Below are 144,179 nucleotides of genomic sequence, written 5' to 3'. Positions count from 1 at the left end.
TTTTATTAATATGGTGTGTAAATAAGACTAAGTTAAGCACTAGGACTTTATGGAAATATTTTACACCCTGTGATCTTTGTCACTCGGTTGGATTGACAAAGCTGTCAGTGAGCAAAACATTTCCACAGTAAATGTCCTAGTTCAGCACCTGTCTTGTTTACATATATCAGTATTTGATACCATCTGTGGCATCTAAAGTAATCTTATAAATTTCAGATATTTTTAATACATTCTTTAATATTTGTACAGTGGACCCTCGCCTAACGATATTAATCCATTCCTGAGAGCTCAACATTAGGCGAATTTATCGTCAGCCGAATTAATTTTCCCTATAAGAAATAATGGAAATCAAATTAATCCATTCCTGACACCCCAAAGTATGAAAAAAAAAATTTTACCACATGAAATATTAATTTTAATACACACAAACTGAAGAAGACATGTACACTTACCTTTATTGAAGATCTGGTGATGATTGATGGGATGGGAGGGGAGAGAATGGATGGTGTTAATGTTTAGAAGGGGAATCCCCTTCCATTAGGACTTGAGATGTCAAGTCCTTTTCCGGGGTTACTTCTCTTCTTCTTGTAATGCCATTAGGACCAGCTTGAGTCACTGGACCTCTGTTGCACAACATATCTGTCCATAGAGGCCTGTGCCTCCCATTCCTTTATGACATTCCTAAAGTGTTTCACAACATTGTCAGTGTAATAGTCACCAGCATGGCTTGCAATAGCTGTGTGAGGGTGATTTTCATCAAAAAAGGTTTGCACTTTAAGTCACATTGCACACATTTCCTTACTCTTTGAAGTTGGCAACTTCCTCAATTTCTCTATCCCCTCCTCTGGAGCAGTTTCCTCAGGTCTGGCCTCTTGCTGTTGAAGATGACCTTGCAGCTCATCAGTGGTTAGTTCATCATTGTCCTCCTCCACCAACTCTTCCACATCCTCCCCACTAACCTCCAACCCCAAGGACTTCCCCAATGCCACAATTGATTCCACAACTGGCATAGGCTTCTCAGGGTTAGCCTCAAATCCTTCAAAATCCCTTTTGTCTACACATTCTGGCCATAGTTTCTTCCAAGCAGAGTTCAAGGTCCTCTTAGTCACTTCCTCCCAAGCCTTACCTATAATGTTTACACATTCGAGGATGCTAAAGTGATCTCTCCAAAACTCTCTTAAGAGTCAATTGAGTTTCTGTGGTCACTACATAGCACCTTTCAAACATAGCTTTTGTGTAGAGTTTTTTGAAGTTTGCAATGACCTGCTAGTCCATGGGCTGCAGGAGAGGAGTGGTATTAGGAGGCAAAAACATGACCTTAATGAAGCTCATGTCCCCAGAAAGTCACGCTGTCACGTCTGAAAGATGACCAGGAGCATTGTCTAATACCAGGAGGCACTTAAGGTCCAATTTATTTTCCAGAAGGTAATTTTTCACAGTGGGGGCAAATGCATGGTGTAACCAGTCATAGAAAAGGTCTCTAGTGACCCATGCCTTACTGTTTGCCCTCCACAGCACACACAAATTAGCCTCGAGGACATTGTTTTTCCTGAACACTGGGAGTTTGAGTGATACACCAATAAAGGCTTCACTTTGCAATCACCACTAGCATTAGCACACATCAACAGAGTAAGCCTGTCTTTCATAGGCTTATGTCCTGGGAGTGCCTTTTCCTCCTGAGTAATGTAGGTCCTGGTTGGCATTTTCTTCCAAAACAGGCCTGTTTCATCACAATTAAACACTTGTTCAGGTTTCAATTCTTCACTGTCTATGTACTCCTTGAATTCCTTCACATATTTTTCAGCTGCTTTTTGGTCCGAACTGGCAGCCTCACCATGCCTTATCACACTATGTATGCAACTGTATGAGAATGTATGAGAGTATAGCTTTACCAACGCTCTTATATGGGTGTGAAGCATGGGTGATGAATGTTGCAGCGAGGAGAAGGCTGGAGGCAGTGGAGATGTCATGTCTGAGAGCAATGTGTGGCGTGAATATAATGCAGAGAATTCATAGTTTGGAAGTTAGGAGGAGGTGCGGGATTACCAAAACTGTTGTCCAGAGGGCTGAGGAAGGGTTGTTGAGATGGTTCGGACATGTGGAGAGAATGGAGCGAAACAGAATAACTTCAAGAGTGTATCAGTCTGTAGTGGAAGGAAGGCGGGGTAGGGGTCGGCCTAGGAAAGGTTGGAGGGAGGGGGTAAAGGAGGTTTTGTGTGCGAGGGGCTTGGACTTCCAGCTGGCATGTGTGAGCGTGTTTGATAGGAGTGAATGGAGACAAATGGTTTTTAATACTTGACGTGCTGTTGGAGTGTGAGCAAAGTAACATTTATGAAGGGGTTCAGGGAAACCGGCAGGCCGGACTTGAGTCCTGGAGGTGGGAAGTACAGTGCCTGCACTCTGAAGGAGGGGTGTTAATGTTGCAGTTTAAAAACTGTAGTGTAAAGCACCCTTCTGGCAAGACAGTGATGGAGTGAATGATGGTGAAAGTTTTTCTTTTTCGGGCCACCCTGCCTTGGTGGGAATCGGCCAGTGTGATAATAAAAAATAAGTATGCAACTGTGATTTTTAAATTTCTCAAACCAACCTTTGCTGGCCTTAAATTCACTTACATCACCACTAGTTGCAGGCATTTTTCTAATTAAATCGTTATGCAACTTCCTAGCCTTTTCACATATGATCGCTTGAGAGATGCAATCTCCTGCTGTCTGTTTTTCATTTATCCACACCAATAGCAGTCTCTCAACATCTTCTATCACTTGCGATCTCTGTTTCGTAAACAAAGTTGCACCTTTGGCAAGAACAGCTTCTTTGATTGCCATTTTCTTGGCCACAATAGTAGCGATGGTTGATTGGGGTTTTGTGTACAACCTGGCCAGCTCGGAGACACGCTCTCCACTTCCATACTTAGCAATGATCTCTTTCTTCATATCCATAGTAATTCTCACCCTTTTTGCTGTAGGGTTGGCACTAGAAGCTTTCTTGGGACCCATGGTGACTTACTTTGCAGGTGCAATCACTAAAAACGCTGTGATATGAAATGTTCCGATTGTATGTTTGGATGCGACCATGGTGACTGGCTTGTAAACACTGGCACCCACGGGACAAGTGAGGCGCGCTCAGGCCGCAAGAGGACGCGTCTCGAACGGAACGAATCGCGTTGGGCGAGTTTTTTAGCGCTAGCCGAGGCAAAATTTTTGCGTTAAACTGTATCGCTAGCCGGATTTAATGTTATGCGATGCGTTCGTTAGGTGAGGGTCCACTGTATTTAGATTTATCACAAAAGCATGTAAAAGCATGCATAATGAGTAGATAGGTATGGCAAGAAATGGTAGAATGAATAATGGTGCATTTTCTTCTTTGGTTCACCTTTGCCATGGTAGGCAATAGCTTATGTTAAAAACAAAAACTTCAGTGGGTTTAGTACAGTGGTATCTTAAGTTACAGTGAGCTTGAGTTATGATAATTTTGAGTTAGAATTTACCCTCATAGAGGGATTTAGTTTAGTTATGATGAAAAATTTGAATACTAAATTAGAATTTTGTGTAATGGTTACTGAAACATTTTGTGCACAAGTATAATTTAAATTCCATTTTGCAGCATTGGTGGCAAACGCTATTTTGATGCTCCAATGAAGTATGGAGGTTTCACCCGGCCAGCATGTTGTGAAGTAGGAGACTTTCCTGAATTAAGTTATGAAGATGATGAGATGTAAACTAATTTTCTAGCCTAATTTTTATTGATAATCACTTTATATTTTCACACTGAAGATGCTTTTCCACTCGTCATACATAATGGAAAATTTGTTGTAATTGCATCGTGTTGTGACAGATAAGATTTGATGCAGAAGAATAAACAGGATACTGGGTGTAGTTTTGAAGCTCTTGTGATAACACTGATATGAGAAAACTTAATATATTTAAAATGCATCTTATATAGTGAATTGTCATAAATGTTTATTAATAATAGTGCAGCTGAGGAAAAGGTTAGCCTTCTTTTCAGCAGTGTTAAAAAAAATATATTCGAATGCCTTTTCAATTTGAAATAATTTTTTTGTGGAGTCTGGTTTAGGAATTTTCTGATGTTTGGTCATATATTTTTGTATTTAACAGTGCATTTTTTACTAACACAACATAATGAAAATTTCATTTAGCATGGCAAGAAAATTTTCTTGTGTAAAGTAGTAAATACAATATATGTCATTGTAAGAAAGTTTGTAAATGTTGTACCCTGAATAATTTTTTCAAAGATGATGGGGTTGAGAGTATTTTTAATTTTAATGTATGTAAAGTCATTCCACATGTCATTTCATTCCATATGTCAATTGGTCTGTGTTAAGTAGCCATTCCACACTGATTAGTGGTGACTATCGAAGAACAAATGAGCAAAATATACTGGGTAAATTGTACTTTTAATTCCTTTATTTTCAATGCTTATTCTAATATAACTGTAAATTGTGTACTGTACTATATTAGGTATACATTAAAGCACCTAATTTTTCTAGACATTCTGATTGAACAATCCCCCATATTAGTCCTTGATATCGAGAGTTTACTTCACCATAATGATTTGCCTTAGTGTTTGACAAGCCATTTTCATTCAAAGTGAACTATGTTAACCACAGTGACTGCTTGTGAAGGAAGGCATACATGATGTACTCAGATTTACTATAATTTTTTTTATTAATCAACTTTAACTGTGGGTGCAGTATTAGTCTGACATTATACAGGTATTTCATTATGGCCAAATAAATAGCTTTAATAAAATATGTTGATCAAGTGCAGTATAATTACAGGATTCCAAATATCATAAATCTAATTTAAATAAATACATAGGAAGACAGCCATGAGAAGAAAACCCCAGAATTACAGGATATATACTGTATACAACTTACAAAGACAAGCATCTGCAAGAGGGAGTAGTTAGAGCTAGTTGTTCTCTTCTGTATTTTCAAACTAAGAAACTAAATTCTTAACAAAAAGTGAGTTTAAATTGATATTTTTTTCTTAATTATTCAGTACTAATCACCTCTTCAAGGGGGGCTCCTTGGCGTGGTGAAGAGGCTCTTGGTCTGAGGAATTAGCCCTGTCGGTCTTCTTCCTCAGACCGAACCTAATTACCCCCCATTCTCCCCTCCCCTATCCCATCCTCCCCATCCTCCCCTTTTTCCATTCCTCCTCCTCCTCCTCACCCCTCCCTTTTGCCCTTCCTCTTTTTAGCCTTCGTGATTTCTCCCACAGGCGCGCTAGTTCCTAGGTAGGGGAAAGGACACCGGGGTCGATCCCATTCCGTTGAGGTTTCTTGGCGGTGGCGTAGTTTGCCGTGGAATCTGGATTGCCTAGGGATGTCCCGATCCCTCTCCGGTATCCCGGAGTAGCTTTGGGTGTCTTTTGGGCGACGGGTGTATCTCTGGAAGCCACCTTTCGGATTCCGGGGGTGGTGGCTGAAGGAGGTATGCTTTGTGGCGGATATCCGGCCGCCCTCTCTTTTGTCCACCGAGGTAGCTCGGCAGATGTGAGGTTGCTATCCCGGATTGCTGGTTTACTGGCATGAAGGGTAGGGTATGGCACGGGTTCCATGCTGCATCTGCGCTACTAGCGGTGTCGAGTCCTCTTGGGCGCGGAGGGAGATTTCCGGCCCTTTCATTCCTCCTGGGAACTATTCCTCCCCGCTCCCCCCTTTTTTTATTCTTTTTTTTGTTTTTATTTTCTTTTCTTCTTTCTTTTTTTTTCTTAAAAACAAAAAGCAAAGGAGTAACCTAACCATGGCAGCCCTAGTCCATGAAACCACTACCCCCGGGCCCCTTCTTGATACCGCACCCCATTCTGACCCTGCCTTGTGTTTAGACCACTCTTCGGACACTCCTGATGCCCCTGTACCTCTTGCTGGTGCTGTTTCCTCACCCGCTTCAGGTACCGGGGCTTCGACTGACTCCTTCGATTTGTCTGAACTCCGCTCTCCTTTGACTATGCTTCCGGCTTCTCCCTCTACGGTACGGCAATTTTCGAATCGCCCACCCATTTCATGCCGGACCAACTCCGGTCCTACTCCTAAACGCCAACGTCAATCTCCTGATGATGCTCCGTCGTTACCTTCCCATTCTACTCGGAAACGACCGACACGTCAAGCACTCCCTCTCCACGCTCAGTTTCGGACCACACAATGGACTAAATTCTTTACTTTAAGACCAACTTCTTCTTCTGCCTACCTTTCTGACCATAGTATTGCCAAAGCGCTCCTGCGTCATGTTGGCAGAGATATTTCATTTCACGCTCTCAAGAGCGGTACGCGCATCGTCACTGTCCAGAATGCTACCCAAGCTCATGATCTTTCTCTCCTTTCGAATATCGATACTACTCCTATCACTATTGAAAAACATCTTTCTCTCAATTCTTGTAGTGGTACTGTCATTCTGCCCCATACCATAGTCCAACAGAATTTCCAGTCATGTGGCAATGACATTTTTGAACAGCTGGAACTCCAGGATCTCCCAATCCTCAAAGTAGACACTTATGTCCTTCCTGCCCGGGGGCGGAGACGTTACCCTTGCAATGTGGCTCGTTTAACTTTTGACAGCCGAGAACTCCCGTCCTCTGTATATGTCGCGGGACATCGGTTACAAGTTCGAAAGGTGATACCTACACCGCAACAATGTAGAAATTGCTGGCGTTTTGGTCACCCAGCAAAATATTGCAGATCTATGGCCGAATGCCCAGTCTGTGGTGCCGACAACCATTCTAATACATCTTGCAGTCAACCTCCATCTTGCCTTAATTGTAATGAAGCTCACCCTTCGTACTCCCGCCGTTGCCAGGTCTACTTAAATGAACGTGAAATCCGTTGCCTCAAAGAGGCAGAAGGTCTCCCTTATGCTATGGCAGTTACTCATCTCCGCCTCCAAGGGAGACTACCCCGTGTTTCTTATTCTCGTGTTTCCAAACATCCCCCCACTTCTGGGGTCCCATCTTCTGCAGCCTCCTCTGTTGTTACCCCTCCCATAGCCATTACGGCATCTAATCCTTTTGCTGTCCTTGGCTCTGACGTCCCGACTACAACTCAGTCTGTTCTCACATCTTCGCGTCCTTCCTCACAAGCCCCAGTATCGACAAGACCTCGTACGACACCTAATACCAATCGCCCCTCTACTCAGAAGTCCAAAAAATCCACATTGCTCAAATCTTCTTTGCCCCTTCCTTCCCTTCTTCCACCTCCACACGTTACCTTTCCAGTCTCTGTACCTAGTTCTTCCCCTCTCTCTGGCTCTATTACAAGTGTGGAGATTCACCCTCCTCCTCGTACTATGCCTTCCACCCCCGTCCCCTCCCAAGTTTCTCCCTCTTCTGTCACCTCCCAGGTTTCTACCTCTTCTGTCCCCCCCCACACTTCATCTCCAGTCCCTTACACTTTTCCCTCCCCCTCTACTTTGGTACAGTCCATTACTGTCCCAATCTTTACTCACCCTCCTCCTCCTATCTCCAATATGGTTTCCCATACATCTTTGAATTCAGAAACACTTGAAGCCATTTCAGAATATATTGCAGAGACTAAACCTTCAATGGACACTGATTCACTTCCTGTTCCTTCTCTTCCCTCTCCTCCATCTTCACAACCCCATTCTTCGCAACGCTCCGTTCCTTCGCTACTTGAACATCTTCCAATGCCACCACACGTTGACTTTTCTAACCCCTCTAGTCCGTAGGTGCCTTTACCTACAGATTCCTGATATTTTCTTCATCGCCAATCATGGCCTATTTACAGTGGAATATCCGCGGCCTCAGGGGTAATCGGGGTGAGCTTCAGATGTTGCTTTCCAGGTTTTCCCCTGTTGGTGCTTGCTTACAAGAACCAAAATTACACTCGGCTGTTTTCCAACCTATCTCAGGCTATAATTTATTGTATTCTTCGGATCCTTTCTCAGATGGGACCTTTAATGAAAGTGCCCTTCTTCTACGCAATGATATTCCGTACTGTCAACTATTTGTCCATACCTCGCTGCATTACACTGCAGCCCGTATCCACTTGAATAAGTGGTTTACAATATGTTCTTTATATCTCTCTCCTTCTCGAGCATTTTCTATCCCAGACTTTGCCTTTCTTGTTTCATCCTTACCACCACCACTTCTGTTACTTGGTGATTTTAATGCCCACCATTTCCTCTGGGGGGGGTCTCATTGTGACTCACGTGGCATTCAGTTGGAGGCTTTTCTTGCCTCTCACCCCCTCCATGTTTTAAATACGGGTACTCCCACCCATTTTGATCCTCGTACTCATACTCTCTCTTGCATCGATCTATCAGTCTGCTCTTCCTCCACTGCACTAGACTTCACCTGGTCTGTTCTACCAGACTTACATGACAGCGATCATTTTCCGATCATTCTTACTTCTCCTTCCTATTCACCACCTTTCCGTAGCCCTCGCTGGCAATTTGATCGGGCAAATTGGGATCTTTACTCACACCTCACTGCTTTTAGTGAGGTTCCTTCTTCATCCTCCATTGATGAGCTCCTACACATCTTCTCGACATCAGTTTATACCGCAGCTTCTCATTCTATACCCCAAACCTCAGGCAGGCATTCTCAGAAGTGCGTGCCTTGGTGGTCTCCTGCTTGTGCTCGTGCAGTACGTTTGAAACGTGCTGCATGGGGCAGGTACCGGTACAATAGAACCGCTGAGAGACTTGTTGATTTTAAGCAGAAGCGTGCGATCGCTCGCCGTGTCATCCGTGAAGCTAAACGCACTTGTTGGCGAGACTATGTTTCCACCATCACCTCTGCTTCTTCTATGAGTGCAGTCTGGAAAAAAGTGAGGAAATTGAGTGGTAAATACTCTCCTGACCCGGCTCCTGTTCTACGGGTCACTGGTGTTGATATAGCAAACCCTCTTGACGTTGCCATTGAACTTGGCACACATCTGGTCCGTATTTCCCGAGGGCTCCATCTATGCCCCTCGTTTCTTTCCTCAAAGTCTGCCAGAGAGTTAGTACCCTTGGACTTTTCTTCTCTCGGAGAAGAACAGTATAATGTGCCTTTTACACTTCAAGAACTGGAGGCAACGCTCTCAGCTTGCCGATCATCGGCAGCTGGGCCTGATGACATTCATATTCGTATGTTACAACATTTACATCGGTCAGCCCTTGTAGTCCTCTTACACCTCTTCAATCTTATTTGGGCACAAGGAGTTCTTCCCCAGCTGTGGAAATCTGCCATTGTTCTCCCTTTCCGCAAACCGGGTACTACAGGACATGATGCCTCCCACTATCGCCCCATCGCTCTTACAAGTGCAGTTTGCAAAGTGATGGAACGCCTCGTAAATCGACGTTTAATGTGGTATTTAGAGACTCACAACAGTCTCTCCGCTAGTCAATATGGCTTTCGTAAGGGTCGTTCTACCATAGACCCCTTACTACGCTTGGATACGTATGTTCGTAATGCCTTTGCGAATAATCACTCAGTTATTGCCATATTTTTTGACCTTGAGAAGGCATATGACACAACTTGGAGGTATAATATTTTGGCCCAGGCCCATTCCTTAGGCCTCCGAGGCAATCTACCATCCTTCCTTAAGAACTTTTTAACTGACAGACATTTCCGTGTTCGAGTCAATAATGTTCTTTCCCCGGACTTCGTCCAAGCTGAAGGTGTCCCTCAGGGATGTGTTCTAAGCACAACACTTTTTCTCCTTGCTATAAATGATTTGGCCTCTGTTCTTCCACCCAATATTTGGTCATCACTCTATGTTGATGACTTCGCTATTGCTTGTGCAGGCGCTGACTGTCACCTTATTGCAGTTTCTCTCCAGCATGCGGTCGACCGTGTTTCCACTTGGGCCACCACACATGGGTTTAAATTTTCAAGTACCAAAACTCACCAAATTACTTTCACTAGACGCTCTGTTATCTCCGATCATCCTTTGTATCTCTATGGCTCCCGTATCCCCGAACGTGATACAGTCAGGTTTCTAGGCCTTCTCTTTGACCGTCGGTTAACCTGGAAACCTCACATTACCTCTCTGAAGGCAACTTGTCACAGCCGGCTAAACCTTCTTAAAACCCTTGCTCATCTTTCCTGGGGAGCTGATCGTCGAACTCTGCTTCGCCTACATTCAGCCCTCGTTTTATCGAAACTCGATTATGGTGACCAGATTTATTCCGCGGCCTCTCCTGCTACTCTCTCTAGCCTTAACTCTATCCATCACCAAGGCTTACGTTTGTGCCTTGGTGCTTTTCGCTCTTCCCCTGTTGAGAGCCTCTATACAGAAGCAAATGTTCCATCCTTGTCTGATCGCCGTGATGCCCATTGCCTTCGTTACTATGTACGCTCTCACGATCTACACAATCCTTCCATTTATAGAATGGTCACCGATATTAGTAGACATTCTTTATTCGTTCGCCGCCCCTGTTTGCTCCGTCCCTTTTCTCTTCGCCTACATTCACTCTTGTCTTCCCTTCAGTTACCACCTTTATATGTTCATGTAGCATCTCACTTTTCCCTACCCCCCTGGGAAGTTCCAGCTGTTCGGGTCTGTTCTTTCTCACTCCCTTGCTCGAAAGCTCAACTGCCTACGGTGGCTTCCCGCTCTCTTTTTCTTGATCACTTCCACTCCCATTCTCATGCCACCGCTGTGTACACAGATGGCTCTAAGTCTTCAGACGGCGTCGGATTCGCAGCAGTGTTTCCGGACAGCGTCGTACGAGGGCATTTACTATCTTCAGCTAGCATTTTTACTGCTGAACTGTATGCCATTCTTGCAGCACTTATTCGTATCGCATCTATGCCTGTGTCATCATTTGTAGTAGTCTCAGACTCCCTTAGTGCTCTACAGGCTATACGAAAATTTGATACATCTCATCCCCTAGTTCTCCGTATCCAACTTTGGCTACGCCGTATCTCTACCAAACATAAAGATATTGTTTTTTGTTGGGTCCCTGGTCATGTCGACGTACAGGGCAATGAACAGGCAGACACTGCTGCGCGGTCAGCAGTATATGACCTACCAATTTCCTATCGAGGTGTTCCATTTCTGGACTATTTTGCTGCAATAGCTACCCACCTTCGCACCCGTTGGCAACAACGTTGGTCAACTCTGCTCGGTAACAAACTTCATTCTATTAAACCAAGCATAGGTTACTGGCCGTCTTCTTGTCATCAGTGCCGAAGTTGGGAGACCACTCTCTCCCGCCTTCGCATTGGCCACACTCGTCTTACTCATGGGTATCTCATGGAGAGGCACCCTGTTCCTCTCTGTGAGCAGTGTCAAGTTCCAGTATCGATTAGCCACATTCTGTTAGACTGCCCTCTCTATCAACGAGCACGCAGAATTTACCTCCAACGTCGTCTTCGTTCTCCTACTCTCTCTTTACCTTCCCTTCTTGCTGATGGACCCTCCTTTAATCCTGACTCTCTCATTGACTTCTTGACAACGACTGATTTACTCCACAAACTCTGATGATACTTTTCGCACTCCCCTCAGCCCTTTCTGGTTCAGTCTCTTGCTGCCCTTTACCCTTTCACCATCCACTGCCCCGCTGTTATCCGTAACCTGTTGCTCATCCATCTCCCTTTTGCCACCTGATGCCCTCGCTTCCTTCCTGCCCTGCAGCGCTGTATAGTCCTTGTGGCTTAGCGCTTCTTTTTGATTATAATAATAATAATCTCTCTCTCTCTCTCTCTCTCTCTCTTTCTTCTCTCTCTCTTCTCTCTCTCTCTCTCTCTCTCTTTTTCTCTTTTTCTCTTTTTCTTTCTCTCTCTCTCTCTCTCTTCTCTTCTCTCTCTCTTCTCCTCTCTCTCTCTTTCTCTCTTCTCTCTCTTCTCTCTCTTCTCTTCTCTCTCTCTTCTCTTCTCTCTCTCTTCTCTTCTCTCTCTCTTCTCTTCTCTCTCTCTTCTCTTCTCTCTCTCTTCTCTTCTCTCTCTCTTCTCTTCTCTCTCTCTCTCTCTTCTCTCTCTCTCTCTCTTCTCTCTCTCTCTCTTCTCTCTCTCTCTCTTCTCTCTCTCTCTCTCTCTTCTCTCTCTCTCTCTCTTCTCTCTCTCTTTCTCTTCTCTCTCTCTTTCTCTTCTCTCTCTCTTTCTCTCCTCTCTCTCTTTCTCTCCTCTCTCTCTTTTCTCTCCTCTCTCTCTTTTCTCTCTCTTCTCTTCTCCTCTTCTTCTCTTCTTTTCTTCTCTTCTCCTCTTCTTCTCTTCTCCTCTTCTCCTCTTCTCTCTTCTCCTCTTCTCTCTTCTCCTCTTCTCTCTTCTCCTCTTCTCTCTTCTTCTTCTCTCAAAACAAGTCGGTTGTCTCCCTGATGCTTAATCCTAATAAATATTGCAATTAATTTGTTGGTGCTTTTGGGGCAGTGTTTCTTGGCCAACATGCCAGATGATTCACTAGTTGTATAGGGTTTACCTTGTTCATAGGTCACAAAATCAATTTAACACGATTGCAAACAAACCACTGTACAGGTAGGACTTGAACTTGCAGCAAGTCGTAAAATTCCAGGCCCGTGCGTAAGCCTCTGGGCCAGCTGGCTACAGTAAGATTCGCCCAACTAAGTATATATTTATACACCATAGGGAGGTTAGCATGGGTCCCACTGTGACCACAAATGCAAGTTTTTACAGATGAATCTCCTGTCAGTGTAGCTATGATGAACTCTGGCTCAAGTCTCCTCCAAGCCATCATCATGAGGGGCTGGCCAAGTAGCTTACGCACTGGCCTGGAGTTTTACAACTCTTTTGCCGAGGGTTCAAGCCCCACCCATACAGTGGCTTGTTCATAGCCCCTGTGGAGGCTGCAGTCCACAGTTTAAGGGATGACGGTTAACATCTGTACTAAATACTCAAGTCACTGGTGTAAATAAGCTGTTTTAATATTACCAAACAGGAATTCCTATTTCACATCAGAACAAACTGCCAAGTAGCATCATTGATACTGATAGGCATCTTTAAGGTGGGTGTAAATGTTTGATTGAGAGTTGAACCTGGCGCTGTATAATCCCTACAGGTTTAGCGCTTCTCCATGATTATAATAATACGAGTTGGACCTACTTAGCCTGGGCCAGTAGGCTTACTGCAATTGTCCCCTAGTTTTGTTTGTATATAGGAGAGGTATAGCTTAGAGGTATAGGAGATGGTTGTGCCTGTTTTTATCCAAACACTAGTCAGTTGCACCAATAAAGTCACATGAAGAAAATAAAACAGAAGATATGAAGAGTACTGAGGATTTCAGCCTACCAAAAGTTTTGTGATAGTCAAGCGGAATACATGGATAAGATCTGCCTACATAGCCAGTAGAAATATTGCAGTGCTCTTTTCTCCTTATCCCTCCAGCACTGTAGGGCCCTTTCAGGTTTAGCACTTGCTTTGATTATAATAATGATAATCCTTTATCCTTGTATTCTTTAATGTAGGGGTTATGTTTGGAGTTTTTAACTCCACAAAATATTACCAGTGAATAAATAAACTACTATTTTGCCAAATTTTTGCTTAGAGCCTCAACCTATACTGGAAAATATATGGTACTGGTATATCTTACTAGGTTGCTCATTAGACACAGTGGTTCTCCTTTATAAAGTACTTGTTGGTCACAGGTTCTGGTCTTTCTGACCTCAGATGATATGGCTTTTCTTTATTAGACGATTTAGCATCCCTGGACAATATGATTTTCTGTTGTGTTGACAAGGATAAACATGCTAACCTTAGTCCTAATGTTTTATATTTTCATATTCTAGTGTCATTCTTAGAGTGCAACATACAGTAATCATTTGATAATAATGCTCAATTTCCACAACAGGTCTGAGCATTTTAGTGCATAAAAACTTTTATGGGGCATCACTGAGCTCACTTCTATGGTTGTCAGAAACACTTTGTCAATCACTGAATAAAAAAAATTCTGGGAATGGTCTTATTTAAACTGTCATTACTGTATGAAATGCATTGACAGAAGTATCAAAATCATGTAAAACCTGCCTGCATGCATATGACTTGTAAACTGTTTGAAGCACATTAGCTCGTCTCTTTTTAATGTTATATTTTCAACCTCTTTTGAAAGGTTGGACTCAATTTAACTAGAGATGTGTTGTGAAAGCATGATCAAAAAGTCTAAGAATTATCAGAGATTTATAGATACTTATCTATTTCATTCTCAGAAAGTGAGGCTCTCAGAAATTTCAATTAAATGTTTATTGGTCAAATGTATACAAATACCTCCTTGATCTGTGTCATGGTTTAGGTAACCTCAAATTACATATATTTTTGCTGAAAAGTTAGCTGTAAAAAAAAAAAAAAAAATGGTTTCTCCTCACCAGTTCAGAGGGTTATTTGAATTGACACAATCAGCAGCTATCATAGATGAATTTCGTTCTTTAGTCAGAATCTGTTATTTATCTTAGTAGCTATTTTATTTATTTATTATCACACTGGCCGATTCCCACTAAGGCAGGGTGGCCCGAAAAAGAAAAACTTTCACCATCATTCACTCCATCACTGTCTTGCCAGAAGGGTGCTTTACACTACAGTTTTTAAACTGGAACATTAACACCCCTCCTTCAGAGTGCAGGCACTGTACTTCCCATCTCCAGGACTCAAGTCCGGCCTGCCGGTTTCCTTGAACCCTTCATAAATGTTACTTTGCTCACACTCCAACAGCACGTCAAGTATTAAAAACCATTTGTCTCCATTCACTCCTACCAAACACGCTCACGCATGCCTGCTGGAAGTCCAAGCCCCTCGCACACAAAACCTCCTTTACCCCCTCCCTCCAACCTTTCCTAGGCCGACCCCTACCCCGCCTTCCTTCCACTACAGACTGATACACTCTTGAAGTTATTCTGTTTCGCTCCATTCTCTCCACATGTCCGAACCACCTCAACAACCCTTCCTCAGCCCTCTGGACAACAGTTTTGGTAATCCCGCACCTCCTCCTAACTTCCAAACTACGAATTCTTAGTAGCTAATCATTAGTTATTTCCATCGATGGAAGTTCCCAAGGAATATCAAGCAATGATGACAGTTCATTTAATCAAAGAACTAAAAGTACCTGTAATGTAGTGTTTTTTCTTAATAGGCTGGCAGAATTAATATAGGATGGCCACAAAGTGTGGAGACTTAGGGCAAGAAAATAATCTTTACTCAGTATTGTTGTTGCAGCATTTGTTCAAAATGTGAACAACAAACCTTTATGCATTGGTTAATGTGTGCTTGGAAGTTCGTATGAACCTGTTGTAATAAATTATCTATTAACCAGCACATGCATTTTAGTTATGTAATGTCTCAATTATGTCTTGCATTAGATGATCAGTGTCTCTGATATTCACTTCACACACTTTCGACTGGGGATCTAGCAGACCACTCCACAATACCATGTTAGCTAATCTAGTTAAGAAAATTGTTATCCTATCAGGAACACACCATTCTTGCATAGGAGCTCATAAGCATGCATTAATCATTTCATAAATATTTGTGTAAAAAATACGTATTATAGAATATAGATCCCTTTCAGTTATAAATATTTGTATTATTTTTTACTTTAGTTTACAAAAGGATTCATTTCATTCTTGATCACATTGTCATAATCTGTAGTCAGTTCATTAGAAATGTGCTGTATGTGTTTTGTATTTTAAATCTGGGAAGGAGGGGGGAGGAGGAGGGCTCTTGGGGTTAGCGTGGATTAGAAAAATAATGTTAATTAAGTTTTAACTAAACTGTTGTTGATGTAGCCTCATGTTTCACGCCTTACTGCATATGCATTATGTTCAGCAAATGTATAGTGTATATATATGTTAGTTATATTCTGTGGAACTGACATAAGCGATAGGGCCCATGTCAAGTTATGCAGGCATGAGTTGGCATGCTGATTTTGCAGTTTTTTTTTTTTTTCAACAAGTCGGCCGTCTCCCACTGAGGCAGGGTGACTCAAAAAGATAGAAAATCCCCAAAAAGAAAATACTTTCATCATCATTCAACACTTTCACTTTACTCATACATAATCACTGTCTTTGCAGAGGTGCCCAGATACAACAGTTTAGAAGCATATATAAAGATATATAACATATCCCTCCAAACTTGTAGTTATGTAGTGCAAAAATGATAAAACTTGTACTTGTACATGACATTGGACACATGGTTTACCATAGTGACGGAATAAGAAATATACCTTTTAGTTACAATTGTGATGGCAATATAATGTACATAATAGGAAGTCTGTCTTTATCAAAGTTAAACTTTTAATAAAATTGGTTATTGATAATTTTTTAATAAATTTGTTTGGATTGCATTCATTATTAATTTTCAATGTGCATTTTGTGAAATACTGTGTACAGCATTTCACAATTAAGAGTTCGGCAAAATTTTAATTGGCATAAATTCACAATTTAGAGAGGATGGAGCAAAACAGGATAACTTGGAGGGTGTATAAATCTCTAATGGAGAGGAGGAGGGGAAGAGGTCATCCTATGAAAGGATGGAGGGAGGGGGTAAAAGAGGTTGTGTGCAAGGGGCTTGGACCTACAGCAGACTGTTTTTGTGTGTGTTTGTGTTTGTTTTAGATAGGAGTGAATGGAGACGAATGATTTTTGGGACCTGACAAGCTGTTTGGAGTGTGAGCAGGGTAATATTTCGTGAAGGGATTCAGGGGAAACTGGTTAACTGGATTTGAGTCCTGGAGGTGGGAAGTACAATGCCTGCACTTTAAAGGAGGAGTTTGAGATATTGGCTGTTTAGAGGGGCATCTAAACTGTTGTATCTGAGCACCTCTGCAAAGACAGTTATTATGTTTGAATGATGGTGAAAGTGTTGAACAAAGATGAAAGTTTTTTTTTTCCTTTCTTTTTGGGCCATCTTGCCTCAGTGGGAAATGACCGACGTGTTAAAAAAAAATATATGTACTGTTACTGTATAGTTGTTATCATTATACAGTACTCTAGTTATAATACATTTTATTTATTGTAAAGTTCAAGCATGTGAGAGATTAAATATTGTTGCCAGTTTCACCTTGTATTGTTAATAATACAAGTTTTATCTTTAAATTTTTTGTTCAGCAATTTTACATATTTCTTATTAGGAAATATAAATTAGGTGATTATATTGTAAGAGGTGAGACTATTATGGAAATGACTTTTTTCTTAATATAAGCTGGTCATAGAGAGTATCAAATACGGGCATGTAAATAAGACAGATGCAGTACTAGATCATTATATAAACAATTCACTCATTGAATTGTTAGTCAGTGTGAGTGAAATGTTTCCAAAATAAGTGTCCTAGCCCTGCACTTGTCTTATTGACACATTTACACAAGCTCTTACATAATTGGCAGCTCTTCTTCACAATACAATGTACAGTATTTTTTATTGTGAAAGGCAGTTTTGTCTTGATGCAGTTTACCATAAATGCTGCTTGTATTGACCAGATTCATTAGGTTTCCAATTCAGTGTCTTTCACTGCACATAATTTGTGTTTTTAAGGAAACAACATTTAGATAGCTTTGCTTTCAGACTAGCATCAGATAATTCTTCCAATATGTATACATTCAAGTTTTACGATATGTGTGGACACATCCTGACACATCACAATAAGGTGATCTAGGTAAAGCATGAGGGTGTTACTATAATTTTGTTTGTTCATAAGTTAAGGCATTGACTGCTCATTTACTCGTAAATATACATATTGTATACTAGAGCATAGAACTGATGGTAAAAAGGTGGCCTGTGATTTAAGTGTTTGATGAAGGTTCTACCTCTAAGCACTACAGAGAAGCAAGTTAACAGAGATGGGCACAACAATAATACTGAATTTAACATTAGCTATTGATCTTACTGATTACTTGGCTGTCAAGTGTATAAATTTTTTAAATTATAAAAACTGTCACAACAGACACTGATAATTTAATTAGACTATAGTTTTTATATTGCAGTATTTAGTCTTGTAATGGGTTGAACTGAATCTGATTGAAAAACATGCAGGAAAGCTGGGATCCAATTGTTGGGGTGGTACGAGTTCTCAAAGACTCATTGGTTACTGGAGTTATAATTGAAATTCATTGTTGTAAATACTGTAGATATGGAATTAACCTTGGGTATATGCTTAACTTGCAGGCATCTCAGCAGTTAGTTTAGGTCAACTTTGTCAGGAAACTGGACAAGTGTTTCTTGATGCAGGTCATAGTTTTATGATGACCCATTTCTGGAGCTTTTGGTCATCTGACAGAGGCCTTTTGCTGGCTTACCAGTCCACTCCTTTAAAAATTAAAATGAATTATGTGATTTTTCTCCTTTTTGTGTTTTGAGAGGAGTAGATAGACCTAAACACATACATTGAACAAGTAAATTTGAAAATTAAGATGAAAGTTAATCTTGCAATGGAGGATAATTATCATAATTAGAAATGACTTTACACTTAGATTTTTGCCATATACACCAATCTCAACCCTAATGAGGTGGTTTGTGCTTCACTTAATTCTGTTGATGCTACATTAGTTGTTCCTTTTCTATCCTATCACTTGAAATGGTAGTCAACTGCCATGCTAAATAACCAAGCCATGTGTAATCATTATCTGTGTTAGACACATTAGCTAGGTTTCTCCAAATTAATAAAATACAGTTTATGTAATGTAATATATTATTTAAAATTATATTCTCTGAGAAGAACAGATGAATTCACCAGTGAACAGAAAGTGTGTAGTATGCAAAAATTACATTTTCTATAAAAAATTTATCAGTCTTTACAGTGTGACCAGTTTGATCAAAATTGTATGGTTAGTTATCAAGATATTGTTGCAAAAGAGCTCATCAGTTTTCTTTGTTTCAAAGGATGCAGGCAGTTGTCACAAAAGTGACATTTGGCTAGTGCATTGTTTTTCTAGGTGCCTCATATAATATTGTATGTTAGAAGCAACTTGGTTTTGCATTGTAAGTAGATTGTTTGACAGTGATAAATCATGAGACAATTGGTGTAAAGTAAATAAATATGGACAATCACATTTTATGAGAAAGTTCTGTAATGTGAAGATGACTTTCAGGATGAAAGGCATTTTGAATATGGTATCTTGCATTAATTTGCTATTATACTATTCAGAGATGAGTCTCATGGAAACATAGTAATGTATATCAGGCAAGACATATTTTCCAGTACATACACTATAAATATTAATGTAAATTTAATACAAATATTTGGTTACATTGTAGTACAGCAAAAGTATCTCATATAATTTTTAAGTACTGTACATGTAGTATATACATTTTACATCGAAGTATAATGCACCGAAATTGCAAAATTGAAGTTATTTCATGCATGATATGATGTTATAAAAGTGTATTGAGTGTTTCACTAATGGATGCTCTTTTTTTTTTTATTTTATAATAATGAAAATACATTATAAATCAAACTTGTAGTTTTAATGCCATATTTGATATGTGAATAACAATGATTAATAAAAATACTGGAGGACTATGGGACATTTAACAATTCATAAACTGATTTTTGATATTAGAAAATTTTAAAATTCATTCCTTGAGGAGGCACAGAGCTTCTAAGAGCAAACAGAGGACTCATGGTCTTTGTTGAGGCTTTGGGCACAACTGGTTAGCAGCTTTCCATGCCACCATGGTATGGGAAGCTCCTAGTTAGTACTGTACTAAGAGTCTAAACCTTCTGCAAAACAATGATACGCATTACTCTTCTGCATCTTTCCAACTTTATTTTTGCTCCTGACTCCCACGTTAAGAGAAGACAATAAGTGTCAGGGGCCCAAGACTGTTCAACTGCCTCCCAGCATACATAAGGGGGATTACCAATAGACCCCTGGCTGTCTTCAAGCAGGCACTGGACAAGCACCTAAAGTCGGTACCTGTCCAGCCGGGCTGTGGCTCGTACGTTGGATTGCGTGCAGCCAGCAGTAACAGCCTGGTTGATCAGGCTCTGATCTACCATGAGGCCTGGTCACAGACCGGGCCGCAGGGGCGTTGACCCCCGGAACCATCTCCAGGTAAACATAATATATGACAGTTCACTTCGTAGTACTGCATGACTTATGGGTTTATCAATTTTATTTCCTTCAACGGGTACCCCACCTCAAGGTGGGGCTCGATGCAGCGAAGAGGCTTTTGGTTTGAGGAATTACACCTTTCGGTCGTCTTCCTTCTGCCGAACCAAATACCCCCCATTCCTCCCTTATGTACCCCATCCTTCTCATCCCTCCTTTCCCATCCCTTCCCTCTCCTTCCTTTTCTGCTTTTGGCTTTCAGGGTCCTTCCCTCCGAAATTCTAGCTCCTAGATTGGGGAGAGGGTATCACTGTCCGTCCTATTCCATTGAGGTCCTTGGTGCTGGTAGTATTTGCCGTGGAATCTGGCTCATCTAGGGATGTCCCATTTTCCCTCTGGAGTCCCAGGGGACAGTTTAGGGTATCCTTCAGGTAACTGGTGTATCTTTGGAGGCTGCCTATCAGTTCCGGGATGTGGCCAGAGGTATGCCTTGGGGCAGGCTTCTGATCGCCCCCTCTCTTGTCCATTGAGATGGTTTGGTAGATATAAAGTTGCTATCCTGGATCACCAGTTTGCCTGCATGAAGGATAGGGTAGGGCACGGGTTGCACGCTCCACCTACACTGCTGGCCGCACTGAGGGCCCTCTTGGGCATGGAGGGGGATATACTATCTCTTTAATTCCTAGAAGTTACCCCTCCACATACCCCATGGAGTCCCATGGCCATGAAATTCCTCTTAAGACCCCTTTCTCCTGTGGTGCCCTCTCACGACCCTGCCTCGTTATTAGACCTCTCTCAGACCTCAGTACTTTCTGCAGGTAACATTTGTTGCCTGCCTCTGGTACTGGGGTTCCACTTGACACTCTTGATACATCTGACCTCCACATGTTTTTGATCATGCTACTGGCTTCTCCCCATACAGTGCAACAATTTTTAGATCACTCGCACATCTCAGGACAAACCACCTCCAGTCTCACACCTAAAGAACCACGACCTTCAACAGATGACGCCCTTCCCAGAAAAGAACGACAATACTTACTTCCCTTACACTACATTTCAAGGCACACAATGAACTAAGTTTTTCACTCTACAACTGACATCTCCACTGACTGCCTTTCTGATCATAGTATCAGCAAGGCACTCCTATGCCATGTTGATCAAAATATTTCATTTCATTTAAGAATGGTGCACGCATCATCACAGTAGGAAATGCTGGCCAGGCTCACAATTTCTCCCTTTTTACCTCCACTGACAACACTGGTCACAATTCATAAATACATCTCTCAATTCGTGCAGTGGAACTGTGGTTCTTCCACATAGGATTGTTCAATGTGATTTTCGTACATGCAATGCTGACATTTTGGAATAACTTGAGCTCCAAAACCTCCCAGTTCTTAAAGTGAACACTTATGAGGCCTGGTCTCAGACCGGGCTGCAGGGGCGCTGACCCCCGAAACCCTCTCCGGGTAAACCTGCCCGTGGGCGTTAGTCTAGTTTATTATCTTCATTATTCACCCAATACCCATCCTGTGGGCGGTAGCCAAAAGATTACAGAGTTAATGGGTCCAGGGACTGGGCCCCAAAGTTTTGATAGCTGAATAAGGTACAAAGGTAATGAATCATCTACAGGTCTATGCATGGTTACAATCATGAACAATTTATAAAGTAATGAGCAATTCACACGCCCACACCCGGTCACAGCTGTAAGACGCTTTCCGTGCAATATAACTCGGTTATCTTTTGACTGCCATGAACTTCCATCCTCATTACATATTTACGGGACTGTTTACAGGTACAGGAATTCCTATACCTCGGTGTAAAAATTGCTGGCACTTTGGTCACCCAGCGAAATATTGCAATGCCCCCCCACGAATGTAATAATAATAAATGAAGTAGAAAAGGAGCCAGGAAAGGTTAAGTCATGGGTGTTCTGAAGTTTAGAGCATTTGATAATGTATTGGGAAAGGTAGGCATCTACTGAAACAGCCAGAACCAAAATTCATTATATTAGACCTTAGTGCAATTGCAAGTGAGAGTCTTGTTCTATTTTAAATTTGTATTTTTATATTACTAGTTTATACCTAGTTGTACTTGAGTTCATTCCAGCACAACACATAGACAACATCAACTTCATTATGTGTAGTAGTGACTATACTCTATATGACCAAAATACTCTAGCTATATACTTATCCAAACTTCCCACCACTACAGATATCAGTACTAGAACTCAACACATAACTCAGGATATAAATAACCATAATTTAAACCTAGAAGATGATTGATTACGTTGACCCTGATCTATTATTATTATAATCAAGGGGAAGCGCTAAACCCGGAGGATTATACAGCGCCTGGGGGGGGGGGGGATGTGGAAGGCATTCAGGCTTAATTCGGGGAACTGGAGCACAGATCCAATTCCCTAAATCAAGAGCCCCTCACCAACATCAAGGAACCTTCCTTGAGGGGGACCCTGATCTAAACCTCCATAATCTGACACCCAATCAAAACCTATTGGAAAGTAACTGCCTTTATTACACAGCAACACAAGCCAGCACTATCCTAAACAATGCTAAAAGCCTATCAGTACTTAACTACAACATCAGGTCCTTAAGCAAACACTATGATGACCTCCTGGCACTCCTTGAATCACTAAAGACACCCTTCTCCTGCATTATTCTTACTGAGACCTGGCTTAAGCAGGACACAATAGATATCTACCCTCTACCAGGATACACAGCAATTCACAACTGCAGACCAAACCAAGTTGGGGTGGTATTGCAATCTATTGCTCTAACCAATTATCTTGTATTAGTACCACTTGCTTTAGTGATGAATATGGGGAATACATTTTTGCTAATTTTACTGTAAAAAACCTTAAGGCACCTATAACAATCGGTGCCATTTACCGGATACCTCACACAAACATCCCAAATTTCAGTGAGAAATTAGTCACTAATAACAAACAGACAAATGAATAAGCACCACCTTCTCTTAGCTGGAGACTTCAACATCAACCTTGGCTTACTAGATGATCAGCCTGTAACTGATTTCATCAACAATATGAACAACACACTTCTCATACCAACAATAACTAAACCAACCAGGCTCACTGAGACAAGTGCAACCATAATAGACCACATATGGACCAATATACTAGCCCCCCTTAAATCAGGGATAATCACAGATAGCACTACAGACCACTACCCTACCTTCCTCTTGACAAACATTAGTAAACCACCACTTGAATACAACAAAGTTTCATTTAGACTCCATGATGAGGCCTCAATAAGGAAGTTCACAGCTGACCTAGAGACTGTTGACTGGCCTACAGAATTCTCCAAGGCCAATGGTATTGATGACTGGACAGACATTTTTCTTAATAAATTACTTAGACTATACAACAAACATTGTCCTATAAAAACGAAACAGATCACAAACAAACGGCTTGGTTGCCCATGGCTAACCAGTACCATTCTGAAATCCATTGACAAGAAACACCAATATGAAAAGCAATATAGACAGGGCTTAATACACAAAGATATTCTTAAACACTATTCATCAGTTCTCACCAAAGTAATAACGAAAGCCAAACAACTATACTACTCCAGTAGATTCACAGACACTAGAGGAGACATAAAAAAGACCTGGAAAACACTCTCTCAGATTCTAGGGACCCACAAACTGAAAAAAAACAAGAATATTGTCCTAACTAAACCTAATGAAACACCACTACATCCCACTGACACAGCTAACAAGATAAACGACTTCTTCTCAACCATAGGATCTAATCTCGCCAATAAAATCCCACATACCAATGCCCATGCCGGGGACTACCTAGATGGGAATTTCCCAAATTCCTTCTATCTTGCACCAACTGAGCCCTCGGAAGTCACCGAGATTATAAAGTCACTTAAAAACAACTCAGGGAATCTGTCTAATGTCCCACCATTACTGTACAAGCGAGCGGCCCATATCCTTTCACATGCTATTTCATTACTTTTTAACAAGTCACTAGAAACTAGCACCTTCCCGAAACTACTCAAGATGGCAAGGGTTACACCAATACATAAAGGTGGTGACCCTACAGACTTAAACAACTATAGGCCAATATCAAACTTACCATTGCTATCCAAAATCTTTGAGAAACTCGTGCACAGGAGACTATATTCATTTATAACAACACAAAACATACTCAACCCCTGCCAATTTGGATTCAGGAAAAATAAAAGCACTAATGATGCAATCATAAAAATGCTAGATCTGCTTTGCACAGCATTGGAAAATAAGGAATATCCACTAGGAATTTTTATTGACCTAAGAAAAGCTTTTGACACAGTAGACCACGGCATCCTACTCCACAAACTTGACCATTACGGTATAAGAGGCCATGCGCTTGCTTATTTCAAATCTTACCTTACTAATAAGTATCAGTATGTCACCATTAAAGACACAGCATCAACAACACAGCCACTTGATACTGGAGTTCCGCAGGGAAGTGTCCTTGGTCCCCTGCTCTTCCTCATATACATCAGTGATCTTCCAAACGCATCCCAACACCTGAAACCCATTCTCTTTGCTGACGACACGACTTATGTCATCTCTCACCCTAATCTTGCCACCCTCAACACCATTGTTAACGAGGAACTGATCAAAATATCGACTTGGATGACAGCCAATAAACTTACGCTTAACACTGACAAAACCTACTATATTATGTTAGGTAAGACACATATGCAACAGTTAGACAATGTTGTTAGGTAAGACACATATGCAACATAGTCAGGAACTATCTGTTCCTGACTATGGAACTGAACTTCTCCAGGCCGAGGGACTGACAACCTCAAATTCTACGACTTCAAGGGTGATGGACTGATTACATCGTCTTCACATCTCTACTGTTCCTGCCTACTTTCTGTATTCGACTGAAGAAGCCTACTGTGTAGGCGAAACGTTTCGGAATAAAGTTGTCTAACTGTTGCATATGTGTCTTACCTAACAACCTGTCGGTATTGTATACCATTTTGATGTTCATCTACTATATTATGTTTGGTAGCAGAGCAGGAGATGCACAAATTAACATTAAGATCGACAACACTCTAGTTACCAGACATAATGAGGGCAAATTCCTAGGCCTATACCTTGACAACAACCTGAATTTCAGCACCCATATCCAACCCATAACCAAAAAAGTATCCAAAACGGTTGGGATCCTCTCCAAGATACGATACTACGTGCCGCAAACTGCCCTTATCACACTATACCATTCACTTATATATCCATACCTCACCTATGCTATTTGTGCTTGGGGATCAACTGCAGCAACACACCTAAAGCCAATAATAACCCAACAAAAAGCTGCAGTAAGAATAATCACTAAATCCCATCCCTGGCACCACCCCCCTCCACTCTTCATAGATCTAAACTTACTCCTTGTTCAGTACATCCACACTTACTACTGTGCAATCTACATCTACAGGACCTTAAACTCCAATATCAACCTTGACCTAAAACGCTTTCTTGATAGTTGTGACAGAACCCACAGGCATAACACCAGACACAAACATCTCTACGACATTCCCCGTGTCCGACTAAACCTTTACAAAAATTCAATGTATGTCAAAGGCCCTAAAATCTGGAACACCCTATCTGAGAACTCTAGAACTGCAGACACATTCATCACCTTCAAAACTACAATTAGAAAACATCTTATCTCCCTGATACACCCCATCAACTAACTATACGAATACCACCTGGTGGTTCACACTTACACTCACTCACCCATTTGACCATAAACAGAAATATTAATCTTAATCTTAAAATAATGAATCCTATGACACTCCAATACTGAAACTATGTACTGTGCCAAAACAAAAGCATTCACATTGCTAAACTCACAAACTAGTATTTAGTCACTTAGCCGTAATACCAACTTACCTCATAATTTGTAATATTTTAAAATAAAGAATTGTTAGGTAAGACACATATGCAACAGTTAGGTATCTTTATTTTGAAACGTTTCGCCTACACAGTAGGCTTCTTCAGTCGAGTACAGAAAAGTTGATAGAAGCAGAAGATACTTGAAGACGATGTAATCAGTCCATCACCCTTAAAGTTTTGAGGTGGTCAGTCCCTCAGTCTGGAGAAGAGCATTGTTCCGTTGTCTGAAACAATATTGTTTCATATTGTTTCAGACAACGGAACAATGCTCTTCTCCAGACTGAGGGACTGACCACCTCAAAACTTTAAGGGTGATGGACTGATTACATCGTCTTCAAGTATCTTCTGCTTCTATCAACTTTTCTGTACTCGACTGAAGAAGCCTACTGTGTAGGCGAAACGTTTCAAAATAAAGATACCTAACTGTTGCATATGTGTCTTACCTAACAATCTGTCGGTATTTTATACCATTTTAATGTTCAAAATAAAGAATTAAACTAAGTCTGCCCGAAATGCCTAGCCATGCTAGGCGTTCTAGTGGTACACTCTGTAATCATTATTTAACTACATGTAAACCACACAACAACCAAATTCTGTAAATTCAACATTGTAATCTTTATAGAGAATAAACTTTGAATTTGAATTTGAATTTGAATTATATGAGCTGCTTCAATAAGACATCATTTTTGTAAGGCTAGACATGAACAGAGCATTGTTAGTGTTGCCAAGACGAGCACATTAGCCAGAAAGAGACTGACCAGTTCAAAGTATTGGAGAGGACAGAAGAGCATTGGTGTAGACACCAGAAGCATCAGTGATTGGAGAAATATGAAAAAGATTTATACGAAGGGTAACAAAAAAAAAAGTTTGACAGCTACAGCAGAGGGTGTTAAGGTTTTGAAGAGTGGAAATATAGGGAAAGCAAAGAATAAGGACTTCACAGGAGAGATATGTTTGGATTATTATAATCATGGGGAGCGCTAAACCCGTAGGGATTATACAGCGTATGTAGGGGATGACAGAAGACATTCAGGATCGATTCAGAGAACTGGAGCACAGATCCAATTGCCTAGATCAGGAACCCTCACCAGCGTCAATGAACCTTCTTAAAGGCTGCCACAAAACTTCGACATCCTGTGTAAGCCTTACCTCATAAAAAAAAGTGCAATGCGCATAAAGGGCCCCAAGATCTGGAATTCAGTACCTGAACCAATAAAAGGTCTCCTGTCTGCCAATCAGTTTAGAGCTATGATCCAAAAACCTAGCAGAGTTTACTGCCAGAGGGGAATCATAGGCCTGTGTTCCGTGTGCAAAATAATAATAATAGAACTTTTCTTTGTCAGAGGAAAGAAAGTCTCCCTGATAACATTGTGTATAGTGTATACTACAGTGGCTCCCTAGTATATAGATGATAAAGGCTAAAGTGTCATTTGAAAACAGGTGAATTTGTAAATGAAGTGATAAGCCTATAGAGGCAGGTGCCAGAAGTCGCCAGAATCTTACCACAGTGGTCAGCTGTTTTAATAATCTTCCTGGCCTGCTAGTGTACTCGCATATAATCTAGTGATACCAGTGAATAGCAGAATACAGTGTTGTAGTAGCAACTAACCAGTATTATAATGGTACTTAGTGGAGTGGAGTGACTTTCATTAGTTTCTTTTTTCTTGAAATACCAGACGTATACTGTGAATTTCATATAACCTGTAGTTACCAGCGGTCGCAATATACACAACGAGAAGCAAATATTACTACAGAAAAAGCGTCCTTCCTCCAAAATTTCCACCAGTCAGCTATAGTGATAATATAGCATTTATTGTGGTGGAGACGAAAAAAAAAAAACTAGAAAAGCTAGATACAACGATTGATAAACAAGGGTTGAGGCTCGACCGTTCGTCATTGTAGGAGCTGCCAGAAATCACCGGTTCTTCAACACGCAAGTTATACTTTTGTATCAATCAAATCACATATTACTCGGGTAGATAATTTCCAGTAGATCCTTCATGTGTTAGCCCAAATCACCGACCAGTATGTTTTAAATAAGTGACCCACTGATCAGACAGACTGGTCCGAACCCTTGACTGGTCCGAACCCTTGACTGGTCCGAACCCTTGACTGGTTTCAAACGGATTCGTTGGACAATAAAGCAGACTGTAAACGGATGGGGTTGTAGGCGCCCTTATCAAACACAAACAATAAATATAAATCAGGAACGTACACGGTAAGCTGTCCAATATACAAGGACAGTTAGAAATAGAAATACAAATAGCTAGAGCTTCATTTAAAAAGGTTATTAATAGAGTATTCAAGAGGTTGCTAGTAGAATTACAGTAAATCAACCATTCAAATCATTATGAAGCTCTGTGTAGTCTGCGGTCAATCAAACAAACGGGCTTCCACATGGATAAATTGTCATTTTTGTGGAAATTGGTGTCACGCCCCTTGTGCAGATATCCAAGAACTAGCTACAAGCAGTATTAAAACAGGGAAGTGTTTTTGGGTATACCCAAATGAGGAAAATCTGTGGACTAAAATCACAAGGGTATTAAAAGAGGATAACATCAAAGGTGCTTTCATAGACAACCTGGAAGCTTTCTACAACGGATGGGAACATAAAAAGTCTGGGATGAATGGTACTGCCCTTGATACTGGCCATGTAGTCAGAAACTGTAAGGCTGGAGGTGATGTCCTGGTAGTCAGTAAATGTGGGGCTGATAGTGCTGTCCTGGGAGACAGTAATGGTGAAGCTGGAGGTGCTGTCCTGGGAGACAGTAATGGTGAAGCTGGAGGTGCTGTCCTGGGAGACAGTAATGGTGAAGCTGGAGGTGCTGTCCTGGGAGACAGTAATGGTGAAGCTGGAGGTGCTGTCCTGGGAGACAGTAATGGTGAAGCTGGAGGTGCTGTCCTGGGAGACAGTAATGGTGAAGCTGGAGATTTTGTCCAGGTAGTCGGGAATTATACGCAGGAAGGAATACATATAAATGACCTCACAGGGGACAGGAGCCATAGTGGGGAAACAAGTGTAGTCAAAGATAAGATAAAACCAATATTGCAAACTAGAAATACCACAGGAAATAGCAAACAAGAGGACTCCACTAGCAATAGTGAGGATATATTACCAAAAACAACTGGTGGGAGCTCCATTGTTGGTGCTAGGGAGGATAGGAATAAGACAGGGAAACATGCACCAACAGGGAATACAGTCACAGAAACCCAAGGCAAACGGAAACCAAGCCTGTGCACATACTATGCACTTGGTATCTGCAGACATGGGAAATCTGGAAAAACAGATGGGACGTGCAACTATGACCACCCTAGAAAATGCCATGCCCATATGACAACAGGAAAATGCAAACTCCCTTCCTGTAAGCTTTTTCACCCTGAAATGTGTACCTCTTCAGTACAGGAAAGACTGTGCTATAACTTAAATTGCCAGGCACACCATCTAAAGGGGAAAAAAGATACAAAACATCCAGGCCATGGGAAAACCTGGGTAGCCACAGCCACTCAAGAGGGAGAGGTTTTTTAGTACCAGGAAGGAAAAAAAACTGGCAGGAAATGGCAGAAATCGTACACCAAATCCAGTCATTCCTGGAGTGGAACCACAGTCGATGGCCTCCACTCCAAACCAACAGATACAGATACTAATGCTGGAAAAAAAATATCTCCCCCAGTACCAACAATACCACCAGTCCGATAACATTCTTCTTTGCAAATATACAGGGTCTAAAGCTAGCAACAAACAACAAAATACCTTTCATCCGTGGACTGCTTGCAGAGGCAAAGGCAATGTTCGCGGCTTTCACTGAGACCCACGTAAAGGATCACTTGGACAACGAAATATGGACCCCAGGTTACATCCTATACAGATGTGACAGAGTGAACAGGCAAAAGGGGGGGGGGTTGGCCTGTACATTGCTGAGTCACTTGTTTGCAAAGAACTGCTAAATTCCTCAAATGATGTAGTGGAAGTTTTAGCAGTAAAGGTCGAGAACCAAAACCTAGTCATTGTGGTAGTCTACAAGCCTCCGGATGCAACATCCCAGCAATTCCAGGAAAAGCTGTTAAAAATTGACCACTGTCTGGAAAATCTTCCAGCTCCTGCACCCAACATCTTGCTCCTGGGGGATTTCAACTTAAGGCACCTAAAATGGAGGAATATAGCAAATAATATTGTTGCAGTAATAACACCAGGAGGCAGCTCTGATGAAAACTCACAGTCACACGAGCTTTTAAATCTCTGCACAAAATTCAATTTAAACCAACAAATAATAGAGCCTACTAGACTGGAGAATACACTAGACCTCATCTTCACTAACAATGATGATCTGATAAGAAATGTCACCATATCAAAAACAATATACTCAGATCACAACATAATTGAGGTTCAGACATGTATGCGTGGAGCCCCAGACCGACATAATGAGACTAGTCACGAGGGAGCATTCACCAAATTCAACTTCAATAACAAAAACATAAAGTGGGACCAAGTAAACCAAGTCCTAACCGATATAAACTGGGAAGATATACTAAGCAACACAGACCCCAACTTATGCCTAGAACAGATTAACTTGGTGGCACTCGATGTATGCACAAGGCTTATTCCTCTAAGAAAAAGGAGGAGTAGATGTAAAATAGAAAGAGACAGGCGCTCCCTTTACAGGCGACGGAAAAGAATAACAGAGCGGCTAAAAGAGGTCAATATATCTGAAATGCGTAGGGAGACACTGGTCAGAGAAATAGCAAGCATCGAACTCAAGCTAAAGGAATCTTATAGGAGTCAGGAATCGCAGGAAGAACTAAAAGCCATAAATGAAATCGAAAGAAACCCAAAGTATTTCTTCTCCTATGCCAAATCAAAGTCGAGAACAACGTCCAGTATTGGGCCCCTACTTAAACAAGATGGGTCCTACACAGATGACAGCAAGGAAATGAGTGAGCTACTCAAGTCCCAATATGACTCAGTTTTTAGCAAGCCGCTAACCAGACTGAGAGTCGAAGATCAAAATGAATTTTTTATGAGAGAGCCACAAAATTTGGTTGACACATGCCTATCCGATGTTATCCTGACGCCAAATGACTTCGAACAGGCGATAAATGACATGCCCATGCACTCTGCCCCAGGGCCAGACTCATGGAACTCCGTGTTCATCAAGAACTGCAAGAAGCCCCTATCACGAGCCTTTTCCATCCTATGGAGAGGGAGCATGGACACGGGGGTCGTCCCACAGTTACTAAAAACAACAGACATAGCCCCACTCCACAAAGGCAGGTGAAATTGCTGACCTAGAAAATGTACAGAGAACCTTCAAGGCGCGCATAACGGAGATAAAACACCTCAATTACTGGGAGCGCTTGAGGTTCGTAAAACTGTATTCCCTGGAATGCAGGCGGGAGAGAGACATGATTATATACACCTGGAAAATCCTAGAGGGACTAGTACCGAACTTGCACACGAAAATCACTCACTACGAAAGCAAAAGACTTGGCAGACGATGCAACATCCCCCCAATGAAAAGCAGGGGTGTCACTAGCACGTTAAGAGACCATACAATAAGTGTCAGGGGCCCGAGACTGTTCAACTGCCTCCCAGCATACATAAGGGGGATTACCAACAGACCCCTGGCAGTCTTCAATCTGGCACTGGACAAGCACCTAAAGTCGGTTCCTGACCAGCCGGGCTGTGGCTCGTACGTTGGTTTGCGTGCAGCCAGCAGTAACAGCCTGGTTGACCAGGCTCTGATCCACCAGGAGGCCTGGTCACAGACCGGGCCGCAGGGGCGTTGACCCCCAGAACTCTCTCCAGGTAAACTCCAGGTCATCTCCCCAACAACTACACCAATACTTTGCTGTACCAAACAAGACCACCTCATCCAACTACTTCCTGTTTCTTAACTATCTCTTATAATTTTTCCATAGTCTGAAATCATAGAGCTAGTTTAAAATTGCTTAATAAAGCCCAATCAACCTAAGATCACTAAATGAGTTTAAAGTATTAATACACACTTAAAACTGTACTATTGTCGATTGTACTAATTGTAATATTTTTTGGTACCTCTTTATAATACTACAAAATTAAAATTTACCGCTCAATAACCTATGTTTAATCTTAAGTAGTGTGTACTAAGCATTAGTATTATTCTGACAGAAATGCTTTCTTTGTGTCTAACAATATTATACAGGTAAACAGCGTGTTTCAAAATTATGGACCCGATCGTTCAATATACTGCTGTGAAATTGGGTCCATCACTTTGAAACACCCTGTATTAGATGTAAACTTCACTTTGTATACTACACAAAGAAATGAAGATGTTTGTTTTGTTTTTATATAAACGCTATAATAATTTGTCAGACAAAATAATTACAAAAATGTCATAATCATAAAGCAGATTGTTAATGTCATAGATGGCAAACTGCAACATTTTTATAAGCCAATTTTGTTAAATAATCATCCAGTAGTGTATTTATAAGTTAATTTTATTTGTCTAGAAAAATAATACATTTTCGTCTGATAAAAAAAATCGAGTTTCATGCAATTAATCGGATGTCACTACTTACAGGCATTGAACTGTGACGTCATAACTGTCCGAATATTTCTATTATTATAAACGAAACATCGTAATGTCAACTAAACCAAAGTGTAACTCGACAAGAATAATTAATTTTATATTAAATCCCATCATAAATGACATACAAATACAAGAAGCAGTTTGAAGCGATAGGTATTTCAAAGTTGATCACGAGAGAAATCATTTTGAGAGAAGTTTCGAAGGCGTTGTAGCAGACGACTCGAGTCCGGATAATCGATGAGTAGTTTGTGTGTAGGTGGGATTGGTGTTGATTTTTGCTCTCTCACTTGCTGTGTTTATCTTCGTATTACATCTTCCCGGGTAAAACTATCAGGCTGTTATCTTAGTTTGATGTTGTATCTGGTGCGCCAATAGTTCTCTGTGATAACTGCGTCTGTGATCCTGATAATGATCTTGGCTGACGATAAATCTTATCTTGGTCATGGACCACAGGCGAGAAATTTATTATCTGATAAGAGCTCTTATGGTACCTTGAAGGGGGGTTCCTTGATGCCGGTGAGGGGATTTTGATCCAGGGATCTGGAACAACCCTTTCTGCGGATCAAACCCGATAATCTTCCATTCTCTAAGACAAGATTTGCCTTGATAATCTAATAAAGTCAGTGCGTCATCGAGGACTTCGTCTTTTTTCCATTTGAGTCTTTAATTTTTGTCCCCCAGGATGCCACCCACACCAGTCAACTAACACCCAGGTACTCACTGCTAGGTGAATAGGGGCAACAGGTGTATACCTGGAGAGGGTTTCGGGGGTCAACGCCCCCGCGGCTCAGTCTGTGACCAGGCCTTGTGGTGGATCAGGGTCTGATCAACCAGGCTGTTACTGCTGGCCGCACGTAAACCAACGTAAGAATTACAGCCCAGCTGATCAGGTACTAACTTTAGTGTAAGTAAGTACTGTAAGTTTATGCAGGTATACACAAATACAGTTACATAGATTATCATACATAGCAGCATATGTGTAGAGAACCTACGATAACCCAAAAAAGTCAGACAGAGTGACTTATTTCCTCTCCAGTGCCTTCTCGAAGACAGCCAGGGGTCTATTGGTAATCCCCCTTATGTATGCTGGGAGGCAGTTGAACAATCTTGGGCCCCTGACACTTCTTGTGTTATTTCTTAGTGTAGTCGTGGCACCCCTGCTTTTCATTGGGGGGATGTTGCATCTCCTGCTGAGTCTTACTTTCATAGGGAGTGATTTTCGTGTGCAAGTTTGCTATTAATCCCTCTAGGATTTTCCAAGTGTATATTATCGTGTATCTCTTGCCTGTGTTCCAGGGAATACAAATCAAGGGACTTTACCATTCCCAGTAATTTAGATGCTTTATCATACTTATGTGTGCTGTGAAAGTGTAAGGAAACATGCCCAGTGTCTCCACCCATGCTGGGGATCAATCCCCAGACACATGGCTTATGAAGTAAGTGTTGCCAATCGAGCCAAGGGACACCGTAAGAGCTTTGCGCTTCTCTGCAAGTACTTCAGTACTTGACCTTTGAGACTAATTAATCTATAAACCTTATTACAGTACCTGCTTAGTATTGATTATAATAATTACAATACCCCATGTTTAGTGCAATGTACCTACTGCGGTCGTGCAATTAATTTGTGCTATTAGTTGCATCTTAGAATTAACTATTTTATGCTTCACAACCTGCATACAGATTTCTAGGTGCAGGCCATCCTATTCCCATTTTAGTGTTTATCAGTTCATCATGCATCATCTTGCCTTGTACTTAACATTGTAGTCATTGTATATTTACCATTTTGTCATTGTATATTTGCTATTGTATCCTATTGCTGTTTTGTACTATTTACTGGCTCATTGTGTATTGTCCTACCTTGTACTTAATTAGCATTGCAGTCATTGTTTACTATTTTATCACTGTATGTTTACTATTTTGTCTAATTTACTTGGACACTGTTCATTGATGCCAACTTTATCCAATCTTTCTTTTATTATAAATAATACTATTACCACTGACTACTCCATTTACAGTTCATTATTTACAGTAGACCATTATATTACACGGTTTTATTTGGCACATTTTGGTTATTGCACTGTTGAAAAATTGCGGCACAATTTTATACAACACTTTGTAAAATTAACTTAACACTGTTCGAATTGTGGGAGGTGAAAAATTTGGAGTCTCGCCCCCAGGATACTTTCCCAACACAGCTAGGAGCTAGCATAATAATAAACACAGCTAGGAGCTAGCTGTGTTTATTATGTTTGTGGATTGAGTTTAGATATTTTAATTGCCATATCTTGTATCTGCCAAGCAATCATGGCATGCAGTAGGCATACAAGTGTTGCTGAAAGTAACAAGAAAAGGTTTAAGTGTTTAAATCTAGGAGTTACAAAGAAAACAGAGATATTAGACAGGCTTAAGAGTGGCTCATGTGTGGTGGATATAGTGAGGGCCTATGGCCTTAATGAAGCATCAGTTCATACAATTAAAAAGAGTGAAATAAATATACAAAGTTGTGTAATGAATAACCCAGGATATCATCTCATGAAAAGAATATGTAGATCACAACAAGTATAAATAAAGCTGAAAACTTGTTGCTTGAATGGATCGAACAAAAAACAAAGGTGCACCACGTAATTTCATCTTAATTAGGGAAAAGGCCTTACAGTTGTTTAAAGCAGCATGAGATAAGGAGGACCTGAAAAAGAGTGTATGTTTAGCGCAGGCTGGTTGCATAATAAGTTGCATAATATTAAGTTTTCTGGTGAAAGTGCTTCAGCTGATCATACAACAGCAAGTAATTTCCCTTCTGAATTGCAGGAAATTATTTCTGAGGGTGACTATGAGCCACATCAAATGTTTAATGCTAATGAATCAAGTGAATCAAGTGTTTTTTCGAAGAAAATACCAACAAGAACTTATATCTGTCAGCAAGAGAAAAGTGCACTGGGCTTCAAGACAGCAAAGGATTGCTTCACCTTGCTCCTTTGCTGTAATGCATCAGGTGATTTCAAGTGTAAGCCCATGGTTATGTACCTTTCTAAGAATCCTCGTGCTTTGAAAAGTGTAAATAAAAACACCTTACCAGTAATTTGGAGGTCAAGCCAGTCACTGGTTTTCCCTTGCTTGAGAGTCAGGTTCAGGGAATTGTTCAGCTGGCAAAGAGATTACCAGGTTATAGTTTTGAAGATATGAATGAAGATGTGAATGAGCTCTTAGAAGACGATGATGATGTCGTCGATGACGACGACGACTGGAGTCCAGAGGAAATATTGGCAGAGCTCAGTGCACAGATACATGGGAGCCACATAACAGAAGATGAAGAAGAACCTGAAGAAAAACAGTTAACATTACAGCAGTTACGTGAGCAGTTCTGTGTTGCTGCAGAACTAGCAGACTTTTTCACTGAAGAGGACCCTGACAAATCTAGAAGCAGTGCTTTGAAACAGGGTCTAAACCAGCTGATGATGTCTTACCATCAGCTGTATAATGTACTGCAGGGTAAAAGAGCCCAGAGATCCATTACAGAATTTATGCACACTCAGGGCAACATGGGTTTACAGCAGGTCACTCCTGTCTGTCCCAACTACTGGATCACTACAACAAGGTCCTAGATGCACTAGAAGACAAAAAGAAAGCAGATGTAATATACACAGACTTTGCGAAAGCCTTCGACAAGTGTGACCATGGCGTAATAGCACACAAAGTGCGTGCTAAAGGAATAACAGGAAAAATTGGTAGATGGATCTATAATTTCCTCACAAACAGAACACAAATAGTAGTAGTCAACAGAGTAAAGTCTGACGCGGCTATGGTGAAAAGCTCTGTTCCGCAAGGCACAGTACTAGCTCTCATCTTGTTTCTCATCCTCATATCTGACATAGACAAGGATGTCAGCCACAGCACCATGTCTTCCTTTGCAGATGACACCCGAATCTGCATGACAGTGTCTTCCGTTGCAGACACTGCAAGGTTCCAGGCGGACATCAATCAAATCTTTCAGTGGGTTGCAGAAAACAATATGAAGTTCAATGATGAGAAATTTCAATTACTCCGATATGGTAAACATGAGGAAATTAAAACTTCATCAGAGTAGAAAACAAATTCCAGCCACAAAATAGAGCAAAAAACTAACGTCAAAGACCTGGGAGTGATCATGTCGGAGGATCTCTCCTTCAAGGACCATAACATTGTATCAATCGCATCTGCTAGAAAAATGACAGGATGGGTTAATGAGAACCTTCAAAACTAGGGATGCCAAGCCCATGATGACACTCTTCAGGTCGCTTGTTCTATCTAGGCTGGAATATTGCTGCACACTAACAGCACCTTTCAAGGCAGGTGAAATTGCTGACCTAGAAAATGTAAAGAGAACCTTCACGGCACACATAACGGAGATAAAACACCTCAATTACTGGGAGCGCTTGAAGTTCCTGAACCTGTACTCCCTGGAATGCAGGTGAGGGAGAGATACATGATTATATACAGCTGGAAAATCCTAGAGGGACTAGTACCGAACTTGCACATGAAAATCACTCGCTACAAAAGCAAAAGACTTGGCAGATGATGCAACATCCCCCCAGTGTAAAGCAGGGGTGTCACTAGCACGTTAAGAGACAACACAGTAAGTGTAAGGGGCCCAAGACTGTTCAACTACCTCCCAGCATATGTAAGGGGGATTACCAGTAGACCCCTGGCTGTCTTCAAGCAGCCACTGGACAAGCACCTAAAGTAAGTACCTGACCAGCAGGGCTGTGGCTCGTACATTGGATTGCATGCAGCCAGCAGTAACAGCCTGGTTGATCAGGCTCTGATCCACCATGAGGCCTGGTCACAGACTGGGCTGCGGGGGTGTTGACCCCCAGAACTCTCTCCAGGTAAACTCCAATACAACCATCGACTTTAGCACCAGAACCTCTACCATCCACTTCTGCCAACAACCATCCAAGTCAGCCCAGTAGGGGCAAACCATGCATCTCCACTGTCTTCACAATTATCCACAAACACCAGTACCCACAATTTAAGGTAAGAATTACTATTATTTTTGTTACAGTTGAAGTCTTAAGCATTAAAAAAATCATATATCACGACAGTGAACTACAATTACGTATTAACTATTATTTTTGTAAGATATGTTGGTTTGAAAACAAGTTGTTTGGCTTTTTGGGGCTCCCAGGAACAGTTTATCTAATACGATTTTACCTAACACGGCGTTTTTCAGGAATGTAAGTATCGTGTAATATAATGGTCTACTTTAATAATATTTACCAGTTAACTGTATAATCCCACCTAGCCATTGTTACCCTGAATGCTGACATTGACCCTGACTTAACTCTTTCTTCTTTCTTTCAATGCACTGGCCGTATCCCACTGAGGCGGGGTGGCCCAAAAGAAAAAATGAAAGTTTCTCCTTTTACATTTAGTAATACAGCCTCTCCTCACTTAGCGATGTACTTGTTTACCGAACGATGGGCTCTATGATGCAGTATTCATACCTAAATAATGTGTATTAGAGCTGATTTCCTCTATACTCTTTATTTCAGTATACAGTACACTACTGTATAAACATTTAAAAATATACCAGAAATGTTATAAATAGTGCAAAGATGACATTAAAACAATATCAAAGATGGTTAACACAATCTCTCTAGCATTATAGTATGCTCCTCGCTTAGCGACAATTTCGTTTAACAGTGTAGTCTCAGGAACGGAATTCTGTCGTTAAGTGAGGAGAGGCTGTATATACGGGAGAAGGGGTTACTAGCCATTTGCTTCTGGCATTTTAGTTGGCTTACGGAGGAAGTATTTTGTTCCACTTCCCCATGGAGATAAGTGGAAATAAACAAGAACAAGACCTAGTAAGAAAAATTGAAGAAAACCCAGAAGGGTGTGTATATATATGTTTGTACAGGCATGTATAGTGTGGTCTTATTGTAAGTAGAAGTAGAAAAACATACCTGAAATCTTGCATGTTTATGAGACAGAAAAAAAGACACCAGCAATCCTACCATCATGTAAAACAATTACAGGCTTTTGTTTTACACTCACTTGGCAGGACAGTAGTACCTCCCTGGGTGGTTGCTGTCAACCAACCTACTACTATCTATATAACCTAAATCTTAATACTTAACTGAGAGCAACTGTCTTTACTCTGCAGCATCCCAAGCCAAAACTATCTTTAATAATGCCAGGAATATAACTTTTAACCATAATATTAGATACCTGAGTAAGCACTACGATCTCTGGGCACTCCTGGATTCCTTAAATACAACTCTCTCTTGTAACATTCTTATTGAAACATGGCTTAAGCAAGACACAACAGATATTTACACACTACCAGGATACACAGCAATTCACAACTGCAGGATAGACCAAATGGGGGAGGGGGGAAGGTATTGCCATCTACTTGAGGGCCTTGTTCCAAATCTGTACACTTCCATAACATACTTAATTGAGGGAGATGGGAGAAACCTAGTGAAAAGCAGCGGTACAGTATACCTGGAGAGGGTTTTGGGGGTCAACACCCCCCACTGTCCAGTCTGAGACCAGGCCACAATAAGAACTCTGTATCAATGTTCGTGGCCTCTTACTATTCAACATCTTGCCTGAAGATATTAACCACTGCCGGGATAATTGTAGAAGTCTTCAAGAGGAAATTAGGCAAATATCTTCACCAGGTGCCATATCAAACAGGCTGTGATGGATATGTGGGTCAGTGAGCCACCAGCAGCAACAGCCTGGTTTTTCAGGCAAGCACCAGACAAGCCTGGCCCTTAGCCAGGCTTGGTAGTAGAAAAACACTCGTAACTCGTTAAAGGTAATGTAAAGGTATATCTGGGGGGAGGGCTGTGCCTGCCTTCTCCTTTGGGGGGGATGGCTGTGCCCGTCTTCCCGTGTTTTGTTTTTCACCTCATGAAGCTCATTTACAGTTCATCCACTTTTGTTTTCCTGTTATCAAATTAATTGTATTACCTATTAAACTTCATAATCTAGTATGTATTCTGACAAATTTTCTAAGATTGCTGCACTCTCTTAAGGTGATTCATCTCTTGTACACCTATGAGTAATAAATCTCATATATTTGGCAACTCACTGTGCTAGCAGGTGTTCTTGAGTGTCCTTTTCGAGCAGGTGTTACCCACCTGTCCCTGCTGTTTACTTATCCAGTGTGCTACGTGATTGAACACTTTCCATTTATTTGTAGTTTAATATGGAATTTTTTTAATTCAATATTTCCTAGGTGTTTTGTATATGTAAAGTGTTTTGTATTCTTTATATTTAGTATTATAGGCAGCTATTGATTGCCTGGTGAAAGAATATTCATGTACATTATGTAGTGATATCACTGTATTTAACAAGTGTCTTATTTGGCAGCACTGCTGACCTGGTGGCTCTGACTATGCTCAGGGGATTGGTAGTTCAGTGACTGGCACCACTCGACTTGCAAGCTGCAGGTCTGTTAACTTGGCTGGTTCTTATGGTGGTGAGAATTAAAGCATTTTTATATAAAAGATAAAGATTTTATTTCTTTGTAAAGGTTACAATGTGTAATTACAATTTTGGATTGCTAAGTACAAAGAAAGCCACTATCATGCCAGGGCATTTTGGGCAGATTTTATAAAAAAAAAAAATGGGTTCAAGATACTGTACTTTACTTAAGAGTTTTAGATTGGAAAAAAAGTTCTAGGTGTATCACATTCAAGTATAAATGTTAGAGTAACTTTTTTTGCAGTAATCTTTTATCATGTGCTTAATCTTTAATGTCCCAGTGAATTTTAAATGTAAAACTATCAGTGCACATGCTGTAATATGTAAACTTTATTCCCTGTACTAAAGTAGTTTTTTGTACAAATGTAGTACAGTACATTGGGCTTCACAAGAACTGCTATTAACCCTTTCAGGGTCGACAGGCCCTCTCAGAGACTTGTTCTCAGGGTCGGCCAAATTTCAAAAAAAAAAAAAATTATTTTTTCTTATGAAAAGATAGAGAATCTTTTCCCGATCATAATGACACCAAAAGTATGAAATTTGATGGAAAAACTTACAGAATTATGCTCTCACGAAGTTAGCAGTCTCGACGATGTTTATGCATCAGCATTTTTTGCCCACTTTGAGCCCTATTTTCGGCCAATTCCAGTATACTTGTCGACAAAAATCATAACTATTGCGCTAGAACTCCATTTTTTCTATCGAATGAGTACAAGAAACCACCCATTTACCGATTTCAACTATCCAACACAGTGGTCAGAATTTAGCAATTTTACCAATTTCACACAAATTTCAAAAGATGCCAATTTCCGAATAGGGTCCAGAATAAACAAGAAAGACATTCCTGGCACTAAAATAACATTTCCTTTGTTCATTAGTCACGTCCTCATGCCCCTCTTACATTCTTTTGCTTTCCACTTTGAATTTTTATTCTCACAAAAAAAATAGAGGATTTACTGTTATGCAGACTACTGTATTGGTGTAGAAATGGTATAAATAATATCAGCGCACTTGTGAAAGAATATTAGACTCGCTAGTTGACGTGTATTGGATGCATAGCATGATTTGTTTACTTTTGAACTTTGGTAAAAATCGAACATTTCTGCTACTTTGAGCTCAATTTCAAGGTACTTTTCTTTGTAAAACCAATCAAAATCATCTCAATTTCTGTAATATGTCTTCCATTCTATAAAATGAAACCAGGAAAACTAGAATACAGTGGACCCCCGCATAGCGACCTTAATCCGTGCAAGAGGGCTGGCTGTTATGCGAAATGTTCGCTATGTGAATGAATTTTCCCCATAAGAAATAATGGAAATCAAATTAATCCGTGCAAGACACCCAAAAGTTTGAAAAAAAAAATTTTACCACTTGAAATATACATTTTCCTACACACAAAGAGAAGGATACATGCACAATAGTAGAGTAGTACATGCACAATATATATTGTGCATGTACTACTCTACTAAATGAAGAATAAATGACACTTACCTTTATTGAAGATGCAGCAATGACTGATGAGACACTGTGTCCTGGGAGTGCCTTTTCCTCCTGAGTACTGTAGGTCCTGTTTGGTATTTTCTTCCAGAACAGGCCTTATCACACTGTGTATGTCACTACGATTCTTAAATCTCTCAAACCAACCTTTGCTGGCTCTAAATTCACCAATATGAGCACTAGTTCCAGGCATTTTCCCTGTTCACCTGGGTGTTAGTCGACTGGTGTGGGTTGCATCCTGGGAGACAAGATTAAGGACCCCAATGGAAATAAGTTAGACAGTCTTCGATGACACTGACTTTTTTGGGCTATCCTGGGTGGCAAATCCTCTGGGGTTAATTGTTTCTTGGTATTCTCAATAAGCCACACCAACAACGGTGCTACAGCAGCAGCAGCAGCAGCTGACGATGTTACAGCAGCAGCAGACGATGCTACAGCAGCAGCAGCAGCAGACGATGCTGCAGCAGCAGCAGACGATGCTACAGCAGCAACAGACGATGCTACAGCAGCAGCAGACGATGCTACAGCAGCAACTGACGATGTTACAGCAGCAGCAGACGATGCTACAGCAGCAGCAGCAGCAGACGATGCTACAGCAGCAGCAGCAGCTGACGGTGGTACAGCAGCAACAGACGATGCTACAGCAGCAACAGACGATGCTACAGCAGCAGCAGACGATGCTACAGCAGCAGCAGATGATGCTACAGCAGCAGCAGACGGTACTACAGCAGCAGGAGCAGCTGACGGTGGTACAGCAGCAGCAGCTGACAGTGCAGCAGCAGCTGACGGTGATACAGCAGCAGCAGCAGCTGTACCACCAATAGTAGCGATGGTTGATTGGGGTTTATTATACAACCTGGCCAGCTCGGAGACACGCACTCCACTTTCATACTTATCAATGATCTTTTTCTTCATCTCCATAGTAATTCTCACCCTTATTGCTGTAGGGTTGGCACTAGAAGCTTTCTTGGGGTCCATGGTCACTTATTTTCCAGAAAAAAAATCACCAAAAACACTGTAATAATACAAAATGTTCCGATTGTATGCTTGGATGTTACCGCGGAGGCTGGCTGGTAAACAATGCCACCCGCGGAACATGTGAGCGTGGCTCAGGCCGCACATTGGACGCGTCTCGGACGAAGGCCGCTGAGCGGGTTTTTGGGCGCTATGCGGGGCAAAATTTTAGCGATCAAAGCGTCCGCTATGCGGATTGTCCGCTATGCAAGGCGTCCGTTATGCGGGGGTCCACTGTACAACAATAAATACCATACGAAAATATAGTGCAAAGTCGCTGTTTTAATCCAAAAACACGGTCAAAGTTTTTTTTTTCTCATTTCGCACTGTCTGCTGCAGGATTTTTTTTTATACTGCGCACACTGGCCACATAGACCCATTCTTTCATATGTAGGCCTACCAGCTTTCTCTCACTAGATTTGAGGGCGCTAGAATTTAGGCGTACTAGTACGTCAAAAACCCTGGCTCGTAAGCCGTACTAGTACGGCCGAAACCCTGAAAGGGTTAAAAACTGCAGTTTCACCATGTTTATACAGTACCTGATCTGCTTTATATTTAATCTCAAATTTTGTGAACATTAGTTTATACTGTATGCAAGACATTTCAAGGCCAAAGTATTTGTGTATGGGTATACAGTATAATGAATGATGCTGAGAAGCATGAGCCTAAATACCATTGTTACATATACAGTAGTTTATATGCTGGTTCAAATATTTGTCATCATTGACTATAAATTGATGCAAAGTTCATACAGTGGTACCTTGACTTGCAAGTGACCCAGCTTACAAGTTTTCCAAGTTATGACCTGTTGCTCGTTCAATTTTTTGCTTTGAGTCGCGAGCCAAAATCTGAGTTATGAGCAAGCTTCAGATAGGCTACCACTCACAGGAGATTTTTTTTTTTTTTTCAACAAGTCGGCCGTCTCCCACTGAGGCAGGGTGACCCAAAAAGAAAGAAAATCCCCAAAAAGAAAATACTTTCATCATCATTCAACACTTTCACCTCGCTCACACATAATCACTGTTTTTGTAGAGGTGCTCAGAACACAACAGTTTAGAAGCATATACATATAAAGATACACAACATATCCCTCCAGACCGCTAATATCCCGAACCCCTCATTTAGAGTGCAGGCACTGTACTTCCCATTTCCAGGACTCAAGTCTGGCTATATGAAAATAACCGGTTTTCCTGAATCTCTTCACTAAATATTACCCTGCTCACACTCCAACAGATTGTCAGGTCCCAAATATCATTTGTCTCCATTCACTCCTATCGAACACGCTCATGCACGCCTGCAGGAGATACCAAGGAAATGTAAAAAACCTCGATAATAACCAATGTGTAACATCCTTTCAATTTTGATACCACTGGTAATGTCATCCTGCCAGAATGTTCTATAACGTATGCCCTAAATAAAGAGAAACAATTCTGGAACATTTTTAATACATGTTCAGCAGGCCAGCTGGTTCGGTGGCTGGCTGTCTGACCGGCAGCTGGCTGGCTGGCTGATTTGCATTGGCTATCTATATTTCCTTCTGTCTGTCTGTATCTGTCTGTGTGTGTCTATCTCTGTCTGTCTATCATTGTCTCTATCTCACAGGTACATATAAATAGTTTTTTTTTTTTTTAACACATCGACCGATTCCCACCAAGGGAGGGTGGCCTGAAAAAGTAAAGCTTTCATCATCATTCACTCCATCACTGTCTTACCAGAGGGGCACTTTACACTACAGTTATAAAACTGCAACATTAACACCCCTCTTTCAGAGTGCAGACACTGTACTTCCCATCTCCAGGACTCAAGTCCAGCCTGCCAGTTTCCTTGAATCCCTTCATAAATGTTACTTTGCTCACACTCCAACAGCGCTTCACGTATTAAAAACCACTTGCCTCCATTCACTCCTATCAAATATGCTCACGCATGCTTGCTGGAAGTCCAAGCCCCTCACACACAAAACCTTTACCCCCTCCCTCCAACTCTTCCTAGGCCGACCCCTACCCCACCTTCCCTCCACTACAGATTTATACACTCTCGAAGTCATTCTGTTTTGTTCCATTCTCTCTGCATGTCTGAACCACCTCAACAACCCCTCCTCAGCCCTCTGGATAATAGTTTTTGTAATCCCACACCTTCTCCTAATTTCCAAACTACGAATTCTCTGCATTATATTCACACCACATATTGCCCTCAGACATGACATCTCCACTGCCTCCAGCCTCCTCCTCATTGCAACATTCATCACCCATGCTTCACACCCATACAAGAGTGTTATTACAACTATACTCTCATACATTTCCCTCTTTGCTTTCATGGACAAAGTTCTTTGTCTCCACAGACTCCTAAGTGCACCACTCACCCCTTTTCCCGTCATCAATTCTATGATTCATCTCATCCTTCATAAACCCATCTGCTGACACGTCCACTCCTAAATATGTGAATACATTCACCTCCTACATACTCTCTCCCTCCAATCTGGTACCCAGTCTTTCGTCACCTAATCTTTTTGTCATCCTCATCACCTTACTCTTTCCTGTATTCACTTTTAATTTTCTTCTTTTACATACCCTACCAAATTCATCCACCAACCTCTGCAACTTCTCTTCAGAATCTCCCAAAAGCACAGTGTCATCAGCAAAGAGCAACTGTGACAACTCCCACTTAGTGTTTGATTCTTTATCTTTTAACTCTACTCCTCTTGCCAAGACCCTCGCATTCACTTCTCTTACAACCCCATCTATAAATATAATGAACAACCATGGTGACATCACACATCCTTGTCGAAGGCGTACTTTTACTGGGAAATAATCTCCCTCTTTCCTACATACTCTAACCTGAGCCTCACTATTCTCATAAAAACTCTTCACTGCTTTCAGTAACCTACCTCTTATACCATACACCTGCAACATCTGCCACATTGCCCCCCTATCCAACCTGTCATGCCTTTTCTAAATCCATAAATGCCACGAAAACCTCTTTTTCCCTTATCTAAATACTGTTCACCTATATGTTTCACTGTAAACACTTGGTTTACACACCCTGTACCTTTCCTAAAGCCTCCTTGTTCATCTGCTATCCTACAGTTATACATAGTGTAAATTACCTAGGATAACCCAAAAAATCCAGACAAAGTGCTATGCTATGCTTGTAGATATAAGGCAAAATAAGCATGACTGACAAGTAATACACATTTTCACTTGTTCCGGAATCAGACGTGACGACGACTCATCGTGTGTAATACCTGTAGAGACAGAAAGAAACACAGGCAGACAGAAAGACAGATAAACAGAGATAAATATAGAGCTAGATAGACAAATAGACAGAAGCAAACACATAGACATGTTTGTGTAACAGTGAAAAATAAAGCCAAGGCAGTGCATGATCATCAAATGTCACTCCACTGCTGCACAGTCAGCAGTGGAGTGGCACTCATCTTACACCATGCTTCAAGGAGTTTCATATATACTCCAGCATTTCTAAAACATTGCTGGGACCTGGCAAAAAAGGCAAAAATTATTTCTTATTTATAAATACATTTTTCTTATTATTTAAAAACCTATAATAAAAAAAAATTGGGGTGGTTTTTTGGGGGGCTGGAACAGATTAATGGCATTTCAGTTAATTTCAATAAGGAAAATTTATTTGCTATATGAGCAAATTTTATAGGTAGTAGGTTGGTAGACAGCAACCACCCAGGGAGGTACTACCGTCCTACCAAGTGAGTGTAAAACGAAAGCCTGTAATTGTTTTACATGATGGTAGGATTGCTGGTGTCTTTTGTCTGTCTCATAAAAATGCAAGATTACAGGCATGTCTTGCTACTTCTACTTACACTTAGGTCACACTACACATACATGTACACGTTTATTTATACACACTCATCTGAGTTTTCTTTGATTTTATCTTAATAGTTCTTGGTCTTATTACTTTTCCTTTTATATCCATGGGGAAGTGGAATAAGAATCTTTCCTCCGTGAGCCATGCGTGTTGTAAAAGTAAACTAAAATGCCGGGAACAATGGGCTAGTAACCCCTTTTCCTGTAAAGATTACTAAAAAGAATAAGAATAAGAAAATTGTCAAAGTGGGAAGTCTGAATGTGCGTGGATGTTGTGCAAATGATAAGAAAGAGATGATTATGGATGTTATGAATGAGAAGAAACTGGATGTCCTGGCTTTAAGTGAAACAAAGCTGAAGGGGGTGGGAGAGTTTCAATGGAGAGGAATAAATGGGATTAGGTCAGGGGTTTCAAATAGAGTTAGAGCTAAAGAAGGAGTAGCAATAATGTTGAAGGATAAGCTATGGCAGGAAAAGAGGGACTATAAATGTATAAATTCAAGGATTATGTGGAGTAAAATAAAGACTGGATGTGAAAAGTGGGTTATAGTAAGTGTGTATGCACCTGGAGAAGAGAGAAGTGTAGAGGAGAGAGAGAGATTCTGGGAAATGTTGAGTGAATGCATGGGGAGTTTTGAATCAAGTGTGAGAGTAATGGTGGTTGGGGATTTCAATGCTAAAGTGGGTAAAAATGATATGGAGGGAGTAGTAGGTAAATTTGGGGTGCCAGGGGTAAATGTAAATGGGGAGCCTTTAATTGAGCTATGTGTAGAAAGAAATTTGATAATAAGTAATGCATATTTTATGAAAAAGAGGATAAATATACAAGGTATGATGTAGCACGTAATGAAAGTAGTTTGTTAGATTATGTATTGGTGGATAAAAGGTTGATGGGTAGGCTCCAGGATGTACATGTTTATAGAGGGGCAACTGATATATCGGATCATTATTTAGTTGTAGCTACAGTTAGAGTAAGAGGTAGATGGGAAAAGAGGAAGGTGGCAACAACAAGTAAGAGGGAGGTGAAAGTGTATAAACTAAGGGAGGAGGAAGTTCGGGTGAGATATAAGCGACTATTGGCAGAAAGGTGGGCTAGTGCAAAGATGAGTAGTGGGGGGGTTGAAGAGGTTTGGAATAGTTTTAAAAATGCAGTATTAGAATGTGGGGCAGAAGTTTGTGGTTATAGGAGGGTGGGGGCAGGAGGAAAGAGGAGTGACTGGTGGAATGATGAAGTAAAGGGTGTGATAAAAAAGAAAAAGGTAGCTTATGAGAGGTTTTTACAAAGCAGAAGTGTTATAAGAAGAGCAGAGTATATGGAGAGTAAAAGAAAGGTGAAGAGAGTGGTGAGAGAGTGCAAAAGGAGAGCAGATGATAGAGTGGGAGAGGCACTGTCAAGAAATTTTAATGAAAATAAGAAAAAATTTTGGAGTGAGTTAAACAAGTTAAGAAAGCCTAGGGAAAGTATGGATTTGTCAGTTAAAAACAGAGTAGGGGAATTAGTAGATGGGGAAAGGGAGGTATTAGGTAGATGGCGAGAATATTTTGAGGAACTTTTAAATGTTGAGGAAGAAAGGGAGGCGGTAATTTCATGCACTGGCCAGGGAGGTATACCATCTTTTAGGAGTGAAGAAGAGCAGAATGTAAGTGTGGTGGAGGTACGTGAGGCATTACGTAGAATGAAAGGGGGTAAAGCAGCTGGAACTGATGGGATCATGACAGAAATGTTAAAAGCAGGGGGGGATATAGTGTTGGAGTGGTTGGTACTTTTGTTTAATAAATGTATGAAAGAGGGGAAGGTACCTAGGGATTGGTGGAGAGCATGTATAGTCCCTTTATATAAAGGGAAAGGGGACAAAAGAGATTATAAAAATTATAGAGGAATAAGTTTATTGAGTATACCAGGAAAAGTATACGGTAGGGTTATAATTGAAAGAATTAGAGGTAAGACAAAATGTAGGATTGCGGATGAGCAGGGAGGCTTCAGAGTGGGTAGGGGATGTGTAGATCAAGTGTTTACATTGAAGCATATATGTGAACAGTATTTAGATAAAGGTAGGGAAGTTTTTATTGCATTTATGGATTTAGAAAAGGCATATGATAGAGTGGATAGAGGAGCAATGTGGCAGATGTTGCAAGTATATGGAATAGGTGGTAAGTTACTAAATGCTGTAAAGAGCTTTTATGAGGATAGTGAGGCTCAGGTTAGGGTGTGTAGAAGAGAGGGAGATTACTTCCCGGTAAAAGTAGGTCTTAGACAGGGATGTGTAATGTCACCATGGTTGTTTAATATATTTATAGATGGGGTTGTAAAAGAAGTAAATGCTAGGGTGTTCGGGAGAGGGGTGGGGTTAAATTATGGGGAATCAAATTCAAAATGGGAATTGACACAGTTACTTTTTGCTGATGATACTGTGCTTATGGGAGATTCTAAAGAAAAATTGCAAAGGTTAGTGGATGAGTTTGAGAATGTGTGTAAAGGTAGAAAGTTGAAAGTGAACATAGAAAAGAGTAAGGTGATGAGGGTATCAAAAGATTTAGATAAAGAAAAATTGGATATCAAATTGGGGAGGAGGAGTATGGAAGAAGTGAATGTTTTCAGATACAGTGGTCCCTCGTTGTTCGTAATTAATCCGTTCCTGGAACCGTTACTATAAACGAAATTTACGATTTACGAATCAATTTTCCCCATAAGAAATAATGTAAATACAATTAATCCGTTCCTGACACCCAGAAGTATTAAAAAAAAAAAAAATTTAACATGAAATATACATGTAGTACATAAACAATACAATGGGAAATGATGAATGAAACATTAACAGCATAACACTTACCTTTATTGGAGATTCTTCTTAGTGTATGGGAGACTGGAGGAGGAGAGAGAGTGGATTGTTTATAGTTTGGAAGGGGAATCCCCTTCCATCAACACCTCAGGTACCATTTGCTTTTCTGGGGTTGCTTCTCTTCTCTGTTTCTTAATGCCACTAGGACCACCTTGAGAGTCACTGGAGTCCTGTCTCACAAAATAACTGTGGAGAGAGCTCTGTTTCTGGCGTCTCTTTAACACTTCCCTAAAATGGCCCAAGACTTTGTCACTGTACATGTTGCCAACCTGGCTTGCAACAACCTTGTTAGGGTGATGTTTCTCCATAAAGCTTTCCATCTTACTCCACATAGTAAAAATCTCTTTAATTTCTGAAGAAGGCACCTTCTTCCATCTCTCTTCCTCCTCCTCTGCAGCAAGATTCTGAGCTGCGATGTGTTGCTCTTCCTGCTGAAGCTCTTGCAGCTCCTCAGTGGTGAGCTCTTCATTGTGGTCTTCCACCAATTCTTCCACATCCTCCAAACTCACATCCAACCCCATGGAACTCCCCAGTGCCATAATTGATTTTACAACAGACATAAGCTCATTAGGGTCAGTCCCAAATTCTTCAAAATCCCTCTTGTCAACACAATCTGGCCACAATTTTCTCCAGGCAGAGTTCCAAGTCCTGGTAGTCACTCCCTCCCAAGCCATACCTATAAGGGTTATGCAGTGGAGGATGCTGAAGTGTTCTCTCTAAAATTCCCTTAGGGTCAAGTGAGTGTCTGTGGTCAGTCAGGCACCTGTGAAACATTGCTTTTGTGTAGAGTTTTTTAAAGTTTGCAATAACCTGCTGGTCCATGGATTGGAGGAGAGGAGTGGTATTCGGGGGCAAGAACTTTACTGTGATGAACCCAAACTCCTCGAAAATTAGGTCATCCAAGTTTGGAGGATGAGCAGGTGCATTGTCCATTACTAGCAGGCACTTGAGATCCAATTTCTTTTCCAGGAGATACTCCTTCACACTAGGGCCAAACACTTCATTGAACCACTCGACGAAAATTTCCCTCGTGACCCATGCCTTACTATTAGATTTCCAAAACACACACAATTTACTCTTCATAACATTGTTTTTCCTGAACACTCTGGGATTTTCAGAATGGTACACTAGTTATGGTTTCACTTTGAAATCCCCACTAGCATTAGCACAGAACATTAGTGTCAGCCTGTCTTTCACAGGCTTGTGTCCTGGCATTGCCTTTTCCTCTTGTGTAATGAAGGTCCTCTTTGGCATTTTCTTCCAAAAGAGGGCTGTTTGTCACAATTGAACACTTGTACAGGTTTCAGTCCTTCAGCCTCTATGTACTCCTGGAATTCATGCACATATTTTTCAGCCGCCTTGTGGTCCGAACTGGCAGCCTCACCATGCCTTACCACACTGTGTATGCCAGTACGGTTCTTAAATCTCTCAAACCAGCCTTTGCTGGCCTTAAATTCACTCACTTCACCACTATTTGCAGGCAATTTCTTTACCAAATCTTCATGCAACTGCCTAGCCTTTTCACAAAGAAACGAAGTCATAAGAGTATCTCCTGCTAATTGTTTCTCATTTATCCACACCAATAATAACTTCTCAACCTCTTCCAGTACTGGTGATCTCATTTTTGTCAGCATAGTTACTCCCTTTGCAACAACAGCATCCTTTATTTCATTTTTCTTGGCCACTATGGAACATAAGGTTGTGTAGGGTTTCTTATACATCCTGGACAGTTCGGCCACACTTGTACCACTTTCATATTGTTCAATGATGGTTTTCTTATATTCAATCGTATTTCTCACCTTCTTTACCACAGGCTTGGCACTAGGAGCTTTCTTTGGAGCCATGGTAGCTTATTTAGTACTTGCAAGCACTAAAATAAATGGAATATTATGAAATATTTCGCTGGAGCACGTGAGGGGACCTTCGCTCACTGGTAAACAATGCCAGATTGGCTGCCGCCCTGGCTCACGCCGTGGGTACGCGTCCCGGACAAACTACAACTCGCGAGTCAACCTATGAAAAGCGAGTCCATGTTTATACGAAAATACCCCTATGATTGGCGAATTTTACGATTGCCGGGAACTACGAAAAGCGGGGGACCACTGTACTTGGGAGTTGACGTGTCGGCGGATGGATTTATGAAGGATGAGGTTAATCATAGAATTGATGAGGGGAAAAAAGGTGAGTGGTGCGTTGAGGTATATGTGGAGTCAAAAAAACGTTATCTATGGAGGCAAAGAAGGGAATGTATGAAAGAATAGTAGTACCAACACTCTTATATGGATGTGAAGCTTGGGTGGTAAATGCAGCAGCGAGGAGACGGTTGGAGGCAGTGGAGATGTCCTGTCTAAGGGCAATGTGTGGTGTAAATATTATGCAGAAAATTCGGAGTGTGGAAATTAGGAGAAGGTGTGGAGTTAATAAAAGCATTAGTCAGAGGGCAGAAGAGGGGTTGATGAGGTGGTTTGGTCATTTAGAGAGAATGGATCAAAGTAGAATGACATGGAAAGCATATAAATCTATAGGGGAAGGAAGGAGGGGTAGGGGTCATCCTCGAAAGGGTTGGAAAGAGGGGGTAAAGGAGGTTTTGTGGGCGAGGGGCTTGGACTTCCAGCAAGCGTGCATGAGCGTGTTAGGAGTGAATGGAGACGAATGATACTTGGGACCTGACGATCTGTTGGAGTGTGAGCAGAGTAATATTTAGTGAAGGGATTCAGGGAAACCGGTTATTTTCATATAGTCGGACTTGAGTCCTGGAAATGGGAAGTACAATGCCTGCACTTTAAAGGAGGGATTTTGGGATATTGGCAGTTTGGAGGGTTATGTTGTGTATCTTTATACGTATATGCTTCTAAACTGTTGTATTCTGAGCACCTCTGCAAAAACAGTGATAATGTGTGAGTGTGGTGAAGGTGTTGAATGATGATGAAAGTATTTTCTTTTTGGGGATTTTCTTTCTTTTTTGGGTCACCCTGCCTCGGTGGGAGACGGCCGACTTGTTGAAAAAAAAAAAATTAGCAAATTGAGTTACGAGCTTGGTCACGGAATGAATTAAACTCGTAAGTCACGGTAAGACTGTATATGGAAAACGCACTTTGCATTTTTAATTAAATTATATTAGTCTAATATATTGTAGATAGCAGATGAATTTAATGGGCAAGTTGTACAATTTATAATTAATGAAGTTAGTTATGTATGTAGTATTTGGAAAGATTAAAAACTTGGAAGCATGTCCTGGCTACTGATTGGATGTTTTTAGGACTTGCAAGACATCCTGAGTAGTTTATGAACATCAATTTCTTATCCTCTGATCATCCATGCATTATCTAACCTTAACCCTTTCAGGATCCAGAGGCCAAATTTCAAAGTATGCACCAAGGTCCAAGAATTCAAAAAAAAAATTTTTGTTAGTTTTTCTTATGAAATGGTAGAGAATCTTTTTCTGAAGGTAATAAAACAAAAAGTACGAAATTTGATGGAAAATTGATGAAATTATGCTCTCGTGAATTTTGATGTGTCAGCGATATTTACGCATCAGCAATTTTGCCGACTTTGACTCCTATTTTAGGCCAATTACATTATTCCAGTTGACCAAATTCTTAGCTATTTCACTAGTATTACTTCTGTTCTATCGATTGAGCACAAGAAATCGCCAAGTCAACTGTTTCAACTACAAAATAGTGATTGGAAATTGGTAATTTGGCCAATTTAACACAAAGTTCAAAATATTCCAATTTCAAAATAGGATCCAGAATAAACAATGCAGGCATTCCTAGCACTAAACTAACATTTCCACTGTTCATTAGTTATGTTTTCAGGCTTTACAAATGAATTCCATTTTTATTTTTTATTCACATAATGAATTTTTATTCAAACCAAAAAAATAAGAGATTTACTGTTATGCAATATTGTAATAATTGTATAAATATCATCACATTTGTGAACGCATATTTGACCCACCAGCTGGCGTGTATTAGACGTGTGAGGTCATTTGTTTACTCTTGAACATCGGCAAAAATTTAACATTTCTGCTACTTTGCGCTCAGTTTCAAGCCATTTCCAGTACTAAAACCAATCAAAATCATCTCTATTTCTGTAATATATCTTCCATTCTATCAAATGACACCAAGAAATCGCAAATAGAACTATAAAAAAACATACGAAAAAATACTGCAAAGTCACCGTTTTAATCGAAAATTATGGTCTCAGTTTTTTCTCTCATTATGCACTGTGTGCTGCAGGATTTGTTATGAGGTGCACACATACCACACAGATATATTCTCTCATATCTAGGCCCAAATTTACCACTCACAGCTTATCAGAGTGAGCTGAGCTCATGGTGTAGATCTACGGTTTGGACCCTCAATTCAAAGCTGTAGAACTACGGCATGGACCCTGAAAGGGTTAATGGGATATTTATTTTTGTTACTGTATGTGCTTGCTGTTTTGATTGGTTTTTGTGTTAATTTTGGTTTGCAGACATTAATATGGTTATAATTAATATTATATTGCCAAAAGCACTGAATGTAACGTTTATACATTAGTGTCTTTTTAAATTAAACAACTTTTTTTTACATCCACATGGAGAAAAAATTCACATTCACATTAAAATACACCATAAATATTTGAATTTGCCAGAGTATATTGCATTTGTTTGATAATAACTTCATTTTTAGGTATGGCAATGGATGAGCGAGCTGTGGACATTATCAAGATACAAAGTAAAAGTGTGGAGGGCATGGAAGATAGAAAATTCTCTGAATTTGATGGGACAGAATCCCACATATTTGCTGATTTTGGTAAAATGGAAAACGAGTATTGTAATGATCTTATTAAAAGTGGAGATAGCACTAAATCAGAGCAATGTGATTCATTAAAGAGAATTGATTTTGAGAAAGTTTCAAAGATAATCTCTGACAAAAATCTGGTTGCAAATTATATAGAAAGAGATTTAAGAGATGACAAAAGTATGACAAACAGCTATTTGGATGTGTCAAACAAACTGGATTATAGAGGAATTTTAACGGAAAAAATTAGCTGCTATAGAGAATTTGAGCAAAGTGAACATTGTGAATTTGGCAACTTCGACCCAGATATGAGCAAGGTCTGTAAGGATGTTGACACAGAGTCTACCAGAAGCTGTAGTGCAGGAGACAATGCTATCTGCGATGATGAATTGGACTCTGATGGTCACCCAACAGGTGAACGATGGCCTCCCCTTGGTGCTCCCAATGATGATGAAGACAACCAATCATTGTACTCATATTCAGAGCTTAGTTGGTATGTCTAATTGTTTTCCATGTCAAATGTGCCCTAATATCTAGCATTGTGGCTGCATTATCTCTCAACATATTCAATTTTATATGCACATTTGATATAACCCCTGTGTGATTTGTTTTCCAGTGATGTAATAGTAATCTTTCTTCTTTCAACAAACCAGCCATATCCCAATAAGGTAGAATGGTTCAAGAGGAAAAACAAAAATTTCTCCTTTTAAATTTAGTAATACAGTAGGGCCCCACTTATATGGCAGGTTAGATTATAGGCTACTGCCGGAAAGCAGACATTGCCGGAAAGCAGAATGCCATTTTTTCCACTTATAAATGCATATAAGCGCCAGATAACAACTTTACACTAACATATATTACGTTAACAATAGAACTAGGCATTAAAGACAATAAAAAGTAAAATACACACAGAGTACACCCATTACTTACCTTAAAAGATTTGTAGTCTTAATGTAGGGCGAGAGGTGAGTTTTATTTGTAGGAAGTCAGGTTTGGGAAGTATGGGTAGTCTGCAGGAGCAGCCCTCCCCACCTCACCCCACCCCTAAATGGCCAATATCCCAAACTCCTCCTTTACAGTGCAGGCATTGTACTTCCAACCTCCAGGACTCAGGTTTGGCTAATCAGTTTCCCTGAATCCCTTCACAAAATATTACCCTGCTCACACTCAAACAGCTCATCAGGTCCCAAAAATCATTAGTGTCCTTTCATTACTATCTAACTTGCTCACATGTGCCTTCTGCATGCCATACACACTTTAATTTGCTGTGCTGTCATTTTTATCATTTAACATTTTTCTCAATGCAACTCTTATCCCATATTTACACTAGAATGCTGTAGTTTAAGCTACTGGAATCCTGGCATCTATAATACAGGTACTCAGTAATATTTAGGCTATATTTTGTATTGAAATGTGTACGAGATGGAGTATTTTCTCTGCTACAGAACTTTATATTTACAGGCAGAGAGGGCATTATGGAAGAGGGTACGGGGGCAGTGGGGAGGAGGAGCGACTTCAGCAATTGGAAGAAGAGCAGGAGCAGCTCAACAACTCTCTGATGGCTCTTACCTCACATTTTGCACAGGTATTATCTTTGTCATGTATCTGATATGGGTAGTAAGTTGGCAGACAGCATCCATGCAGGGAGTTGTAGCAGATCCTCAACTTAAGATGTTCCAATTTATTTTTTTCCTTGCTTACAATCTTGGCACATTGGAAAAATTAATTCCTTGTGAATGCTGATATCCAGTTATGATCATTTCAGATATTTAAAAGAAATTGCAGATTTTATTTTTTTTTTATCATATATGTACGTTCATATTTGTACGTTCATTTTATACATGTATACATGAAAGAGAATGGTTAAAAGCTCTTTAAGATTACTTAAGACTGAATTATAAAAAAAACATTTTTTCTTGGTTTTTATCAAATGTATTCATGCCTTGTGTGCTTATGCATGTCTAAAGAGCTCTCATTTCTTTGGTAGATAATTGTCAAGAACTATAATTTAATATTTACAATTTTCTTAAGGCTGTTATTATTCTTTCTCAGCTTTTTACCAGATGCATTGGTATTTTGTGCATTCTTTCTATGCACGTGTGGAGAGTTAACATTTTTTTTATAGATTAAGATTTGTAGATTAAATACGTAATGACATCCTGTGGTAGTCGCCACCTCTACTACCCCTGAACTGAACATTCACGGGTGAATCTCAGAACAGTGGGAGCTCGAGGCACACTCCCTCACACAGTCATCTTCATGTTTACCCTCGTGCTTTAAATACCCAGGCACTTTAGCCCTTACTGTAACAGTGAGTAAACTGAAAGCTTGTTCAGGGGTTTGCACTCTAGCATGATTTCTATTTTTTCTTTTTTTTACCTCTGAATATTTTACCTCTGAATATTTAAGGCAGAAGGTCGTCTTAAAAATTTCTACTTGCATTTAGTAAACACTTTTGTTTTTTACTCTTGTGTTTTGTAATGGTTCTTATTCTTGTAATATTTATTTTCCAATGTAGGAGGCCTGACCAGTTCGTGGGAGTAAGGATCCTTGGTGCCATTATCAGATAAAAAGATCCATTCACTTGATTTTAGTCCAGGCCAGGCTAAATGTCATCTAAAGTTTATTTCATATTATGGGTTTTGAATTCTAAATCATGGTATTGTGACTTTTATTCTCTTTTTTTTTTTTAGTGTATTAAATAGGAGTGAATGGAGGCAAATGGTTTTTAAGACCTGATGAGCTGTTGGAGTGTGAGCAGGGTAATTTTCGTGAAGGGATTAAGGGAAACCTGTTAGTCACACTTGAGTCCTGGAGGTTTGAAGTACAATGCATGCACTTTAAAGAATAAGTTTGGGATATTGGCTGTTTGGAGTGGCATCTAAACAGTGTTATCTGAGTGCCTCTGCAAAGACAATGATTGTGTGAATGATGGTGAAAGTGGTTTCCTATTTTGGGTCACCCTGCCTCGGTGGGAGATGGCCAATGTGTTGGAAAAGAAAAAAATGATACACCTCAGCATGTCTCTAGTCAAATTTTTATTCTGCTCCAAATGCTACATGATTCTAATAAATACAGTGGACCCCCGCTTAACGATCACCTCCCAATGCGACCAATTATGTAAGTGTACGTATTATGTAAGTGTGTTTGTACGTGTATGTTTGGAGGTCTGAAATGGACTAATCTACTTCACAATATTCCTTATGGGCACAAATTCGGTCAGTACTGGCACCTGAACATACTTCTGGAATGAAAAAATATCGTTAACCGGGGATCCACTGTATTGTTATAATGTGAAATTATCATTAAAAGAATATACAGTGGACCCCCGCCTTACGATGGCATCATGATACGTTAAATCCGCCATACAATACATTTTAACGCAAAAAATTTGCCTCGCCTCACGCTAAAAAACTCGCCTAGCGCGATTCGTCCGGGACACGTCCCACGTGTGGCCTGAGCAGTGCCAGTGTTTACAAGCAGCCAGTGCGGTTGCATCCATGCATACATTCAGTACATTTCATATTATCACAGTGTTTTTAGTGATCGTAGCTGCAAAATAAGTCACCGTGGGCCCCAAGAAAGCTTCTAGTGCCAACCCTGTGGTAAAAAGGGTGAAAATTACTATGGAAATGAAGAAAGAGATAATTGCTAAGTACGAAAGTGGAGTGCATGTCTCGGAGTTGGCCAGGTTGTATACCAAACCCCAATCAACCATCGCTACTATTGTGGCCAACAAAACGGCAATCAAGGAAGCGGTTCTTGCAAAAGGTGCAAGTTTGTTTTCGAAACAGAGATCGCAAGTACTCGAAGATGTTGAGAGACTGTTATTGGTGTGGATAAATGAAAAACAGATAGCAGGAGATACCATCTCTCAAGCGATCATATGTAAAAAGGGTGAGAAATACGTACTATCGTACCACGGTCAGGTGCTGCTGCACCACGGTCAGCTGTTGCTGCACCACAGCTGCTGCTGCACCACCATCATCTGTTGCTGCACCACGGTCAGCTGTTGCTGAACCACGGTCAGCTGCTGCTGCACCACAGTCAGCTGTTGCTGCACCAAAGTCAGCTGTTTCTGCTGCTGCACCACCATCAGCTGTACTACTCGAAGATGTGGAGAGTGTTGTCGGTGTGGCTTAACGGGAAACAATTACCGAGAAACAATTAACCCCAGATGGTTAGCCACCCAGGATAACCCAAGAAAGCCAGTGCATCATCAATGACTGTAACTTATTTCCATTGGGGTCCTTAATCTTGTCCTCCAGGATGTGACCCACAACAGTCGACTAACACCCAGGTGAACAGCAAAAAATGCCTGGAACTAGTGCTCATATTGGTGAATTTAAGGCCAGCAAAGGTTGGCTTGAGAGATTTAAGAATTGTAGTGGCATACACAGTGCGATAAGGCATGGTGAAGCTGAAAAATTCTAACCCCAACAAGTGTTCAATTGTGACGAAACAGGCCTGTTCTGGAAGAAAATGCCAAACAGGACCTACATTACTCAGGAGGAAAAGGCACTCCCAGGACACAAGCCTATGAAAGACAGGCTAACTCTCATGTTATGTTGTAGTGCTAATGGGGATTGCAAAGTGAAGCCTTTACTCGTGTATCACTCTCAAAATCCCAGAGTGTTCAAGAAAAACAGTGTCTCATCACTCATCAGTACTCTTCAATAAAGGTAAGTGTCATTTTAACATTTATTTATGTAGTTATTGTGCATGTCTCATTGTTTTCTTTGTAGGGAAATGTATATTTCATGAAAAGAAATTTTTTTAATACTTTTGGCTGTCTGGAACAGATTAATTGGATTTCCATTATTTCTTATGGGGAAAATTAATTCGGCTAACGATGAGCTCTCAGGAATGGATTAATATCGTTAGGCGAGAGTCCACTGTACTGTACGTATTAATTTTAGTTTTGTTTAAAATGCTGTGCATCCTATGGGCTTTTCAGAAAGTTTCATTTTCAGTTTAAATCCTGCTTAAATAATTAATTTCCAACTAATACATTATTTACCAAATAAAAATAAAAGTGGATTTTTTATTACCTGGTGATTCAAATTTTTCATATGTTTAACTTAGGATAATGTATGGAAGAAAATGTTCTTATTTAGGTGAAATGTATCTATTGTAGGATATCTTGTAATATACCCTAGTGTTTTTTAAGAAAAAGCAACCTTATGGGCATACATTCTCATAATTACACATCACAGGTTCAATTTCGGTTAAAGCAAATTGTAGATGCTTCACCGGAGGAAAAGGAGATTCTGCTTCTCCAGCTTGAAGAGTTTGCCAACAGAGGCATTCCTGACTTGAGAGATGTGTCCGTGCGCAGAAAGTCGGCAGTCAGTGAACATGTAAGTTGCCTTTTAACTGTGTTTGCATTACATGAGGGCCCTGATTATATGGCTGGTTAGGTTCCAGGCTACTAACGTAAAGTGAAAATTGCCCTCGTTTTCACCTATAAATGTGTATTAATGCCTGATAAAATGCTTACACTATCATATATTATGTATACAATAGAACTAGGCCTATAAAAAACAATAAAACAGTAAAATGCATATACAGTATGCTCATTACTTCCCTTAAAATATTTTCATCTTTAGCTTATAGTGAGTGGCGAGTAGCATTAGCCCTCTAGCAAGAAAGTTAGCCTGTCTTAATTATTTGTACTTAACAGTATGTTTTTACTTGTAAAACTACTATTTTTTTTTTTTATACCAGAAAAAGATTGTCTTTTACAGCTTTGAAGGCAGGCATTAACTTCTCTTCTTTAGCAATAAAAGTCTTAGAGCATCATCCACATTAAAATTATGTTTGGTATATCTACCACATTCAGTTATCCCAGCTTGCTCATGTTGATCATTTTCTGCAGCTACAGTATTGGCACTTGCTGCTTCACCCTGCAGTTCAGTGCTGTGAATTTGGCTTCTTTCCCTAAAACTTTTAAACTAGCCTTTGCTTGCTTCAAATGTTTCTTCAGCATATATTAAGTGTGCAGTAGAGCTATGCCTAAAAAACAATATGAAAATAAAATAAATGTAAAAATTGCCAGAATACAGACAGAGCACACAAATTCTGTAAACAATGTTTTAGGTGAACATATAATACACACAGTCAGATCGACTCAGATGAACACGGATTAATCTGGCAGTTGAACAAGTATTGGATGTCCAACTGGGAGTGACTAGTAACTTTAAAATTATTTTTGCATTAATGCACTACAGCAACATACCCTGGCTCATGTCATAGATGGATTAATAAAAATGTTTATAATAATGTAATACAGTCTCTCCTCTCTTAGCAATGTACTCGTTTACCAATCACTAAGTTACAGTACATCCAGCTCTCCACCCAATATGCAAACCTAAATAATGTATATTAGAGTTGATTTCCTCTCTTCTGTTTATCATAGTATACAGTACACTACTATAAACACTTAAAAATGCTGTATACTAAAAATGTTATAAATGGTGCAAAAGTGACATTAAAATAATATCTAAAGATAGTTGGCACAAACCCATCACCAGTACAGTATGCTCCTCATTTAACAACCCATTCATTTACCGACCTACTCTTAGGAACGGAACTTGGTTGTTAAGTGAGGAGAGGCTGTATATGACATTTAACCCTTTCAGTGTCAAGACCCCTGATCCTTAACCCTTTCAGGGTCCCCAGACCCTCTCAGAGACTTGTTCTCAGGGTTGCCAAAATTTCCAAAAAAAAAAAAAAAATTTCTTATGAAAAGATAGTTTTTTTTTTTTTCTAAACATTATAGGCTAAACAAAAAATTTTTACCATCAATACTTACCGAGATATGGAGGCGTGAAGTTGACAGAAAATGCCCCATATATTGTAACATTGCCGACTGCTGTCACCCGGTATTACTTTATTTTGTTTTTTAGGTACTGTTTTCTATTATTTTTTAATTTTTTTTTCCAAGTAACTTTTATGGCCTGTGAGACCAGTATGAGCACTATTTTATAAGTTTTTTATTTTCATTTACTACACAATAACTGCACAAACACTGTTGTATTTATATTGTTTATAATTGTTGTTTACACACACAAACAATATAAAATGTTGTTTATTACTATTTTTCTATATTTTATATATACATATACAGTCACAGGGAGTGTTGCTATAAGTTCTGCAGCCTGTGGAAGTCTTTGAAACATGGTGTCATGCACAGTGGTGTTTTACACCCCTCACACATAAAACAAGTGTCTCTGCATTATTGTGGCATTTTTTTGTATGTGCACAGACATAACACATCTTTTGAGCCTTTTTCTTGAAAGCAGTAACAGGCAGTTTTACTAGGAAGTGATCACCATGCTTCAGACGAGAAGGTAGTTGTTGATAATTTAGTGGGCGGTCTATTGCAGGTGTTGTTCCTTGGTACTTGAATACTATTTGTCTGATGATAGACAAACAGAATTCGTCATATGGTGGTTTGTTTCTGGTCCTCATCTTATACATATTATAAGCATTGAGCATGGAAATGTCCAGAAGATGGAAAAAAAGTTTTTTTTTTTTTTATTAACACACTGGCCGATTCCCACCAAGGCAGGGTGGCCCGAAAAAGAAAAACTTTCACCATCATTTACTCCATCACTGTCTTGCCGGAAGGGTGCTTTACACTACAGTTTTTAAACTGCAACATTAACACTCCTCCTTCAGAGTGCAGGCACTGTACTTCCCATCTCCAGGACTCAAGTCCGGCCTGCCGGTTTCCCTGAACCCCTTCATAAATGTTACTTTGCTCACACTCCAACAGCACGTCAAGTATTAAAAACCATTTGTCTCCATTCACTCCTATCAAACACGCTCACGCATGCCTGCTGGAAGTCCAAGCCCCTCGCACACAAAACTTCCTTTACCCCCTCCCTCCAACCTTTCCTAGGCCGACCCCTACCCTGCCTTCCTTCCACTACAGACTGATACACTCTTGAAGTCACTCTGTTTCGCTCCATTCTCTCTACATGTCCGAACCACCTCAACAACCCTTCCTCAGCCCTCTGGACAACAGTTTTGGTAATCCCGCACCTCCTCCTAACTTCCAAACTACGAATTCTCTGCATTATATTCACACCACACATTGCCCTCAGACATGACATCTCCACTGTCTCCAGCCTTCTCCTCGCTGCAACATTCATCACCCATGCTTCACACCCATATAAGAGCGTTGGTAAAACTATACTCTCATACATTCCCCTCTTTGCCTCCAAGGACAAAGTTCTTTGTCTCCACAGACTCCTAAGTGCACCACTCACCCTTTTCCCCTCATCAATTCTATGATTCACCTCATCTTTCATAGACCCATCCGCTGACACGTCCACTCCCAAATATCTGAATACATTCACCTCCTCCATACTCTCTCCCTCCAATCTGATATCCAATCTTTTATCACCTAATCTTTTTGTTATCCTCATAACCTTACTCTTTCCTGTATTCACTTTTAATTTTCTTCTTTTGCACACCCTACCAAATTCATCCACCAATCTTTGCAACTTCTCTTCAGAATCTCCCAAGAGCACAGTGTCATCAGCAAAGAGCAACTGTGACAGCTCCCACTTTATGTGTGATTCTTTATCTTTTAACTCCACGCCTCTTGCCAAGACCCTCGCATTTACTTCTCTTACAACCCCATCTATAAATATATTAAACAACCATGGTGACATCACACATCCTTGTCTAAGGCCTACTTTTACTGGGAAATAATTTCCCTCTTTCCTACATATTCTAACTTGAGCCTCACTATCCTCATAAAAACTCTTCACTGTTTTCAGTAACCTACCTCCTACACCATACATCTGCATCATTTACCACATTGCCCCCCTATCCGCCCTGTCATACGCCTTTTCCAAATCCATAAATGCCACAAAGACCTCTTTAGCCTTATCTAAATACTGTTCACTTATATGTTTCACTGTAAACACCTGATCCACACACCCCCTACCTTTCCTAAAGCCTCCGTGTTCATCTGCTATCCTATTCTCCGTCTTACTCTTAATTCTTTCAATAATAACTCTACCATACACTTTACCAGGTATACTCAACAGACTTATCCCTCTATAATTTTTGCACTCTCTCTTGTCCCCTTTGCCTTTATACAAAGGAACTATGCACGCTCTCTGCCAATCCCTAGGTACCTTACCCTCTTCCATACATTTATTAAATAATTGCACCAACCACTCCAAAACTATATCCCCACCTGCTTTTAACATTTCTATCTTTATTCCATCAATCCCGGCTGCCTTACCCCCTTTCATTCTACCTACTGCCTCACGAACTTCCCCCACACTCACAACTGGCTCTTCCTCACTCCTACAAGATGTTATTCCTCCTTGCCCTATACACGAAATCACAGCTTCCCTATCTTCATCAACATTTAACAATTCCTCAAAATATTCCCTCCATCTTCCCAATACCTCTAACTCTCCATTTAATAACTCTCCTCTCCTATTTTTAACTGACAAATCCATTTGTTCTCTAGGCTTCCTTAACTTGTTAATCTCACTCCAAAACTTTTTCTTATTTTCAACAAAATTTGTTGATAACATCTCACCCACTCTCTCATTTGCTCTCTCTTTACATTGCTTCACCACTCTCTTAACCTCTCTCTTTTTCTCTATATACTCTTCCCTCCTTGCATCACTTCTACTTTGTAAAAACTTCTCATATGCTAACTTTTTCTCCCTTACTACTCTTTACATCATCATTCCACCAATCGCTCCTCTTCCCTCCCGCACCCACTTTCCTGTAACCACAAACTTCTGCTGAACACTCTAACACTACATTTTTAAACCTACCCCATACCTCTTCGACCCCATTGCCTATGCTCTCATTAGCCCATCTATCCTCCAATAGCTGTTTATATCTTACCCTAACTGCCTCCTCTTTTAGTTTATAAACCTTCACCTCTCTCTTCCCTGATGCTTCTATTCTCCTTGTATCCCATCTACCTTTTACTCTCAGTGTAGCTACAACTAGAAAGTGATCTGATATATCTGTGGCCCCTCTATAAACATGTACATCCTGAAGTCTACTCAACAGTCTTTTATCTACCAATACATAATCCAAGAAACTACTGTCATTTCACCCCACATCATATCCTGTATACTTATTTATCCTCTTTTTCTTAAAATATGTTTTACCTATAACTAAACCCCTTTCTATACAAAGTTCAATCGAAGGGCTCCCATTATCATTTACACCTGGCACCCCAAACTTACCTACCACACCCTCTCTAAAAGTTTCTCCTACTTTAGCATTCAGATCCCTTACCACAATTACTCTCTCACTTGGTTCAAAGGCTCCGATACATTCACTTAACATCTCCCAAAATCTTTCTCTCTCCTCTACATTCCTCTCTTCTCCAGGTCCATACATGCTTATTATGACCCACTTTTCGCATCCAACCTTTACTTTAATCCACATAATTCTTGAATTTACACATTCATATTCTCTTTTCTCCTTCCATAACTGGTCCTTCAACATTACTGCTACCCCTTCCTTTGCTCTAACTCTGTCAGATACTCCAGATTTAATCCCATTTATTTCCCCCCACTGAAACTCCCCTACCCCCTTCAGCTTTGTTTCACTTAGGGCCAGGACATCCAACTTCTTTTCATTCATAACATCAGCAATCATCCGTTTCTTGTCATCCGCACTACATCCACGCACATTCAAGCATCCCAGTTTTATAAAGTTTTTCTTCTTCTCTTTTTTAGTAAATGTCTACAGGAGAAGGGGTTACTAGCCCATTGCTCCCGGCATTTTAGTCGCCTCATACGACACGCATGGCTTACGGAGGAAAGATTCTTTTCCACTTCCCCATGGACAATAGAAGAAATAAAGAAGAACAAGAGCTATTTAGAAAAAGGAGAAAAACCTAGATGTATGTATATATATATATATATATATATATATATATGCATATGCGTGTCTGTGAAGTGTGACCAAAGTGTAAGTAGGAGTAGCAAGATATCCCTGTTATCTAGCGTGTTTATAACTCTTGTGAACACAATCAGCAAACCCAATCTGCATGTCACATTTGTCCACTGAGTGCATATTGAGGGTGTAATCAATCACAGCTGCAGGTTTTAGAATGGGTTTATTGCTCTCTCTGTGCTGCCTGCCAGTGTTTGTCATTTCGTTAGGGTGAACTGATGACAACAGTGTGACATCTCGTTTGTCATGCCACTGAAGTGCCATGATGTCATTGGCAGCAAACGCCTGCACCTCACCTCTACGAGTGCCAGCGTCAAACCTGGGCATATGTTTACGATTTGCACGCACTGTGCCACACACATCTGTCATGTTCACTCGCAAAAAATCACTGAGTGAGGGGCTTGTGTACCAGTTATCAGTATATAATATATGCCCCTTACCAAGGTATGGTTCTATCACTGTTCTAACCACATCACCAGAGATGCCCAATAACTTCCTGGTATTTTGCAATGTATAACTTCCAGTGTACACAATAATATCCAATACCAGACCACTGTAACAATCACAAAGCACAAACAACTTTATACCAAAGCATTTCCTCTTGCTTGGTATGTACTGCTTGTAAGAGAGTCTTCCTTTGAACAGAATCAAAGACTCGTCAATTACAAGCTTCCTCAAGGGATAAAAATACATATTGAATATCTCTTTCAGATACACAAACACATTCCTAATATTATATAACCTGTCGTTTCTGTCAGGCCTGGTTTTGTCTGAGAAGTGAAGCATACGTAATAGTAGCACAAACCGATTCACTCCCATTATATCACTGAAACCTGGAGTTGCAATCAGGCGGTCTGTTGACCAGTATGATTTTACACTGTGCTTATACACATGTGGCATAAGCATTATTGTGGCAAAGAAAAGATACATCTCAGCCACAGTTGTCTCCTTCCACTTGTGTAGTGAGCTTGGTGAAAGTATTGTGTTTGCCATGGTGTACTCGTAGTATCTGTTGCTTTCCCTGACAATAATTTCCATCAGGGGTTCGTCAAAGAATAACTTGAAACATTCCAGTTCAGTGGCATTGTTCCCCAGTGTACAACATGGCCGTATTCCACTTTGGCTTTCATCAAACTGGTGGGGATTTGGAAAAAAATTGACAGCTTCCTGCCAATCCCAGGTGCGGTCTGCTGGTGGGTACTGGACATTGACAGGTGGTTGTGGTTGTGGAGGTTGTGGTTGTGGAGGCTGGTGTGGTGGGTGGGAGGTGGATGGTGGCCTTTGTTGTAGATCAGCTGAGGCAGCGGTGTGGGTGGCAGCGTGGGTAGCAGCATGGCCCACTGCTGGTGCCTCACAGCCAGCACCACCACTACCACCACCATGCACATTTTCCATCCCAATTGCAACACTATCATCGTCATTTTCACTGTCTGTTCCTGTTGTACAGCCACGGGATGTACTCCGAGATGTACTCCTTCCCCTTGGAATAGCATATGGCACACTATCAGAACACGCATATCGTCGTATATACTGATGCTTCACTGGAGAATATTCCACTTCACTATTGCTACTGGAAGTGTTTTCAAGAGCTTGTAGTTCATATTCACTATCACTGTCATCACCAATGCTCACATCTGAGTCCGGGATTTGGGGAAATAGGAGTTTCCTCTTTGATTCTAGTACAAGTGAATGTGAACAAGACGGCCCAGCAGCAGAGGTGGAAGGCTGAGGGTCGTCTGGGTTTTCCTCACTATTACTGATATTATGGTCATTAGTTTCGGTCAAAACCTCGCCAAAACCAAACCTTGAAACTCATCTTCACTGGCAATTCCATCTGTATTAGAACTGTCACTGGGGAACAAAAGTGTCCCAATTTGCCGAGGAGTGAGGAGCTTCTTACCGCGAGGCATGGTGAACAAGGTCTACTAAAATGGTGTTCCCACAATGCGCCACTGGGTCCTAGATTTTTTTCCACCATGCACACTGACCACACACACCCATTCTCTCACATCTAGGCCTACCAGCCTTTTCACGCGAGATTTGAAGGCGCTAGAATTTATGCGTACTAGTACAGTGGTCCCTTGTTTTTCGTAATTCGTTCCTGGAGCCATTACTATAAACGAAATTTACGATTTACGAATCAATTTTCCCCACAAGAAATAATGTAAATACAATTAATCCGTTCCTGACACCCAGAAGTATTAAAACAAAAAAATTTTTTACATGAAATATACATGTAGTACATAAACAATACAATGGGAAATGATGGATGAAACATTAACAGCATAACACTTACCTTTATTGGAGATTTTTCTTAGTGTATGGAAGACTGGAGGAGGAGAGGGAGTGGATTGTTTATAGTTTGGAAGGGGAATCCCCTTCCATCAACACCTCAGGTACCAATTGCTTTTCTGGGGTTGCTTGTCTTCTCTGTTTCTTAATGCCACTAGGACCACCTTGCGAGTCAATGGAGTCCTGTATCGCAAAATAACTATGGAGAGAGCTCTGTTTCTGGAGTCTCTAACATTTCCCTAAAATGGCCCAAGACTTTGTCACTGTACATGTTGCCAATATGGCTTGCAACAACCTTGTTAGGGTGATGTTTCTCCATAAAGCTTTCCATCTTACCCCACATAGTAAAAATCTCTTTAATTTCTGAAGAAGGCACCTTCTTCCATCTCTCTTCCTCCTCCTCTGCAGCAAGATTCTGAGCTGTGATGTGTTGCTCTTCCTGCTGAAGCTCTTGCAGCTCCTCAGTGGTGAGCTCTTCGTTGTGGTCTTCCACCAATTCTTCCACATCCTCCAAACTCACATACAACCCCATGGAACTGCCCAGTGCCACAATTGATTTTACAACAGACATAGACTCATCAGGGTCAGTCCCGAACCCTTCAAAATCCCTCTTGTCGACACAATCTGGCCACAATTTTCTCCAGGCAGAGTTCAAAGTCCTGGTAGTCACTCCCTCCCAAGCCATACCTATAAGGGTTATGCAATGGAGGATGCTGAAGTGTTCTCTCCAAAATTCCCTTAGGGTCAAGTGAGTGTCTGTGGTCACAGTCAAGCACCTGTGAAACATTGCTTTTGTGTAGAGTTTTTTAAAGGTTGCAATGACCTGCTGGTCCATGGGCTGGAGGAGAGGAGTGGTATTCGGGGGCAAGAACTTCACTGTGATGAACCCAAACTCCTCAAAAATTAGGTCATCCAAGTTTGGAGGATGAGCAGGTGCATTGTCCATTACTAGCAGGCACTTGAGATCCAATTTCTTTTCCAGGAGATACTCCTTCACACTAGGGCCAAACACTTCATTGAACCACTCGACGAAAATTTCCCTCGTGACCCATGCCTTACTATTAGATTTCCAAAACACACACAATTTACTCTTCATAACATTGTTTTTCCTGAACACTCTGGGTTTTTCAGAATGGTACACTAGTAATGGCTTCACTTTGAAATCCCCACTAGCATTAGCACAGAACATTAGCGTCAGCCTGTCTTTCATAGGCTTGTGTCCTGGTATTGCCTTTTCCTCTTGTGTAATGAAGGTCCTCTTTGGCATTTTTTTCCAAAAGAGGCCTGTTTCGTCACAATTGAACACTTGTTCAGGTTTCAGTCCTTCAGCCTCTATATACTCCTGGAATTCATGCACATATTTTTCAGCTGCCTTGTGGTCCGAACTGGCAGCCTCACCATGCCTTACCACACTGTATATACCAGTACGGTTCTTAACCCTTTCAGGGTCCGTCCCGTAGATCTACGGCTTTTCGGTGAGTGTCCAAACCATAGATCTACGCCAAAATTCTAGCGCCGTCAAATTAAGCGCGAAAGCGCTCATAGACCTACATGTGAGAGAATGGGTCTGCGCCGTGGGTGTGCGCCATAAACAAAAAATCTAGGCGCCTGCATAGCATTGTGGGAACGCCAGCTCATTCACCCTTGTTCACCATGCCATGTCGCAAGTCAGCTCTCACTCCCCGGAAAATTGGGACTCTCCTCTTCCTGTCTGATAGTTCTGACACTGATGGAAGTGGAAATGAAGACGAATTCTACGGCTTTGATAAGTTAGTGACCGAAAATAATGACCAGGATATCGATAATAGTGCAGAAAACCCCGACGATCCTCGACCTTCTACCTCTGGTGTGGGCACTCGTGACTCACAGTCGGGTGTTCCTAAACGTAAGAGAAAACTAATGTTTTTCCGTGGCCAGGCCTCTGACTTCAGTAATGACGATGATTCTGACGTGGATTGTGATTTTATTGCGCTCGACGATCATTCGAGTAGTGATAGTGAGGAAACATATTCACCAGTGAAGCGTCGGTATGTTCGCCACTGCATGCGCTCGGGTAGTGTACCCTATGCTGTGCCCAGGGGACGGAGTACATCCCGTGGCCCTACACCCGTTTTAGGTAGTGATAGTGAGGATGATGTGGCTACACTTGGCATGGATGGGCCACAGGCATCAGTGGATGGTGTTAGTGGTGCTGGTGGTGGTAGTGGCACCGCCATGCGTGACTCATTGTGCCACGCGGGGACCCACGCTGCTGACTCGTCAGTTCAAGGACAAAGCGGAGCGTCACCCACCAGCCCGCCACAACCACAACCACCCGTACAACCAGCCTATGATGTCCAGTATCCACCAGCAAACCGTATCTGGGATTGGCAGCAAAATCCCAATTTTGTTCCCAGCCCTCACCACTTCGATGACTCTCAAAGTGGAATTCTACCTACCTGTCCCCTTGGAACCACGGCCAATGAACTGGAATTCTTTGAATTATTCTTTGACCAGCCATTGATGGAAATTATTGCCAGGGAAAGTAATAAGTATTTTCAGTACACCATGGCAAATACGATCTTATCACCACAGTCAAGACTACACAGGTGGAAAGAGACGACTGTTGCAGAAATGCATTTGCTTTTTGCAACAATAATGCTTATGCCTCACGTCTATAAGCATAATATAAAAGCATACTGGTCCACAGATCGGCTAATTTGTACCCCATCCTTCAGTGAAATAATACCAGTGAACAGGTTTATCTTACTGTTACGTATGTTGCACTTCTCTGACAAAACCAGGCCTGACAGAAGTGACAGGTTATACAAGATTAGAAATGTTTTCATGTATCTCAAACAAAAGTTCAGGATATACTTTTATCCATTCAAGAATCTCATAATTGACGAGTCTTCGATTTTGTTCAAAGGTAGACTGTCATTCAAGCAGTATATACCGAGCAAGAGGAACCGCTTTGGTATAAAATTGTTTGTACTCTGTGATTGTGACAGTGGCCTGGTGTTGGATATTGTTGTATACACGGGTAGTAAAACATTGAAAGATACCAAGATGTTATTGGGTATCTCAGGTGACGTAGTGAGAAACATGATGGCACCTTATCTTGGTAAGGGCCATACATTATATACCGATAACTGGTACACAAGCCCATTACTCAGTGATTTCATGCGAGTGAACAAGACAGATGTGTGTGGCACAGTGCGTTCTAATCGTAAACATATGCCCAGGCTCAGTGCAGGTGTTCGTGGTGATGACGTGCAGGTGTTTACTGCCAATGACATCATGGCATTACGGTGGCATGACAAACGAGATGTCACATTGTTGACAACCATTCACCGTAATGAAATGCAAGACAGTGGCAAAGTTGATCGAGTGACTAATGAACGTATTCGAAAACCAGTGTCGGTGATTGATTATACACAAAACATGCGCTTGGTTGACAAGTGTGACATGCAGATTGGTTTTGTTGACTGTGTTCGTAAGAGTTACAAGTGGTACATGAAACTTTTCTTCCATCTCATGGACATTTCATTGCTGAATGCATATAATATGTACCAAATAAAGACTGGTAACAGACCACCGTATGGTGAATTTTGTTTGTTGTCAGACAACTCATAATGAAGTACCAGGTAACAACACCTGCAATACAACATGGTCCTCGAATTCATCACAATATACCCAAGCGTTTGAGGAGAGAAGGTGATCATTTCATAATACAGCTTCCTTCAACTCAAAAGAAATTTGCTCAGAAGAGATGCATTGTCTGTGCACAAACAAAACGACGGCAACAAAGACGCAAAGACACTCGGTTTATGTGTGAGGAATGTAAGGTGCCTCTGTGCATGGTGCCTTGTTTCAAGGAGTTCCACAAGCTCCAGCAGTTCTAAAACCATGTCCAGTGATTGTAAATATGTAAATATATGATAGAACATTAGTATTATACAATATTTGTGCATGTTTATTGTAATAAACAACAGTGGTAAACAATAATATGATAATAACTTTAGTGCGGTTATTGTGTTCAATACAGTGAGTATATATATATCAGTTATATACAGTATTGGTCTCTCAGGCCCCAAATGTTAGTAGGAATAGAAAAAAATTGGAAAAGAAAAGAAAAAACAACTAAAACAACAAAATAATATAATACGCGTATGTGGAATTCGTCGATGTTGCCGCCACCACATCATTTTCTATAAACTTCTTGGCACTGTATCTCGGTAAGTAATGATCAGATTCTAATTTTTTTTTGTTTTATTACCTTCACAAAAATATGCTCTTTAATTCTGTAAGAAAAAATAATTTTTTTTTTTTTTTCAAAATTTCTTGGACACTGGTGCGTGACTTCAGATTTTGGCCTTGGACCCTGAAAGGGTTAAATCTCTCAAACCAGCCTTTGCTGGCCTTAAATTCACTCACATCACCACTATTTGCAGGCAATTTCTGTACCAAATCTTCATGCAACTGCCTAGCCTTTTCACAAATAATCGAAGTCATAAGAGTATCTCCTGCTAATTGTTTCTCGTTTATCCACACCAATAATAACTTCTCAACCTCTTCCAGTACTGGTGATCTCATTTTTGTCAGCATAGTTACTCCCTTTGCAACAACAGCATCCTTGATTTCCTTTTTCTTGGCCACTATGGAACATAAGGTTGTGTAGGGTTTCTTATACATCCTGGACAGTTCAGCCACACTTGTACCACTTTCATATTATTCAATGATGGTTTTCTTAAATTCAATCATATTTCTCACCTTCTTTACCACAGGCTTGGCACTAGGAGCTTTCTTTGGAGCCATGGTAGCTTATTTAGTACTTGCAAGCACTAAAATAAATGGAATATTATGAAATATTTCGCTGGAGCACGTGAGGGGACCTTCGCTCACTGGTAAACAATGCCAGACTGGCTGCCACCACGGCTCACGCTGTGGGTACGCATCCCGGACGAACTATGACTCGCGAGTCAACCTATGAAAAGCGAGTCCATGTTTATACAAAAATACCCCTATGATGGCGAATTTTACGATTGCCGAGAACTATGAAAAGCGAATGACCACTGTACATCAAAAACCCTGGTGCGTAAGCCGTACTAGTACGGCCGAAACCCTGAAAGGGTTAACTCACTCTGTGTCAAAAAATTAAAAAAAAATCTATATATATTTTCTTATGAAATGATAGAGAATCTTTTCCCCATGGTAATGACACCAAAAGTATGAAATTTGATGGAAAACTTACAAAATTACGCTCTCATGAAGTTAGAGATCTCGGCGATATTTACGCATCGGCAATTTCGCATACTTTGAGCCCTATTTTCAGCCAATTCCATTGTTCCAGTTAACTAAAATCATAGCTGTTTCACTAGAACTCCATTTGTTCTGTCGATTGAGTTCAGGAAACTGCCCATTTACCAATTTCAACTACCCAATAAAGTGGTCAGGAATTGGCAATTTGGCCAATTTCACACATTTCAAAAGATGCCAATTGCAAAATAGGGTCCAGAATAAACAAGGAAGACATTCCTGGCACTAAAATAATATTTTCTCTGTTCATTAGTCATGTCTCCAGGCCCCTCTTATATTACTCTTACTTTCCATTTTGAATTTTTATTCTCACAAAATATAGAAGGTTTACTGTTATGCAGACTACTGCATTATATTAATTGTATAAATAGTGTCAACCCATTCATGACTGCGTATTAGACTGGCTGGTTGGACACGAATTGGACAGTGACGTAATTTGTTTACTCTTGAACATTGGCTAAATTCGAACATTTCTGCTATTTTGAGCTCAATTTCAAGGTACTTTTCATCATTAAAGCAATCAAAACCATCCTCATTTCTGTAATATATCTTCCATTCTATCAAGTGAGACCAAGAAAACAGAAATACAACCATAAATACCATACAAAAATATACTGCAAAGTCGCTATTTTAACCCTTTCAGGGTCGAGAGGCCCTCCATAAACTTGTTCTCAGGGTCGAAATTTTTTCCAAAAAAACTAAAATTATTTTTTTCTTATGATAGAGAAACTTTTCCCGATCATAATGACACCAAAAGTATGAAATTTGATGGAAAACTTACAGAATTATGCTCTCGCGAAGTTAGCAGTCTTGACGATGTTTACGCACTGGCAATTTCGTTTACTTTGAGCCCTATTTTCGGCCAATTTTAATGTACCAGTCGACAAAAATCATAGCTATTTCGTTAGAACTCCATTTGTTTTATCAAATGAGTAAAAAAAAAACAGCCAATTACCGATTTCAACTATCCAGGCCCCTCTTACATTTCTTTTGCCTTCCACTTTGAACTTTTATTCTCACGAAAAATAGAAGATTTACTGTTATGCAGACTACTGCATTAGTGTAAAAATGGTATAAATAATATCAGCGCACTTGTGAAAGAATATTAGACTCACCAGTTGATGTGTATTCATTACGTATTTGTGTACTTTTGAACATTGGCAAAAATTGAACATTTCTGCTACTTTGAGCTCAATTTCAAGGTACTTTTCATTGTGGAACCAATCAAAATCATCTCAATTTCTGTAATATGTCTTCCATTCTATAAAATGAGACCAAGAAAAATGGAATAAATCCATAAATACGTACCATATGAAAATACACTGCAAAGTCGCTGTTTTAAAAGAAAAACACTGTCAGAGTTTTTTTTTCTCGTTATGCACTGTGTGCTGCAGGATTTTTTTATACTGTGCACACTGACCAAGCAGACCTATTCTTTCATATGTAGGCCTACCAGCTTTCTCTGGCTAGATTTGAAGGCGCTAGAATTTAGGCATACTAGTACTGCACCAACCCTGGCTTGCAAGCCGTACTAGTACAACACCAACCCTGAAAGGGTTAAACCAAAAACATGGTCAGTTTTTTTATTCTCATTATACACTGCGTGTTGCAGGATTTTTTTTTATACTGCGCACACTGACCATGCAGACCCATTCTTTCATATGTAGGCCTACCAGCTTTCTTCCATCAGATTTGAAGGAGCTAGAATTTTGGCATAGTATTACGGGACTGACATTGGCTCTCAAGCTGTAATATTACGGGACCGACAATGAAAAGGTTAAGAGCCCCAGCTAATATTATTATTGCAAATTCAACACTTGTGAAGCACTCTTAGCTACTCCCATGCCAGGTGTAGTTGCTCCTTCTTTGTAACAGTGCCAACTAGTGTGTACCTGCTAAGCACTAAATCCATAAGGGTTATTTAGGTACAGGTACACATAAGTACAATTATCGGTGCTATCTTGGTCCTATCTCAGCCATAGACGTACCTTATTCACTGAGTTTAATCATTTCTTACTTTACACTCTTCTTTTTATCACAGCTACCCTTAGATGTCATTGTAACACAGAGTATATATAAAATACACTTACCATCTGACTTAAGACCTGCTTGACATATGACCACTCGACTTACGACCATATTTTGTATGCAAAAGTTCAGGAAATAAAAAACTGTTTGTGTTGTACACAGTGTTTCTCCTAAACCTTATACAGTGGACCCCCGGTTAACGATATTTTTTCACTCCAGAAGTATGTTCAGGTGCCAGTACTGACCGAATTTGTTCCCATAAGGAATATTGTGAAGTAGATTAGTCCATTTCAGACCCCCAAACATACACGTACAAACGCACTTACATAAATACACTTACATAATTGGTCGCATTCGGAGGTGATCGTTATGCGGGGGTCCACTGTAGTATAAAATACAGCACTAACAGCATAAAAAGTAAAGTAAAAAATGAAATACCAAAATAAAACAATAAAATAAAATCATTACTTAATGTGATGCTGATATTCAGTAGTAAGGTTCAACTTACGTCCATTTTGACTTACGATCGGTTAGTCGGAACCAAGCTCGTTCGTAAGTTGGATGGTAGGTGTACACAATAACTTTAAAAACACTTGAAACACTGGAATGTTTTTAGACATAATCAAGAGACTTGGAGTTCATGAAGGATGTGAACAAAGTGGTGCACGGACGCCGTAATAGCGAATCAGCTGTATAAACGAAGTTTTTGGTTATGATTTGAAATGTCCCTATTAGTAAAGTGCCATAAAGTGGGGCCCTCCTGTGCATGTAAAACAGATTTAATACATTTTTGTGGAATGCATCCATCATGAAGCAGGGAATATCTGTACTGTGTTTAAAAGGCTGTTAAAATGGGAAAGTGCAATTCTTAATATCTTCAATAACAGGCTAGGGAATATAAAAAAAGAGGGGGGACTATTTCCCAGTAAAATTAAGAATTAGACAGGGATGTATGATGTCATTATGGTTGTTTAACATTTTTATATATTTTTAGACAGGGGTTGTAAAAGTGACTGCTAGAGTGTTGAGAGGTGGGAAGGAAATTAAAAGCGAACATAAAAAATAGCATGGCGATTAGAGTAAGAGTATACCAGCAGGCATATAAAGATTGGGTATCAGAGTAGAGGGACAGAGTATGGAGGAACTGTAATCAGATAACTAGGAATGGACTGTGTTGGTAGATGGGCAAGGATGAACCATAGAATAGACAAAGGGGATGGGGAGGAAAGTTTTGTGACGAGGCATCTTTGGAAACAAGTACAGTGGAACCTCAAAAATCGAACTGCTCCCAACTCAACCAATTATGTAAGTGTATTTTTGTAAGTGCTTTTATAAGTGCATTTTTGAGGGTCTGAAATGGACTAATCTAATTTACATTATTCCTGATGAGAATAAATTTGTTTGGACTGAAGAAAGTTCGATATTTGAGGTTCCACTGCATATCTATGGAGGCAACAAGGAAAATGTATCAGCATGTAGTGGTACCAACACTTATATGTAGGTGCAAGTCATGAGCTTGACACAGTACAACGAGGAGGCCATTTAAGGCAGAGATGTAATTTTTGACAGCAGTGTGTGGTGTGAAAAGTTTGTAATTCAACAAACTGAGAAGGGGTTGTTGAGGTGGGTTTAACATGTGAAGAGGATGGAGTAGAGTAGGATGGCTTAGAGGGTTTAGGAATCTGGGGCAGAAGAAAGAGGTAGGGATTGTACCAGGAGGAAGCATTGGAGAGAGGTGGAGGGTAAATTGGGTTTAAAGTGGAAAGGGGTTTGAGCATCTAGCAGGTTTATGTGAGCATTTTAGACTGGAGTGAATGGAGAAAAGTGGTTTAAATGGCTTGACGTGCTGATGGAGTGTGAGCACAGTAATGTATATGAAGAGATTCGAGGAAGCAGGTTATCTAGAGGAGAGAGGGGCAGTGCCTTCACTCAGGAAGCGTGTGGGATGTTGCAGTTGGAGTGGTTAACTGATTGTGATGTCGGCACACTTTTGGAAAGACGGTGAGTAAGTGAATATTGGTGACTGCTTATGTTTGGGTCATCCTGCCTTGGCAGGAGATAGCCATACTTTAAAAAAATGTATATACCATTAGGTCTGTATGTTTTGTTTGTTTAAAGTTTCCTCCCTATTCTGCAGAAATAGGAAAGGGTGGTAAAAATTAAAATTCTCTTATCTGGCACAGTATTAAATACATCAAGGCTCTTCAGTTAAGTACATTGAATGGATGAAGTGTACTATTTGAGTCCTACATGAAACTCAAATTCAATTTGTTCACAAGTTTCATAAATCATTAGGAAATAGTTGATCAGTACCTAGATAAGCAGGTGAATGGCTGGTAGCTACATAAATACTGTAAATGGTATGTTTAACCTTAGTATTGGAATATAAAATTTTCTAAACTTTGTCAAATGTTGTAAAAAATTATTTGTTACAACAGTGTAGCTTGTCATTATTGATGGAGAAGCACAACTCTTCATTTTATGCCAGAGTTGAAGATTTCAGTGCCAATAAAATGCATGACTGTTGATTGTAACACATATTAATATTACCATATTTGCAGAGTGAGGGAGTAGTGGACAGCATTGGCATTACACGTCAGAAAGAGCTGATAGAGCAGCTAAAGCAGCAGCTGGAGGATCTAGAAAACTATGTGTACCAAACAGGAGAAGGTGGACCTCCACAAGCTAAAGTTATGGAAAAACAGCGTGTCATTATAGGTGAAAGAAATCTATGCACTTTCTTTTATTTAATTTTAATAAACTTGTATAATGTATTGCATAAATAATACAGCAGGTCTCCCACTCATGGTGATGGATTCCTGAATATAGTTTGTTTTGGAGCTTGGAATCTGTTTTCTTGTTGACATCTATGTTAAAATTAGAAATGCACCTCCAAGCTATAATGTACCATGTCTAATTTCATATTGTAATATTTAACTTAAAAACAGTTACATTACTCAAATGAGTTCGTTTCATCCCTTCCTCCCTCTTATTCCCTTTCTCATGTTTCTTTATTTTCCTCCCTTTCTCATTCCCTCTTATTCAAATCCCCCACTGTCTTTCCCATCACATCTGACACAACACGCTAGACATATGGTATCCATTTCAGTGATAACAGTGTAAGTATTAGATATGAGTTTAGTGTGTTGGGAAGGATTGATTAGGGTACTGCATACGTAGGGTGAGAGTTGTGGCAAATACAGTTAGCCGAGAAAGGGAAAGGAATAGAGAGAGGGTATCACATTTCCTGCATCCTGTCCTTTTGTACTATGGCTGGGGTGGGGCCTCTCCTTCCCAGGTTCTAACAATCCACAGAACTTCAGGGTAAATAACCATATCCCTGTCCTTCCTTCTTGGCTTCCAATCAGAAGCCAGGGAGGGACCTTTTCCTCTCCTGACTCTTTATCACCCACTTGCTTAACAAGTTTACCAACCACCTCTGCCAGTGCTAACTCCTAGGCCACTAATCAGGAGCTGGAACCACCACCACCACCACTCCAGGGTTTGGCAGCCAGCCCACCCTCCCAGGCTCACTAGCCATCCTCCTGTTCTTCACCATTCTCCTTTGTATGGACTGATGAAGCCACTGTGTAGCAAAACGTTTCCTCGTTAAAGATACCCAAATGTTGCACATGTGTCTAATTTATCAACCATTCATCTACATCCCAGGTCATTTTTTCTTGGCCACTACCTAGGGCCAATCTCCAGAGTTCAAAGAATCCCACATGCCTCCCTGCTTTGCCAACCAATTCCCAGTCCTTCATTGCCCATCAGCCATTAATGTACTGTACAGCAATGTAAATAATGAATCTACAGTTCTTTACCAATCTCTTCCAGATAAGCATGAACTCTTCAGAGGTGTAAAAATGAACAATGACTGAAAAAGTACACAGGCCATCTCAGTGGGAGACAGCAGGTGTTAATTTTTTTCAATATTTATGATAATAGTGTCTCCAGATTGGCATTCGTAAGTCATTAATTGGTTCCAAAGTGCCCTGATCATAAGTGCAGATCATTGTAAGTTGGATTATCCTAAGTGTGGAATGTACTGTATGCCTTATGTAAAGGGATAGTTTTCCCAAAGTTCTGTAATGTTTTTGTATTGTATTTAGTGTAGTAATCAGAGGGTGTTTACATAGGTGTAAATTAGGGACCTATAGGCACATACCATAGTTTGAAATGACCTATAGGCACATACCATAGTTTGAAATAATGTTCAGAAATTTGTGCTACTTCTTAAATGCTTTCCAAGCTAGGTTGTTTTATATGCTTTCTCTCATTTTCTGAGAAAGGTATCCATACATATAAATAAGGTTAGTGTAACTAATATTATTTTGCAGAACAACTGAAAGGAAAACTCAACTTGAACGTTGATGAGCTTGACAAGTTGACTGTGGATGACCTTAGAGTCAAAGTGGATCATGCCATCAGAGAGGTATTCATAGAATTATTTTTTTTTTTACAAAACTGAATATGGTTGTTTAGGTGTATATACTTAGGAATGACTAGCCAAGAGAATTATTAAAACTAAATAAAGCATCGAATTTCTATACTTTTAATACAACAGTAGTTTCATTGTAATTTTGGAACTAACCCTGTAATGAAGTAACTGCATGTGCTTATAAAAGGACAGAGCACAAGGTTTTCATCTGTAGATGACTAAAACTTAGTACAGTATCTTACTTGCTTGGGTGGTCTATCCTTTCTATGCTGTCTTGTAATGTATGGCATTTTTGTAAGATGTTTAATCTTGCTTGGGCAATATAAGATATATTTCATGCCCCATATGTATTGCACTTACTTCTTCATTGCATAATTTCTTTTCAAAACGGTGGTGTGACTAATTCTTTGTACATTGTAACAGGATATCTCCTCTCCTTCATGCTACTCTTGAATACTCACTCACTCACTCATTCTATTGCATCCCTGGACTGATGTAGACTAATCATTGTCTGGCATTCTAACCTGTGGAAATTTTGGTGTTTTGCATGCAGCTGGTGAATCCTCTCAAGATGAAGGAGCAGTTGGTAGCTCAGCTCCAGACCCAGATTATAGACCTGGAGAGGTTCATAGAGTTCCTTCAAGGTGAGCCATAGCTATGTAGCAGATGTTACAGAAATTATGCAAGTTTTCTACGTTCTTGCAAAATGGTAACAAATTTTGCCTTTTTAGTCGTCTGTTTTACTTCTGATGATAAAATAACAGAAACCCAGTGTACTGCATTTAGTATTACTTTTAGAAACCTCAATTAATTAATGTATTAAAATGGTAAATACTTTCTTTTGGAAATGTTATATTTAACATAGTAAATATTTCCTTCCTTCTGGTAAGTAATTTGCACAAATTAAGTTTTTTTTTTCTAATTTGTATAAATGCTCTATAGACCATGGAAAAAATTATAGTATTTTTGCACTGTTTATTTTTATAATTTTATAGCTGTGGCCTCTCATTCTCTTGTTCTTGATGCTAAGAAATCCTTAAACTAATGTTGTGTATCATTATTATGGTTATTTTGTCCTATTATCCATCATGAGTATGTGACACTTATTTCCTTACTACACTGTTATTTGTGCTTGAAGCATTTTAAATCCTCTTAAATAGTAAAATCTTTCTTTCTTTCTTTCAACACACCAGCCGTATCCCACTGAGGCGGGGTGGCCCAAAGGAAAAACGAAAGCTTCTCCTTTTACACTTAGTAATATATAAAGGAGAAGGGGTTACTAGCCCCTTGCTCCCGGCATTTTAGTTGCCTCTTACAACACGCATGGCTTACGGAGGAAGAATTCTGTTCCACTTCCCCATGGAGAGAACAGGAAATAAACAAGAACAAGAACTAGTAAGAAAATAGAAGAAAACCCAGAGGGGTGTGTACATATATATATATATATGCTTGTACATGTATGTGTAGTGTGACCTAAGTGTAAGAAGTAGCAAGACGTACCTGAAATCTTGCATGTTTACGAGACAGAAAATGGACACCAGCAATCCTACCATCATGTAAAACAATTACAGGCTTTCGTTTTACACTCACTTGGCAGGACGGTAGTACCTCCCTGGGCGGTTGCTGTCTACCAACCTACTACCTAGGAAATAGTAAAATATACTTATAAAATATGGACCTGTAGAAAAATTAATTGGTGAAAATTGTAAAGGACTTATCTACTGCAAGAAAGCCAGTATAATTGGACACCGTAATTTCATAAGTCTCGCTAACCCATTTAGCAAGAGACTATCATTCTCGTGTATCCCTTTCTTATCTGAATTACAGAATACTGTAAATAGCCCTTACTATCTCCTTTTATACTATAACTGATTCATAATGATTCTACTTTTGCCCTGTTTGTAGGTGAAGGAACAGTTAGCAAGGTAAAAGGACCCAAGGCACCATGCCACTGCAAAGGCAAAGAACCCAGACCACCTGGGGATGGCAGACCTCAAGAGCCAGGCAGCAAGTGGGGCAAGGCAGGAGTTCAAAGAAAGAAGAGCGAAAGACCAACAGCAGATCAAGAGCAGGTTTGTTATTGGATAAACTGCCAATGTAATCGCCAGTTTGTTCTTTTATCAACTATGCAGTTTACCAGACTAACTGTGGAGGTGGGGAGTACAATGCAGTTGAACCTTGTAATTTGTGGGAGATGGGTTCTTCGAGGTTAGGTGAATGCTAGAGCCACATGTAATGTGAAATTTTGTGTGTCCAAATTATTAAAGTGTGTAATTTTGGCTACATATCTTAAAAATTGCTCTAATCTGCTTAATACTGACATTCTTAAGGAAGAGCTAGATGCATTGCTGTTACTGCATGACCAGAGAAAGGTGTCCCCTGTATTGCACAACCCTGGACCCTGTACATCAATGCATGTGAAAATGTTAGTGCAGAGTGCAGCATAAGCTTGTAACGTGGATAACCCTTAAACAGTCCAAACGTATATATACGTTTTTTCAACATTTGAAAGTATGTAAAAAAATGTACATCATCTTTTTTTTTTTTTACATTTGAAAATGTGTAAAAAAAAACTTTTATCTACATTTTTTTTTTTAGATTTGAAAATATGTAAAAAAAACCATAGATCTACTTTTGGAGCACTACGGATTTGAACATCGATCTATTTGGACCGTTTAATGGTTAAGTATTAGCGTTGAAGATTTAAAGTGAGGTCATATTTGTTATTCTCAGGTTATCACGTGGACACTGATATCCCAATTTTTTTTCAATAAACAAGGAAAATTAGAACATACACAGCCTTAAACTTGTTCAAATCTTCCTCTAAGAAATGCCAACTTTGAAGCCAAACCAAAACAAAATCTCTTAAATGATGTAAGTCAGCATGGGCAACATTAGCTTACTCTAAACAATTAATGTAATTAGCTACTGTAAATCTGAGGTGAAAGGTTGGAGGGGAAGGGGTCATCCCAGGAATAGTTTGAGGGAGGGAGTAAAAAAAAAGGGGGGGGGGGGAGGTTTTGAATTTTTAGGGGCTTGAGCATCCAGCAGGCTTGTGTGAGCATTTTAGATAGTGGATGAAGAAAAGTGGATTTAATGGATTTGCTGTTGGAGTGTGAGAAAGGTAACCTTTATGAAGGGATTCAGGGGAAACTGGTTAGCTGGACAAGTCCTGGAAGTGGGAAGTGGCAGTGCCTGCACTCTTAAAAGAGGGGTGAGGATGAATATCAAATGGTATACAATACCGACAGGTTGGTAGGTAAGACACATATGCAACAGTTCTGCAACTTTATTCCGAGGGGTGAGGATGTCGCAGTTGGAGGGTAATCTGGTTTGGATGTCAGCACACTTCTGGAAAGATGGCAGTTTGAATGATGGTGAACGTGTTATCCTGAGTTGCCCTGCCTTGGCAGGAGATGGCCATTGTTTAACCCTTAAATGGTCCAAACGTATATATACGTTTTTTCAACATCTGAAAGTGTGTAAAAAAATGTAGATCTTTTTTGTTTTACATTTGAAAACGTGTAAAAAACTTTTATCTACATTTTTTTTTGTTATATTTGAAAATATGTAAAAAAAAGTAGATCTACTTTTGTAGCACTACAAATTTGAATGTCAATCTCTTTGGACCGTTTAAGGGTTAAAAAAACAAAAAACAAAACTGATCAGTGCTTTCCCCGAGTAACCAGATTCTCGTACTTCCTAGCTAAGAAAGGAGACTGAAAATATCATAAAACGAGCAGCAACACTCATGAGTATGCTGTCATTTGGATGTGGAGCTGGCAGGAACAGATTTCGGAAGAATACACTGAAGAAAACACCCCGAGGAAACCATTATGGGTAAGTGATCTTTTGGAGTACTGTACAGTAAAATGTCTTTATTAACCCTTTCAGAGCCTATGCCATAGATCTACGGCTTTGAAGCCAGGGTCCAAACTGTAGATCTACACCATGAGCTCAGCTCACTCAGATAACCTGTGAGCGGTAAATTTGGGCCTAGATATGAGAGAACACATCTATGTGGTAAGTGTGCACCACATCAAACAAATCCTGCAGCACAAGGTGCATAATGAGAGAAAAAAAACTGCGACCGTAATTTTGGATTAAAACAGTGACTTTGCGGTGCTTTTTCTTAAGTTTTTTACAGTTGTATTCGGGATTTCTTGGTTTCATTTGATAGAATGGAATACAGTGGACCCCCGGTTAATGATATTTTTTCATTCCAGAAGTATGTTCAGGTGCTAGTACAGACTGAATTTGTTCCCATAAGGAATATTGTGAAGTAGATTAGTCCATTTCAAACCCCCAAACATACACGTACAAACGCACTTACATAAATACACTTACATAATTGGTCGCATTGGGAGGTGATCGTTAAGCGGGGGTCCACTGTATATATTACAGAAATAGAAATGATTTTGATTGGTTTTAGTCCTGAAAAGAGCAAACAAATGTCGTCACGAGTCTAATACGCATCAGCTGGTGGGTTTTGTATACATTCACAAATGTGCTGATATTATTTATACAATTATTACAACATTGCATAACTGTAAGTCTTCTATTTTTGGTGTGAATAAAAATTCATTATGTGAATAAAAAATCAAAATGGAATTCATTTGTAAAGCCTGAAAATGTAAGTAATGAACAGAGGAAATGTTAGTTTTGTGCCAGGAATGTCTGTATTGTTTATTCTGGACCCTATTTTGAAATTGAAATATTTTGAACTTTGTGTTAAATTGGCCAAATTTCTGATCACTATTGGGTAGTTGAAACAGTTGACTGGGTGATTTCTTGTGCTCAGTTGATGAAATAGAAGTAATTCTAGTGAAGTAGATAAGAATATGGTTGACTGGAATAATGTAACTGGCCTAAAATGGGAGTCAAAGTTGGCAAAATCACTGGTGCGTAAATATTGCTGACACATCAAAATTTGCGAGAGCATAATTTCGTAAATTTTCCATCAAATTTTGTACTTTTTGCTTTATTACCTTCAGATAAAGATTCACTACAATTTTATAAGAAAAATAACATTTATTTATTTATTTATTTTTTTTTTTTTTTTTTAAATTCTTGGACCCTGGCTGTCACTCTGAGATTTGGCCTTAGGACCCTGAAAGGGTTAATAGATCATTAGAAAAGCTGCAGGAATTATTGTAAAATATGGTAGCCACCATATCTAGTTGTTGCAGACCTCTGATTTTTGTTTTGCCGAACTTTCACTTTTCTCTGGTTGCATATACATGTATGATGAATCTCCCCACACCTATGATTATGATTATTCCTTTATTCACATTATCGTAGCTTATGATATTGTTATAGCATTTGATGGATTTTAAGCAGAGTTATAAAATCTGTTTTAAAGAGAAAGAAACTTGTGATGAAATTAATAAAGTGGAGTTTTTAGATATGCTGGTTAAAGGTGAGAGTGAAGCACTTTTGGCCAACTTTATAGTGTGAATGAGATTAAAAAAATATCGCATTTTTATTTTATTTTCTCCTTTCTGTAGAGACTTGCGAGCCTCTCTAGAGGTTGCAATCAATAGTATACTAGAATTAGTAGGACCAGAAACTCCTGCTGACAGTGACTACACTAGTGACTCCGAAGAGATGCCCATTATGGCTGGTAATGAAGAGCTAACAGTAGCTGTCCGCAAGCACCTCTCTCCTGTACTTAGAGATCTTATACAACATGGACTGATGCCTGTAAGTTGGAATTTATAGCTTATGTAATATATGGTATTTAAGTTTCCACTAATGATTAATATACATTTTTATTCTTCTATTTTTATAATAAAGCTCTGGTATCTTTAATTCTTTTAAATGTTTTAAGACTTTCCTTGTTCAGCATTACATAATTCAACTTTTGAAACCTTGCTGATTTACAGCTCATAAAAAGGAAACTTTTTATCAGATTACATATTTTGTATGTCTTACCTTGACTGTTATGAAAACCGCCTTAAATACCATAAACAACTTCTCTAGCACTAAGAACCTTAGTATGCATCTAATACACAGTAGTGGGTTCATATTACAGGTCTACCTCAACATTCAGTTTATTTTTAGTTTAATATGTTTATTATGCACCCCATACCCATCCTGTGGGCGGTAGTCAAAAGATTACAGAGGTACATAATTGGTCCAGGGACTGGACTCCAAAGTTTTGATAGCTGAGCAAGTTACAGAGGCAATGAACTCACAATTTACAAAGGTAATGAACTCACAATTTACAAAGGTAATGAACTCACAATTTACAAAGGTAATGAACTCACAATTTACAAAGGTAATGAACTCCAGGTAAGTCTGGTCACAATCATGACAAGTTACAAAGGTATTTACAGATTACAGAGGTACGTAATGGGTCCAGGGACTGGGCCCCCAAAGTTTTGATAGCTGAACTAGGTACAACTATCAAATTCAGCTATCAAAACCATTTTCGCGAGATTCGAACATTCGCGAATTCCCAGCCACCCAATCATATTTAAAATACGTCATTACATATGTTAGGAATTTTGGCGGTGACAGTTTGTTTGGAGATAGGACAAGATAGTCCTTCAATATGACGCTAATATCAATTCTACGGCTTATTTATCTATCACAATTCATCTAATATGACATAATAAACAATATTAATAACATAGAAACATGACAAATACTCTAGAATGAATAAAATACGTCATTAACCCTTTGACTGTCGCGGCCGTATACGTATATACGTTTACGAGGTACCGTGTTTGACGTATATATACTCATAAATTCTAGCAGCTTCAAATCAGGCAGGAGAAAGCTGGTAGGCCCACATGTGAGAGAATGGGTCTGTGTGGTCAGTGTGCACCAATTAAAAAAATCCTAGAGCACGCAGTGCATAATGAGAAAAAAAACTCCGACCGTTTTTTTTAATTAAAATGCCGACTTTGTGGTCTATTTTCGTATAGTATTTGTGGTTGTATTCTCGTTTTCTTGGTCTCATTTGATAGAATGGAAACGATATTATAGAAATAGAGGTGATTTTGATTAATTTTATTATAAAAAGAACCTGGAAATGGAGCACAAAGTACGGGAAATGTTTGATTGTTGCCGATGTTCAAAAGTAAACAAACGATGTCATTGTCCAATAAATGTTCAAATAGCCATTCTAATATGCAGTCATGAATGGGCTGATGTAATTTTTACAATTATTACAGTATTGCAGTAGTCTGCATAACAGTAAATCTTCTATTTTTAGTTTACCTGGAGTTTACCTGGAGAGAGTTTCGGGGGTCAACGCCCCCGCGGCCCGGTCTGTGACCAGGCCTCCTGGTGGATCAGCGCCTGATCAACCAGGCTGTTGCTGCTGGCTGCACGCAAACCAACGTACGAGCCACAGCCCGGCTGATCAGGAACTGACTTTAGGTGCTTGTCCAGTGCCAGCTTGAAGACTGCCAGGGGTCTGTTGGTAATCCCCCTTATGTGTGCTGGGAGGCAGTTGAACAGTCTCGGGCCCCTGACACTTATTGTATGGTCTCTTAACGTGCTAGTGACACCCCTGCTTTTCATTGGGGGGATGGTGCATCGTCTGCCAAGTCTTTTGCTTTCGTAGTGAGTGATTTTCGTGTGCAAGTTCGGTACTAGTCCCTCTAGGATTTTCCAGGTGTATATAATCATGTATCTCTCCCTCCTGCGTTCCAGGGAATACAGGTTTAGAAACCTCAAGCGCTCCCAGTAATTGAGGTGTTTTATCTCCGTTATGCGCGCCGTGAAAGTTCTCTGTACATTTTCTAGGTCGGCAATTTCACCTGCCTTGAAAGGTGCTGTTAGAGTGCAGCAATATTCCAGCCTAGATAGAACAAGTGACCTGAAGAGTGTCATCATGGGCTTGGCCTCCCTAGTTTTGAAGGTTCTCATTATCCATCCTGTCATTTTTCTAGCAGATGCGATTGATACAATGTTATGGTCCTTGAAGGTGAGATCCTCCGACATAATCACTCCCAGGTCTTTGACGTTGGTGTTTCGCTCTATTTTGTGGCCAGAATTTGTTTTGTACTCTGATGAAGATTTAATTTCCTCATGTTTACCATATCTGAGTAATTGAAATTTCTCATCGTTGAACTTCATATTGTTTTCTGCAGCCCACTGAAAGATTTGGTTGATGTCCGCCTGGAGCCTTGCAGTGTCTGCAATGGAAGACACTGTCATGCAGATTCGGGTGTCATCTGCAAAGGAAGACACGGTGCTGTGGCTGACATCCTTGTCTATGTCGGATATGAGGATGAGGAACAAGATGGGAGCTAGTACTGTGCCTTGTGGAACAGAGCTTTTCACCGTAGCTGCCTCGGACTTTACTCTGTTGACGACTACTCTCTGTGTTCTGTTAGTGAGGAAATTATAGATCCATCGACCGACTTTTCCTGTTATTCCTTTAGCGCGCATTTTGTGCGCTATTACGCCATGGTCACACTTTTCGAAGGCTTTTGCAAAGTCTGTATATATTACATCTGCATTCTTTTTGTCTTCTAGTGCATTTAGGACCTTGTCGTAGTGATCCAGTAGTTGAGACAGACAGGAGCGACCTGTTCTAAACCCATGTTGCCCTGGGTTGTGTAACTGATGGGTTTCTAGATGGGTGGTGATCTTGCTTCTTAGGACCCTTTCAAAGATTTTTATGATATGGGATGTTAGTGCTATTGGTCTGTAGTTCTTTGCTGTTGCTTTACTGCCCCCTTTGTGGAGTGGGGCTATGTCTGTTGTTTTTAGTAACTGAGGGACGACCCCCGTGTCCATGCTCCCTCTCCATAGGATGGAAAAGGCTCGTGATAGGGGCTTCTTGCAGTTCTTGATGAACACAGAGTTCCATGAGTCTGGCCCTGGGGCAGAGTGCATGGGTATGTCATTTATCGCCTGTTCGAAGTCATTTGGCGTCAGGATAACATCGGATAGGCTTGTGTTAATCAAATTTTGTGGCTCTCTCATAAAAAATTAATTTTGATCTTCGACTCTCAGTCTGGTTAGCGGCTTGCTAAAAACTGAGTCATATTGGGACTTGAGTAGCTCACTCATTTCCTTGCTGTCATCTGTGTAGGACCCATCTTGTTTAAGTAGGGGCCCAATACTGGACGTTGTTCTCGATTTTGATTTGGCATAGGAGAAGAAATACTTTGGGTTTCTTTCGATTTCATTTATGGCTTTTAGTTCTTCCCACGATTCCTGACTCCTAAAGGATTCTTTTAGCTTAAGTTCGATGCTTGCTATTTCTCTGACCAGTGTCTCCCTGCGCATTTCAGATATATTGACCTCTTTTAGCCGCTCTGTTATTCTTTTCCGTCGCCTGTAAAGGGAGCGCCTGTCTCTTTCTGTTTTACATCTACTCCTCCTTTTTCTTAGAGGAATAAGCCTTGTGCATACATCGAGTGCCACCGAGTTAATCTGTTCTAGGCATGAGTTTGGGTCTGTGTTGCTTAGTATATCTTCCCAGCTTATATCGGTTAGGACTTGGTTTACTTGGTCCCACTTTATGTTTTTGTTATTGAAGTTGAATTTGGTGAATGCTCCCTCGTGACTAGTCTCATTTTGTCGGTCTGGGGCTCCACGCATACATGTCTGAACCTCAATTATGTTGTGATCTGAGTATATTGTTTTTGATATGGTGACATTTCTTATCAGATCATCATTGTTAGTGAAGATGAGGTCTAGTGTATTCTCCAGTCTAGTAGGCTCTATTATTTGCTGGTTTAAATTGAATTTTGTGCAGAGATTTAAAAGCTCGTGTGAGTGTGAGTTTTCATCAGAGCTGCCTCCTGGTGTTATTACTGCAACAATATTATTTGCTATATTCCTCCATTTTAGGTGCCTTAAGTTGAAATCCCCCAGGAGCAAGATGTTGGGTGCAGGAGCTGGAAGATTTTCCAGACAGTGGTCAATTTTTAACAGCTGTTCCTGGAATTGCTGGGATGTTGCATCCGGAGGCTTGTAGACTACCACAATGACTAGGTTTTGGTTCTCGACCTTTACTGCTAAAACTTCCACTACGTCATTTGAGGCATTAAGCAGTTCTGTGCAAACAAGTGACTCAGCAATGTACAGGCCAACCCCCCCCTTTTGCCTGTTCACTCTGTCACATCTGTATAGGTTGTAACCTGGGATCCATATTTCGTTGTCCAAGTGATCCTTTATGTGGGTCTCAGTGAAAGCCGCGAACATTGCCTTTGCCTCTGCAAGCAGTCCACGGATGAAAGGTATTTTGTTGTTTGTTGCTGGCTTTAGACCCTGTATATTTGCAAAGAAGAATGTTATCGGACTGGTGGTATTGTTGGTACTGGGGGGGGGATTTTTTTTCCGGCATTAGTATCTGTATCTGTTGGTTTGGAGTGGAGGCCATCGACTGTGGTTCCACTCCAGGAATGACTGGATTTGGTGTACGATTTCTGCCATTTCCTGCCAGTTTTTTTTCCTTCCTGGCACTAAAAAACCTCTCCCTCTTGAGTGGCTGTGGCTACCCAGGTTTTCCCATGGCCTGGATGTTTTGTATCTTTTTGTCCCCTTTAGATGGTATGCCTGGCAATTTAAGTTATAGCACAGTCTTTCCTGTACTGAAGAGGTACACATTTCAGGGTGAAAAAGCTTACAGGAAGGGAGTTTGCATTTTCCTGTTGTCATATGGGCATGGCATTTTCTAGGGTGGTCATAGTTGCATGTCCCATCTGTTTTTCCAGATTTCCCATGCCAGCAGATACCAAGTGCATAGTATGTGCACAGGCTTGGTTTCCGTTTGCCTTGGGTTTCTGTGACTGTATTCCCTGTTGGTGCATGTTTCCCTGTCTTATTCCTATCCTCCCTAGCACCAACAATGGAGCTCCCACCAGTTGTTTTTGGTAATTTATCCTCACTATTGCTATTGGAGTCCTCTTGTTTGCTATTTCCTGCAGTATTTCTAGTTTGCAATATTGGTTTTATCTTATCTTTGACTACACTTGTTTCCCTACTATGGCTCCTGTCCCCTATGAGGTCATTTATATGTATTCCTTCCTGCGTATAATTCCCGACTACCTGGACAAAATCTCCAGCTTCACCATTACTGTCTCCCAGGACAGTATCTCCAGCTTCACCATTTCTGTCTCCCAGGACAGCACCTCCAGCTTCACCATTACTGTCTCCCAGGACAGCACTATCAGCCCCACATTTACTGTCTCCCAGGACATCACCTCCAGCCTTACAGTTTGTGACTACATGGCCAGTATCAAGGGCAGTACCATTCAGCCCAGACTTTTTATGTTCCCATCTGTTGTAGAAAGCTTCCAGGTTTTCTATGAAAGCAGCTTTGATGTTATCCTCTTTTAATACCCTTGTGATTTTAGTCCACAGATTTTCCTCATTTGGGCATACCCAAAAACACTTCTCTGTTTTAATACTGCTTGTAGCTAGTTCTGGGATATCTGCACAAGGAGCGTGACACCAATTTCCACAAAAATGACAATTTATCCATGTGGAAGCCCGTTTGTTTGACTGACCACAGACTACACACAGCTTCATAATGATTTGAATGGTTGATTTACTGCAATTCTACTAGCAACCTCTTGAATATTATATTAATAACCTTAAATGAAGCTCTAGCTATTTGTATTTCTGTTTCTAACTCTTTTTGAATAAAATTTCAAAATAAAAAGCAAGAGTAATATCACAGGGGCCTGGAGACATGACTGATGAACAAAGAAAATGTTATTTTAGAGCCAGGAATGTCTGTATTGTTCATTCTGGTCCTTATTTTGAAATTGTCATATTTTTTAATTTTTGTGAAATTGGCCAAATTGCAAATTTCTGACCATGTTATTGGGTAGTTGAAATCGGTAAATGGGCAGTTTCTTGTACTCAATCGATGGAAAAAATGGAGTACTGAAGAAATAGCTATGAGTTTGGTTGACTGGAATAATGGAATTAGCCAAAAATAGGGCTCAAAGTGGGTGAAATCGCCAATTTGTAAATATCGCCGAGGTCGCTAACTTCGCGAGAGCGTAATTCCGTCAGTTTTCCATCAAATTTCATTTTTTTGGTGTCTTTACAATCGGGAAAAGATTCTCTATCATTTCATAAGAAAAAATATTTTTTTTTTTTTTTAAATTTTGCGACACCAGGAGACACCTCAGGATTGGGGGTTGCGACAGTCAAAGGGTTAAGTATGTCACAAGTACAGGTCTCCCTCAACATTCACATTTTCAGCTTTCACGGGCTTCACACATTCGCGAATTCCCAACCGCCAAATTCCCAGCCACCAAATTCCCAGCTGCCAAATCATATTTAAGTTTCCCGCCACCTGCGAGTCCCTACTACCCTCCCTCTGACCCCCGCAACTGGCAGCCAGCCCTCCCACCACTCAGTGTGGTGAGTGTTTTGTTTGTTCATTATTTGCTATTAAACTACAGAATAAATAATGTAAACCCATTCATGACTGCATATTGGAATGGCTATTTAGACAGGTATTGGACGGTGACATCATGTGTTTACTCTTGAACACTGCAAAGAATTAAACATTTCTGCTACAGCTAATAATAACAATAGTAATAATAATAATAATAATAAATGATATAATTGAAGAAGAAAATTGTACTAAAATACGAGGGAGTGGTTGACACATCGTCAGTGTGACTTTGTTTATGCTGGAGTGAACATTAGTCTCCCTGCTCTTCCAAACATTTCACAATAATTCATTGTGTTTGGTGCTTGTAGACTGAGTGTGACTGGAGTGGTAGAGGCAGTGATTGAGGCAATAGTATTTAATAACATACATGTTAATAATAATACATGTTATTAACCCTTTCAGGGTCCGTCCCGTAGATCTACGGCTTTACGTTCAGGGTCCAAACCGTAGATCTACGCCATGAGCTCAGCTCACTCTGATAAACTGTGAGTGGTACATTTGGGCCTAGATATGAGAGAATACATCTTTGTGGTATGTGTGCACCACATAAAACAGATCCTGCAGCACACTGTGTATAATGAGAGAAAAAAAATGAAATCATGATTTTTCGATTAAAACAGCAACTTTGCAGTGTTTTTTCGTATGTTTTTTATAGTTGTATTTGCGATTTCTTGGTCTCATTTGATAGAATGGAAGACATATTACAGAAATAGAGATGATTTTGGTTTTAGCACTGGAAATGGCTTGAAACTGAGCTCAAAGTAGCAGAAATGTTAAATTTTTGCCGATATTCAAGAGTAAACAAACGACCTCACACGTCTAATACACGTCAGCTGGTGGGTCTAATATACATTCACAAATATGGTGATGATATTTATACAATTATTACAGTATGTATTGCATAACAGTAAATCTTCTATTTTTTGGTGTGAATAAAAATTCATTATGTGAATAAAAAATCAAAATGGAATTTATTTGTAAAGCCTCAAAACATAACTAATGAACAGAGGAAATGTTAGTTTAGTGCCAGGAATGCCTACATTGTTCATTCTGGACCCTATTTTGAAATTGGAATATTTTAAACTTTGTGTTAAATTGGCCAAATTAACAATTTCCGATCACTTTATTTTGTAGTTGAAACAGTTGACTTGGCGATTTCTTGTGCTCAATTGATAGAATAGAAGTAATACTAGTGAAATAGCTAAGAATTTGGTTGATTGGAATAATGTAATTGGCCTAAAATGGGAGTCAAAGTCGGCAAAATCGCCGATTCGTAAATATCGCTGACACATCAAAATTTGCGAGAGCATAATTTCGTCAATTTTCCACCAAATTTCGTACTTTTTGTTTTATTACCTTTACAAAAAGATTCTCTATGATTTCATAAGAAAAAATAACAAATTTTTTTTTTTTAAATTCTTGGACACTGGTGCGTGACTCCAGATTTGGGCCTTGGACCCTGAAAGGGTTAATAATATGTACTATTATTATTTATAACATTTTTTTTTTTTTCAACAAGTCGGCCGTCTCCCACCGAGGCAGGGTGACCCAAAAAAGAAAGAAAATCCCCAAAAAGAAAATACAGTGGACCCCCGCATAACGATTACCTCCGAATGCGACCAATTATGTAAGTGTATTTATGTAAGTGCATTTGTACGTGTATGTTTGGGGGTCTGAAATGGACTAATCTACTTCACAATATTCCTTATGGGAACAAATTCGGTCAGTACTGGCACCTGAACATACTTCTGGAGTGAAAAAATATCGTTAACCGGGGGTCCACTGTACATTCATCATTCAACACTTTCACCACATTCACACATTATCACTGCTTTTGCAGAGGTGCTCAGAATACAACAGTTTAGAAGCATATATGTATAAAGATACACAACATATCCCTCCAAACTGCCAATATCCCACACCCCTCCTTTAAAGTGCAGGCATTGTACAGTGGACCCCCGGTTAACGATATTTTTTCACTCCAGAAGTATGTTCAGGTGCCAGTACTTACCGAATTTGTTCCCATAAGGAATATTGTGAAGTAGATTAGTCCATTTCAGACCCCCAAACATACACGTGCAAATGCACTTACATAAATACACTTACATAATTGGTTGCATTCGGAGGTGATCGTTATGCGGGGGTCCACTGTACTTCCTATTTCCAGGATTCAAGTCCGACTATATGAAAATAACCGGTTTCCCTGAATCTCTTCACTAAATATTACCCTGCTCACACTCCAACAGATCGTCAGGTCCCAAGTATCATTCGTCTCCATTCACTCCTATCTAACACGCTCATGCACGCTTGCTGGAAATCCAAGCCCCTCGCCCACAAAACCTCCTTTACCCCCTCTTTCCAACCCTTTCGAGGATGACCCCTACCCCTCCTTCCTTCCCCTATAGATTTATATGCTTTCCATGTCATTCTACTTTGATCCATTCTCTCTAAATGACTAAACCACCTCAACAACCCCTCTTCTGCTCTCTGACTAATGCTTTTATTAACTCCAGTTTGGAGGGATATGTTGTCTATCTTTATATGTGTATGCTTCTAAACTGTTGTATTCTGAGCACCTCTGCAAAAACAGTGATAATGTGCGAGTGTGGTGAAAGTGTTGAATGATGAAAGTATTTTCTTTTTGGGGATTTTCTTTCTTTTTTGGGTCACCCTGCCTCGGTGGGAGACGGCCGACTTGTTAAAAAAAAAAAATGTTAATAATAATACATGTTATTAATAATAACATGTACTATTATTATTTATAACATATATGTTATTAAATACCACTGCCTCAACCGCTGAATTATTGTGAAATGTTTGGAAGAGCAGGGAGACTAATGTTCACTCCAGCATAAACAAAGTCACACTGACGGTGTGTCAACCACTCCCTCGTATTTTTGTACAATTTCCTTCTTCAATTATATCATATTTATTATTATTATTATTACTATTGTTATTATTAGCAATAGCAGAAATGCTCGATTCTTTGCAGTGTTCAAGAGTAAACACATGATGTCACCGTCTAATACCTTTCCTAATAGCCATTCCAATATGCAGTCATGAATGGGTTTACATTATTTATTCTGTAGTTTAATAGCAAATAATGAACAAACAAAACACTCACCACACCGAGTGGTGGGAGGGCTGGCTGCCAGTTGCGGGGGTCGGTGGGAGGGTAGTAGGGACTCGCAGTGGTGGAGTCGGTGGTATTTAATAACATACATGTTATTAACATACATGTTATTAAATAACATACGTTATTAAAACATAACATGTATATATTTAGTACAATTTATGATGTTTTCATGTATTTTATGATTATTCATGGTTCAACAAGTTAAGGAAGCAGTATTGTAATATAATTCCCTACAATATGTTGGGGCACCAAACATTCACGGTTTTTCAACATTCGCGAGGCTCTTGATCCCCTAACCCTCGCAAATGTTGAGGGAGACCTGTATTGTTTTGTTCGTGTTGTTGGGTGTATAAGGGCCACTGAGACATAAGCCATACATAGTGGTGGTGGAGGTGGTAGAGACTAGAGATGGCAGTGTTGTCAGTCGCCCTATATAACTCCAACAACATTGGAGGAGTTAGGGTCGTGCTGTCCTTTTTCTATAGATTAATCACTTAACTTACTCTCTACACTGTTAATGCTACACTTTATTGCTGGCTGGCGCTATAGCCTTTATCAGCTCGTGTTGCTTTAGTATCATACATATCGTAGAATCGCTGAATCGATGTAGAAGGGAAATTCTCCCCTCTCTCTTCCTCCTCCACTTTGGTACTCTACTACGAATTCTTCCTTGAATTCTATAGTCTTTCTCGCCTTCTTCACCAAAGGGCTGGCACTAGTACAATATTTTATGGTGTTTTCGTATATTTTATGATTGTTCATGGTTCAATAGGTTAAGGAAGCAGTATTGTTAGGCTAAGTAAATGCTATTATTGTATTTCCCTACAATATATTTGGGCACCAAACATTCGCGATTTTTCAACATTCACAAGGTTCTTCATCCCCTAACCCTCGCGCATGTGGAGGGAGACCTGTATTTTGGTAAAGAATTGTGGAATAACTGTTTTTTGGAACTTTTAATGACTTTTGCTGTTGCTTTGTAGATCAAATTTTCTGATAAGTCCCAAAATACAATACTGTTATTTGTTCTTTTCAACTAGATAAAGAACAAATCTAAATAAAATATTGATGTTCTTAGCCATAATGCCTGTCACATCTTTTAGTTAAGTTAGAGCCGACATGGTACATGAATGTACTGTAATTACTTTTTGTAATGGAAGTGACCCGACATGAAATAGTCCCGTCATCTCGATTTTGGAACCCCTGTATGCAATCCACTTACATTGTCATTGTTCAGCTCATTCACACTACCTGCACTTGACCCATCCAGAAGCTTCATTTTTTTATGGGGAGTTGTTAAAGTATTCCCAGAATATTCATGCTAATACAGTACATTTCCTTTTACTCTGGCTTGCTTTAGCACTTTAAGTGTTTTCTCAGAACACAGGCCCTCTGAACCCCTCATAATGTAGTTATTATAAATTTATTTAAAAAATTCTAATAACCTAATCAGTCAAGAAAATCATGTAAGGACTTTTAATTTTCCCCCTCTATTATTACACAGGTTGGACAGAGCCAGAGTTTGGTACCATTTCTCTCATGTTTCCCTCAGCAGTCACAGAAACCCACAAAGCTCATGCATGCATGGGACCTCATCCTTAAATATTATCACCTCAAGAAGGGAGACCAGTACAATCGAACACCAGCTAGAAGACTTAGTCAGGTAAGCTAATTTTGTATGTGTATTTGTATATTTATCCTCATTCAAAGTGGTGAGGAATATGAGCTAGCAAAACATGCCATTAAAAATTTTATTTATGCCTTTTAAATGTTAAATACCCACAACCAACAGGTACAGTTTGCTTGAGAATAATGCATATTTTTTCGTTTGAAATTGGTATAATTTAAGCTAAGAAATACTAAGAGAGTGTACTTAAGAATTTGCATGGGAAAAGCCTAAGTATGAAGTATGGATTAAAAATGAATGGTTCCCTAGAGTGCCAATTTTTTTTTCTCTCTCTCTCCTCAGAGTTTCAACTTGGAGATTACTGGAGGATCAGCTATGACTAACAAACAAACTCTATTAGGAGTTATTGGAAGTATAATTTCCTCACATACACCTCTTAAGAGAAGCTATGATTCCCATTTTAAGGCCTTTGTATGTGCTGCTCTTAAGTAGGTGTCATCTTATTATGTTAATTGTATTATGTAGTGGGGGAAAGGGGGGTTGAAGAGGGATGGGATAGTTTTAAAAATGCAGTATTAGAATGTCGGGCAGAAGTTTGTGGTTATAGGAAAGTGGGTGCAGGAGGAAAGAGGAGTGATTGGTGGAAAGATGAAGTAAAGGGTGTGGTAAAAGAGATAAAAGTAGCTTATGAGAGGTTTTTACAAAGCAGAAGTGATATAAGAAGGGCAGAGTATATGGAGAGTAAAAGAAAGGTGAAGAGAGTGGTGAGAGAGTGCAAAAGGAGAGCAAATGATAGTGGGAGATGCATTTTTAAAATATTTTGCTGAAAATAAGAAAAAAAAATTGGAGCGAGATAAAAAAAAGTTAAAGCCTAGGGAATGCATGGATTTGTCAGTTAAAAACAGAGTAAGGGAGTTAGTTGATGGGGAACTGGATGTATTGGGTAGATGGCAGGAATATTTTGAGGAACTTTTAAATGTCAATGAAGAAAGGGAGGCAGTAATTTCATGCACTGGCCAGGGAGGTATAACATCTTTTAGGAGTGAAGAAGAGCAGGATGTGAGTGTGGGGGAGGTGCATGAGGGATTATGCAGAATAAAAGGGAATAAAGCAGCTGGAACTGACGGGATCATGACAGAAATATTAAAAGCAGGGGGATAGTGTTGGAGTGGTTGGTGTTTTTGTTTAATAAATGTATGAAAGAGGGGAAGGTACTTAGGGATTGGCAGAGAGCATGTATAGTTAGTATAGTTAGAGTATACCAGGTAAAGTGTACAGTAGGGTTATTATTGAAAGAATTAGAGGTAAGACAGAGTAGGATTGCAGATGAGCAAGGAGGCTTTAAAGAGGGCAGGGGATGTGTAGATCAAGTGTTTACATTGCAGCATATATGTAAACAGTATTTAGATAAAGGTAGGGAAGTTTTCATTGCATTTATGGATTTAGAAAAGGCATATGATAGTGGATAGGGGAGCAATGTGGCAGATGTTGCAGGTGTATGGAATAGGTAATAAGCTACTAAATGCTGTAAAGAGTTTTTATGAGGGTAGTGAGGCTCATGTTAGGGTGTGTAGGAGAGAGGGAGATTACTTCCCGGTAAAAGTAGGTCTTAGACAGGAATGTGTAATGTCACCATGGTTGTTTAATATATTTATAGATGGGGTTGTAAAAGAAGTAAATGCTAGGGTGTTGGGGACAGGGATGGGATTAAATTATGGGGATTCAAATACAAAATGGGAGTTGACAGTTACTTTTTGCTGATGATACTGTGGTTTTGGGATTCTAAAGAAAAGTTGCAAAAGTTAGTGGATGAGTTTTGGAGGGTGTGTAAAGGAAGAAAGTTGAAAGTAAACATAGATAAGAGTAAGGTGATGAGGATATCAAACAATTTAGTTAAAGAAAAATTGGATGTCACTTTAGAGAGAGGGAGTAAGCAAGAAGTGAATGTTTTCAGATATTTGGGAGTTGACTTGTCAGCGGATGGGTTTATGAAAGATGTGGCTAACCATAGAAGTGACGAAGGAAAAAAGGTGAGTGGTGCGCTGAGGTATCCGTTGAAACAAAAAAACGATATCCATGGAGGCAAAGAAGGGAATGTACGAAAGTATAGTGGTACTAACACACTTGTATGGGTGTAAAGTCTGGGTTATAAATGCTGCAGCGAGGAGGCAGCTGGAGATGTCATGTATAAGGGTAATGTGTGGTGTAAATACTGTATTATGCAGAGAATTCGATGTGTAGAAATTAGGAGGAGGTGTGAAGTTACTAAAAGTATTACAGGGTGGAAGAGGGGTTGTTGAGGTGGTTTTGTCATTTAGAAAGAATGGAACAAGGTAGAATGACTTGGAGAGCGTATAAATCTGTAGGGGAAGGAAGGCGGGGTAGGGGATGCTCTCGAAAAGGTTAGAGGGAGGAGGGGTAAAGAAGGTTTTGTGGGCAAGAGGCTTGAACTTCCAGCAAGCATACATGAGCATGTTAGGAGTGAATGGAGAAGTATGGTTTTTGGGACCTGAGGAGCTGTTGGAGTGTGAGCAGGGTAATATTTTGTGTAGGGATTCAGGGAAACCAGTTAGCTGGACTTGAGTCCTGGAAATGGGAAGTACACTGCCAGCGCTTTAAAGGAGGGGGTTTGAGATACTGGCAGTTTGGAGGGACTTCTAAACTGTCATATCTGAGTGCCACTGCAAAGACAGTGATTATGTATGAGTGATGGTGAAAGTGTTGAATGATAATGAATTTTTTTTTTTTTTTTTTTTTTTTTGGGTCACCCTGCCTCAGTGGGAAATGGCTGATGTGTTAAAAAAAAAAAAAAAGTATTACAGATTTGTTAGATAGGAATGAATGGAGGAATGTGGTTATTTGATGTGCTGTTGGGGTGTGAGCAGGGAAACATTTATAAATTTATTTAGGGAAACTAGTTAGCCAAATTTAGTCCTGGAGGTGCGAAGTACAATGCATGCACTCTAAGGGAGGGGGTGAAGATGATGTAGTCTGGAGTGTCATCAAAACTGATGTCAGCACGCGTCTTATAAGATAGTGATTGAATGAACGACATTGAAAGTTTTTCTATTTTGTCGAGTCACTCTACCTCAGTGGGAGACGGCTGGTGTGTTGAAAACATTAACAGTGCAATACGTAGAAAAAATATGGATAGTGTTAGGAATGATAAATTCTTTTATTTATTTTTTCATCAGTCAGAAGAAGTTGATAATCTGGCTGCGCCTCATCTTCCGGACTCAAGCGTTAACAGAAAACTATTACCAATCTTGGAGCTATGTCAGCAAAACAGGTATAATTAGAAATTTCTATTCTCAGTTTTTCTCTTGCTTTCTCTTGTGCTTAAACACTCAGGCATTCTTTAAACACTTATATTGATTGCTATTATGATTAAATTTAATTCAGATTGAAAATGGTAATTTTATTCTATAAGACTTGTATAATAAGAATATGGCAACATATATTCATTAACCTCATTGGCTTTACAGGTTTTGAAGATGCCTTTCGTTCATTGGAGAGGTTAAATAAATACAATTACAGCCTACCAATGGACCTAGCAGTTCGGCCATTTCAAAACATCAAAGATGCATTCTGAATAGACAATAAGTCATCAGAACAAAGAAAGAAAAGAAATTGCAAGGCTGCATTTTAAAGAATTAATTAAAACTGTCTTCCTCTGGTAAAGATTTAAACATTGTATACTTTGCACATCTTTGGATTGTGCTTTATAAAACATGTAAGAAATTAGTTTTTAGCAGAGTTTACCCTTTGATAACCATTAGTAATCGGTAAATTTTTTTTATTTTCCTCAGCTTTGGCTAGAGCACAAGATTAAAAAAATAATTCTAGTAATCGTTATTCCTCTTATCTGTTCTCAGAAATATTCTGTTTATGTCAAGGTGTCTTTTGGAATATTTTTAATACTCCCCTTGCTACCACGTCTTACAAATGCCCTTTTACCCAGCTAATATCTGAAAAAAAATTTCAAAAAAGCTTATTTTTGGTATACCATTTTCCCATCAGAATAGATGCCTTTTATTATTAAGATAGCACCCATGATGTGGTGTCCTACTAAAAGATCTTTAGAAAGTGATAAAATGCATAGCAAGTAAAATCTTGAATATGTTAGCTGCCAAACATGTTTTAGTGTGTGTTGATATGCCATCAACTGCATGATGAATGTTGACTTTAAGCCCTTGCAGTGTCTGAGGATGATTGGAATACAGTAGTATTAAAAATGTCCCTAAGAAAAAATCAGGTAGAATAAGATTTAGAGATTTTGGTGGCCTTAAATGAGTTTTCCATGAAACATGCTCCAAGTAATACATGGGTTGTCACTTTCTGAATACCAAAAATTGTCTACAATGGATCACTAATAGAAAAAGTGGTTACCATAATTTGAGACCTTCACATGGCAGTCTAGTTTTTTTGCGTTACTGTATTGCAGGGACAGATAAGTATCATCAGTTGTGAAGCCAGCGAATTACTCTATGCACCTGAGTTTTTCTTTCAAAAATAAAACCATGATAATGTGATATACTAGGAGCCTTTATAAGTTTACTCATGGTATAACAGTTCAAATACTAGAGTTGGGGAAAGGGGAACATATATTTCCTTTTCTCAACTATAATGCCCAATATGTGTAATAATTAGTTGTCAGGTATTCTGCGGTGGAAAATCGTTAGGGGCTCCAGCATCATTACAGGTATATTTGCTACTATTTAGATATTTTTAATTCACATTTGGAGCATGTCTTATCCAGAATACCAAAGTAAATATTAAATTGTTTGTTGCAGCCAGTAAAGTTAAAGTATTTAGCTGGATAAAGTGTTAATACAAGTGATAAAACTTTAAAAAAGAAATAGTGTACTATTTATTTTATACTTAATGACACCCAATTCTAAGGTTTTGTACAAACTTAATGAGTTCACAAAGTATAATTATTACCTTAGTGGATGTGTTCAGTATTTTTAAGGAAAGCGAAAGTATTTTAGTCTAAAACATCAATGCCTGTAATACAAACAGTCATCAGTTTGTCAAAGATTCCTCCAATTTGGAAATTACTTTGTACTGTATGTACATTTATTGCAGTAATTAATATTCATATACCTGGATATATGCATTCTTATTTTCATTGATTCATTCATGAATACTGAAAATAGTGAAAGTGGATGAGATTAACGATTAAAGATTAACGAATGATGGTTTTGAGTATAGGGAGAAAACTTTCAGCTAAAAAACATTTTAAAATGTATATTCAGCCATTATGCACTGTGTATTCCAGTAGTCGTTTTCCAAATGCCAAGACAACTGCATACATTTGATGTATGCAAAGTTAATTGTGAATGCTTACAAAATATATAAGGTTAGTGTCCACTAATAAAGCAGTTGTGTGCTGATCTTCATTATATGTAATTATTATATGTGCAGCTGTGAATATATAAATGGTCTTTGTTAAAACAATTACTCAAACCAAATATTTTGGACAAAAAAAAAAATTAATACTCGGAGAAGGAATGCTGTATTAAGTTTTTATATTAATGTCTACTGCCTTTAGAATATTTAAACAGATTTTGATGATAGTGGCATCACAATAATTGAAGAAAGAAAACTAAGAAGCATGTGCATCAGATGCATCCTGGAGGATTCGAGAGATTCTGTTAGCTCCCCACCATTTTCATAGAATCTATTAGAATTATACTTGGCAAATTGTTTGTTTATTTAACTTACTAGTAAACAGTTTAAAACATTGTTAACTACTTCTAAGATTTTAAGAGCTTTTGTTACTTTCAAGTATTTACAGGTTGTGGTGGGCAAGTTAGCACTTTGACTGTCTCCACATAGATTTACATTGATGGTAGTGTTGCTCATGCAGATCTACATTTAAAGCACAGCTTCCTCAGATATGCTGTAAGTGGTAAATTTTGGCCTAGACATGGGAAAATGCAACAGCACAGTATATATCCAACATGCAATGCATGATGGGGAAATGCAAACATCTAACCCTGTGTTTGTTTTAAAATAGCTAGGGTGGTTTTCATGGTGTTATTGGCTGTTTCGTAGTATTGATAGAATGGAAAACATACTAGTGAAATAGACATGAGTTTGACTGATTTCAGACAGGAAGTAACTTGAAATAAGACTGTGGCAGAAATATTTGGTTTTTGGCAATTTTCCTGAGGAAGGGTAAAGCCCTCCTAGCATGCCACATATCCCAGTCTGTTTTGTGGGTCTTTACTAGGTTTTTAATTATTGGGATGGCTTAAGCCGTGACCAGGTTTAGTGCTTTTTTTTTTTTTTTTTTTTTTTTTTTTTATAATTAAACCTTGACCACTCATTCTTGGTTATATTTTATTAATCAGAGGAGCAGTGCTGTATGACCCCCATGGGTTTAGCACTTGCTTTTGATGATAATTGAAGGAATAAGGTAAAACTTTAATTTTTTTTTTTTTTTTTTTTTATGTATTCAAATGGAGGGCATGTTATATACGAGAGGCCTGGGGGGATGTGACTGACCAGAGGAAAGGTTGCTTTAATGGCTTGAATGCCTACAGTGTTTTTGTTAATTTTATGTAAAGCTTGCCAGATTGAGTTCTGTGCACACTGTCAGGTAGTTCTGATAGTTGAATGGGCATCTTCTTGTTTAGTTAATAGAACGGAAGTGTGCTAGTGAAATAGCTAGGAATTGGCTTAAAATAGAACTTGGCAGGTGAAATCACCAATGTGTAAATTGTGCCCAGACCACCAACTTTGCACTTGTGTAATTCCATAAATTTTCTATCAAATTTTGCATTTTTGGTGTCGCTACCTTCAGAAAAAATATTCTCTACCCCTTTTCAGAAGATAAATTTTTCTTTAATTGCAACACTGTTAGCACTTAATTTTGGGGATAGCGAGAGTAAAAGGATTAATGTAAGTTATGGTTAAACATAAATACCACTGAATATATACTACTAGGTTTTAGATTTTAATGTTTTATTAATATGAAGAAATTGATATTTTGACATATTTTTTTTCAGAATGGTGTAATTGATAGTGCTGTAGTGTGTGTCATTGGTATTCTAGTCAAAGAATCCTACCTGGAATCAGGTAGGATTATGATAACTGAAGTAAAACCTGGTAATATTTTTTTAAGTTTTCCCACCAAGGATGGGTGACCCAATGAAGGAAAAGCATTCCCCATCACTGTCCCTAGCTGTCTTTCCAGGAGTGCATGGACATCATAAATCCAATGATTCATAGAAATGCTAATTACCCACACATTTTTCAAATTGCAGGGATTGAACATTCCACATCTAGTTCTAAATCCAGGTAACTAGTTATCTGAACCTCCTCCAGCAGCGCTGTATAGCCCTTGTGGCTTAGCGCTTCTTTTTGATTATAATAATAATGAACCTCCTTCATTGATGTTGCCTCCTACACTTCAACAGCATGTTAGTTATATGGCTGAAACCTTACATGATATCCAAATGATTAAGAACAAATATGATTGATTGCAGAACATATAATAGCATCAAATGTGTAGTCTGTTGTAATGTATTCAATACACCTTGTGTTAAGTAAGATGCCTAAAAGCATTGGTTATACAGAGGAATGAATCTGGAAGGTTTCAGCATTACACCAATACAAACATAAGCAATATAGTATTATAATCTTGGGGTGAGGATAAAATTCCACATACAGTATTACCAGGTTTTTCACTAGTATTATGTAGCAAGATTAAAATTGTATGTGAACTGTGGTACAACATACTACCTGTTAAGTTTTATTCTATTCTTGAAGGCCAGCATGAGGCCAGACTTCTTTATTATGTAATTATTTTTAATATGGTTTAATTCATATTTATAATTTATATGATAACCTTGTCACCTGTAAGCATGTGTGACACAAATAAGGTTTTAGTATGATGGATATTGCAGTTCAATTTTTTTTTCATAAATGGTATTAGGAGTTAGTTGCATCTTTTTATTGCAAAGAAATGTAGTTAGTTACCTGTGCTAACTGTAAATACAGGATAATTCCATCCAAGTTTCCATCAGATATACAGATCATACATGAAGCCTCTGTTGTGTTCATGCCTAGTCTTTCACAAACTTCAGAAGAAAAAAAAAAAATAGTACAGTACCAGAATCATGCCTCGGCAGCTGTTAAACATCAATATTAAGTGGGTAGTAAAGGTTGGCAATTTGCTCATTTCCCCCCACATGTTTGGCATTAAATTATTGTTATTTATTAATAAAAGTTACCAACCTCTGGTTCAGTCATTCATTATTTTCTTTAGCCTATCATTCTTTGGCTTGTCATTTAAGGATTTTTTCTTTTGATTAATTCATTCATTCATGTTTGTATTTTAAGATATTCTGATGCACTTAAAGCCAGTTATTGAAAGAAAAATGTCTAACCTTTTAGATAGATTATATATAATAAAGGTGATTATTTCCAATGGAGAGTTTGGGAAGCAAAGCTCTTGAGTAGCTTGCAATACACTTTGAAGTCAGAGACTACAAGAAGGGAAGCAGATAGGGGTAATGTGGAGGATGGCTGCAAGAAGTACATATAACTGCTGTAAAAATGCTTAATAAATCTGGCAAGTGTCCCCTGTATTACAATACAGTATCTGGAAAATCAGCTACATATCCTACACCATCAAAGGATTTTTGTCTGCAATGATTACTCCTTGATTCCACAAGTACAGCATTTAGTTTGTATGGATTTCCAATCTCCCCCCCCACACACACACACATACATTCACACAATCTCCTGCCAAGGCAGGGTGACCCAGAAATAGGAAACCACTTTCACCATCATTCACACATAATCAAGGTCTTTACAGTGGCATGCAGATATGACAATTAAGATGTCATTCTAAATAGCAAATATCTCAAACCCCTTCTTTAAAGTGCAGGCATTGTACTTCCCACCTCCAGGACTAGAGTCTGGCTAACCAGTTTCCCTGATTCCCTTCACACTCCAACAGCTCATAAAATCCCAAAAACCATTCGTCTCCACTCGCTCCTATCTTAACATGCTCAAGCGTGCCTGCTGTATGTCCCAGCCCCTTGCACACAAAACCTTTTACCCCCTTCCTCCAGCCTTTCCTAGGATGACCCCCTACTCCTGACTGATGGCCTAGGTAAGTGGTGCTAGCAGCATGTAATTCAGTATAGGCTAGCTGATCAGGCATAGTCTGGAGGAACTCAGAGTTTTCCCTTGATGATAAGGCTCTAATGGTTATTCTTATATCTGAAGGCTGCTGAAAAGCCTTGGAACCTACATGAATGGGTTATTGGTACAATATCTTTGGGTATACTTACTACATACCTGCTTTACACCAGAGGTATTTTGCACCATCTACCATATGTTCTGCATTTATTTTCCAAATTATAATAAAAGTCATAGACCCTTAAGCATGTTACATTGAAAATGCAAACAATCCAACATCTATCAGTGTCTGAATATTTTTCTTTTGACTTTGATTTGCTGACTGGAAGCATCTGTAATGAAAAAAATTAAGATGCCACTATTTTTTCTGTATAGAACACTTAATTTGTGTGTACATAATTCTATGAATGATTAAAAGAACACACACAAAAAAAGTCAAGAGCTGATTTCCTTTATTCTATTTATTACAATTATTACAATGATTACACAAATAACCCGCACATAAATGAGAGAAGCTTACGACGACGTTTCGGTCCGACTTGGACCATTGACAAAGTCACACTAACCAGAAGTGGAACAGGACGGCTATATATAGGCAGGAAGAGGTGGTGGTAGTAGTAGTAGTAGTACAAGAATGGTATATAATACCGGCAAGATGAAACTAAGACACATGTGCAACACCTGGGCATCCCTATCGTAGACGTTTCGCCATCCAGCCAGCCACTGAATGGCGAAATGTCCACAACAAAGACAACCAGGCGCCGCACATGTGTCCTGCTCCACTTCTGGTTAGTGTGACTTTGTCAATGGTCCAAGTCAGACCGAAACGTCGTCGTAAGCTTCTCTCTTTTATGTGCGGGTTATTTGTGTATCGTTCCAGTCACGGTATTGTGCCTTTTTTTGTTATTTATTACAATGATTAGTTTCACCAAAGAAAACAAGCGTGGAAAAGAATGAATATAAAGCATATTATTACAGCCTCTCCTCACTTAGCAATGTACTCGTTTACTGATGACTCGGACTTACGACGGGCTCTCTGACCAGTATGCATACCTAAATGATGTAGTTTAGAGTGTCTATACAGTATAGACATTTAAAAATACACTAAAAATTTTATAAATGGTAAGAAGACATTAAAACAATATCAAAGATAGTTGACACAAACCCACTACCATTACAGTATGCTCCTTGCTTAGCGATGCATTTGTTTACTGACGTGGTTTTAAGAACAGAACTCTGTCGTTGAGGAGAGGCTGTATTATTATAAGCGAAAAGAGCTAAACCTACAAGGGTCATATAGAGCAATAAAATGCACAATTCAATGAGCTTTACTAGATAACTTCAAAACTATAACACATCAATATCTGGTCATTTGATCTTTTGTTTTCATTGCATTTTTTAATCCTTTGGTACACTGCTGGTGGAAATTTTTTATTTGTGTTTCATGCCAAAGATTTTCTTTTTTCGGAGACTAGATCAAAGATATATGATACTGACAAGGCTAGCCATGTCATACTATCTGAGAGATGTTAGTCCCCAAAATTTTTTCAAGGGAGGTTTCTTGGTGCTGGTAAGGGGCTTCTGGGCCAAGGAATTGGATTGTTTTCTTTTTTTGGGTCACCCTGCTTTGGCACGAGATGGCCACTGAGGTAAAAATAAATTATGGAAGTTATAATCCTTAGGGGAATGGGAGGCAATCAGGTTTAATTGAAGGATGTTGATGTAATTCCCATAAATATAATAATTCCTTGTAGACATCCAACCTGACCACAGAGTGCATCTGTCTTGCAAAGTACAGTAAGGGGAAGGAGGGGCGATATAAGAATCTGCCTGATAATTAGTGTATGGAAGAGTGAGCCTGCACCACTCCTTGTACTAAATTACCCACATGGGTTTAGTGCTTCAAATAAATATATGTGTACAGTAATAAAAAAGTAACTAACTGTCTTTAGCCACTTTGGATATACTTGACAGAATACAGTGGAACCTCGACTTACGAGTTTAATCCGTTCCATGACCTAGCTTGTAACTCAATTTGCTCATACAGTATATCAAATCAGTTTTCCTCATTTAAATTAAATGAAATACCATTAATCTGTTCCAGCAAAATTCCTGCTCTCGGGAGGCAGGACAAAATACTTCAATATAGCGCTAATATTAACTGTACAGCTTATTTATCTATCACAACTGATCTAATATGACATAATAAACAATATAAATAACATAGAAACATGATATCTACTCTAGAATGAATAAAATGTATTATGTTACTAGTGGTGGCGACCATTCTCACTCTCGCTCAGACCATTTCTTCCCATGCTCTTATTATAAGAGAAAACAGAGTGTTTGTGAGGCTAACTGCACTAGATCACTAGTTTCTTAAGGAAGACATTGAAACAATGTATTTTTAAATAAGAAATATTCTATAAAAACATTATAAAACATAATAGAGAATGTAAAGAAATAAACTGGTTTTATAAAGTGTAGGTACGCTTGCAGAGGTAGAGGGTGGAAAAGATAGGCTACTTGCTGTGCTCTTAATGCTACACTTTATCGGTGAACCTAATTGCTACACTCTTAATGCGAGGCAGTACCAGCGTAGTAGAAGTACTACGCTCGTACTGCCTCGTAAACTTCACAACACAACCTGCACACCTCGCTCATGTTTATGATTTCATGCTTTAATTCAATAGACATCATTTTTTTTTCTTCTCAGCACTGTCCTTTGCACTTACTTTCTTAGGACCCATGGTTAGAAAAAATAAATTTGGCAAAATAACTGCACAAAATGCAAGCAACACACGAGAGAAATGCTTTCACTACAAGGTAAACAGTGCACTGCACCAACTAGTGGCGGCATTCTGAAGCTCATTATTATTATTATAATTATTATTAATTTAGGGAAATGAAGCTCACTCATTATTCTTAATAATTATTATATTATTATTATTATTATTATTAATTTAGGGAACTGAAGCTCACTCATTATTAATAATTATTATATTATTTTTATAATTATTATTAATTTAGGGAACTGGAGCACAATCCAGTTCCCTAGATCAAGAGCTCCTCACCAGTGTCAAGGAACCTTGATGCTGGTGAGGCACTCTTGATCTAGAAAATTGGATCTGTGCTCCAGTTCCCTAAGTTAATAATAATAATAATAATTATTATAATAATAATAATAATAATGAGGAGCTTCAGAACGCCACCACTAGTTGGCGCAGTGCACTGTTTACCTCACTGTGGAAGCATTTTTCTTGTGTTTTGCTTGCATTTTGTGCAGTTATTTTGCCAAGTTTCTTTTTTGTAACCATGGGTCCTAAGAAAGTAAGTGCAAAGGATAGCACCAGAGGGGTGTGTATATATACACAAGCATATATATATATGTACATACATGTACAATATATATATATGCTTGTACATGTATGTGTAGTGTGACCTAAGTGTAAGTACATGTATAAGTATCAAGATCACCTGAAGTCTTGCATGTTTATGAGACAGAAAAAAGGGCACCAGCAATCCTACCATCATGTAAAACAATTACAGGCTTCTGTTTTACACTCACTTGGCAGGACAGTACAGTGGAACCTCAAAAATCGAACTTAATCCGTTCCAGGAGCTAGTTCTAAATTTGAAAAGTCTGAAATTCGAAGCAATATTTCCCATAAGAAATAATGGAAATACAATTAATCCGTTCCAGAAACTCAAAAATATTCACACAAAAAATACATTTTATAGAGATTAATTACAGTTTTACATAAAACAAATACTGTATTATAGTTTTTAATTATGTCTTTGTGGCATTTATGGATTTGGAAAAGGTGTATGACAGGGTGGATAGGGGGGCAATGTGGCAGATGTTGCAGGTGTATGGTGTAGGAGGTAGGTTACTGAAAGCAGTGAAGAGTTTTTACGAGGATAGTGAGGCTCAAGTTAGAGTATGTAGGAAAGAGGGAAATTATTTCCCAGTAAAAGTAGGCCTTAGACAAGGATGTGTGATGTCACCGTGGTTGTTTAATATATTTATAGATGGGGTTGTAAGAGAAGTAAATGCGAGGGTCTTGGCAAGAGGCATGGAGTTAAAAGATAAAGAATCACACAAAGTGGGAGTTGTCACAGTTGCTCTTTGCTGATGACACTGTGCTCTTGGGAGATTCTGAAGAGAAGTTGCAGAGATTGGTGGATGAATTTGGAAGGGTGTGCAAAAGAAGAAAATTAAAAGTGAATAGAGGAAAGAGTAAGGTTATGAGGATAACAAAAAGATTAGGTGATGAAAGATTGGATATCAGATTGGAGGGAGAGAGTATGGAGGAGGTGAATGTATTCAGATATTTGGGAGTGGACGTGTCAGCGGATGGGTCTATGAAAGATGAGGTGAATCATAGAATTGATGAGGGGAAAAGGGTGAGTGGTGCACTTAGGAGTCTGTGGAGACAAAGAACTTTGTCCTTGGAGGCAAAGAGGGGAATGTATGAGAGTATAGTTTTACCAACGCTCTTATATGGGTGTGAAGCATGGGTGATGAATGTTGCAGCGAGGAGAAGGCTGGAGGCAGTGGAGATGTCATGTCTGAGGGCAATGTGTGGTGTGAATATAATGCAGAGAATTCGTAGTTTGGAAGTTAGGAGGAGGTGCAGGATTACCAAAACTGTTGTCCAGAGGGCTGAGGAAGGGTTGTTGAGGTGGTTCGGACATGTAGAGAGAATGGAGCAAAACAGAGTGCCTTCAAGAGTGTATCAGTCTGTAGTGGAAGGAAGGCGGGGTAGGGGTCGGCTTAGGAAAGGTTGGAGGGAGGGGGTAAAGGAGGTTTTGTGTTCGAGGGGCTTGGACTTCCAGCAGGCATGCGTGAGCGTGTTTGATAGGAGTGAATGGAGACAAATGTTTTTTAATAATTGACGTGCTGTTGGAGTGTGAGCAAAGTAACATTTATGAAGGGGTTCAGGGAAACCGGCAGGCCGGACTTGAGTCCTGGAGATGGGAAGTACAGTGCCTGCACTCTGAAGGAGGGGTGTTAATGTTGCAGTTTAAAAACTGTAGTGTAAAGCACCCTTCTGGCAAGACAGTGATGGAGTGAATGATGGTGAAAGTTTTTCTTTTTCGGGCCACCCTGCCTTGGTGGGAATCGGCTAGTGTGATAATAATAAAAAAAAAATATAGTAATACATATAAAATAACATTTTACTTACCTTTATTGAAGATTGGTGATGGCATCTGGAAGATAGGGAGGAGGAGAGAGGGAGTTGGGGTTAGTGTTTGGAAGGAGAATCCCCCTCCATGAGGACTTCAGGTAAATCCCTCTCTGGGGTTACTCCCCTTCTCTGTCTTTTTATGCCGCTAGGACCAGCTTGAGAGTCACTGGACCCCTGTCTCACAAAATAACTGTCCACAGTCCTCTGTTTCTGGCGCCTCTTTAACATTTCCCTAAAATGGGACATGGTTCTGTCACTGAACTTGTTGCAAAGATGGCTTGTTTCAGCTTGCTCAGGGTGGTACTTTTGCACAAACATTTGGACATCATTCCACTTGGCACAAATCCCCTTAATCTTTGAAGAAGGCACCTCATCCACTCCCTATATTAACACCTTTCGCAACATCAGCTTCCTTGATTTGTTCTTTCTTTGACAGGATAGAACCGATGGTCGACTTGTTTTTCCCATACATCCTGACAAGCTCAACAAGTCTCACACCACTCTCATTCTGTATTATTTCCTTCTTCACATCTATGGTGTTTCTCACTTTCTTTACCACAGGGGTACCACTAGCAAGTTTCTTTGGGCCCATGGCAGCTTATTTCACAGTCCCACAAGCACTAAACACAACGAAATAATTGTAAAATGCGTGAATGAGAGCGCAGGTCAGTGTTCACTCAAGCATAAACAAAGCTAGACTGCTCACGGCGCCTGTGCGGGGACGCGGACAGAGCAGGCAGCAGACAGGTCCCGTACCCGGCAGTCCGAAAATAGGGGCGCGTTCGATAATAGGGTCACAGTTTGTCCGAAAAAAAATGGTCCTATTTTTGAAACGTTCGGTATGTGATACGTTCGATTTTTGAGGTTCCACTGTAGTACCTCCCTGGGCAGTTGCTGTCTACCAACCTACAATCCAGGAAGGAATGATATAATGATTATTAATTACATACATCATTATACAGAGGCGCTCAGATACTGTCGTATCTGAGCACCTCTGCAAAGACAGTGATTATGTATGAATAATGGTAAAAGTGTTGAACAATGATGAAAGTTTTTTTCTTTCTGTTTGGGTTTTTTTTTCTTTCTTTTTGGGTCACCCTGCCTCAATGGGAAATGGCCAACATGTCAAAAGAAAAATATAGGGAAAAAGTATTCAATCCTCGGGGAGCCATACAGTGCCTGGGGAAAGTAGGAGGCAATCAGTTTTGATTCAAGAAAGCGAAAGACAAGTCCAATTCCTTGCATTAAGAAACCTTGAGGGGGATTGTTATGGTGTACTGCTAAAAACTCTGTGCATCACTATTGGCTTTTCAAAAAATGTACAACCAAATACTTAATTTTGCAATATGTACTTCTTTAAATAAAATTATTATAATTGCATCATTATTATTACTATAATACTGACCTGTGAACTTTATCATTTGCTCCCTGTTTCATGAAGACCATCATCTCCTGCACAAATGGGTCTGTAAGTGCCTCCTTTACATGAGGACTTTCCATTAATCTGCTAGATATAAGCTCCTCTTCACTTCTGATACTACTATTCATGTGTAGGAATGTGTCACCTGAAATGTACCAAATTTTCATTTAATGGGTACACACACATGGGTTAATGAGTACAGTTGCACCAACTATGATTTAAATTTTACTCTTACATTCCCCCCTACCCTTGCATACCACTAGCCTCTTTCTCCATCTAATGCACATTTCTACTATTGCATATCCTTCCCGACAGCACTATATGACCCTTTGAGGTTAAGTGCCTAAACTGATTACAATTATAACAATATTAATAGCAAGTACAGTGCTGTACAGTGCACAAATAGAATAACGAGTACACATATGATGATGAATAGAGATGGGTTAATGAATATATGCATATGCTGAGTATAGTACATAGGTTACAATACTAACATATGAGATTAGAACACACATGGGCTGAATAAAGTTATATCTTGAAACTGAGATATGAAACCTGTGAGATTTGATCATACAACTTTTACAGAAGACCCATTAGTGGATAGCTGTGGTTATTCACCCTTTTCTTGATGCTCATTGTCTTTATTTGTTTGTCTGATACACAACTCTTGAATTGAAAAATAAGCTTGGGGTTTCACTCAAAATAAACTTTTCTTTTATGAATGTCAATACCCTCTATTGAGCAGAGCATCATATATGGTGCTCTGCAAGCATAGGACTGATGCTGCCATGGAACCAAGAGATGTGCTCAGAAAGAGAGATGCAACAGAAAGCAGCCATGTCATCAATGACATGGCTGCTTTCTGTTGCATCTCACTGGCTGGGATAGCCAGATGTAAACACTTTCATGTGAACGCTTTGCCAAGATTAGCGTGGTACATTATGTAAGAATAAAATATGGAGTGACTAAGATATCAAAATGTTGAAAGACGGCCAGTCAAGGATTACCTGTAAACAATTTGTAGCAATATAACAAACAATAAAAATGGCCTTTAAAGGTCCATACAAACACAAACTGTATTTCTATACAGTGGAATACAGTATATTATACATACATAAAACCTTTTCAAGTTTAAAATAGAAAAAAAGAGAGATTCAATTAACCCTTAAATTGTCCAAACACAGATCTACGGCCACTTTCGTAGCGCTCCGAACGTAGAGCTACGTTCAGAGTGCTACGTGAGTGAACGTAGATCTATGTTTGGTCAGTTTAAGGGTTAAAAACTAAAAGTGCTACAGTTTCACATACAGATTTCTCTGCTTACCCAGGACATTGCACAGTGCTTTCAAAGTGCTTGTGATCTCTCTGTTGTCCTTGTATTTCTTCATTGCTGCCTCTGGGTTTTGTTGAAATTCATCAAGTATTGGAATCCATGCAGGATCAGATATCACATCTCGTACACTGGGGTTTGCTTCCAATCTGCAAATACATTTCAAAATTATGTAATTTTTTGCAATAAGATATTTACAGTACGTATGTGTATAAAAAAATTGTACAGTATGTGTGTGGAAAATAGAAAAATACAACAAAAGCAAAAGAAGCACTGTTGTATTGTACTGGATCAAGGAGCAATACAGTAGTTGAAGTTTTGGCATTGCAGTTGTATACAAGCCACCAGATACAACTTCTTAACAATTCAAGGAACAGCTTTTGAAAAATGACTATTGTCTGGAAAATCTTCCAGCTCCAGCCCCAGCCCCAGCCCCAGCCCCAAATAGAACTATGTTTTCACCGTTAGCACTCCGAACGTAGATCTACGTTTTTTACATGCTTTCAAATGTAAAAAAAACGTAGATCTACGTTTGGAGCACTAGTGGTGCAAACATATACGTTTGGACAGTTGAAGGGTTAAACCTCTGCAGCAAATTCACCTTAAGCCAGCAAATAGTGGAGCCAACAAGACTGGAAAACAAACTTGACCTTATCTCACTAATGATAACAATCTTGTATGAAATATAACAGTATCAAAAACAATACACTCAGATCACAACATAATCGAAATACAGACATGTATACACGGGGTTCCTGACCAGCAAAATGAGATCAGTTATGAGGGTGTCTTCACCAAATTCAACTTCAATAACAAAAACATACAGCAGGATCAAATTAACCATGTCCTAAATGAAACAGGCTTGGAAGATATCCTAAACAACTTGGATCAAAACCTTTGCCTGGAAAGAACTGTAACTCTGTGGCACTTGAGGTATGCTCAAAGCACATTCCTCTAAGAAAAAAGAAGAGAAGATTGTTGCGAATAAGAAATTTTATAAAGAACTTCAGAATGTGGTCTGTTACTATTTTCTTCATAGGCAACAAGATTTTGGATCAGAGTTAGTTAAAGGTATTTTAGAGTCTAGGGGAAATAATTTCAACTGGGAAACTCCATAGAATAAAATTCAAATTTATTAAAGTATTTAAATACAATACTTTATCTTTTCTCTGTACCTAATATTATATCTTAATACTTTGTACAATAAATTTACAATATACATATTTAGTTCAAAATCATGGAAGTATCACCTTAATAAGGAAGATTAATTTTTCTTTCTGTAATTAAGTCTTCACTAACATTTACGTCTTTGTCTTAACAAGACTGTGTAAACTCAAACTACAAAATGTACAAGATTCAACAAGACCTTTGAATCCAGCCGTAAAGGAAGTAGAAGGCAAGAGTTTGCCTGAGAAGACATATCTCTATGGATTACTGAACTGACCAAGAATATAAATATCCAAACAATCTTTCAGAGCAATGAGGAACAAACTGAGTCAGCTCTAGAGACTAATTCTCAAACCCATTCAAAATGTATACTCCTAAGAGAGAACCAATATACGATCAGTTGTCAAGGCTAGAACAGGGAGTGGACTGACTACCTGCCAGTCTGTTGACCCATCGTCAGGTTGGATCACCTGACCCAAACGTCAGTCAGCCGGACATATACAATTGAACAATTCACCGGATGGTTCCGAGACTTATGCTCTATATACATAAGAAAACCTACCTAACAACAATAATAATAATAATAATACTTGACGTGCTGTTGGAGTGTGAGCAAAGTAACATTTATGAAGGGATTCAGGGAAACCGGCAGGCCGGACTTGAGTCCTGGAGATGGGAAGTACAGTGCCTGCACTCTGAAGGAGGGGTGTTAATGTTGCAGTTTAAAAACTGTAGTGTAAAGCACCCTTCTGGCAAGACAGTGATGGAGTGAATGATGGTGAAGGTTTTTCTTTTTCGGGCCACCCTGCCTTGGTGGGAATCGGCCAGTGTGATAATAAATAAAAAAAAAAAATAATAAAATAGGGATAATACCATGGTATTTTTTATATTTTAACAGATAATAATATAATGCCAAAAGTCTCTATTTTAGCTATAAACGGGGACTTTCGCGCTATAATATTAAGTGATGATCATATTCTCTTACAATAGTTAAATAACACAGGATGACCAATTTCCAAGATATAACACCCCACCCCGTACGACAATAGGTCGCAGTAGGGAGTTTGCAAGCGTTCTCGGTAATATCTCCTTTATAGTAAGCGTCCTCTTGGTAAATAAGGCATGTAGGACGACGGGAGAATGAAGATGAAAGAACTCGATCAGCATGGTTATTTGCCAGAGGATGAGCTTCTGGAACAATGGCCGGAAGAACTATCTGGAGTGGCATCCATCACAATTCGAGAATAGGAGTCTCAGACATGACTATCAGGGTCATCCATGTGGGCTTAATACTTCGTCCCATCAACGAAACGGTTTTCATAATCATACTGTCAATATAAAAGAAAATCATTAACAAAAAGTATATAATATATATATATATATATATAAATTAGGCTCTAAGAGTACTCATCTCTTAACTTTACATTTTAAGGTATACTGTATATATTTTTTTTTCAGGGGCAAGAAAGGGCATCAGCAATTATGTTAAGAGTCCTGCTAGTGTTGAATACTAAACAGATAAGGTTGGATCCTCAGAGCCCACCTGAGGATCCGGGTGTTCTTTGATTTCATAGAATTAATATAAATTAAAGAGTTGTGATCAGAAAATACCATAATTTTATGGGTGGAGGTTCCCAGATAAACGTCAAAATGTTCCAAAGATATTACTAGGGCAAGAGCTTCTTTCTCTACAGTGGCGTAATTCTTTTGGTGACGTTTCAACTTTGAAGAAAAGTAAGATATAGGATGCAAAATATCAGTAGAGGGGGATTTCTGAAGTAACACCGCCCCCACAGCATAACCGCTGGCATCAATGTGTAAATAGAAGGGTTGATTAAAGTCAGGACTTTTCAATACGGGTGATGATGAAAGCAACCGCTTCAACCGATTAAAAGCTATCTCACAATCTTTCGACCAGCAAAACTTAATCTTATTACTGGTCAATTCAGTAAGAGGAGACGCAACCTGAGAAAAATTAGGACAGAAACGTCGATAATAACCAGTCATTCCAAGGAACCTCCGTACAGACTTTCTATTTGAGGGATAGGAAACTCGGCAATGGCCCTAACTTTTACATCAACAGGACGTACCTCACCCTGGCCTATACAAAAACCGAGGTATTTAATCTTGGCTTGTCCAAACTGACACTTGGCTAAATTTATGGTGAAGTTGTACTTTTCTAACTTCTTAAATAAGGTTTCCAGGCGAATTAAGTGTTGCTCCCATTCATTGCTATATATAACAAGATTGTCTAGATATGCATCCACTCCTTCTAAATCATTGGTCAGCAGGTTCATCAGGTGCTGAAAGGTAGAGGCCGCGTTACACAACCCGAAGGGCATAACGCGATAATTGAATAATCCGCCTTGTATAGTAAATGCGGATATTTCTTGGGCTCGCTGGGTAAGCGGCACTTGGTAATAGCCCCTTAATAAATCCAGGTGGGTAACATGGGCGGCTCCTGATACTCTGTCTATTAGATCATCAATACGGGGCAGTGGGAAACCATCCGGTACCATGAGAGCATTATTATTTTATTTATTTTTTATTATCACACTGGCCGATTCCCACCAAGGCAGGGTGGCCCGAAAAAGAAAAACTTTCACCATCATTCACTCCATCACTGTCTTACCAGAAGGGTGCTTTACACTACAGTTTTTAAACTGCAACATTAACACCCCTCCTTCAGAGTGCAGGCACTGTACTTCCCATCTCCAGGACTCAAGTCCGGCCTGCCGGTTTCCCTGAATCCCTTCATAAATGTTACTTTGCTCACACTCCAACAGCACGTCAAGTATTAAAAACCATTTGTCTCCATTCACTCCTATCAAACACGCTCACGCATGCCTGCTGGAAGTCCAAGCCCCTCGCACACAAAACCTCCTTTACCCCCTCCCTCCAATCTTTCCTAGGCCGACCCCTACCCCGCCTTCCTTCCACTACAGACTGATACACTCTTGAAGTCATTCTGTTTCGCTCCATTCTCTCTACATGTCCGAACCACCTCAACAACCCTTCCTCAGCCCTCTGGACAACAGTTTTGGTAATCCCGCACCTCCTCCTAACTTCCAAACTACGAATTCTCTGCATTATATTCACACCACACACTGCCCTCAAACATGACATCTCCACTGCCTCCAGCCTTCTCCTCGCTGCAACATTCATCACCCACGCTTCACACCCATATAAGAGCGTTGGTAAAACTATACTCTCATACATTCCCCTCTTTGCCTCCAAGGACAAAGTTCTTTGTCTCCACAGACTCCTAAGTGCACCACTCACTCTTTTTCCCTCATCAATTCTATGATTCACCTCATCTTTCATAGACCCATCCGCTGACACGTCCACTCCCAAATATCTGAATACGCTCACCTCCTCCATACTCTCTCCCTCCAATCTGATATCCAATCTTTCATCACCTAATCTTTTTATCCTCATAACCTTACTCTTTCCTGTATTCATGTTTAATTTTCTTCTTTTGCACACCCTACCAAATTCATCCACCAATCTCTGCAACTTCTCTTCAGAATCTCCCAAGAGCACAGTGTCATCAGCAAAGAGCAGCTGTGACAACTCCCACTGAGAGCATTAACCTTACGATAATCAGTGCACATTCTAGAAGTTCCATCAGGCTTGGGAACTAACATACAGGGTGAGGCCCACGGACTTTTACTCCGCTGAGTCCATGGGACAACAAAAATTCTACTTCTTTGTTTAATGCTTCTTGTTTGAGTGGACTTGCCCTATAAGGTGACTGTTTGCAAGGCTTAGCTCCTTGTACATCTATGTCGTGAATTCCCAATGTGCAACTCCTAACGTAACCTCATAATGTAATATCAAGTCTTTGATGTCTTTTGCTTTTTCCAAATCAAGGTCCATAAGAAAGGTATCAAGAGATTGCAATGTCTCTGAATTTTTTAAACATACTTCTATGGCTTTAGAGATGCTGGGCAGACGTACATTTTCAGTTTCAGCTAAAGGAAGAACTGTCGTAATTGGTACGAGACTAGGGTGGTAAGCCTTAAGTTGGTTTATGTGATAAGTACGTTTTGCTTTTCTCTTTCCTGGAGTTTGTAGTACATAATTTACCTCATCGAGCCGCTCAATCACTTCCAAAGGACCTTCGTATCTAGGTTGCAGAGCGTGTCCAGGTAAAAATTTCTGTGCCAACACCCTGTCACCTGGTTTAAAGAAGCGAGAGCATGTGTGTTTGTCATAACAATGCTTCATCTTGGATTGGGCCTTAGCTAAGTTTTTTGAGGCTAATTCCCTCAGTTGTGACAAACGCTTTTGCATTAGAGTTGGAGTTGTTTTAAACGAGGGTTCTCATTTTCCCGTCCATGAATCTTTTAGTATGGCGAGGGGGCCGTGTACTTGGTGTCCGTAAATTAATTCAAATGGACTAAACCCAGTGCTTTCTTGTTCGCTTTCCCTTAAGGCGAACAAGAGAAATGGTATTCCCTCATCCCAATCTCGGGAAAACTGCTCACAGTACGCTCTCAACATTGATTTTAATGTTTGATGAAATCATTTGAGGGCTCCTTGTGACTGAGGGTGATACGCAACAGAAAATACGGACTTAATTCCGAGGTGAGATAAGGCATCGCGAAACATCTTAGAGGTAAAATTTGAACCTTGATCGGATTGAATTATTTGGGGAATCCCCACCTGTGAGAAAAATTTTTGCAAAGCTCGAACAATGATGCCAGAATTAATATTTCTCAAAGGGATAGCTTCCGGATATCGAGTAACAACATCCATAATTGTAAACAGATATTGATTCCCTTGTTTAGTCCTGGGTAACAGGCGTGAGAAGGGCTCACCACTGACGGGAATTGGAATGAGGGGAACTGGTGGAGGTGTGTGCGAAGGTTTGCCGGTCACTTGGCAGACTTGACAACTTTTTAGATAGCTTTCCACAATCTCCTTCATTCTGGGCCAATAAAAATGCTTGGCTATTTTGCCCAGTGTTTTGTTTACTCCCAAATGTCCTCCCATGGGACTATGGTGGGCGAAACAAATAGCTAATTCTCTAAAGGTGTTAGGTAGCACAACTAGATGTTTGCTGGTAGACAGATGATCGTCGGAAGATGAAAGATACTTTTCCTTTCTCATTAATATGCCATTAGCGAGATAGTAACAATTGTCCAGGTCTTGGGCGTCGTCTTCTGTAATAGCTATCTCTCGTAATTTCTCTAGGGATGGATCAAGGAACTGATCCCTTATTAAATCTTCTTTTGATAGCATTTTAATATCAGAATCTTGAAAAAGGCCGATCATAGAATATTTCAGATTTGAAGATCCGGATTGTAAGGATCGGCTGAACAATAAACCGAGACCTAAATCCTCGCCTTCACTTAGGACTTCAGTTGACAAAGGATTTTGAGGCACTCTAGACATTGCTCTAGTTATAACATTGAGAGGAAATAAGGTAGGAGCCTCTTTTCGAGCTTCTATGGCATAGTTAATGTCAGTAGAATTATCAATAACTAGAGGCTCTCGGCTTATACCCGGATAGTCTAGATCATTGCCTATGAGTAAGTCAACGCCCTGAATAGGAAAAGTTTCACTGGATATACTTACTGAGACAAAGCCAGTATAGGTTGGTGTTTGGATGTACGTATATCCTGTGAAGAGGCACTCTTATAATGGCGCCTCCATAGGCTTCTAATAACACATCTAGCTTGGTGTGAGTCATATCACTTACGGGAAGTATGCCCTGCTTCAATAAGGTTAAATAACTTCCAGTATCACGGAAGGAATTAACTTCAACTAATTGAGTCTCGTCTATCCCAACTTTCACTTTAGCAAAGTAGGGACTCATAGCCGAGTGAATATCTTGTTCTGAAATAGCTCTAGTATTGAGTCATCTAGAATGACTACTGATTCGCTCTTGCGAACCTTGTTCGGTACTAAGGTTCAGTTTCTTTTGAGTTGTCGAAGATATTACCTGAGTTGGGAAACGAAGTCGCTCGTTCCTGGTATCCCTCTCTGGCCAATAACAGTGTTTTCTTAAATGCCCTTTTTTATTACAATAAGTGCAGTTCAATTCACTGTTCTGCCTTAGTGGTTTTGAGCTTCTCCTAGAGTTAAATCTAAATTTATCATTAATGGGTGTGGAGGCAACATAGGAGGTCGGGCAAGGATTCTGTATGTGACGAATCTCTGTAAGATTGGATCGTCTTTTCTTAGGGGCATATTTAGTCACTGTTTCCTTACCTTTTGTTTCGCCAATCAATTGTTGAGATATTTCATAATTATCGGCGAGCGAGGCTGTTTCTAGTATATTTACTATGGGGCAACTAATCAAATATCTATGCAAGTCTTTTGGTAAATTATTATAGAAATCCTCATGCAGGATCAACTGGGAAAGATTTTCCATAGATTTACAGTTAGAAGCTCTACACCATCTCTCAAAAGCGATTTTCTTTTCACTTGCAAAATCTACATACGACTGAGTTGGCTGGCGTTTTAATGCTCTAAAGGTTTTTTGATAACTTACTGGAAGGAGATCATAAGCCTCAAGGATAGCCTTCTTAATGGAATCATAATTCACATACTTCTCAAAAGGTAACGTAGCAGTACAACTTTGAGCTTTACCAGACAACGAAATATGCAATAAGGTTGCCCAGTGTTGTCGGGGCCAGCGCATAGCACGTGCTTGATTCTCAAAGACTTCAAAATAAGTATCTAAATCTCCGTCATTAAACCTTGGAACCAAAGATGCAGCTTTTTGTATATTGAAAGCATCATTTGAGGATTCAGTACATCTTTCACTCACATTACCTTCTTGTTGTTGTCTTATATAGTGGAGCGTTTCCCTTTGAAAGTCTTCTTCATTTAATTTACATTGAGCCTCAATTTGAGCAGTCTGTAAAATAAATAGTCTCTCTAATTTCTCAAATATGCCCAGACGGTATCAAAAAGGAAGGAATTGAACTGGCGGTACGTGGATATTCCTTTGGACGTGCACCCTGGTGAGTGACAGACTGACCATTAACCCTTTGACTGTCGCAACCCCCAATCCTGAGGTGTCTCCTGGTGTCGCAAAATTTAAAAAAAAAAAAAAAATTATTTTTTCTTATGAAATGATAGAGAATCTTTTCCCGATTGTAATGACACCAAAAAAACGAAATTTGATGGAAAACTGACGGAATTATGCTCTCGCGAAGTTAGCGACCTCGACGCTGTTTACAAATCGGCGATTTCGCCCACTTTGAGCCCTATTTTCGGCTAATTCCATTGTTCCAGTCGCCCAAACTCATAGCTATTTCTTTAGAACTTCATTTTTTCTATCGATTGAGTACAAGAAACTGCCCATTTACTGATTTCAACTACCTAATAATGTGGTCAGAAATTTGCAATTTGGCCAATTTCACGAAAACTAAAAAATATGACAATTTCAAAATAAGGTCCAGAATGAACAATGCAGACATTCCAGGCTCTAAAATAACGTTTTCTTTGTTCATCAGTCACGTCTCCAGGCCCCTCTGATATTACTCTTGCTTTCTATTTTGAATTTTTATTCAAACAAAAAATATTAGACTTACTATTATGCAGACTACTACAATGCTGTAATAACTGTATAAATAACATCAACCCATTCATGACTGCATATTAGAATGGCTAGTTGGACATTTATTGGACAATGGCATCATTTGTTTACTTTTGAACATTGGCAAAAATCAAACATTTCCCCTACTTTGAGCTCCATTTCTAGGTTCTTTTTATAGTAAAATCAATCAAAAACACCTCTATTTCTGTAATATGTTTTCCATTCTATCAAATGAGACCAAGAAAACGAGAATACAACCATAAATACTATACGAAAATAGACCACAAAGTCGGCATTTTAATTAAAAAAAACGGTCGGAGTTTTTTTTTTCTCATTATGCACTGCGTGCTCCAGGATTTTTTTTATATGGTGCACACTGACCACACAGACCCATTCTCTCACATGTGGGCCTACCAGCTTTCTCCTGCTTGATTTGAAGCCGCTAGAATTTATGAGTATATATACGTCAAACACGGCACCTCGTAAAACGTATATATACGGCCGCGACAGTCAAAGGGTTAATAGGAATTCCTTCAGTAACGGGTGAATGCAGAACAGCGGCTGCACCCTGCAATACTTCATCTACTTTACTAGAAGCCAAAGCGGGACCTGATCTATCGGGTTCAATTTCAAGATCAACTCCTTGAAATTGTTCTTCTAACACTTCGAATCTCGACTGGTAGCTTACTTGAGAAACTAAACTTTCAGAGTAAGAATCTGCTACATAATCGTTAGAGGCCCCCGGAAACAATTTGTTTCTAATTATTGCCCTTACGGTATTGGCTGTGTAATATCTGTCGTATGGTACTCCCAATTTACGGGCTATCTGCCAGCACGTTTGAAGTTTCAAGGAGTCCAGCTTTGACAATGTTAAATCTTCAAATAAATGTTTAATGTGATCTTCCATGATAAAAATTTTGAAATTAACTAAAGATAAATTCCTAGTATATAACTTTAATATTGTTCTTTTGATAAATGTCTTAGAACAACAGAGATCCCAGACAGGTGCCCCATTTGTTGCGAATAAGAAATTTTATAAAGAACTTCAGAATGTGGTCTGTTACTATTTTCTTCATAGGCAACAAGATTTTGGATCAGAGTTAGTTAAAGGTATTTTAGAGTCTAGGGGAAATAATTTCAACTGGGAAACTCCATAGAATAAAATTCAAATTTATTAAAGTATTTAAATACAATACTTTATCTTTTCTCTGTACCTAATATTATATCTTAATACTTTGTACAATAAATTTACAATATACATATTTAGTTCAAAATCATGGAAGTATCACCTTAATAAGGAAGATTAATTTTTCTTTCTGTAATTAAGTCTTCACTAACATTTACGTCTTTGTCTTAACAAGACTGTGTAAACTCAAACTACAAAATGTACAAGATTCAACAAGACCTTTGAATCCGGCCATAAAGGAAGTAGAAGGCAAGAGTTTGCCTGAGAAGACGTATCTCTATGGATTACTGAACTGACCAAGAATATAAATATCCAAACAATCTTTCAGAGCAATGAGGAACAAACTGAGTCAGCTCTAGAGACTAATTCTCAAACCCATTCAAAATGTATACTCCTAAGAGAGAACCAATATACGATCAGTTGTCAAGGCTAGAACAGGGAGCGGACTGACTACCTGCCAGTCTGTTGACCCGTCGTCAGGTTGGATCACCTGACCCAAACGTCAGTCAGCCGGACATAAACAATTGAACAATTCACCGGATGGTTCCGAGACTTATGCTCTATATACATAAGAAAACCTACCTAACAACAACAATAATAATAATAATAATAATAATAATAATAATAATAATAAAATAGGGATAATACCATGGTATTTTTTATATTTTAACAGATAATAATATAACGCCGAAAGTCTCTATTCTAGCTATAAACGGGGACTTTCGCGCTATAATATTAAGTGATGATCATATTCTCTTACAATAGTTAAATAACACAGGATGACCAATTTCCAGGATATAACAAAGATGTAAACTAGAAAGAGACACACACTCCCTCTACAGGTGAAGGCAAAGAATCACAGAGCTCCTCAAAGGTGCCAGTCTATCTGAAATATAGGAGGCACTGGCCAAAGAAATAGAAGATATCAAACTTAAGTTTAAGGAATTATACAGGAGCCAAGAAATTCTGGAAGGACTTGAAGCTATAAATGGAATTGAAAAAAATAAAACAAAGGTACATGTATTTTTTTTCTTACACCAAATCTAGAGCAAAAACCACATCCACTATTGAGCCCCTGCTTAAATGAGATGGGACAAACACAGATGACAGCAAAGAAATGAGTGAGATACTGAAGTCTCAATATGACTCAGTGTTTAGTGAACTGTTAATCAGACCAAGGGTCAACAATCTAAGTGAATTTTTTATGACCAACTCAAAATTTGGTTTCTTCAAGAATTTCTGATATAATCCTAACACCACAGGACTTTGAAAAATCAATAAATGACATGCCCCAGGTCCAGACTCATGGAACTCTGTGTTCACCAAGAACTGCAAGAAATCCCTTTCACATGCCTTAAATATTCTATGGAGAGAGAGCATAGACACAGGGGTCATCCTAGTCACTAAAAGCAACAGATATAGCCCTTCCACAAAGGTGGCAGGCAGTAAAGCAATTTCAAAGAATTACAAACCAAGAGCACTAATGTCCCACATCATAAAAATCTTTGAAAGGGTTCTAAGAGACCAGATCACCAACCACTTGGATACCCAATAATTGCATAACCCAGGGCAGCATGGGTTTAGAGCAGGTCATTCCTGTCTCTCACAACTACTGGACCACTATGACATGGTCTTGGATGCACTGGAGGACAAACAAAATGCATATGTGGAATACACAAACTTTGCAAATGTCTTTAACAATTGTGATCATGGTGTAACAGCAAACAAAATGCATGATAAAGGAATAACAGGAAAAGTGGGTAGATGGATCTATAAGTTCCTGACAAATAGACCACAAAGAGTAACAGTAAAAAGTAAAAAGCTCTGTTCCACAAGGTACATTACTTGCTCCCATCCTTTTCCTCATCCTCATATTTGACATAGACAGAGATGTAAGCCACAGTTTACAGTCTGGTATCATCAGCATAGCTGATGACACCAGAATTTGCATTGAGGACACTGCAATTCTCCAAGCGAACATTAATCAAGTCTTTAATGGGCCTCAGAAAACAATATGAACTTCAACGAAGACAAATTTCAATTACTCCGCTATGGAAAACTCGAGGAAATAACTGGATCAAATTTTAAAACAAATACAGTACGTATAGTAAAAAGCTAACATGAAGGATCTAGGAGTGACAACGTCGGAGAATTTTATTTTCAAAGATCACAACAATGTCTCTATCACATCTGCTAGGATAATGATAGGATGGATAAAGAGAACCTTCAAAACTAGGGATGCCAAACCAATGATGATTCTCTTCAAATTGCTTGCTCTCTCTAGGCTAGAGTAATGTTGTACACTAACAGCCCCTTTCAAGGCAGGTGAAACTGCAGATCTGGAGAATATACAGAGAACTTTCACTGCATGTTTAAGTACAATAAGACACCTAAATTACTGGTGAGAAAGATTCATGATAATTTACACTTGGAAAATCTTAGAGGGACTAGTCCCAAATCTGCACACAGAAATCGCTCCCTACAAGAGCAAAAGATTCGGCAGGTAGTGTAACTTCCCCCCCCCCCAATGAAAAGCAGGGATGCCATGATTACAGTAAGAGACAAGTGTCAGGGGCCCAAAACTGTTCAACTGCCTACCAGCATATATAAGGGGATTACAAACAGACCCTTGGCTGTCCTCAAGGAGGAGCTGGACAGGCACCTAAAGTGAGTCTAACCAACCAGGCTGTGGTTCATACATCAATCAGCAGTAACAGCCTGGTTGATCAGGCTCTGATCCTGATCCACCACGAAGCCTGGTCATGGACTGGGCTGCAGGGCGTTGATCCCCGAAACACCCTCCAGGTAAACTCCAGGTATACATGGTACAGTCAAATGTCGCTCTGTTGTAGTGTACATGGATTAATTCATAGGAGAAATTTTTCACTCATTATTCGTCCATCCCAAGCAAAGAAACAGATTGAAGACACTCCCAGCAACTCAGTCTTTGTTTTAGTTAGCCATAAGCTATGAGGATCAGCTCCAAGTGCTACACTTATACTTCAGATTTCTCTACCAAGACATGCAGCATTCTGAATTTTGCTGTAAATAATGGTAGGTGGCTGCATGCTGCAACAAGTGTTATAGCTAAAACTGGATTTACTTTCTTAATGTAATAGAGTAAAAAAACTGTGTGGAAACAGGGTATGCAGCAGCAGTGCATGGCATTGGCTGCATGCCATCACTCACCTATTTTTCCCACCAAGCCACAGCATGATTAGAAAGATGCATGCAGTTGCATGAAAGCTTTAGTGATCACTTTTAATCCATGCAAGTCACAAAGATACACTGGGAAGGGCAGGGTAGGCATATATATATAACAGAGAGCCTGGAGTGAAGAGTGTCCAGTCTAAGCAGTTGCTAACTGTCCCAGAAGTTTCCTGGACAGAGGTACTGTTAAACTGTAGAAACCATTATTCTGAGTAAAGTTGTTCAAAATACTGATCAGGGCTAATTCACGACACTTTTCAATCTCAATTCCCTTGGCAATCAATTATCCTCTATTCCAACTTATCAAAAGATTGTGGGCTGTGGTTCATATGGCAGTTTATGTCCGACCAGCAGTAACAGCCTGGATGATTAGGCCTTGATCTAACGCAAGGCCTGGTCAAGGACTGGGCTGCAGGGGTGTTGACCCCTGGAACACCCTCCAGGTAGGTATACTCTGCGAGGACACATACAAGTACATATTTTCAGGCATACCTTGATAACATACAGCAGCATGTAACTATAAATGACACTTCTTCATGTACCCTACTGATGAATTTTGGTCTCCCCTAAGGTAACATTCTGGGGTCCTCTTCTTTGCCTCATCTATATTAATGACCTATCAAATGCTGCAATTTACAGTCCCCACCTTACCCTTTATAACCAGTTTTCCGACAATTATGTTGCCTATCTAAAAAAAATGTAGAGTGTTATCTAGTTTTTGTGAAAAGAGGACAAGATTAAGAACAGTGTCACAAGCAAATTTTCATACTTTTGTATAATTCAGAAGTCTGTGTGCTCTTTGCTGATAAAACAACCTTTATATTATGAGCTCAGACCCTTTGATTACCAATAAACATCAATAAAATCACCCCTAATAATTGAAAATATCCTAAATTAAACAGCAGGCTCTTTCATAGATACTTACCTCTGTGCTAACTTTGCTTGAAACTCCATAGCATTGTTAGCATTCATGGCTTCCTGAACTTGTTTGAGAACTAGACTTGAATTTTCTGGCCTGGCTTTGATCATGGGAACCTCTTCTACAGCTTCTCGTTTGTTTGTTCCTGATGACTTAACAAATGTTGATAAATTTAAAAAACTTTTGCTTTTTTCCTTTAAAATGTACTACAACAAAACTTTTGCTTATTATATACAGGTTGACAGCGAGAGATAGCATTACAATTTCCTATGATACTACAACACTATTTTTATATGTACATCCATAATACCACATTTTGAACAAAATAAATACTCTTTCTGTGATTGGCTCAATGAACCATTTACATAACAGAAATTACGTATCAACTTTTTACCTTTAAAACACCAGATTTAAACCTACTTACCACTTTTCACTCAGTTACATTTCCTTCTCTCATCCATCTAAATTAATTCCTTTTTTTATTCACCTATATAATCTGGGTTCTGTGGCTAAAGCAACCATTAGTGGTATCAGAAATGAGACAGCTGACATAGGTTTTTAAATGGAGGGTTGTGAACTTATCCAGAGTCCAAGCAGCATTCATACTCATGTACTTATTATCATTATACAGTATTTCTACCCTTAAAGAATTATAACTAAAACAGTCAATACAGTTTTGCATTATTATCTCTTTCATATTAACACTGCTGTTTTAATATACAGTGTTTTATTACTGAAAATAATCCTTACATTCAACAATTTTATCTTTGGACAACTTATTTATATTAAACTTGGCATTCAACTAACTTAAGCTGTACATGTACATTGTGGTGACCCACTCTGGTACACCCCGTAAAAAAAATTAAAGATCACATAATAAGATAAGATGGCAGGTTGTCCACACCCATAGAAAAAATAATCAATCACTACTCAGCAGCATCCAAGGATAGGTCTAGTTTCTTCACATTACCCATCTATGTTTGTACTGTATATAAAATCTTAATAAATTTGTCATTATCTCACCATTTACCTGGATCTTATTAGAATTTAAATTTTTTAAAGCTGTGTATTGTGTGTGTGTACTCACCTGTCTGCGATTGCAGGAGTTGAGTCAGAACTCCTGGTGTGTTGTGTGCATATGTGTGTGTTTCAAGTGAAAAAATAAACAAATTAACTACAGTGGACCCTTGGTTATCAGCCATAATCTGTTCCAAAAGGTCGGCCGAAAACCAAAATGGCCGAAAATCAAAATAATATTTCCCATAAGAATTAATGGAAATACAGTTAATCCATTCCAGACAAAAATATTCACACACACAAAAAAAAAAAAATTTTAACAATTATATAAATATTACATACCTTTATTGAAGACTAATGCTGGCTTCTGGAAGATAGGGAGGAGGAAAGAGGAAGGGCTTAGCGTTTGGAAGGGAAATCCCCCTCTAAGTCCTTATCCGGGGTTACTTCCCTTTTTGGTCTTCTAATGCCACTAGGACCAGCTTGAGAGTCATTGGACCCTTGTCTCACAAAATAACTGTCCAGAGTGCTCTGTTTCTGGCATCTCTTTAAGATTTCCCTGAAGTGGGATAGGGTTTTGTCACTAAACATGTTGCAGATATGGCGTGTTTCAGCTTTGTCAGGGTGGTACTTCTTGACAAAACTTTGCACATCATTCCACTTTGCACAATTGTCCTTAATCAATGAAGAAGGTACCTCCTTCACTCCCTCTTCCTCCTCCTCTGAAGCAAGTTCCTCAGCTGCAGTCTGTTGCTGATTGAGTTGAAGCTCTTGCAGCTCTTCAGTGGTTAGCTCTTCCCTGTGGTCTTCCACCAAATCTTCCACATCCTCGCCACTCACCTCCAACCCCAGGGACTTCCCCAGTGCCACAATAGAGTCCACAGGGTCGGCAGGGTCTGGGTCAGCCTCAAACCCTTTAAAATCCCTCTCTTGGACACAATCTTGAGGTTCGAATCCTTCAACCTTTACATAGTCCTGGAATTCGTGAACATACTTTTCAGCTGCACATTTGTCAGAACTTGCAGCCTCACCGTGCCTTACAACACTGTGTATGCCACTACGCTTCTTAAATCTATCAACCATCCTTTGCTGGCCCTAAATTCACAAACTGCAGCACTTGTTCCAGGCATTTTCTTTGCAACATCCTCATGCAACTGCCTTGCCTTCTCACAAATAATCAACTCCATAACACTGTCTCCCACTAATTCTTTTTCCTTAATCCACAATAATAATAACTTTTCCATCTCTTCCATTATTGGTGGCCTTTGTTTAGTTAGAAAAATTACTCCTTTTGCAACATTAGCATCCTTGATTTGTTCTTTCTTTGCCAGGATGGATGTAATTGTTGATTTATTCTTGCTGTACATCCTGGCAAGTTCCAGCACCCTCATACCACTCTCATATTTTTCAATCACTTCAAGCTTAAATTCCATGGTGTTTCTCACTTTCTTTACCACAGGAACATTCTTTGGAGCCATGGTTATTTATTTCACAGTTGCACTGCAAAAATAACACAAACTACAATGAGAAATAAGCGAAATGTTTGGATGTATGAGCAGAAGCTTCCTCAGCCACCGAGAGACACAGCCAAACTGACGCGCAAGCGGCCCCAGCCGGTGGACGGATACGTCCCAAATGGCTGATCACCAAATTAACAGCCAATAACCGGGCGCCAAAAAACCGGCTGATCACCGTGTTGGCCAATAACCGGGGGTCCACTGTATTTTAAAAAAAAAAAAAGTCACGAAGAAAGCTCCCACCCCTAAGCAGGATACAGGTGGTTGCTAAACATAACCATTATTTACTAGTATATCCTTGTTCAGTGGACAAACTAATGTTAAGCAAAAAGTTGCTAACTGGGAGATTTCTGTATAAATTTGGTATCCACATGTTTACTCTTCATGAACCAACAGAGCTCATTCCTCATAAAAGTTGAATGAATACAATTCAGGTATTCCTTACAACATGCAGTTGCTTTGTAAGCTAATTCACTTTTATGAAATGGCCACATTCCTACCAGTAATTCTCTTAATGACAAAAATTCACTCTTTATGCAAAAATTCACTCAGTGCAATTTGCACAGCATAAATGTAGGTGGATGCTTTGAGCTTTCTGGTGCCTAATGAGTCATGACAGGTCACAAACTGCTATTAATGCTTCTTTGTTTTTAACCAGATGCATGTCTTTTTTTTTTTGGGCACATGATCATTTTATATATACTAGTATATGTATTGGGTTCTCTCTATGCAATTTTGTTGCATGCACCACAGACCTAGAACACATCTATAGGGTAAGGTATTCCTGCACAGTATATGTATAAAAAGTTATTCATTTCCTCTGAAAAATATTAACAATGAGATGAAATGCAAAACTGACAATGCATTAAAACTTGCTTTTACATTTTAATTTTTTACTTTATTTTGGTAAAATATAAAAAAATTACAACCAATGATTTACTATAATTTGATAGGCATATTGGCTCATAATAAAGTATAATGACCCATGAGGAAAAAAAAGTAAAAAAAAAAAAAAAAAAAAAAATCTTTTTAAGTCTATTTACAACATTCAAAAAAATTTATATGCTTCATTTTTTCTGAAATCAATCACTGTATATATTAAATATATAGAATGGTCATGAAAGATGAATTATGATACACAGTTGTCTTACCTTAGTGGAGCCTCCAAAAAGAAAGCCTTTCTTCATTCCACAAAAATTTGATGAAGATTTTGGCACTGACTTTTGTAAATCTTTAGTAGTATTCACTTTCTTCTCTGTAACCTCATGTTTTGAAACTTTTTCAGTGTCTTTGAAGGCTTCCTTCATCTGCCTTGTTTTTTCTACTCTCTCTAAAACCTCTGGTATATCCTCCAGTGGGGGTACTAATTATAAATTAAAATTAGGCTACAGGTACATGAGTATCTAAACCATGTAGAAAGCATTGCCATTACTGTTGTCTCCCAACAGGGTAGGGTGAGCCCCCTCCCCTCAAAAAAAAAAAAAAAAAAATCACATTCACCATCATTCATTTAATAAAGTTGGTAGAATTACTGACAATATGTAAAGTAAAAGGACACAAGTGCAACTAATGTGACATTTTATTGTGGCAACGTTTCACTCTCCAGGAGCTTTATCAAGCTTGATAAAGCTCCTGGAGAGCAAAACGTTGCCACAATAAAATGTCACATTAGTTGAACTTGTGTCCTTTTACTTTACATCATTCATTTAATAGCTATTTTTCCAAATGCACATAAACATCACAATTCAAATGGATCTCCAAACTGCAACATCCCTACCCCTGCTTCAGAGTAAAGGCACTGTATGTCCCACCTCAAGGAATCAAGTATGATTAGCCAGTTTCTCTTAATCCCTTCATGAACGTTACCTTGTTTACACATCAACAGCACATCAATTCATCAAGACAGAATTCTACCTTTTGTCTCCACTCACCCCACTCTAACACACTTGCTAAAGCCTGCTGGATGCTCAATGCCTGGTACTCAAAACTTTCTTTACCCCCTTCCCTCCACCCTTTCCTAGGACAACCCCTACCCCTCCTTCCTTTCACCCAAAATTTATGCTACACCATCTTCTAATTTCTACACTCAGAATTTTCTGCATAATACACCACATACTGCTCTCAAATAAAACATCTCCACTACCTATAGTCCACTTCCTGCTGCAATGTTTAAAGACCATGCCTCACCCATATAAGAATACTGGTATAACTATACTCTTGCTATATTTTCCTTTTTTCCTCCACAACTTTTTTTCTCCAGATATATCTGTTCTATGAGTCATCTCATCTTGCATACACTCATCTGCCACCATATAATCTTTTGCAGATATAGCATTTACTGTTAATACTTTAATTTCATAATTTAATTTAATTTCCTAATTTCATAAATATGCAAGATTACAGGTATGTCTTGCTACTTCTACTTACACTTAGGTCACACTAAACATACATGTACACATTTATTTATACACACTCATCTGAGTTTTTTTTATTTTATCTTAATAGTTCTTGGTCTTATTACTTTTCCTTGTATATCCATGGGGAAGTGGAACAAGAATCTTTCCTCCGTAAGCCATGCATGCTGTAAAAGTCAACAAAAATGCCGGGAACAATGAGCTAGTAGCCCCTTTTCCTGTAAAGATTACTAAAAAGAGTAAGAAGAAAATTGTCAAAGTGGGAAGTCTGAAAGTGTGTGGATGTTGTGCAAATTAAAAGAAAGAGATGATTGTGGATGTTATGAATGAGAAGAAGCTGGATGTCCTGGCTTTAAGTGAAACAAAGCTGAAGGGAGTGGGAGAGTTTCAGTGGAGAGGAATAAATGGGATTAGATCAGGGGTTTCAAATAGAGTTAGAAAAAAAAAAAAAAAGTAGTAAATGCTAGGGTGTTCGGGAGAGAGGTGGGATTAAATTATGGGGAATCATATACAAAATGGGAATTGACACAGTTGCTTTTTGCTGATGATACTGTGCTTATGGGAGATTCTAAAGAAAAATTGCAAAGGTTAGTGGATGAGTTTGGGAGTGTGTGTAAAGGTAGAAAGTTGAAAGCGAACATAGAAAAGAGTAAGGTGATGAGGGTATCAAATGATTTAGATAAAGAAAAATTGGATATCAAATTGGGGAGGAGGAGTATGGAAGAAGTGAATGTTTTCAGATACTTGGGAGTTGACGTGTCGGTGGATGGATTTATGAAGGATGAGGTTAATCATACAATTGATGAGGGAAAAAAGGTGAGTGGTGCGTTGAGGTATATGTGGAGTCAAAAAACGTTATCTATGGAGGCAAAGAAGGGAATGTATGAAAGTATAGTAGTACCAACACTCTTATATGGGTGTGAAGCTTGGGTTGTGAATGCAGCAGCGAGGAGGCGGTTGGAGGCAGTGGAGATGTCCTGTCTAAGGGCAATGTGTGGTGTAAATATTATGCAGAAAATTCGGAGTGTGGAAATTAGGAGAAGGTGTGGAGTTAATAAAAGTATTAGTCAGAGGGCTGAAGAGGGGTTGTTGAGGTGGTTTGGTCATTTAGAGAGAATGGATCAAAGTAGAATGACATGGAGAGCATTTAAATCTGTAGGAGAAGGAAGGCTGGGTAGGGGTCATCCTCGAAAAGGTTGGAAGGAAGGGATAAGGGAGGTTTTGTGGGCGAGGGGCTTGGATTTCCAGCAGGCGTGCATGAGCGTGTTAGATAGGAGTGAATGGAGACGAATGGTATTTGGGACCTGACGATCTGTTGGAGTGTGAGCAGGGTAATATTTAGTGAAGGGATTCAGGGAAACTGGTTATTTTTATATAGCCGGACTTGAGTCCTGGAAATGGGAAGTACAATGCCTGCACTCTAAAGGAGGGGTTTCGGGATACTAGCAGTTTGGAGGGATATGTTGTGTATCTTTATATGTATATGCTTCTAAACTGTTGTGTTCTGAGCACCTCTGCAAAAACAGTGATTATGTGTGAGTGAGGTGAAAGTGTTGAATGATCATGAAAGTAAACAGTGATTATGTATGAGTGAGGTGAAAGTGTTGAATGATCACGAAAGTATTTTCTTTTTGGGGATTTTCTTTCTTTTTGGGTCACCCTGCCTCGGTGGGAGACTGCCGACTTGTTGAAAAAAAAAAAAAAACTTTAATTTCCTTCATACTTCCTCCAATCTGACTGTTATTGTTACTAAATTATATTCATGGAAAGTACTAAACCTGTGTGGTCAGAAACCAATGAATTTTGTCCATTGCTTCTGCAGGAATATACCCAGCGGATTTTGTTCCATATTTCTTAAGTCTGTTACCTCGACACTCATTATACTGAGAGTTTACTGTGGTTATATTCTTAAAAATTTGAGTGATTATTAAAAACATGTTATTTGCACTGATAATTTAATAGGTAAATAAAGGTTAGAGCCCCATAATCAAAGATACAAGAACTAAAATAAATATATTATAGCATGGCAAGTAAAATATTGACAGGTCTCAAACATCTATATAGTTATAAAAGATTGGAATAAGATGATTAATCATATCAAACTCAGTAAAACTAACGTAAATCAGCTCAAAGCTAAAACTAAGGAATACAAAGAAGACAACTTTTTTTGGATAAATAACCTGAAAGGTTAGTAACCATTAAAACCCAATAATTTAACTATGTCTGGTTAATTTACATTAGGTTCTTTTGTCCTCTTTCCCAGGATGTGACCCACAGCAGTCGTCTGAAACTCAGGTGGTTACTGTTAGGTTAACAGGTGCAAGAGTTTTAAGTAAACATACCCAGTTTCCACTGTGTTAGGATCAAATCCAGGTCCTTCAGATGTAAGCTAAAGGCTCAGTGGGTAAAAATACATGGATGTTTTTACAGACATCCATTTTAAATTTCTACAGTGACTATTATGCACAAGACTATCATAGGTACACAAAAGTGATAGCCTATAAAGATTTAACTTAATAAGCAATGAAGCCAAAAATCCTTTTTTTTTTTTTTTCATTGGGGTTACCTATATATCTCTATAGCAACATTTATATTAATGAAACCTTTGTAAACAAAATTTAGGCAACCAGTGTAAAATACCATGCCTATATAAAAAATAAGTTGCACAATTATCCACAATTCTTTCTACAGTAATGCTATAAATTATTACATATACGTACAGTATTGTGTAATCTCATAAACATGTAAGATGACAGGTATATACGGTATATCTTGCTAATACAATAATACTGCTTACATTTAGTTCACAATACACATGCAGTTGTTCATGTACAGTGGAACCTCAGTACTCAAACAGCTCCATATTTATTTATTTATTTATTTATTTATTTATTTATTTATTTATAATTTGAGCACACATACAGAGGTACAAAAAAATACAGACAAGAGCAGCATGCCAAAGCCACTTATACTATGCATAGCATTACGGGCTGGCTTAAAATTAACTTAAGATTAACTAAGCAATGATGAAATCAGTGAAAAACATTAATGTAAACAGATTACTATAAAGCATCTCACATCTGTGCCTTGTGTTATGGTCATGTGTTCTGTTGAGGTTGGCAAGGAGATGTTTGAGGGGAGGGTTAATATCAGAGTTGAGTGTTCTATGTATGTAATAGGTGCAGTAATAAGTATGGATGTTTTGTATTCAAACGCTTTGTTCGGTAAACAAATCGCTTGGTAGTCAACCATTTGTTCGGCACAACCTGCCAGAACTTCGCTGTAAACTATTTTGTGTTTCTTCGCATTTTTGGTGTGTTTTTATATTACCTGTATAAATAAGTCACCATGGGCCTAAGAGGGTTAGTGATAACATCTAACCAAAAAGAAAATTGAACAGATCGGCACTCAAACAGCTTTCCGGAACCAATTTAGTTTGAGTGCCGAGGTTCCACTGTACATTTGTACACACACACACACACACACACACACACACACACACACACACACACACACACACACACACACACACACACACACACACACACACAGTGAAGAGGTGGGGCCAGGAGCTTGGACTCGACCCCTGCAACCTCAACTAGGTGAGTACACACACACCACACACACACACCACACACACACACACACACCACACACACACACACACACACACACACACACACACACACACACACACACACACACACCACACTCACACACAACACACACACACACTTTCCTAAGTTTCTTCTAATTTCTTAATAGTTCTTGTTCTTACAGTTTCCTTTCATTTCACTGGGGAAGTGGAGAAGAATCTTTTCTCTGCAAGTCATGCATATTGTAAAAGGCAACTGAAATGCCAGAGCGAGGGGATATTAACAGCTTCTGCTGTATAAATTACTGAATCAAAGAACATGTTAATAATTAACTTATAACAAAAAAATGAGATGTATAGAGGCAAGGAAATTAGTGAGCTACTCAAGTCCTAATATGACTTGGTTTTTAGCGAGCTGCTAACCAGACTGAGAATCAAAGGCCTAAATGAATTTTTTATGAGAGAATTTGGTAGACTCAAACCTACATGATATTATCCTGATGCCAAATGACTTCAAAAAAGCGATAAATGACATGCCCATGCACACTGCCCCAGGCCCAGACTCATGGAACTCCACGTTCATGAAGAACTGCATGAAGGGAGCATGGACACGGGTCATCCCACAGCTGCTAAAAACAACACACATAGCCCCACTCCACAAAGGAGGCAGTAAAGCAACAGCAAAGAACTACAGACTGATAGCGCTAATGTCCCATATCATAAAAATCTTTGAAAGGGTTCTAAGAAGCAAGATCACCACCCACCCATCTAAATGTCCATCAATTACATAACCTAGAGCAACATGGGTTCAGAGCAGGTCGCTCCTGTCTGTCCCAACTACTGGACAAGGTCCTGGATGTTCTAGAAGATAAACAAAATGCAGATGTGGTACACAGGAGGCCCTCCACTTTCGCGAGTTCCACTTTCGCGAGCTTCAAACATTCACGAATGCCCAGCCACCCAGATTTCATGTGTTTTATGATTGTTCGTGGTTTAATAGGTTAAGGAAGCAGTATTGTTAAGCTAAGTATATGCTATTATTGGATTTCCCTACAATATACATATTTACGCATGAAAACATTCGCGAACGCTACAGTACAGTATTATTATATTTCCCTACATCATATTTGCGCACCAAACATTCGCAAATTTTCAACATTCATGAGGTTCTTGAGCCCCCAGCCCTTGCAAATGTGGAGGGCCTCCTTTACACAGACTTTGACAGCCTTTGACAAGTGTGACCATGGTGTAGTAGCGCACAAAATGTGTGATAAAGGAACAACAGGAAAAGTTGGTACGTAGATGGATCTATAATTTCCTAACAAATAGAACACAAAGAGTAGTAGTAAACAGAGTAAAGTCTGCGGTAGCTACGGTGAAAAGTTCTGTTCCACAAGGCACAGTACCTGCTCCCATCCTGTTCCTCATCCTCATATCTGATATAGATAGGGATGTAAACCACAGCACCATGTCTTCCTTTACAGATGACACCTGAATTTGCATGACAGTGTCCTCCACTGAAGACACTGCAAGACTCCAGGCAGACATCAACCAAATCTTTAAATGGGCCTCCCAGCATACATAAGGGAGATTACGAATAGACCCCTGGCTGTCTCCAATAAGGCACTGGACAGGCATCTCAAGTCAGTACCTGACCAGCCTGGTTGTGGTTCGTATGTCAGGCTGCATGTGGCCAACACTAACAGCCTGGTTGATCAGGCCCTGATCCACCATGAGGCCTGGTCACAGACTGGGCCATGGGGGAATTGACCCCCAAAACCCTCTCCAGGTATACTCCAGATATACTTCATAGATTAGTGGTAGACCATTCAGCTCACAGTTGAAAGGACTTGGGTTCAATTCCAGCTGAGCAATTATAATTTCCACAGAGAAGTGCTAGACCATTAGAGGTTGTACAGATCAGCAGGACAAGACATGGGAAAGTCTTTGTACTTACAGCCTATGCTGTGTGACCCATACATTTTGGCACTTGCTTTTTATTATTCATAAATAATAATAATATTATTTTTATTACATTCATGGAAGGTGTTAAATCAATAATAATAATACGTATTATACTTGCTACCTAGCAATAAGCTTTTATTTAGGCTTCATACACATTAAAATTTGTTAGAATGATCCTATAAAGAACATTATGTAGAATTTAACCCAGGAAAACAAACTCCTAAGGTTATATGTACTTCAACTTTATATATCTTTGGTAAGGCAGCTTTATTTAGATTGCACTTGTCAATTCTGGTCTCTGTATTACAGAAGGACATCATTGCTCTGGAAAATATTGAGAAGGGTAACAAAGTTGAGTCCATGTATCAGAAACCTTTCTTACAAAGATAGGCTACAGCAGAAATACAGAAATAATAATAATATCTTAATTTCTATATATACAAGGTATACAGGCCTAGCTGACATCAGTGACATACTACTATGGAGAAAGTCGCTTGTTATGCAGAGCATTTCAGGCAATTTAGGCCAATTTTGTCCCAGGATGCAACCCACACCAGTCAACGAACACCCATGTACCCACTTTATTGATGGGTGAACACAGGCAACCGGTGTAAGTAAACCCGCCCTGGAAATGAACCCGGACCCTCACTGTGTGAAGCAAGAGCTTTTGCCACCAGGCCACGGGGCACCGTAAAACAAAGAATTTGGGGAAAATATGATTGAAGTGTACAAATGGAAAATAGGAATAAAGGGATATAAATATTGTACTGAAAGTATCTAACTCGGACAGGACTTATAGCAATGAGTTCAAGTCAAACAAATTTAAGATTTAGAATACATATAGATAAGTGCAGGTTTGGTAATAGACTTGTAGAAGCAGAATAAAACCCCTAAGTAGAATTACTGAGGAAAGAACCTTGATCAGTTTTAAATATAGACTGGATGGGTATATGAGTGGGTGTGACTGAGAGTTGAACCTGCCTAGCATGGGCTAATAGGCCTATTGCAATATTCCTTCATTTTTACATTCTTATAACCCAATAAAGTCAAAGGATGTCACTTTGACTCTTTTAGGTTATCCTAGGTAATCTACACTATGTATGATAATTGTACTTATGTGTACCTGTGCCTAAATAAACTTACTTATACCTAGGAGTTAATAGAGTGCTGTACGTCCTGTTCTGGGGAGGACAAAAGGATCCCAGAGGAAGCCACAATGGTTAACTAACCCAGAGGAAGCCCCAATGGTTAACTAACCCAAAGGAAGCCACAATGGTTAACTAACCCAGAGGAAGTAACAATGGTTAACTAACCCAGAGGAAGCCCCAATGGTTAACTAACCCAGAGGAAGCCACAATGGTTAACTAACTCAAAGGAAGCCACAATGGTTAACTAACCCAGAGGAAGCCCCAATGGTTAACTAACCCAGAGGAAGCCCCAATGGTTAACTAACCCAGAGGAAGTCACAATGGTTAACTAACCCAGAGGAAGTCACAATGGTTAACTAACCCAGAGGAAGCCACAATGGTTAACCCAGAGAAAGCCACAATGGTTAACTAACCCAGAGGAAGCCACAATGGTTAACTAACCCAGATGAAGCCACAATGGTTAACTAAACCAGAGGAAGTCACAATGGTTAACCCAGAGGAAGCAACAATGGTTAACTAACCCAGAGGAAGCCACAATGGTTAACTAACCCAGATGAAACCACAATGGTTAACTAAACCAGAGGAAGTCACAATGGTTAACCCAGAGGAAGCAACAATGGTTAACTAACCCAGAGGAAGCCACAATGGTTAACTAAACCAGAGGAAGCCACAATGGTTAACTAACCCAGAGGAAGCCACAATGGTTAACTAACCCAGAGGAAGCCACAATGGTTAACTAAACCAGAGGAAGCCACAATGGTTAACTAAACCAGAGGAAGTCACAATGGTTAACCCAGAGGAAGCAACAATGGTTAACTAACCCAGAGGAAGCCACAATGGTTAACTAAACCAGAGGAAGCCACAATGGTTAACTAACCCAGAGGAAGCCACAATGGTTAACTAACCCAGAGGAAGCCACAATGGTTAACTAACCCAGATGAAGCCACAATGGTTAACTAAACCAGAGGAAGTCACAATGGTTAACCCAGAGGAAGCAACAATGGTTAACTAACCCAGAGGAAGCCACAATGGTTAACTAAACCAGAGGAAGCCACAATGGTTAACTAACCCAGAGGAAACCACAATGATTAACTAACCCAGAGGAAGCAACAATGATTAACTAAACCAGAGGAAGCCACAATGGTTAACTAACCCAGAGGAAGCCACAATGGTTAACTAACCCAGATGAAGCCACAATGGTTAACTAAACCAGAGGAAGTCACAATGGTTAACCCAGAGGAAGCAACAATGGTTAACTGACCCAGAGGAAGCCACAATGGTTAACTAACCTAGAATACTCTAATAAGTTTTATAGTACTGTACAGTGATGAATGAGCAGCACATGTATCTATAAATATAATAAAATGAATCAGCTCTTGGAAAAAAAAATAATCATGCAGATAACACTTGTCAACACCGTCCGCCATGATGACGCCGTCCTGTTGCCATGGAAACTTATAATTAACCTGCCTTATCCATTTATTCTATACATATTAAACATTCTTATATGGTATTTCATTTTTGTTATTTAATTATGGAATGTGTATTAATATAGGTTGATTCGCATGCCAACTGTTTATAATAATCAACATTTTTTCCCTAAATTAGCAGTTTAATTTTCATTTTTAGTAGAAAGATAAATTTTTCAGTACTGCTGTTATATAGTATATCAATTAATGGGTAGTTAAATTAAAAATTATGTTATTTTTATCCATCTCTTGCCACCCTGTAGTTGCAGTGATCAAACTTATGATATATTGAATGTTCACCACAGCTAATACTCTTAAAAAATGTATAATGGAACATTATGCTTGCAGCTAGCATCTTAGTATGTCCCTTCATGTACATCTAACATTATGTTACAACAACGAAAAATGTCATTATACAGTTGAGATAAAGTACTGTATTACACTAGCTTTATAGTATTTACCTGGAGTTTACCTGGAGAGAGTTCCGGGGGTCAACGCCCCCGCGGCCCGGTCTGTGACCAGGCCTCCTGGTGGATCAGAGCCTGATCAACCAGGCTGTTGCTGCTGGCTGCACGCAAACCAACGTACGAGCCACAGCCCGGCTGGTCAGGAACCGACTCTAGGTGCTTGTCCAGTGCCAGCTTGAAGACTGCCAGGGGTCTGTTGGTAATCCCCCTTATGTATGCTGGGAGGCAGTTGAACAGTCTCGGGCCCTTGACACTTATTGTATGGTCTCATAACGTGCTAGTGACACCCCTGCTTTTCATTGGGGGATGTTGCATCGTCTGCCAAGTCTTTTGCTTTCGTAGTGAGTGATTTTCGTGTGCAAGTTCGGTACTAGTCCCTCTAGGATTTTCCAGGTGTATATAATCATGTATCTCTCCCGCCTGCGTTCCAGGGAATACAGGTTCAGGAACCTCAAGCGCTCCCAGTAATTGAGGTGTTTTATCTCCGTTATGCGCGCCGTGAAAGTTCTCTGTACATTTTCTAGGTCAGCAATTTCACCTGCCTTGAAAGGTGCTGTTAGTGTGCAGCAATATTCCAGCCTAGATAGAACAAGTGACCTGAAGAGTGTCATCATGGGCTTGGCCTCCCTAGTTTTGAAGGTTCTCATTGTCCATCCTGTCATTTTTCTAGCAGATGCGATTGATACAATATTATGGTCCTTGAAGGTGAGATCCTCCGACATGATCACTCCCAGGTCTTTGACGTTGGTGTTTCGCTCTATTTTGTGGCCAGAATTTGTTTTGTACTCTGATGAAGATTTAATTTCCTCGTGTTTACCATATCTGAGTAATTGAAATTTCTCATCGTTGAACTTCATATTGCTGTTGTTCCTGCTGTTGCTACTACTGTTGTTGCTTCTGCTGTTACTGCTGTTGTTCCTGCTATAATATATTAAATTTTGAGAAAATATATTACAAAGTGAGGTGATTTCATTGCTTAATGCTTATACACCTACATCTTGCTACCTAGCCTTAAATATTTTATTAATTTACTACAAATATCGGGTCTCTTTTAACTATATTTGGAGGTCACCATATAATTAACACCTTCCTTAGTTGTTCTTTTCCTGACAAATAAATTAACAAGATAAGCTGATTCTACATATACATAATTTATTCCTAAAATGTTCAATATTGTTTTTGGTTTTGTCATGGACATTGTTTTATGTTGTGCAGATTAACATAAGGAACGTAAACTAAACTAACGAAACCCAACCTAAAATGCAATAAATGACATGCCCAATCACTCTGCTCCAGGCCAAGACTCATGGAACTCCGTGTTCATCAAGAACTGCAAGAAGCTCCTGTCACGTGCCTTCAGCATTCCATGGAGAAGGAGCATGGACACAGAGATCATCCCACACTCACTAAAAACAGCAGACATAGCCCCACTCTACAATGGTGGCAGTACAGCAATTACAAAGAACTACAGACTGATATCACTAACATCCCATATCATAAAAATCTTTGAAAAGGTTCCAAGAAGTAAGATCGCCAACCACCTACATACCCATCAGTTATACAACCCAAGGCAACACGAGTTTAGAGCATGTCGCTCCTGCCTGACCTAGCTACTGGACTATGATAAGGTCCTGGATGTTGTAGAGCATAAACATAATACAGATGTTGTATAGACAGACTTTGCAAAAGCCTTTGACAAGTGTGACCATGGTGTAATAGCACACAAAATGCGTGATAGAGGAGTGACAGGAAAAGTTGGTTGATGGATCTATAATTTCCTGACAAATAGAACTCAAAGAGTAATAGTGAACAGAGTCAAGTCCGAGGCAGCTAGGGTGAAAAGCTCTGTTCCACAGGGCACAGTACTAGCTCCCATCCTATTCCTCATCCTCATATCTGACATAGACAAAGATGTAAGCCATAGCTCCGTATCTTCCTTTGCGGATGACACCCGAATTACCATGACAGTGACCTCCATCAAAGACACCACAAGACTCCAAGCAGACATCAACCAAATCTTCTAATGGGCCACTCAGAACAATATGATGTTCTGTGGAAAATACTGTATATATTTTCCAGAAATACAGTAGTTGTATGTATATAGATGGCCATACTGTATTTAATACAAATTATGTTATCGAAAATGGGAAACCCTGCGCCTGCGCAGAAGGGACTCTCCATTATGTTTTGAATTTGGATTAGAAACGTTAGTGTAATGGGAAGAATTTTTCGTGCTCTAGAGGTTAAAATTGGGCTGACACCTCTCAAATAGGAGACGAAATTGTTGGATGTGCATTCCTGCATAACTTGAGATATCAGGCGACTGGACAAGACAGCTCCAAGAACTTCAGATAAGTCTTATGTTGTAACTCTGGCCAGTGTTATTTTCATAGATAGACAGAGGTTTTCTGAGTATGATACACCTTGATCTCCAGTCAAATTGGTGAGTGATTTTAAGATATTCTCCTTCTGTTATATAATTGTGTATATATAAAATCATTTATTATTTTTAATATACAGTCCACAAATTTATATATTTACCAGCATTCCTGGCGATACATATTTTATTTGTAATTAATGGGTCCAGAGCAACTTGTGGATATAACAGTGGTAGGTATCGAAGGGGGACATTTTTTGCCACCTAGGTGTCCCAAATTCCTACTTGTCTAACTGATAAATAATAATTATCTTTGTTCATTTACTGTTATGTACATAATGATACATTCAGATAAATATAATTTTCCACAAGTTCAATGAAGAGAAATTTCAACTACTCAGATATGGAAAACTTGAGGAAATTAAAACTGTATCAGGGTATACAACAAATTCTAACCAGACAATAGAGCGAAAAAGTAATGTGAAGGACCTGGGAGTGATAATGTCAGAGATCTCGCCTTTAAAGACCACAACAATGTATCTACCGCATCTGCTAGGAAAATGATAGGATGGATAATGAGAACCTTCAAAACCAGGGATGCCAAGCCCATGATGATTCTCTTCAAAATCACTTGCTCTCTCTAGGCTTTAATACTGCTGTACATTAACTGTCCCCTTCAAGGCAGGCGAAATTGCTGACCTGGAGAGTGCACAAAGAACTTTCACGCACACATAAGTATGACAAGGCACTTAAATTACTGGAACAGTTGAAGTCGCTTGATTTGTATTCCCTGGAATGCAGGCGAAAGAGATACATGACAATATACACTTGGAAAATCCTAGAGAGATTAGTACCCAACTTGAGCACGAAAATCACTCCCTATGAAAGCAACAGACTCGGCAGGCGATGCAACATTCTCCCACTGAAAAGCAGGGGCGCCACGAGTTCACTGAAAGACAACACAATAAGTGTCCAGGGCCCAAGACTGTTCAACTGCCTCCCAGCATAC

The 144,179-nt window shown here is 39.4% G+C and overlaps 3 protein-coding genes across 16 annotated transcripts in view; 2 read left to right on the top strand and 1 right to left on the bottom strand.

The window, feature by feature from the left end:
- Tbcb (tubulin-binding cofactor B) overlaps positions 1–4,500 on the top strand; it is a 14,029-nt gene extending 9,529 nt beyond the window's left edge. The window contains exon 7 of the mRNA XM_053781875.2: positions 3,601–4,500. Within this exon, the coding sequence (XP_053637850.1) occupies positions 3,601–3,715 (115 nt within the window). The 3' untranslated portion in view covers positions 3,716–4,500. The remainder of the gene's footprint in view (positions 1–3,600) is intronic.
- A 28,134-nt stretch (positions 4,501–32,634) lies between these two features.
- On the top strand, positions 32,635–104,324 carry LOC128692637 (RUN domain-containing protein 1). 8 transcript variants are annotated; one of them, XM_070089904.1, is made up of 16 exons: positions 32,695–32,771; positions 35,259–37,463; positions 39,813–39,921; positions 53,790–54,393; positions 55,362–55,485; positions 59,117–59,260; positions 77,036–77,192; positions 78,815–78,909; positions 79,469–79,559; positions 80,821–80,987; positions 82,622–82,755; positions 84,423–84,618; positions 95,941–96,099; positions 96,406–96,551; positions 99,258–99,352; positions 99,549–104,324. In XM_070089904.1, exons 4-16 carry the CDS (start codon positions 53,792–53,794, stop codon positions 99,653–99,655), a joined length of 2,217 nt encoding a protein of 738 aa, XP_069946005.1. In that variant the 5' UTR covers positions 32,695–32,771; positions 35,259–37,463; positions 39,813–39,921; positions 53,790–53,791; the 3' UTR covers positions 99,656–104,324. The 8 variants fall into 8 exon arrangements, with proteins under 8 accessions (XP_069946001.1, XP_069946000.1, XP_069946004.1 ...); XM_070089901.1 differs by having other exon boundaries at positions 32,696–32,771; positions 39,813–39,892; XM_070089900.1 differs by lacking the exon at positions 35,259–37,463 and having other exon boundaries at positions 32,635–32,702; positions 39,813–39,892.
- Positions 104,325–104,765: 441 nt separating this feature from the next.
- On the bottom strand, positions 104,766–140,308 carry LOC128692638 (uncharacterized). Of its 7 annotated transcripts, none has more exons than XM_053781867.2 (6): positions 140,200–140,290; positions 130,887–131,098; positions 127,208–127,353; positions 113,159–113,313; positions 111,820–111,979; positions 104,766–105,554 (listed from the first exon to the last, which is right to left on the bottom strand). In XM_053781867.2, exons 1-6 carry the CDS (start codon positions 140,282–140,284, stop codon positions 105,473–105,475), a joined length of 840 nt encoding a protein of 279 aa, XP_053637842.1. In that variant the 5' UTR covers positions 140,285–140,290; the 3' UTR covers positions 104,766–105,472. The 7 variants fall into 7 exon arrangements, with proteins under 7 accessions (XP_053637842.1, XP_069946008.1, XP_069946010.1 ...); XM_070089907.1 differs by lacking the exon at positions 104,766–105,554 and adding an exon at positions 106,069–106,866; XM_070089909.1 differs by lacking the exon at positions 104,766–105,554 and adding an exon at positions 106,070–106,866 and having other exon boundaries at positions 140,275–140,308.
- Positions 140,309–144,179: the final 3,871 nt, after the last annotated feature.

Source organism: Cherax quadricarinatus, chromosome 30 (genome assembly GCF_038502225.1).
Source record: "Cherax quadricarinatus isolate ZL_2023a chromosome 30, ASM3850222v1, whole genome shotgun sequence".
In the NCBI taxonomy this organism is placed as follows: Eukaryota; Metazoa; Arthropoda; class Malacostraca; order Decapoda; family Parastacidae; genus Cherax; species Cherax quadricarinatus.
The sequence above is the reverse complement of the archived record's forward strand: the minus strand, read 5'-3'. Positions and strand labels throughout refer to the sequence as shown.

What these genes read in the sequence shown, in the direction of transcription:
- LOC128692637 (XM_070089900.1), top strand. Translation starts at nt 53,792, where the DNA reads ATGGCAATGGATGAGCGAGCTGTGGACATTATCAAGATACAAAGTAAA. An exon ending in CAACAGCAGATCAAGAGCAG is followed by an intron (nt 80,988 to 82,621) that starts GTTTGTTATTGG and finishes CGTACTTCCTAG; the next exon opens with CTAAGAAAGGAGACTGAAAA. An exon ending in CAGCTAGAAGACTTAGTCAG is followed by an intron (nt 96,100 to 96,405) that starts GTAAGCTAATTT and finishes CTCTCTCCTCAG; the next exon opens with AGTTTCAACTTGGAGATTAC.
- LOC128692638 (XM_070089907.1), bottom strand. Translation starts at nt 140,284, where the DNA reads ATGGCGGACGGTGTTGACAAGTGTTATCTGCATGATTATTTTTTTTTC. An exon ending in TTTTTGGAGGCTCCACTAAG is followed by an intron (nt 127,354 to 130,886) that starts GTAAGACAACTG and finishes ACATTTGTTAAG; the next exon opens with TCATCAGGAACAAACAAACG. An exon ending in AGCACTGTGCAATGTCCTGG is followed by an intron (nt 111,980 to 113,158) that starts GTAAGCAGAGAA and finishes GGTACATTTCAG; the next exon opens with GTGACACATTCCTACACATG.